Source organism: Rattus norvegicus, chromosome 11 (genome assembly GCF_036323735.1).
Source record: "Rattus norvegicus strain BN/NHsdMcwi chromosome 11, GRCr8, whole genome shotgun sequence".
NCBI classification, from domain to species: domain Eukaryota; kingdom Metazoa; phylum Chordata; class Mammalia; order Rodentia; family Muridae; genus Rattus; species Rattus norvegicus.
This window is the reverse complement of record NC_086029.1, coordinates 96,677,635-96,783,856: the sequence shown is the minus strand read 5'-3', so window position 1 is coordinate 96,783,856 and position 106,222 is coordinate 96,677,635. Positions and strand designations below refer to the sequence as shown.

The following is a 106,222-nucleotide window of genomic DNA, read 5'->3' as shown; positions in this document are numbered from 1 at the left end:
TTTTTTTACTTTTGGGAAAGTCTTAAATACATATGAATTAAAAACTGAGGGTGGGGGCTGGAGAGATGGCTCAGTCATTCACAGCATTGACTTCTTCCAGAGGCCCTGAGGATCTGTTGCCCTCTTCTGGTATATCTGAAGACAGCTACAGTGTACTCATATAAATAAAATAAATAAGCCTTTTTTTAAAAACTGAGTATGATATAAACCTTAAAAAGAAAATTCAAAACTGCCAAGCATGTGGTGTAGGCACAGTGGTGCACAACTTTAATTCCCACCCTTGGGAGACAGAATTTGGCAGGACAGCTGGACAAAGTTAATGCAGGTTCTTTATCCAAATCGTAGATCGCCAAGCCATGTGGTCAGAGACCTTCACACAGCGCCGAAGCTTCACACAAAGATAGGAAGACATCTTGCACCCACAAAGGTTTCAAGGATCATAGAACATTACAAAGGTGACAGGCAGCTGCTGGTCCATGACAAAATCAACCCAACCATGTCAACATGGGTAAGCTCATGAAGATAAATGGAAAACAATTACAGCTCACAATAATCAAGCCTTCTTCCTCGTAGTGACCTGACACGACATGGTGAGCATGTGTGAGCCTATCTCCAAGACGTATGAGAGAGAGGAGATCAAGGACGACTTCTTGTACATGGTGAATGCCTCTTGGGTGACATTCAGATCCACACTAGCTGTCTAAGACTGGAAAAATGCCTACGTTTGTTAGACCCTTACCAAGGGAGTGGGAGAAGAGTCATTCCCAGTAGAGTGTAGTCTGCTTGCCACTCCCACTCATGGATGCACATAGGCACCCGCTTAGGGTTCCAGGAATTCCTTGTCAGGCAGAAACTGAGCTGCATGCAAATACATTCAGCCTGAAAACTCATCTAAACCAGGCTATATTATTTTCAAGCTTTAGAAAGTTAAAAATAGGGGGTTGGGGATTTAGCTTAGCGGTAGAGCGCTTGCCTAGCAAACACAAGGCCCTGGGTTCGGTCCCCAGCTCCGGAAAAAAAAGAAAAAAAAAAGTTAAAAAAAAAAAAAAGAAAGAAAGAAAGTTAAAAATAAAACACTCCTAACCTTAAGTTGCCAATAAAACAAAACAAAACGAGGGGCTGGGGATTTAGCTCAGTGGTAGAGCGCTTACCTAGGAAGCACAAGGCCCTGGGTTCGGTCCCCAGCTCCGAAAAAAAAGAACCAAAAAAACAAAACAAAACAAAACAAAACAAAACAAAACAACAAAGAATAAGTTCGCAAACCAATCTGGGTGGTGTGCACCTTTAATCTCAGCACTTGGGAGGCAGAGACAACCAGATCTCTGTGAGTTCGAGACCAGCTTGGTCTACAAAGTGAGTTCCAGGGCAGCTAGGACTGTTACACAGAAAAACCCTATTTCAAAAAACATATTAACGGGGTTGGAGATTTAGCTCAGTGGTAGAGTGCTTGCCTAGGAAGCGCAAGGCCCTGGGTTCGGTCCCCAGCTCCGAAAAAAAAAAACATAATAACAATAATAATTAATAATAATAATAATTTTACAAGGCACAGTGGTTTAAATGGCAGCAGCTTGCCTACTCTGGTAATCTAGTCACAGATAATGCAGCTTCTTTCGTTCCAATCTTAATTGCCAAAATGTACTCATTTCACACAGCACCCAATAAAATATATACACATACATATACATATACATATACATATACATATACATACATACATACATACATACATACATACATATGTATGTGGTTACAGAATGAATATGAGTTTGGCTACAACAGAGTTCAGGATGTTTCAGGCGTGGGCTATAGAAATGTGAGAGTCTACTGAACAGATAACAGACTCTGAGAAACCTCTGCGAAGAAGCAAAGAAGCCAGGCCTCGGGCGCATCGGGGTTGAGGAGCGTCATCAGCTACAAACACAGCATTGGATGGAGAGTTGGAAGAGAGAGGCAGTCTAGACTATCAAACAGGTGGGCAGAGGCATGAGGAGCTACACCAACAGAGGGGGACCAGATTGAATAGAAGCTCCAGGAACAAGCAGGTGTGCCCTGCCTTCATTATCAGATGGATGAATCCTTGTGTAGTCCTGGGGTGCTGTCATGGTGCTACATGTCCACCACTTCACGGAGTTCAAGGGAGGGAGTTATACCCTTTTGTTGGTTTGTATAATGTGGCTTTAATATTCCCACATTCCCCTGCAGTCTCACTTCACCTGGATGCACTTATAGAACGCCCTCTTCGGTTCCCAGCAATGAGTAATTTCTCAGTAGAAGGTGCTGTTTACTCACCTAGGAGCACAGTCATCCTCCACCCTTTAAATGAACTAAAAACCCTCCTGAACACAAGCATTAGGAGAGAAAGAGGCACTCAGAGGAAAGTAAGCCACACTCTAGCACGTGGGTGGGCACTACCTCAAAGAGAAAGTAAGACGTAGCCAAGTGTGTGGTATGGGCTCTTCAAGAAAGAGTTAAAATGAATTGCCTCAGCAGTGAGCACTATGAGGGCGAACATTGACTGTCAACTTGACAGGATCAAGACTTATCCAGGAGATGAACTGTGGGCAGCACAATCCCATGAGCTAAAATCTTGGGCTGGAAAAATGGAGAAAGTGAGCGAGCTCATTTTCTGCTCTCTGTTTCCTGACTGCAGATGCAGTAGGAGGAACTGCCTCACACTCCTTCACCGTAGCTCCCTCTCCACGGCCAAGGACACCACCTATGAGCCTGAACAAACTCCTCCTTCCTTCAATTGCTTCTGTCAGGATATTTCCCTTCAAAGTAAACGGAAAACTAAGACAGCTTTTATCATTTTAATATCTCTGAAGTTACACCTTAAAAGGCTGCAAGGGAAACTTCATGATTCCTTTTCTCTTTCTTTTGCTAAGTGGGATTATAGGGCGGCTCAGAGGCTGAGGTGGATGAGATTATGCTCTGCTAAAGTAAAGCCTGCAGTCGGGTCTGCCAAGAAGTTTAGCACATGGCCTTTTCCTATAGACGGAGTCTCTGGTGAGAGTCCTAGACAACTGCAGGCTCACAGCAGGAGAGAACAGGGCCCCATGTCCTTGCTAATTGTGCTGGAACTGATTCTTTCTCAACTGGCAAAGGCTTCAACCAGACCCCACCTTCCTATCCTGCCTCAGTTACATAAGCTGTTCAATTGTCACTTCTGAACCTTCTGAACATGTGTGGTGAATTCTGTCTGCCTTGATCACAGACTTAGACCAAGAATAAGAGAGAATTAGAAGCCCGCACCCGAACGTGAAATCTGAGTTTTGTAAATTAATGAGATAAGATCCATCAGTTTAAAGGCAGTGGACAGGAGGACATGAAGACACGGATGTAAAGCAGTAGCTATTTCTCTGTTCAAAGCAGCAGGACCTTTTTGAGCTTTTTACTTTTTACTTTTTAAAATCAAAAATCAATTTTTGAAAGCTTTATTTATTTCATGTATGTGACTACGCTGGTACACTGTTGCTATCTTTAGACACACCAGAAGGGGGCATCTGATCTCATTACAGATGTTGTGAGCCACCATGTGGTTGCTGGAACTTGAACTCAGGACCTCTGGAAGAGCAGCTGGTGCTCTTAACCACTGAGCCATCTCTCCAGCCCTGGAAATCGATTTTTAAGTGCAATATATTCTAATCATGGTTCCCTTCCTCCATCTCCTCCCAGATCCTTCCCACCCAATTGCACCCCTTCTCCCTCCCTCTCTCTCCTTCTCTTTTTCTTTCTTTTGAAAACAAAGGGATGAACAAACAAACAAACAAAAAAACAGAAAAAATTTGCCAAAGAAAAAGCTCAAGGAAAAGAAGGTAAAAGTAGAAGTATTCCGTGTGAGCAAAAGACCTGTAAAGTTAAAAAACAAAGCATGAGACAAAGGGTTTCCCAAAGTATCATTGAGTTCATTTGTGTGGCCGTCTTCTGCTGGGCACAGGCCCTACCCTTAAATGTGGTTTGTGTGCCCAGTGAGACTCTGTTGAAGAAAACATTTCTTCCTTTGGCAGCACTTGTTAGGGATAGAGCACAGTCTATTTCCCCTCTCACTGAAGGAACCCCATCTGGCTTAGACCTGTGCAGGCCGTGTGCTATACCCTCTTAAGAACAATGTTCTGGGGGCTGGAGAGATGGCTCAGTGGTTAAGAGCACTGACTTCTTCCAGAGGTCCTGAGTTCAATTCTCAGCAGCTACATGATGGCTCACAACCATCTGTAATGGGATCTGATGCCCTCTTCTGGTGTGTCTGAAGACAGAGACAGTGTATTCACATACGTAAAATAAATAAATCTTAAAAAAAAAAGAACAATGTTCTGAAAAAAAAACAAAACAAGTACTCTGCTCTTAGAAACATTTACAAAAGGGAATTGACTTAAAAGACAAGACTTTATGTTTTGTTTTGAAGGGACAGTATGTTTTTGGTTTCTATTGTCTACCAGTTGACTGCTTAGCAAATTCTCTCCCCCCCAACCCCCCCACCCCGGGGCTGGGGACCGAACCCAGGGCCTTGTGCTTCCTAGGCAAGCGCTCTACCACTGAGCCAAATCCCCAACCCGCAAATTCTCTTAACAGCTACAAAGTTCATTTATATATCTGTTGTGGACCTGTAGGAATTGCTCAGCGGTTAAGAGAACTAGACGCCCTTCTGGAGAACCCAGGTTTGATTCCCAGCACCAACAAGGATGCTCACGGTCATCTACAACTCCTATCCCAGCCATGGGACCTCGATGCCTGATGCCCAAGGAAGTCAAAAGAGGGTGCAGGATCCCCTAAATATAGGGCAGTGTGGTTGTAAACCACCATGTGGGCCTTGGGAAATGAACCCCGGACCTCTGCAAGAGTAACTAACGCGTGTGTTTGACTTTTTGAGCCATCTCTCCACTATCCTGGTATTTTTTTTCTTTTTTTCAGAGCTGGGGACTGAACCCAGGGCCTTGCGCTTGCTAGGCAAGTGCTCTACCACTGAGCAAAATCCCCAACCCCCTGATATTTTTTTTTAAATAGTGTTTGTCTGTATGTACGAATATTTAGTCTGCATGTGTCATGTATGCAGTCTGTATGTACACCTGCAGATGATAGAAAAGAGTGTTAGGTCTCCTAGAACTAGAGTTATAGGTGTTTGCCGGCCATTGTGTGGGTGCTGGGAATCAAACCAGGGTCTTCTGGAAGAGCAGTCATTTTTCTTTTTTTTAAAATGTCTAAGTGCCCTGTCTGCATGTACACCTGCAAGCCAGAAGAGGGCATCAGATCCCTTTATAGATGGCTGTGAGCGCCCACAGGATTCCTGGGAACTGAACTTAAGACCTCTCGAAGAGCAGCCAGGGCTCTTACTGCTGAGCCATCTCTCCAGTTCCCAGTCTGCTATTTTTAATCCATAATAGGTAGATGAAACACCTGCCGCCTGGGAAATCTTGAAACTCTTGCCTATACCTCCTCGCCCTGACTAAACACGTATTTCTTTTTTTTTTTTCTTTTTTTTTTTCGGAGCTGGGGACCGAACCCAGGGCCTTGTGCTTGCTAGGCAAGCGCTCTACCACTGAGCTAAATCCCCAACCCCAACACGTATTTCGATATTTCACATGAGATACACTTACACACGAGATAGGAGCCTGCTGAGCTAGGCACACTAAGCACACCGATGTATATCTGTAACTCCACACGCAGGAGGGAGACAGGAGCTACCACGATTTCAAGAACCTCCTCATCTACGTAGCAAGTTGGTGGCCAGCTTGTGCTACAGGGAACTTAGTCTTAAAAGAGAAAGGAAGAAGCCAGTCACGGTGGCTCAGGGCACTCAGAGGCAGGCAGATCCCTGTAATCTCTGAGTAGCTTGGTCTACTTAGCGAATTCCAAGATGGCCAAGGCTAAGTGGTAAAACTTTATATCGAAATATTTAAGAACAAGGGGGAGGGGGAGTCTATATGCATCACTACCACTGTTCCCTAAATTTGTAAATAAATATTTAATTATTCTCCTGGGGCTGGAGAGATGCACGTTTTGCTCCTGCAGAAGACACAGGTTACGTTCCCAGCACTCACTTGTAGCGGCTTACGGCAGTCAGTAACCCCAGTCCTGGAGGATCCGACACCTTCTTTTGACCTCCATGGACATCAGGCTTGAACATGGTACACAGACATACACGCAGGCATATATATGTGTGTGTGTGTGTGTGTGTGTGTGTGTGTGTGTATGAAATTTTCTCGTTTTATAAAATATTCTGAGAGTTTCATATAAGTGTACAGTGAAGTATGATCACATCCTGCCCCTCATTTCCTCCCTCAACTTTCCCAAGATTCACCTGAATGTCCCTCAAACATGTCCACTCCTTAAAAAAACAAAACAAAACAAAAAAAAACCTACTAAGTCCGAACTCTTAGTGCCAATCATATGATCAATCATATGGTGCCATCCACTGAAGCATGGGCAACCTTGTAACCTGTGTTTTTCCACCCACCCAGAAATAACAACTCTATATATGAATAAACGCATAGGCCAATGGCTTTGGCTCTGTTTGTTCCTCAACCAGCTCATATCTTAATTACCCATTTATTTTATTCTATCTCATGCCATACGGATGGTTACTTGGTCCTCAGTTTCGTATGTCTTCTTCCGGGTCTGGGGCAAACCTCCTGCACCTGACTATTTTCCCAGAATTCCTCTCTCTACTGGATGTCTCGCCTTCTAATCAGCCTCTGAGTGACAGGTGAATGTTTTTATAAGGTGCACAATAACATTATGCCTACACAACCTACCTGTGGGGACACCCCCACAGAAGAATGGTTCCTCCAGTAACAGTCAACACCTAACAACTCTCATTGGTTATTGGCTGGCTTGATTCATGTAGATTGTGTGCAAGTGGTCAAGATACCCTAAGTTCATAGGCACAAGTGGCCAAGATACCCTAAGTTCATGGGTGCAATAGGCACGTCATATCCAGAAGACAGCATTTCACAGCACTCTTCCCCATCCTCCCATTCTTTTTTTTTTTTTTTTTTTTTTGGTTCTTTTTTTCGGAGTTGGGGACCGAACCCAGGGCCTTGCACTTCCTAGGTAAGCGCTCTACCACTGAGCTAAATCCCCAGCCCCCATCCTCCCATTCTTATACTCTTTCTGTCTCCTCTTCCTCAATGGCTCCTGAGCCTTGATCTTGGGGAGCATCGATCTCAGCGTAGTGATACTGATAACTGCTGTCTAAAGTTAATCTTTTTAAAGATTTATTTGTTTATTTTATGTATATGAGTACACTGTAGCTGTCTTCAGACACACCAGAAGAGGGCATCAGATTCCATTACAAACGGTTGTGAGCCACTATGTGGTTACTGGGAATCGAACTCAGGATCTCTGGAAGAGCAGTCAGTGCTCTTAACCACTAAACCACCTCTCCAGCCCTAAGGTTAATTTTCTTTCTTTTTTTTTTTTTCTTCTTCTTTTTTTTTCCGGAGCTGGGGACCGAACCCAGGACCTTGCGCTTCCTAGGCAAGCGCTCTACCACTGAGCTAAATCCCCAACCCCAGGTTAATTTTCAATTGTCAGTTAGACAGGATTTAGAAAAACCCAGGAGACAAACCCCTGGGATTGTCTTTGAGGGAGTCTATAGAAAGGTGTGATGGAGATGAGAAGAACCAGGAAGAATGTCGGTGGCACCATCCCCTAGGCTGGAGTCCTGGACTGAATAAAGACAAACAGAGCTGAGTGCCAGCACTCACCTCTCTCCACCTTTTGGCTACTGGTGCAATTGTAATAAGTCTCTTAGTGTTCCTGCCACCAAGCCTTCTCCCATGATGGACCACATCCTTAGTCTGTGGACCAAGATAAGCCCTTCCTTGATTTGGTTTGTATCTTGTCATTCGAAAACAAAGTAGCTAGTCTGAGGCAGAACCTAAGAACAGAAATTCCTAGAAAGAAGCAGTGCATGCCTTGAATACTCTACAAAGGCTGACTGACTAATTAGAACTTCAGTGAGTATAAAGAGTTGGAATGCTGCAGATCTGGAGCCAAATTCTCTTGGACTATCTTGGCTCCTTGAGTAGTAACTTTTTTTTTTTTTTTTTTGGTTCTTTTTTTCGGAGCTGGGGACCGAACCCAGGGCCTTGCGCTTCCTAGGTAAGCGCTCTACCACTGAGCTAAATCCCCAGCCCCCTTGAGTAGTAACTTATTACTTACATCTGTTTGTGACTTAGTATCCTGCGACTATTAGGTAAAGCCTTTGGAATATATGGGTGACAGACTGCTAAGTTCCAGAACTAGAAATGGTATCATCAGATAATAACTGAAGTTAGTAGCAGAAGTTTCCATCTCTGATGTAATCTGCCTACCTAATGTACCCACTGGCATATTTAAGAAGCGTTTTGATGGGGTGTGAGAGGGGAGCACCCTCATAGAGGCAAAAGGGAGGGAGGAGAAGGTGAATGTAGGATGAGGGGTTTGTGGAGGGGTAACCAGGAAGTGGGATATCATTTGAGATGTAAACAAATGGAATGATTAATAAATGAAAGAAACAAAAAGAAAAAAAGTGTTTTGATTTCTGATTTTCTTGTTCAGTTACTATAAAAAAATTCACGGAATTTTTACTCTGTTGGAATGTGGAATTTGCAGGAACCCTAAGTCTGAGTGTCAGGACCAAGGTTGCTTATATACGGCTCCAGAATATCTCGCCTCTTATTGTCCCTGAAATGAGAACTGTGTTCTTGTTTGTTTGTTTATTTGTTTGTTTAAAGGTATATGAGTGTTTTGCATGTTCTATATATGTGTGCCACATTTGTGCTTGGTACCTGAGGAGTTCAGAAGAGGCATCAGATCCCCTGAAAGTGGAATTACAGATGGTTAGGAGTCCCTGTGAGGGTGCTGGAAACTGAACCAGGATACTCAGCAAAGCAGCAGTGGCTGAGTCATCTCTCCAGCCCCAAAACTGTGGGGTTTATGTTGGCGAAACTCTGAGATGTGTAGTTTACCGGACAATGAATTTTCACTCCTTTTTTCTATGTGAGTCTGGATAAGACAGCAATTCTCAACCATCCTAATGCTGGGACCCTTTAACGTCATTCCTCATGTGTGGTGACCACAACCAGAAGCACGTTTTTGTTGCTACTTCATAACTAATTTTACTACTGTTATGAGTCGTTATATAAATATCTGTGTTTTTTGATAGTCTCAGGCAGCCCCTAAGGGGCCAAGACCCACAGGTTGGGAACCACTGAGATAGAAAATCATGGGTAGGTGTCACTTGGATCCTGTGTTGTAAAACTAATATTTTAGCATAAGCGTTTCCCCAAGAAGTTAACAAGATTATGAACTGAAGACTTTCACTGTAGTGTTGCTAACAAAATTCTCTCATACAGTAGGGCTGGAGAGATGGCTTACTGATTAAGAGAGATTGCTGTGCGGTCCTGAGGAGCTGAGGGTAAGCTCCAGCTCGGATGAAACAAGGAGGGTGTGGCTGCATAGCTACCTCTAACACCAGTGCTGGTCAGGGTGGGCACACGAGGATTTCTGGGGTTTGGGGGATGCCTACCTCGCTAGCAAATTCTAGCTCCAAGTTCATGGAGAGACCTTGCCTCGGTGGAATTAGGAAGGAGGCGAGAGAGGAAGACACCCAATACCCTTCTCCAGCCTCCACAGGCGTGTATACACATAAAGGAATGCACGTTCATACATGCGTGCACAAACAACACATGCACATCTGTGGGGCAGTGGACCGTGCCACCAGACGGAAAGACCTGGTAAGGTCAAGTAGATTCAGGAACCCCAGCAATTTGCATATCTGAGAACAGTATGTGTTTAAATCTACTTCCAACCGGGTTCCTGTCCTGGAACTGGTGACCACGACACCCATTAAAAGGACTGTGACAATCAGTCACAGTAGGGACAACACCTGAAGTCCTTCCACATGCAGATGAAGCGTCCCTGACATCTCAGATCGAACCAATAGAAAGCGCCCACCTCTAGATCCCAACCCACCCCGAAATGTTCATAAGGTCCTAGCCACAAGGAGTAAATAAAGTGCACAGGTTACTTCGCCAAAGATCATCTGAGGTGGCAGTCTCATCGGGCTGTACCACTGCGAGGAAGAGTTTTCTCTCCTGAAGCTTTCCTCATTGAACCTCAACCCAGGGTATATGAGCTTAACTGCAGCCACTTTCTGCTCAGGGGCCCCTAGCTGCTCACAGCTTCTTGCCACTTGCCAATGAGTCCGGACAGCCGCTGCCCTGGAAGAGGCCTGGCAGCCCACCTTGCTCTCTGGCTTCCCTTTGGAGAGCTGTAACACTTTGATCATTCTGGCCACACCCAAGCCCCAGGAGACCTTTTGATCCTGCCGCCAGGCAAAGGTTTCCCCCTGGCTGCATCCCAGTACACAGACCTTCGCAGACCTTTACACAACTCTCTCTCCCTCTCCCTTCCCCTCTCCCTCTCCCTCTCTCTATACACATACACACATACACGTATATACAGATGCATACACACATGAATTTTATCACTGGGGCTGGAGGTAGTTCAGTGATTAAGAGAACCTGCTGCTTTTCCAGAGGACTGGAGTCAGTTCCCAGCCACCCACATGGCAGTTCATAAGCATTGGTAATGTCATTATCAGAGGACCAAAGCCCTCTTCTGGCCTCCATGGGCACCAGGCCCATAGGTGGTGCACAGGCGTACAGTCAAGCAAACTCCCCGTACATATTAAATAAACAATTAAAAATTTGTAAAGAACTATATCATGGCACTTCTTTACATAGCCAACTTCAATGGATGTAAAAGATGACTTTTATACACGTGTCCTGGTGTTCAAACCCAGGACCTTGTACATGCTGTGATGACTATTTGCGGTTGTCAACATCACTACATCTGTAACTAAAACCCAAAGATGGAGGGCACATCTGGGACAGATTTTACTTCATTGGAAGCAGGAAGATTCACTTCTTTTTTTTTTTTTTTAAGATGTATTTATTTATTATATATAAGTACACTGTAGCTGTCTTCAGACACACCAGAAGAGGGCATCTGATCTCATTACAGATGGTTGTGAGACACCATGTGGTTGCTGGGATTTGAACTCAGGACCTCTGGAAGAGCAACCAGTACTCTTAACCACTGAGCCATCTCTCCAGCCCGGAAGATCCACTTCTAATCTAGATCTTTGAGTTAAGAAAATAGGCCTTTTGGGGTTGGGGATTTAGCTCAGTGGTAGAGTGCTTGCCTAGCAAGCGTAAGGCCCTGGGTTCGGTCCCCAGCTCCAAAAAAAAGAAAAAAGAAAAATAAAAGAAAATAGGCCTTTCTTTAATCCAGATCTTATGAGCTGGAGGAAAGTTAGGGCTTTAATCCAAATGTAGTCTAGGCCATACCCTCTGCTGGAAGCCTATAAAAACATAGGAGAAGAAGCTTTTTGCACTTTGCCTGCTTGCCTTTGTCTTGTCTATTTCTTCACTGGCATCAGAGCCTGCTTCTTGAGGATTCTAGCATCTACTGATGACCAAAGACATCCAGCTTTGTGGACTGAAAAACTACTGACTTCTCAGACCTCCCATTCACAGTCAGCCATTGTTGGATTAGCGGAATTGCATCCTGTAAATCATTCTAATAAATCCTCTTTCTGTACATATAGAGATTCATTCTTTATACTTTTCTAAAGAACCCTGCCTAAAACACACTCTAAGCAAGGACTTTACTATTAAGCTACAACCCTATTGGGTGAGAATAAGACCAGTATCACCATTTTGAGCCACATTTGAAGCAAGCTTTAATTAAATACTGGGCAGAAAGGCAACAAGTCACATTTTGCAGAGGCTTAAAAAGGCAACCCCATAAGGCTGCCTTATTTCCTATTAGGTCCGATAATTGGCAAACATACATTCCGACGTACTTCCTGCCTGCATACCTATGCGCCAGCGTACATTCCGATGTACTTCCTGCCTGCATACCTATGAGTGAACATACATCCCGATGTACTTCCTGCCTGCATACCTATGAGTGAACATACATCCCGATGTACTTCCTGCCTGCATACCTATGAGTGAGCATACATCCCGATGTACTTCCTGCCCTCATTCCTCCAGTCTACCTGTGATCGAGCATATTCAGTGCGGTTGGGTCAAACAAGTTTGTTTAGGGGAGAAACACGTCCCTTGCTATCGTATATAAGACAGCCTCTAGGACCTCGGGAAGTGTTTGTCCTTGGACCAGGGGCTTACAGGTTAGAGGAGCTTTTGTTTCTTGGGTGTCTTGGGCACAGTAATTAAAACTTAAAACAAAGCTTTGGCTCTCACTTCTATCCCAAAACCCAAACCATGGTTTTAATAACAATTTTATGGCAACCTGGAAATCTCTCCTGTCTTTGTATCCTTCTGTTTCTGCAAGGAGGTCCGTGTTGCTGCTGCTGTTGTTGTTGTTGTTGTTGTTTTTCCAAACAGTGAAGGCGATTTGCCCCAGAGAGACAAAGGGCAGGGAATAAGAGACAAAGATGGGAGACAGAGGGCAGGGATATTTGTTTCTAAGGAGGACAAAGGATTGCCTCTGGATAGAAAGGAGACAGCCTTGGCCCATAGGTAAATGATGTTTATAAAGGTAAAGGGGGAAACCCTGTGAAAGGATGAGGTGTCTAATTTTAATTAGACATGTTAATTAGGTGAACCAAAGGAGGCTTCGATTGGTGAACTTCAGTACTTTTTAGTGGCTGGACTTTGGATGTCAGTCTAAGCAGGAGGAAGTGACCACATGAGATGCTAGAACTTGGGGGCTAGCTTCAGGAAAGTAATCCAGGTTACCCTAAGCTGAAGAGCAAGATCCTGTCTCAAAGCAAGCAAGCAGAAAAGAAAGAAACAAAGAAGCAGACTGAGGGCTTGAGCATGGCTAGATCATGGGGCATTTGCTGACCACGCATAAAGCTCTAGGTTTAACTACTACCACTGCGAAACCAAAAGAAACAAGTTAAAACAACTATGAATTAATGCAGATTTGTTTTGTGTGTGTGTAAGAACGTTAATGAAAGGAGAAAGAGTTTCAAATATTTAGGAGATTTTTCAGGGCAGTTTTTTCCAACTTCAAGCATGAATTTTGAGCAATCCATGAGCCTCTAGGATTTTCTCCCATTTCCTAGCCCAGAAGAAAGAAAGCAACAGTAAACTGGGAGCCTACCTTGAGGTCACAGTGGTTATGGGACTTTTCCATGCCTGCCCTTACTCCTGAACAATGACACGGAGGCTCTCGCACTGTGTTTGGGTAGATTCCGATCTATTCTAACCCAACTTTGCTAGCCTGGCCTACTTCTCAGCCACTTGTCCCGTTACCTGCTATCTTGGCCTCTCCCTGGCCTCCTCGAATCCTTATGGCTACTCCCTCTGTCTCTCCCTCAGGGCACGAAGTCCCACCCAGCTATAGGCTGACCCGCTCTTTATGGATCAATCAGAAGATAATGGAAAACAAATGTTTTACAAACTACTGAGTCAGGAAATGCTTCAAAGTATGACAACACCAAGTCTGGACTGCATCCAGATCTCCCAGTTTTAGAAATCAGCATTCACATACACAGTACACAAAAACAGTGTGTTCTCCCAACACAGTGGAAAGGAGAGTGTTCCTAAAAGTCTCCACAATTGTCCCTTGAGGTCACAAGATTTATTCACGCCACAGCAACGTGGCAAAGACTCTGCAGAACATTCAGCGGACAGCAGGGTGGGTAAATGAAACTGAGGATATGACCACTCCTAGGTGTGGCTAAGGAAACAGTTGATTGTAGATAGCATCTATAAGGGTCCAGAGTGAACGTGATCAGAAGAATAGATAGGCTGGGCCATGAGAGGAGAGAGAGAGAGAGAGAGAGAGAGAGAGAGAGAGAGAGAGAGAGAGAACACATGGGAATCAACACAGCCTGTAGCCAAAGTGGCAAAGTGGCAGAATTGAGAAATGTCAGGGTGAGAAATGATGAAGGAGTCACAGGTTCTTTAAGACCTGACAGAGGTGGGGCTGGAGAGATGGCTCAGCGGTTAAGAGCACCCAATTACTCTTCTAGAGGTCCTGAGTTCAATTCCCAGCAACCACATGGTGGCTCACAACCATCTGTAAAGAGATCCAATGCCCTCTTCTGGTGTGTCTGAAGACAGCTACAGGGTACTTAAATATAATAAAAGAATAAATCTTTAAAAAAAAAAAAAAAAAGACCTGACAGAGGTGACATCTAAACAGAGGAAACCAGAACCCACTGGCGTAAGTAGGAGTCTCACACTTTTCTGAAGAAGGAGGAGAGGTCGGTGGATCTCCACAGCACAGACAGAGTCAGGGAAGTGGGTGGGGAACAGGCTGTATTGCACCAGTACCAAGGGCTTGAGCCCTGGTTATCTCTGAGTCAGGTATCATGGCCCAGCAAAAGCAGAATTGTAACCAGGGCTACTTGAGCAGCTATTGTTCAAATCAATGAATTCTCAGGGGGTTTCTAGAGGAAATAATGCAGCTACCTGTAGTTGTGTTTTATAAAACGGCAGTGTGAGGAGGTTCCTTGGCAGGCCCTACCAAGGTGTCCCCCTGAACAATCAAGCCATGTGACAGGCCTAATATAAAAGGAAGTTTATTTGGGACCTGGGGAAGGGAGTAGAGGCAGAGGAGGGAGGGGAACAGAGAAGAGAGGGAAAGAGAAGAAGAAGGGAAGAGGCCAACCAGGACACATGGGAAGAGAGAGGGAGAAAGTAGTAGATAGAGTGAGGAGGGAGGAGGGGTAGAGTGAGGGGGAGGGGGAGAAAGAGGAAGGGAAGGACAGGGATTGGGGGGGAGGAAAGGAGAGGGAGTAAGGGAGAGAGGGAGAAATGGAGAAAGAGGAAAAGGGGGAGGAGGCAAGAGAAGGAAGAGGGGGGAGAGAGGGAGGAATGGAAGGAAGGGACAGGGGAAGAGAGAGAGAAGAGAAGGGAAGGGAAGGGAAGAGAGAAAGAGAGGGAGGGAGGGAGGAAGGGAGGGAGAGGAGGAGTGAGGGAGGGAGGGAGGGATGGTAAACAGTCTTTTATAGAGAGCCAAGTCTGTTACCTGGTAACTGTTGGGTGGAGCCTAGAGGAAATGCTAACACTGTGATTTCATTTCCACTAGTAGTTCTATTCTGCTACTAGGTGCAGCCTCAAGTCTTCAATAGTGGCAGTGATCTGAAACCCGCAGAAGAGTTAGTTGTTCTTGAAAGCACTGGTTATTTTTACAGAAATGGCATAACCGATGTGGTGGTGCACTCCTTTAATCCCAGCACTTTGGAGGCAGAGGCAGGAGAATCTCTGAGTTGAAGGCCAGCCTGATCTCCATAGCAAGCTCCAGAACCGAGATGGGGTCTCTGCATGTGTTCAGGCAGAAAAGCAAACCATGAAGAGGTGAGCATGTCACCTCGGTTCAGACTGACGTCATCAACCAGGATCCAGACTTTGGGGTCTGATGATTGATGGCTCACTGTCAGTATATTTACAACACAGTACACTTTGGGGACAAGTTTCCTGATACAATACATTCCCTGGTGTCAGACCCTCCTGGGCCCCATCAATGTTTGACCCCTGCTGAGCCCTGCTGATGCATGTGGAAGCCTTTTGTTCCTAACAAAGGAACATCCTGACCTTTCTGCTTGGCCTGGGCGGTACACCTGGACGGTAACACTGTCAAGTCGGTTCCTGTTTTTTGTTCCTGTTTTTCTCCTGAGGGTGTAAACTTGGTTTTCCACTGTTCTTCCTGGAATTTTCCACCTGGTGGACTTGGGGTATATATTCAGTGAACCTCAGTAAAGCTTTGGCATTCTCACAACACGAATGAACCGATTATGTGTTTTTTCTTAAATCTCGAGGGCCTACGCCCGGTTCTTGGTACTGTGGTACTGTGGCGGCATGGGCGTTGTCACCCTAGTGTACAAGGAAGTGTAATTACATTGAAGCTCCGGGTACACGTCAATTCTTCAAGAAGATGGAGTCTACAGATAGGTTACCTATTCTAGCTTAAGGGCCTAGGGAAGGCTCTCACCTGGTTTTGGTCATACAGAAAGCACAGAGGTCATTTGGACTTTTAGTCAACTCTGGTCCTGGTTGTTGGAGCTCGAGGGAGCCCCTGCTTGTAAGGGTCATTTAGATTACTAGCCACTTCCAGTTCTGGTTTTAGGAGCTGGATGTGGCCTGACCAGCTGACAGCAGATAACGCAGAGGAGCAGACTATTTATTCGTCATCCCCAATCCCCAGCTTTCTTGGTGGAATAACAGGTTTTACATCTTCCCATTGGACAAACAATTCCTGGATTCCCTGGAGATCTGTGACACATACTCCCACACAGGACAGCCAGGACTACACAGGGAGATCCTGTCTCAAAAGGGGGAAGGAGGGATCTTTTTTTCTTTCTCTTTGTGGTGCTAGAAATCAAACCCAGTGTCTTGCACAGGCTAGATGTCAGTTCCAAAAGACACTCAGGACAAATGGCTAAGTGTAGCACTTATTCACATTCTAAAACACATGCTTGCCTCCACTGTCTCTCAGTAGAGCAAGTACCTGTTACAGACTCCTCCTGACTCTCTCAGCTCTTTCTCACCCTCCACCCTGTGATTGGAATAAAAAGGACATGACTACTCATGTATGTATGAGTGATGAGCATAGAAAAAAAATGTCTTTTAGACATGTAAAATTAGCTTAGTCAGGAACTCTCAGCACCCAGGGCTGTTCCTGATAACCAGAGCCCAGTGACATCAAAGATAACCAAATGTAGCTCTAGAACTCCATTGTGCCATGTCAATCGCTGGACAGAATATAAGCAGAGAACGAGAGCAATGCTTTGCCTGCACATCTAGAGAGGTCCTCCTTGACCTTCCCTGAAGCTAGAGGATCTCCCCCAGGATCCTGATTCTGGAATCAGAGACTTCAGATAGAGACTGGACCTGACCTTCAACTAAGATATGTTACACAGGTGAGCAGCCTTGGAAAGACAGGCTTAAGCCAGTTGTTAGTTGTTTGTTGGTGACCCAGACCAAGGCATGCAGGCCTTCTTATAGGGAACAGGGGGAACTCTTTAGAAGGATTAGGTAATCTAAAATTTCATTGGTAGGTATTAGGGGGTCACAGATGATCAGTGGTCTGCATTCCTACGTCATGAACGTTCAACCATGTGATGAAATATGAAATAGGGCTGACCAGTAGTGCAGATGGCCCACTCTGAGATAAGATATTTCCCCACTTTTGTGGTTATCCCCAGGCTATTCTTTGGGAGAGGGTTTTATGACCTGATTCTGGATTTTGCTCCTAGAGCTGGCATCTTATGATCTAGTTTCTGGGACTTATGATCTATTCCTGAAGCCCGTGCCTTACAGCTTTTTTTTTTTTTTTTTTTAAATCAGGCCTGGTCCTTCAGTGGAGACAAATGCAGTTTATGCTGACCTTTCATTAGGAATTTAGATTTCGAACATTGTGTGATGATCCTTGGCAAAATAAAATATAACTTTTGTTATACTAACCACGAATCTACCTTCTTGCTTGTGACAGGATGGGGTGAGGAGAAGGTTTATTGTAGATAGGAGGGAAAGAACAACCAGAGGCATCGGGAAGATACAGGCTGAGCCCAACCATTAGAGGAGAGGCAGGAGAGAGAGGAAGAGAAGAGAGGGAGCAAAGACAGTACTTGGAACTCAGAGACCAAGAGACCACATAGCCACAATGGCTGGATTATGAAGGAATCAGAAGCTGGGGAAAGGGGAGCACAGTCCTCTGACTGGAGAGACTGCTGGCCAGGATAACAGGTACTAGTGAGTAACCACTGGGAACTGGGACCAGAGTCTGTCTCGATACAATACGTTAGCAGGTACCTCACTGGGCTTTGTCTGAGACCTAACATTACAGCCTTTGTGTTTCTGATAAAGGGGCTGTACTGGCTGGTTTTGTGTGTCAACTTCACACAAGCTGAAGTTATCATACAAAGAAAGGAGGTCCCATTGAGGAAATGCCTCCATGAGACCCAACTGTGCATTTTCTCAATTAGTGATCAAGGCGGGAGGACCCAGACCATTGTGGATGGTGCCATCCCTGGGTTGGTGGTTTGGGGTTCTATAAGAGAGAAAGCTAAGCAAGCCAGAGGAAGCAAGCCAGTAACTAACATCCCTCCATGGCCTTGTAAGATTCAAACTTAAGGACAAAGGCTGCCTTAGGCAGACACCGGGTGGAATTTAGGATAACACTCTGTTCCAGGAAATGAGCTAACTGCCCTTAGCAGGGATCCCTCACCACACCCTCTGCATGTCAAAGATATTTCCCCACCAAGGGCCTCCAATGAATTCAAAGGACAATAGGCGGACACCAATGAGAAAAAACCAACTCATGCTGTAACCTAAAGCCTATACCCTGAAACAGTATAAAGGGTGTGGGCCTTTGTTCTTCGGGGTTACCTCTGTCCCGATTACAGGGCCACCCCAGTGTACTGGATCATTAAACCTCTTGCTTATTGCATCTATCTCCGATCTCCGTCTCTGTGTCTCTGCGTCTCTGTGAGTGGGACATCCCGAACATAGGGCTCAGAGGGCTTTTCTTACAGCCTCTGCATCAGCTCCTGCTTCCTGACCTACTTGAGTTCCAGTCCTGACTTCCTTTGGTGATGAACAGCAACACGGGAGTGTAAGCTGAATAAACCCTTTCCTCCCCAACTTGCTTCTTGGTCATGATGCTTGTGCAGGAATAGAAACCCTGACTAAAACAGGGGCACTGATGTAATCTCTTATATAACTACTCTGTGCTAAAACTGGGGCATCCCTACCTTGGACGAGGAGGGGTAGAGTGACGGTCGTGACTCCCAAGAGAGGAGCACAGGCTGGGGACTTCTCTTTTGCTCACTTCCTGTGTTCTGTGGGACCACATGGTATAAGTGCAACAGCTTTGGGACAGTCTGTGTCACAGAGTGTCAGGCTGGTCACAAATTCCCTCAGAAGCACCCAGAACTGACATGTTTGGAGCAGTTTGCAACCTACAGTCAATGGAAAGTCTGCTAAGACAACTGTAGACTAGAGGCAGAAGGTAAAGTTGAAGAGCTTGGGGAAAAACTCTTTGTCTTGGTGTACACTTGAAACTTCCAGACCTATGATCCTGGTAATTGGGAGAGGAGACTCCCAAAACCAAAGGAGAGAGGGAAGAGGAGATGGGATGGAGAGGGGGAAATCCCACCCTCAGGAATTAGCAGTAAGCAGGGAATCTTAGGTTGTTGGTTGACAGTGTTGGTATTCTGTTTAAGCTCCACCCCCACAGCTACCTGGCAGTAGCCAGGTATGCTCCGCCCCACAGTTGCCTGGCAACAGCCAGCTGTGCCTGACACTATAAAAGGGGCTGCTTGCCCCCTCCTCCTCCTCTTACCCCCCTCTTTCTTACTCCCCCTCACCCTATCTTCCCCTTCTTGCTCTTTGTTCTTCTCTGTTCTTGTCCCCATTCCCCCCTTCAGGTGCCCATGGCCAGCCATTCTTCCTCTCCTACTCTTCTCTCATTAAACCTTCCACATGGAACCATGGTGTCTTAGTATTTTCTGTCCGGGCACGGGCCGAGATTCAAAATCCTAACAGACAGGGAAACTTATCTGTTTATAATCAGTACTGAAATTTATATTATAAAAAAATCAATAGACTTTGAAACCTTTTTGCTTTTATCTAATCATTTACCTTGAGATACCGGTGGCTGGTTGCTGGTAGCAGACATCACATATCAAATTCCTCTAAAGGAAGAGCAAAAACAGTAATTTTGAAACCTGTTTTGTAGGTTTATCTCTTTGAGAGTGGAGTCTATCAGCCGGGTAAACAGTGTTTGCCTTTCTTGGCAGGAGGCCTGGGAGCTGTAGAAAAGGTAAGGCCTGGGGGTCTGGGGCCTGACTTTTACCTGTGAAATGAACTCAACAGGCGGCCGAAGCCTTGGGGAAGAGCTAGTTTACTGGCTGTTGTTAGCCATCAAATGGATCTGAAAAGGGTACATTATAGCAGGAAGTATAATCCAAATAGCCTAAGTACCCAGTAACATCAGAAACCTGCTACCTAGATGGTTGCCCTAGGCTCCCATAGTGGGCTGGGTGGCTTCACTGGTGGCTGTGGTCTTGGGTCTTTGGCTGTCACACAGGACAGCATTCACTCTTCTGCTACTGTACGGGGGCTGCATCAGCCTTTGGCTGCCAAACCCAGGTCTGAGATATTTTCCTGTGGAGGAGGAACCTGGGAAAACTGACCCCCTGAGACAAGGCAGAGCAGGGCAGTCAATCCAACAGTGTCCACTGTTGTGTGCACAGCCCTGCCTTCAAGCATGGCGTGGCCAGTTTCCCCAGTGGTTAGCATTACTACAGTCCAGCAGGTGGTGTAGTAGTGCTCCAGTTTCTTCTTTAGAGACTTAGGGTTCCCATTAGGAGCGCATTTCTGTCTATCATGGAAAGCGTTTTCATCCGACATTTTAAGTGTCATACTTAGCAGATCTCCAATGAGCTTGAGGACCATAAGTCTATTAAGTAGACCTGCCTCTAAGCAAAATTTATTTGTTTTTAGTTACTTGCTTTAGGTTTCACCTTGAAAAAGTATATAGGAGGCTAGAAAGACCTTGTCACTAAGTGACCACATCATTTGTACTTAGCATAACTATGAGCACAGTTCTGAGCACATTGAGGAATCTGCTTGTTCATAAGGTGAGCATGAACCTGCATGTCTTAGTTATCTCACAGTTTGCAATAAGTTAGTAGGTTTTTGTCGGTTTGGTTTTTGTTTGTTTTTGTTCTTTTTTGAGACGGGGTATCTCTGTGTAACAGCCATGGCTGTACTGGAACTCACTCTGTAGACCAGGCTGGTCTGGAACTCACAGAGATCACCTGCCTCTGCCTCTCAAATGCTGGGACTAAAGTCATGCACCACCATTGCCCAGCATCAAGTCAGTAGCTTTATTAAGACTGGGATTTTACAGCTTTATCCCTGTTAAGTTTGAGCCTTAAAATTTTGCATTGAAGATTTAAAGATCTTCAGCATCCAAATAAAGCTTTAAACCATAAACGCAGTGCACAGAGAGACTGGGAACAGTATCCTTATACAGTGCACCACTACAGAACATCTCAGTTTCTTGTACTGCTCAGTTCATCCAAGTAGCTAAAGCTTAACAACATTAGCAAAGGCAGACTGGACATATATCCAAGTCAGTTACTGTTCACTGAGTGAATCTTAGGGATTTATAAACCTTACTAATCAAAACATTTACCAAACATATGTTTCTTACCTAAAATTTTTAAAAGTCCGATGTTGAATGCAGTTGGCAAAAACATAAGCAGTTGGGCAGTTTTCGTTAGCTTGAGTATATCTTTATAACCTTTTGTCATACAAAAGAAGAATTAAGTGGCTAATCTGGGATATCTTGAAGACCTACTGTTATTTCCTTAGACTAAAAAGGAGATACAATGATAAACTACCACCTCAGTGTGAACAAGATATTTTGTAGGTGCTATCTTAGGTAATTTATACCCCATGGTTAGCTCAGTCAAGATAGTGAAGTTACATTGTATGTCATCAGCCAAGATGGAGGGGAGCCACCTGGTTGCTGTTTAAAATATCAATTTTTTAACAACTATTTTTTTTAAAACAAAGTTGAATCCAAGTTATATAAACGCTATACTCTAAACAAGAGTTGAATCACATATATAGTAAATTGTAGCAAATTAAGATTATGTATAGATTTTTAAGCTATAAGTCTTTTTTTTTTAAAGATTTATTTATTTATTATATATAAGTACACTGTAGCTGTCTTCAGATACACCAGAAAAGGGCATCAGATCTCTTTACAGATGGTTGTGAGCCACCATGTGGTTGCTGGGAATTGAACTCATGACCTCTGGAAGAGCAGTCGGGTGCTCTTAACCGCTGAGCCATCTCTCCAGCCCGCTATAAGTCTTTCATTATAAGTTTTAAGCTTGTTGCAGATAGTTTCCAGCATAGTATTAAGAGTTTGTTTGTTTGTTTGTTTGTTTGTTTATTTATTTATTATATATAAGCACACTGTAGCTGTCTTCATACACACCAGAAGAGGACTTCAGATCTCATTACAGATGGTTGTGAGCCACCTTGTGGTTGGGATTTGAACTTAGGACCTTTGGAAGAGCAGCCAGTGCTCTTAACCACTGAGCCATCTCTCCGGCCCCAAGAGATTTTTTCAAAGGCAGAAAAATCATAGAACCTAATGCTGGTTGTATTTTAATGTTAATTTGGGTCTCCCAAAGTTGTTTACACCAGAGAGTTCACACATAAGACACCGAGGGTCCCAGCTCCCACTTAATTCTGATTAGTAAATAAAGATGCCAGCAGCCAGTATCTGGGGAGAAGAGACATGGATGGGGTTTAGGTTTCCCGGGTAGGAAGGAGCAGGAAGAGGGAGAGCTGCCATGCCTTAGAAGACGGTGCCAGAGAGACAAGAGCCACAATGGCATAGAGAAGCTAATAGTCACCATGGCCTCTAGGCCAAGAAAACATGTCCAGAGGGTTTGCCTGGGTAGAGCTAAGTGCAGACCAGATGAAGCATAGTAAGCAGTAACTTGGCTTATCAATGGGAAAGTAGAATCTAAAAGCATGGAGGGCAGTCAGCTGCCCAGCTACTGTGCTGCTTAAGGCATATCAAAATATAAAGGCTGCGTGTGTGTCCTTCACCCAGGAACATAAACTATTGAGGCAGGTAATAACACTGAGCAGGGATTTACTAAAATATTCCAAATACAATAGAGATAAAAGGGATTTTTAGCTCATTATTCTTTGTGCATTTTACATTATGTACCCCAATCCCACCCATCTATTTCTTTGTATCTGCCCTTGCAAACTCTCCCTCAAAACAAAATAAAAAGTTAAAAATCAGATCTTGCTGTGGAAGCTGCTATGGCATAGCATGTAACACAGCAATTTACTTGCAAATGTTCATTGCAGTGAATCTTGGATGCCTCTGGATTCTCCCCAGGACTCCTTTCAGATATCCTGCTGTTGCCCTGTGTCATGAAGATCCTGCAGCCTTGGATCTGCAGGACTGGCCCCTTCATGAGCTCCAGCAGTTCACAGATGTGATAGATGTGCTGAACCAACTCAAAGTCTGTGTCTGGGCCTGGGAGGTGGTTCAGTTGGCCAGCCTACCAGCTCTCCCACACCCATTACACCAGGGAGAGCTTTCCAGCACTGACCTGGCTAGCTTAGGAGTGGGTGGGCTTCTGAGATGAAAGGATTTTAAGAATGGGCAGTAGGCCAGGCATAGGGGTCACATGCTTTTGATTCCAGCAATCTGGGAATGGATATCTGTGAGTAAGGGTCTATAGAGAAAAATTTTTTTTTCTTTTTTCTTTTTTTTTGGAGCTGGGGACCGAACCCAGGGCCTTGCGCTTGCTAGGCAAGCGCTCTACCACTGAGCTAAATCCCCAACCCCTATAGAGAAAATTTAATCCACCAACATTGCTGCTCTGGCAAAGGATCTCATCCAAAAACCTTCTGGGTTTGTTTGTTTGTTTGTTTAAGATTTATTTATTTGTATATATGGATGTTTGTTTATATGTGTGTCTGAACACCAGAAGAGGAAATCAGATCCCATAGGATTGCAGTTAGAGACAGTTATGAGCTGTCATGTGGATGCTGGGAATTGAACTCAGAACTTCTGGAAGAGGAGTCAGTGTTCTTTTTTTTTTTTTTTTCCCAGAGCTGGGGACCGAACCCAGGGCCTTGCGCTTGCTAGGCAAGCGCTCTACCACTGAGCTAAATCCCCAACCCAGGAGTCAATGTTCTTAACCACTGAGTCATCTCTCCAACCGTGACCTTCTAAGTCTTTAATCCAAAACAATGAAGGCAAAGTTAGTTTGTAGAAGGACGTAGCTGTGTTTGAAATTGACATCTAATTAAAGGTGAAATGATAAATCAGAGAAAGATTTGACAAAATGAGTCAGAGATATGATACACCCAACTTCCATGAGAACAGCACAGGAAAGAGAGGCTACTGAAGTAACAGTACAGGGAGGGTGTGGTAAGTTGCACTAAGTGTAATCAACACAGAAGGCACTGCAGTAGAGCTGAACTCATTTACAGTCAGTTCATGAAGCAAAAGCCAGAGAATTAAGAAGGAACCAAAAGATTGGAGAAATTGCCAAAGTTAGTATGAGGCCAAGCAGAGCAATTCAGCGAGAAGCCAAGTGAAACCAGATTGAAATCAGTCAGCTTGGAAGAATAGATTGTGTGGAAGCTAGAAACTTTCAGGCCTCAGCCTAGGAATAATTAGAACAGAGGAAAGAAAATACTCTGGGCTCAACCCAAGCCATGTATTTGCAAAGCTTGGGTATGGGTCTGATCACTTCATCAGAGGAAATAAAAGCAACACTTGACATAGTTCAGCCTAGGGTAGTGATATTTTTGAGAATTCTGAAATTTTGATTTTGTGGTTTGTTTTTTAAAACACAGAAATGTTATTATAGGAATGTGCTTGTGCTTTAATTCCAGATATAGGAATGTCCAGGTAATAATAAAAAAAATAAATGGCTTGACCAGTTCACCTGCATCACCGCTCCACACTGGGCCCCTGGTACTCTCGGACCCAGGCGTTAGTTCTGGCACCAAGGTCACATAGAACTAACATGAATTTATCTCAGCGGTGGCTGGTTTCAGTGTGGCACCACGTTAGCCTAGCTGTCTTCTAGCACCAGCTCCACTCCCATTGCGCATCGACCTGGCCAGCCCTGGACAGCTGGGAATTCTGGTTCCAGTCACCTACCTGGTAAAATTGAGACTCAACAAATTATAATCCAGCAATCAGATTAACGTGTTAAATTCTCAGTCCACAAACATAATTTATCCACAGGATAAATTCACTGCCAATTAATAAAGATAGAAACCACCCATGTAGACAAGATAAAATTGACCTAGACCACCTGGACCAGAATCTTCCTCCATCATCTCCATCTTGATTTTCTCTCTCTCTCCTCTTCCTCTTCCTCCTCCTCCTCCTCCTCCTCCTCCTCTTCCTCCTCCTCCCCCTCTTCCTCCTCTTCTTTTCTGTTTCCTAGACTTTTCCTTGCCTACCCTTACTTTCCATCCAATGATAGGCTGGACCTATCTTGCTGCATAATACCATCCTTCACAGGAAGTTGATTGTGATTTGCCTCATGCTCTAGTAGAAGCATGGTTTTCCCAGCTGCAGACAGTTTCTGTGATTGTGTGGCATTTGGAAATCTAGGAACTTTTCAGAGGATATATAAATGGTAGGTCCCCAAGAGGCCAAGAGGTGGTGTGTGTGGTTGTAGTCATTCAGGGAAGTTGTTTGAAGTTTGTTAGTAGCTGTGGTCAAAGGAAAAAACAATCTTTCTCTTCTAGCTAGTGTTAGGGAAAGAAACTGGAGGGTGGGTTAGGGTCCAGGAATCACCTCACAAACCACACGAACACGGATCTCAGTCAGACAGGCATAGTTTATTGAGCATATGCCCTGGGACTGGTCAACCAAGGCTATGGGCCAGATTCTGGAACTGAACCATGATTCAAGTTAAGATCCTACAGGGTTTTTTTTTTTCTTTTTCAAACATTTTTATTCATTTATTGTATGAGTGCTCTGCTGCATATACATCTGCACACCAGAAGAGGGCACCAGATCCCCTTACAGATGCTTATAGCCACCATGTGATTGCTGGGAATTGAACTCAGGATCTCAGGAAGAAGGGACAGTGCTTCTTACCACTGAGCCATCTCTCCAGCCCCTCCTACAGGGTTTTTAAGTTGAAAACCCACAAACATTTGTGCCAAGTTATTTCACCAATCAGGATTTATGGATAGGGGAATTCCTTAGGAAGACGTCTTTGTTGTATACTTACCCTGTTCCTATTGGTTGGGGTATGCAACTGTGGCAGGGGACTTGCCTTGTCTAATATTCCTGTCCTAAGTTGTATATCAGTATGGGACTTGTCTAACGTGTCTTAACTTGTCAACCAGGATGTCAGTTACCCACATACATGTCTCTTTCTGCCAAGTAGGGTGTCCATTCCCAAAGAAGTCTTGGGAATTTAAACTTTACTAGTCAAAATGGAAGTTTTATTTCAAATAGTTTCCTTTTTTTTCTTTTCTTTTTTTCGGAGCTGGGGACCGAACCCAGGGCCTTGCGCTTGCTAGGCAAGTGCTCTACCACTGAGCTAAATCCCCAACCCCCAAATAGTTTCTTATATAGGTGCAGGTGTCTCTCTCATGTTGGGGTCCATCCCAGGGGCAGCTTATAAATACCATAAAAGCTTATACATGGGTGCAGGAGGTGATATTGTGTGACTGATTCAGGTCCAAGCATATTGTGGGTAACTATACAAAACAGTTGTACTGACTTCTACTGGTTTCCAAGGGCACAGAACATAATAAAATATGCAATCAATTTTGGCATTAGAAAGTTTCCTAGTGGGATTGGAGAGATGACTTAGTGGTTAAGAGCACTGACTACTCTTCCAGAGCTCCTGAGCTCAATTACTAGCAACCACATGGTGGCTCACTGCCAGGAGCCATCAAGGAGAAACTAAAAACTAGCAGGTGAGCTTCCTGAGATGGTTTCTCCATGGACTGTTAAAGTTATTGATGGATTTGTTTCTCTAGGCAAGGCTGAGAATATTTTATTTTAGATAAGATTACTATTATTAATCTTTTAATAATCTTTATATTAATAATATTACTATAATTAATCTTTTAATAACTGCTTTTCCAGTTATTAGTAAATGCCAACCCCGCATATAACAATCACTAGATAATTAGTCCACCCTTTTGAGCAGATTTCTGCAGAACAATGAAGATGTGCTGTCTTGTAGTGATGCTATATAAACAAATAGACGATTTCTTAATTCTTTTTTTTTTTTTTTTGGTTCTTTTTTTCGGAGCTGGGGACCGAACCCAGGGCCTTGCGCTTCCTAGGTAAGCGCTCTACCACTGAGCTAAATCCCCAGCCCCGATTTCTTAATTCTTTACGACGATCCTATCAGAATTCCTAAAATTATAAGTATTGTTAAACTCTTTTATAATAGGACTTCTATTAAGTCCTCTCTGATGTCAAAACTGCAATGAGAACCCTGCCAGTCTTCTGAGATAGCAAGTAGACATCTACAACTTAGAGCACTTTCCAAGAGGTTGTAAAACTACTAACCAAAGGTCATAAAAAGGAATCTAATGATTTTTTTTATTTTTTTGGTTCTTTTTTTTCGGAGCTGGGGACCAAACCCAGGGCCTTGTGCTTCCTAGGTAAGCGCTCTACCACTGAGCTAAATCCCCAGCCCCGGAATCTAATGATTTACTCTAAGGGTAAGGACAGAAAATAAAATATTGACTGGGTTTATCTATATGAAAGTTCACTAATAACTTAGTCACAAAAATTATGGTTTTTAACTTTCAGTAAAGAACCTGCAGAGCTACTGATATATAATGAATGTTTAGCCAAATAATTACTCTTAATGGATATGCATGTAAACTTTCTCTGTTGTAAACTTCCTATTCAATTTATTGATTTGAATTTATGTGTTAACTTGTGATGAACTTTTTACCACTATATCATACATTCTGAAAGATGTATAAGTGCTGAGAACAAAGAAAGGAGATAGAACTGAACTTAAAGAAGAACTTAGAAGTAAAGTCATTGGGAGAAAAAGGCATTGGGAATAAGGAATTTGGAGAAAGGGCATTGTTACTTCAGAGCAGGAAGAAAGAGCAAGATTAGAAGAAGAGAGCAGGTAGAACTTTTTAAGTAGAACTGAAGAAGAGCTTTTGAGAGAGAAGAACCTTTTAGAAAAACTTTCATAGAAAACTTTTTAGAGAGAACTTGGAAATAAAGATTAAAATCACTTTTCAAAGTGTCCTTTTTTCTTCCTGGACTTAACTAGCAGGTTGGAAGTTAGAACTGCACAATTCCTGCAGAGATAGAACAGAGGCTACTTTACTTAATCCCCTGCTGTTTTATGATGACGTTCTAAAAGCCCAGTTTCTGGTCTCAAAGGAACTCAGGCAGGCCAGATCAGCTACAGTAGCAAAGTGACAGAATTAAGATAGGCAAACCCTAAATATCTTGCAAGACCATGTTTTACTGCAACTGACACTTCAATACATAAAGAACAACCAAGAAAGAAGTGCTGGGGCTCCCCCTTTCACTCCCCCACCCCACACCCTCCACTCCCCAGGCAGCTCACAACCATCTGTAATAGGATCCAATAACCTCTTCTGGTGTCTGAAGACAGCTACAGTGTACTCATATAAATACAATAAATAAATCTCAAACAAAACAAAGTTTCTAGAAATTGCAAAAACATGTGAGAAAGTTTCCTTATAATGGCAGGCTGGCCAGGTAACAGTTACTTAGGCCTTAACATTTTACCTAGGTCCAAAGGGGGGGGGGGGATAAGAACCTACAAAGTAGCTAAGACTGGCTACAAGTGGCACCCAATGTCAGGCTTGGTAAAGAAAAACTTGGAAATTTAATTTCAAATGCCATAGAGAAAATATCAAGGGGTGAAGCAGTGGATTTTTTTTTTTCAAGAGGTCAGAAAAAAAATTACTGTTGCTACTGCTAGGATATCTCAGGTTTTGCTCCCAGAGAAGATTTTCTGGTTTTTCTTTTTCTTTTTTGTTTATTTTGTTTCAAAAAGCATTAAAAGACTGTCTGAGCAGCTGGAAAGATTGCAAATGAAAATGGAGGGGCCTGAGAAAAACAACAACAAAATGGCTGAAGTAGGAAAACAAACAAACGGGAGCCTCTGCTCTCTTATTTCTGAAAGGGCTGTAGAGTTGCCTGACAACTGGAGGGGTTGCAAGTGGAGGTTAAAACACTTGGGAAACAAGGGGCACCAGAGAAGAGAGAACGGAAAGGCTCAGCCTCAGTGACTACGTAAGAGAGTAGGAGATTCCTGAAGGAGGAAAAAGAGGAGGAAACTTCCAGAGGGCAGTTGGGTCAGAGAACAGCTGAAAAAGCAGGGGACAATCAAATGAAAGACCCATTTCGCTTTTCCAACTTGGGCCCGGCAGAATGGCTCCCGCGAAGAAGGGTGGTGAGAAAAAGAAAGGCCGTTCTGCCATCAACTAGATGGTGACCCGAGAATATACCATCAACATTCACAAGCGCATCCATGGAGTGGGCTTCAAGAAGCGTGCTCCTCGGGTACTCAAAGAAATTCGGATATTTGCCATGAAGGAGATGGGGACTCCAGATGTGCGCATAGACACCAGGCTCAATAAAGCCGTCTGGGCCAAAGCAATAAGGAATGATTCCCTACCGCATCTGAGTGCGTTTGTCCAGAAAGCGTAATGAGGATGAGGATTCACCAAACAAGCTCTACACACTGGTAACTTACGTTCCTGTTACCATATTAAAAAATCTACAGACGGTCAATGTGGATGAGAACTAACTGCTGAATGTCAAATAAACTTACAGAACTGCCAAAAAAAAAAAAAAAAAAAGACCCATTTCTAAGGAAAGGGTTAATATCAAACCAACTGCGTTGCCAGAGCTAGACATGGGTGGCCCAGGGTTATGAGATCACCATCAGCTCTCCCAGTAGTCATATAACATATGCTTGCTAATGATGTAGAACAAAGTTATGGCAAGAAAGAATGGTGTCCTATAGAAATGATAGTTTTAAAGTGTTTTTTTTTTTTAAAGATTTATTTATTTTTATATATGTGAATACACTGTCATTGTCTTCAGACGCACCAGAAGAGGGCATCGGATCCCATTACAGATGGTTGTGAGCCACCATGTGGTTGTGGGAAATTGAACTCAGGACCTCTGGAAGAGCAGTCAGTGCTCTTGACTGCTCAGCCATCTCTCCAGCCCTTTAAAGTGTTTTCTAAAGAGGCAGTGATTTCATATAGGATGCACTCACCTTATGTGAAAGAAAGTTTAAGTACCTGGGCTACTCAAAAATAGAATTATTCTCCAACACTGCAAGAGAATGGTAACTGCTGCACTAGATGGAGGCTGGTCTGCAGTTGCAATGGTTAACATGGTGGAGGGAAGAAGTCTGGAACAGTGAAATGGAGCAAGAAAAATGAACATAGGAAAAGACCAGTTGTTGGGTAAAGATATACAAGACTCAGATATACAAGAATGGATTCTATTTGATGTTACCATACAACAATGTCGCTTAGCAGTTTTAAAAGCTTGGGACAAAGTTGAGGAGCCCGGGAGAAAGTCCACCTCATTTACAGAGATTATAAAAGGGTCTGGGGAAGCCTTTACGATTTTCTACAAAGATTAGTCTCAGTTTTATGGTGTTATTAGGTTTTCCTGAATCTTTTGCTATAACTACTGACTCTCACTATGCGGAAAGAGTTGTTCTGCATATAGAAACTGCTTAATTTATTCATGATAAAATTATGATCAAAGCCATATCAGACCCTGACACAAGGCAGGTGTTGATAGAGACCTTGGAGTTTGAACATTTGACTACTGAATGTAAAAAGGTGTTTTAAAGGTGTGGGGCATGTCTATGGATATGGGTAAGGGACATGAAAAGGATGCCTAGGCTTCCCACGGTGTGAATATGATACAGCACAGGCTGCCATTGGGTTTAGGAGTGCAGATCCAAAAAAGCTATTCAAGGAAATATCTTACTGTCAGGAAATGGCCGTGGGGACCTGGCTTGAAAGAGATCCACAGCAGAACCTACAAGCTGTTTCTGTCACGGAGGGACATGCAGACTGAAAAATCTCTACTCAGCAGTGGAGACTTATTGCACACCACTGCAGGCAGTGCTGCTGCAAACTTGGCCACAGATAGACATCTTACTCTCTCCATAAAACTTCAATGTTATACATAACCACTGCAGTTTACAGTCATTTGTCTTCAGGGACAATGGAGATGATGTTGGGACAGAGTGGCTCGACTTCTCAGGGATTAATTGTGCATCCAGGATTTATAGATGAATATTTCAAAGGAGAAATTAAAATTATGGCCTGTGAAAAAGATAGATGCAAGTTTAACACAGGTGATAGGATCGCTCTGCAGCTACTGTTTCCCTACATCAAAGGGAAAGCGATGCCCGTAGATAAAACAGGAGGAACGCATGTTCTGGTAACAAGTTGTTAATGACCAGAGGCCAAAATTAAACTTGCAAGTAAATGATATTGAAACAGAAGGTTTGATGTATACAGGAGCTGATGTAACTACCATTTCAAAAAAAAAAAAAAATTCCGGGGCTGGGGATTTAGCTCAGTGGTAGAGCGCTTACCTAGGAAGCGCAAGGCCCTGGGTTCGGTCCCCAGCTCCGAAAAAAAAAGAACCAAAAAAAAAAAAAAATTCCCAGAATTCAAAATGGCCACCCCTAAAGGTTTATACTCAGTTTCTAGAAATTCAAAGTTATCTCAGATAAAACAAAGTGCTTCAGTTAAAAATCTCAGAGCTATCTGCAAGTTTTATGGTGTTATTAGGTTTTCCTGAATCTTTTGCTATAACTACTGACTCTCACTATGCGGAAAGAGTTGTTCTGCATATAGAAACTGCTTAATTTATTCATGATAATTCAGAATTAATCTAGTTTTTTTTTCTTTTTCTTTTTTTTTTTTTTTTTTTCGGAGCTGGGGACCGAACCCAGGGCCTTGCACTTGCTAGACAAGCGCTCTACCACTGAGCTAAATCCCCAACCCCTAGGTTTTTTTTATACAGCTGCATCAGGCAATCAGAACTAGAAGGCATCCATCATGGGTAGCTATTCATATCACCCGTACTTATTTACACACAGGTGTGCCAGGTCCCTCAGCACAAGGAAATGAAGACACTGACCAGTCGTTAGTAGGAAGTGTATTAGACACTTCCAATTTTCATGAACTGCATCACGCAAACAGCGAAAGTTTAAAAAGCTGTTTTCCGGGATTGGGGATTTAGCTCAGTGGTAGAGCGTTTGCCAAGCAAGCACAAGGCCCTGGGTTCGGTCCCCAGCTCCGAAAAAAAGAAAAGAAAAGAAAAGAAAAGAAAAGAAAAAGCTGTTTTCCCATTGTTTTGAGACAAGCTAAAGAAATTATAAAAAATTGTTTCTTATATAGTCAAGCCCCATTACCCACTGAAGTTAAGCCCAAGGCTACCAAAAGAAATGAAACCAGGCAGGTAGATGTATTTCATTTTGTAGAATTTGGAAAACTAGAGTTTATACACTATACCATTGATACATACTCAGGGTTTCAAAGGGCAATTGTTTTGTATTCTTAAAAGGCTGATTCTTTAATTACACATTTACTGGAAGTAATGGCTATTATGGGGATACTGTACAAATCAAGTCTGACAGCGCCTCTTCATATGTACCCAGCAAGATGAAGTGATTCTTTCTATATTATAATGCAAAGCACATTACAGGCATACCACACACTGCTACAGGACAAGCAGTTATAGGAAAATCTAATTGCACTTTAAAGGAAATGCTTAAAGAGAAATAAAATAAATAAACTAAAACAAAGAGGGGAAAAAAAATAAAACAACCCAAAGATAGACTAAATAGTGCTCTGCTAACTTTAAATTTTCTGAATGTTAATGAGAAAGGAAACACAGCAGCCTAGAGACACTTGATTATAGGAAAAAATGTGGAATTAAATCTGCCACTGTAAGGATGTGTGAAGAGTGAATGGAAGCCAGGGAAAGTTTTGTATTTGGGACGTAGATTTTTTTTTTATACTTCCACAGGAAGTGAAAAGACTGATAAAGATTAGAACTGTGCAGGAGAGGACTCCTGAAAACCTTGGCCACTGACCCAAAAAGTGCTTATTTCATTGAAAATGTCTGTTTATAATATTCCACTACACACAGCACGAGTAATAACTTAAAACAGAGGGGGGAAAGGTAGTGATGTTATTGAAAATTATGGAATTTTGGTTTCTTTAAAAATATTGTAATAATGTGCTTCATTTTAACCTCAGGTATAGGGATAAGGGGCTGCTTTGGACATTTGGAATTCTGGGAACCTTTCAGAGGGTATATAAATACCAGAACGTCAGAGGCAATGTGGGGTAGTTTTGGCCATTTAGGGAGGTTGGTTGAGGTTTGCTAGTAGCCACAGTCAAAGAAGAAACAAAAGGAACAAAATTAGATCCAGGGATCTCCCTCTCCTTCTTCTCCTCCCCTCTCCCCCTCCCCCTTCCCCTCTATCCTTCTTTCTCTCCTATTCTAGAGTTAGGGGAACGAATGGGGTGGGAAAGAAGAAGAACTCACAAAGTAGCAAAGACCAGCTATAGTCTGGCCTACAGAGTGAGTTCCAGGACAGTTAAGGCTACGTGAAGAAACCCTGTCTCCAAAATAAAAAAATAAAAACATATGAACAAAAACAAGTGGGAAATAGAAAACCCCAGAGATAGAAGACTTTTGGGCATGCAGAGAAAGCTTAGATACAGGAGACTTAGGGATCATTTGTACAGTGTCAGAAGTCACCACATGAGAGAATTTGAACATTGAACATGCCATTTAGAATTTTTTTTTTTTTTTGGTTCTTTTTTTCAGAGCTAGGGACCGAACCCAGGGCCTTGCGCTTCCTAGGCAAGCGCTCTACCACTGAGCTAAATCCCCAACCCAAACATGTGCTTTTAAACACTGAGCCATTCACCTGTACAGCAAAAAGGCCAATTCAGTTTTTTCAATTCATTTTAACTTTTTAACTTTAATTTTATTTTTTTTGCCACTGAGCTGCATTGAAGCCAAGCCATTTGTAGCAAGACAGCAAGGTTTTAGTAACAGCAATGTAGTGGCTCAGGAGGGTTTAGGGAAGCTTTAGAACTTAGCCTACAGCTGCTCAGGGAGATAAGGAAGTTTGGGGTGGGAAGAGCTGAGAACAAAGGGAAGATTTTGATGACAAGAATTTCAATCTAGGCATTCCCAAGTGTACTGAGAGATTTGTCTGAGGTCCCAAATTCCAGAAAGTCGTCCCTTTCCATGTGACTAGGGGCCCAGTAAGGTGAGGAGAGCTTCCTGGCACATCAGTGTGGCTTTTGTAGTAACAGTAGACTAGAGCAGGCAGTTCCAGGTGACAGTTATCTATTAGAGTAGGAGAAGAAAAACAGAGTTGCCCACATGGGCACAGCAGGCCAGAGAGCCTGAGAGAGTCGACAAAGAGGAGCCGATGGTCGGAGCACATGGAGTGAAGAAGCAGCTGAAAAGTCGGACTCTAGAATTTGGAGTAAAATGTAATGTGTGGCAGAAGCCAGCAGAAACAAATGATCCATGTATACCTCAGAAGAGGTATCAGTAGCTTGGCTCAGAAAAGCAGAATTCCTCGGAAGGAAGCTCATTCATGCTACTCCTGGGCTTCAGCACTAGAAGAATAAAAACAAAACAAAACGAAAACAACAAAAACCAACCAACCAACCAACCAAACCAAAAAACACAATCGATCAAACAAACAGGCAAACACACAAGTGAGATGGCTAGGTAGGTGGAGGGAGAAAACCACGAGAGGTGGAAAGATCAGGACTAGATAAGGTCATGGGTGGGGGTGGGATGGGAGTTATGAGAGAAGACAGAGAGGAACAGGAGACCATGCAGCCAAAATGGCTGGTTATATAGGAATGAGAGAAGCTGGAGGAAGGGAAGCCCAGCTCAGCCCTTGGGTTGAAGCAGTTGAGGGTAGGGGGCAGGGTATGTTGGTCAGGATGATAGGTAAGAGTGAGTTGAGACTGAGGGAAAGGGGCAACCAGAGTCTACTTTGATAGGTTAAATAGTCACTTGTCCTGAGTTTGAGACTAACCCCATACCTCCTACACTTTTCCAGCCCAAACAAGGGCTGCCCTCCCCCCAGTTTCTCGTTTCTATATAATTCTGCCACTTCTTTCATATGCTCTCTTTGCTCTCTTGGTCTCTTCCCCTCACCCTACCCTATCTCCTCTCATGGCCCAGTTCAGTCCATTTAATGTACTCCTTTCTCTCCTTGCTCTGAATTCTTCTAGATGCCTCTGGCTGTTCTCTCTCTCATTTCTACAATGAAAACCTCCTCAACCATACCTTGGAGCAGTCGTGTTCTCAGTTTATAATTGAGGGAAGTGCCCCATCACTGAGCTACATTCCCAGCCCTTATTTTGATTTTGAGAGAGAAATTCCACTAAATTGCTTAGCCTGGTCTTGAACTTGTGATTCTCCTGTCTCAGCTGCCTCGATAGCTGGATTTCAGGGTACCCCACAAGGCTCATCTTTGAGATGTGTCTCTAAGCATCTGTCCTGTCACAAACGTACCACAGATAGTTCTACATCAGATTCCCTACCTAGGTTGCTATAGAGATTAAAAGACCAAATCAAACGGTTGTACCTTAACAATCAAACCTTTACTCCTTGGTGCCCAGTTCAGTGAGTTGTGATGCCTCACAAAAAAAAAATCTACAGCTTACAGCTTACCTCCTAAGGACCCATGATGACTCACCCCAAATGTCAGTCACAGGAAAGACCACTGCTGCCTTAAATATGATTTAACAAGACAGTGAGATGACTGCTGTACACACACACACACACACACACACACACACACACACACACACACAGTCACACACACACACAGTCACACACACTCACACAGTCACACACACATTCACACACACACACACAGTCACACACACAGTCACATACACAGTCATACACAGTCACACACACAGTCACACATAGTCACACACACAGTCACACACACACACACACACACACACACACACACACACACACTGTAGTGTGTCGATCTTACCTCAAAGGAAGAAAGATAGTTTATTCTGGAGCCAAACTTGAGTGACCATGGCTAAGGGACATAGCTCAAGGTCACCCAGGTCCCCTGTTTCGATCTGGAAGCATTTTCTGATTTTTTGTTTTGTTGTTTTGTTTTTTAAACAGTAACAGAACAAAGAAGCTCATAAGTCAAAGCATTGTAAACTACATGAGAGGAAATATTAAGTAAGCATTCACAGTGGCCTGGCTGCTATCTGTTAGCATTCTTAGTCCTTCCATTGTTGGAGAAGAGGGTTTTGTTAACGTAATACATTAAAAAAGTCTTATCATTTTATCCAGGTTAGGTCTGAGTCTGGGCTGGGTAAGAGAAAGGATTAAGATAGCTTCAAAGAAATTGTGATTAGGTTATCAGATCAGCAAATGTGGTGATTTGGACAGGTATGGCCTCATGCCTTTGAATGCTTGGCCCAAGTGGAGAGGCACCACTAGGAGGTGTGGCCTTGCTGGAGTGGGTGTGGCCTTGCTGGAGGAAGTGTGTCACTGTGGAGGCAGGTTTTGCTCTGCTCCGTGTGGCACACAGCCTCCTTCTGTTGCCTTCAGATCAGGATGTAGAACTCAGTTGCTTCTCCAGCACCACGTCTGCCTGGATGCCGCCACGCCTCACACCATGATGATAATGGACTAAACCCCTGAAACTGTAAGCCAGTCCCAGTTAAATGTTTTCCTTTCTAAGTGTTGCCTTGGTCATGGCACTTGGTCACAGCAATAAAACCCAAACTAAGTTGAGCAACATTCCATACTCCCCGTAGTTATTAGGTTTTCATCAGTAGTCGATGCAGACATCTTTCCAGGAATTGACATTTACACTGCTTATTTATCCAGATGTGAACCCTACACTAATAGAACGTGAGGTTGTTAGATAGTTTGGGAAATGGAGATTAAGAAAACTGAGGCAGGGGTTGGGGATTTAGCTCAGTGGTAGAGCGCTTGCCTAGGAAGCACAAGGCCCTGGGTTCAATCCCCAGCTCCGGAAAAAAAAAGAACCAAAAAAAAAAAAAAAAAGAAAAAGAAAACTGAGGCAGAGAAGCAAACAGGGGATCTCACAGCTGAGATTGGAACAGTGAGGGCCTGACCTTTCCATAGGATGAAGTCTAGGATAAGGGGGGCTGAGGACCATGTAAACAGGTAGTTACAAGAAGTTACAGCTATGTGTGTGTGTTTGTGTGTGAGTTTGCGTGTGCATGTTTGTGCCTGTTTGTATGTATGTGTGTTTGTGTTTGTAAGTTTGTGTATGTGTGTTTGTGCCTGTTTGGATGTATGTGTGTGTTTGTGTGTGCATATTTGTGTGTGTGTGTGTGTGTGTGTGTGTGTGTGTGTGTGTGGTTTGACTGGGAGAATGATGAGCTGTTTTCCATACATTACTTCTGCATGTGGAGTGGACTGTTGAGGCTGGAACCAAACCATTCTCTATGGCTAGGGTGACTGCTCAGCACAGCCTAACTCAGTAAATGATTTTTTTACTGAATGATGAAAGTAACTGAAAAGGAAGGACCTACTAGGTATGGTGGAGGAGAAGGTTTATTGTGGATAAAAGGGAGAACATAGACAGAGGCAGAGACATCCGGGAAACCCAGAGTGAACATGACCCTGAGCTGAGCCATGTGAGGAGACAGGAGAATTGGGAGGGTAAAGTGCCAGGTCACCAAAATGGCTGGACTATACAGGGAAAGGCGGCTAAGTGAAGAACAGCTCAGCCCCTGGGCTGGAGAAGTTTAGGGTAGGGGAGTGTGGTATACCACCTATGTCCTGTAACAGGTATGGACTGAGGGATGCTGGGAGAACCTGGTGGCCAGGTCTGCTTTGATACATTAGAAAAGGCACCCTAGTCACTTAGCCATGTGTCCTGGGTTTGAGACCTAAGAAGTTTCTTATGACCTGAGGCTATTATGCAACAGAGAGGAGAGGGAATCCTAGAAAGACGTGCTGAGATGAACTGCCCTTGGGGTAAAAGACTCATTAGGAGAGTTAGTAATGAATGCCACACACAAGAGAGTAGGGTTCTAAAAACCTGAGGCTTCAGATTTACCTGACAAAGTGAGTTGTCTGTTCTTACAGGGAGGAGGGGGTCCCCACACAGCAGGCCCTGTTAATAAGTAGCATACACTCTGTTAGTAAGTAGTATACTAGGCGCCTGTAGTCTCAGGTTGTCTGGGATTCCTGGTGAAGGAGTTAGGGATAGGTTGGGGAGTGGCAGCTTTTTGTGAGAGCTGAGAAGAGATAGGCTGCAGGGTCACAGCAGGTGACCTGTCACACATTTACAAGGGAAAAAGATTGCAGGGTTGTAAGTGGCCTGGTTTGTGAGGCTAGAGAGAACTAAGACAGAATGTTTCCGGGGGTCTCCAGTTCAGGCTGCTCTCTATCCCGGCAGCAGTATGCTCACAGCAGAACAGAACTTCAATGGCACAGTAGCACAGCAAACAGTCAAGAGTGTATCAATGTGAACAAGGAACAGTACTGTCTAGAAAGAGTGGGCCTGCTGTATAGCAACAGCACCCATCTAGTGTTACTGGGGCCTGGAGGCCAGTCATACTCCCTGTCACCTTTAGCAACAAACCAGAGACAGAGGTAGGTAAGATGGCTTATACAAGTCTAGACTTGGAAAACTGGATTAAAGACAATATGCCTTAGGGGATAGCATTCCTCAGTTTTGAAAGGAAAAGTGTTCTTGGGGGTCTTAAGGGGTGATGGGTGGAAGAATTCTGTGCTTAGAGACGTTCTTTGTTTTCTCATTTAAGTTCCTAAACAGCAGAGCCTTGCTCTACGTTTTCTTTGAAATTATTCTTAAGGTTGAACTCTCTCTCTCTCTCTCTCTCTCTCTCTCTCTCTCTCTCTCTCAATTGGTGAATTTGACATCATGCACCTCAATCCCACTCCTCTACTCCTCCCCTCGTAACTGCCCCAACCCTTGCAACCTCCCCTTAACAGAGAAAAAAATAACTTTTTGTGGAAGCTATAGCGCATCACAGTGTGCCCCGCAGTATACCCTTGGTACACACTTCTTTGCTTGCAATGAGTCATTGCAATGACTCATTGATCTGGTATGAGGTCTCTGGCTTCTGCTAGTGCTACAATACTGGAACCTCGACGGGACTCCTCTCGGATATCCTGTTGTTGCCCTGTGTCTTGGAGATCCTGTAGTTTTGCATCTGTAGGACTGGCCGTTCCTGCACTCCAGCATCATTGGGCCAATCCAAAACCCTGGATCTAGGCCCCAGAGGTATCTGAGCTGATCAGTCCATTGGTCTCATGCCCTTAGGACTGGCTCACTAGCAACTCCCTGAAACCAGGGCCAGTTCTACCTTACTGCCTAGGTGAGGTAAGGCCCGCTCTCCTGAGTGTTTCAGCCAGTGAGAGACATGGCTAGTTCCCCCATTCTCATGACCCTGGACCAGCTCTCCCACCTGCCATAGATGGCGAAGGATGAATGAGGGCATCTCTTTTCCGCACCACTGCACAACAGAGAAGCAGCAGGGCTGGCTTGAACTATCTCTCTCTCTCTCTCTCCTACAGTGTACAGGGCTACTCTTCCAAGTACTGCAGCTGGCTAGGGGAACCATCAAGTCTGCTCTCATGCCCCCAAGCCCAGCTCTTCCATGATCCCCATTTGGCAGGGTTGTGAGGTAGAACTATTCCCAGTTTTCTGAGAAAATGCCAAGTTGATTTTCAGAGTTGTACAAGTTTGCACTCTCACCAGCATTGTGCTGGATCTTGAAGCTATAGATTGAAGCTATAGAGTGCTTTTGGTAAGACCGCCATTTTACCATTGTTAATCCTACCCATCCATGAGCTTGGGAGATCTTTCCATTTTCTGAAATCTTCCTCAGTTTTTTCCTCCAGCGACTCGAAGTTCTTGTCATACAGATCTTGGTAAGAATTGTTACACCAAGATATATATATATATATATATATATATATATATATATATATATATATATATATATATTTATTCATGGCTATTGTAAAGGGTGTTGTTTCCCTGATTTCTTTCTCAGGACCCTCCATCATTTGTATAAATGAGGGCCATTGATTTTTTGGATTTGATATTATAATCAGCCACTTTGCTGAAGTTGTTTATCAGCTGTAAGAGTTCTCTGGTACAATTTTTGGGGTCACTATGTTTACTATCCTATCATCCACATACAGCTATACTTTGACTTCTTCCTTTCCATTTTGTAGTCCTTTCGTTGTCTGATTGCTCTGGCTAGAACTTCCAGTACTCTATTGAATAGATAGGGAGAGAGTGGGAGCCTTGTCTTGTCCCTGAGTTTAATGGGCTCAGGGGACTTCTCACAACTCATCTCTGTAGTCTGTGTTTCCGGCATATCCGACTGGGATGGGAGTGGTGAGGCAGGGTTCCAAGCCAGTCTGTCTTGGAGCTCCCACGGGTTTTCATGGGGAAGCAAGGTGCTCTTGGGATCTTGCAAGATCATTCCAAATGGAAGAGATAGCCAGAGCTAGACAATGGTCCTCAGGGGACTGTGTGCAACTCCCAACCTATTGTTCTTTATGTCTTATTGTTGAGGGCCTGTCGGTCAGTTCCTCCCATCCTAACAGTAAGACCAAGTAACTTCCTGTAACTGTCATATAGGAATTCCCATTCTCTCTTGTTATAACATAAAAAGCAGCAGCTTCCTGGAAGGCTGATACATGTCAACCTCAGAGGAGCTGAAGTGAAGAGGTCTTGGAGGGAACAGCAGGCCCAGGGCTGAAGAGGAGCTTCCTTAAGTGTCACATCCGCACCCACTGGAAACAGGGAAAGTCATAAAGCCAGCACAGCTGTTTGACATAGTTTGAATAAATCAGAACTGAATGCTGTAATCGCTGTCTTTCTGTCTCTCACTTTTGGGTTTTGGTATTGCATTCTTGGGGACTTTCTGCATTATGATTCACTTATGGCTTTTCCTGAGACTTTTTTAGGAAAGTCCTAAACTTAACATTATCTGGCCAGTCCTTGGAAGTCTTCCTTATGCTCTGGAGACCATTAAGCACAGATAAGCATAAAGCTATATGAGGCCAGGAATCTTCTTGGGTCATCTGCCCCTGAGCAAACTCAAACAGAATAATTGGTGCAGGGTAAACAGAAACAACTGACAAACTCTGACTGGCCAGGAAGTTACAGACTGAAGCCTCTCTTTACTATATGCTTAGAGCACTCTGAAAATGTAGTTTAAAGTCAGGGGGAGTGGAACTCAGTAACTAAGATGGGTTGACTAAAATAATTTCCTACTTTACAGTGTAGATGTTAAAGAATGTAGTAAAGGAGTTAGGTGTTAGTGTTTGTTATTCCTAAAAAGACAGTTCAGATAGTTTCTGCTTGCCTGGAGTGCTTTCAAACTGCAAACACTGTCAACCTAAAAGCAGGCTGTCATATAATAAATGTGTTTGCTTTGGAGGAGACATTCTTTAGATTCTCTGAATTGGAGTTATAAGGCTGATAGTATTAAAATCTGTTCTGTTTGTACTTTCTAATTGTAACTGAACTTGTAACCCTGGACATCCAATGAAAAAATCAGACGAATAATCTACACTTCTTGGAAATAATGAGTCTGTTCTATGAAGCCTGTATAAATAACAAAGCAATCTGCTACTCAGAGCTGCAGAAAAAGGCACGATTGCTAGTCATTTAGAGCTGCAAGACTACCTGACTCCCTCCCTCCAATCTTGGACTCCTTTTCTCCTCTGAGGACCATCCTACCAGGGACTGGCTGCACTGCTGACACTTAATTGAGGCCACTATGTACCGCATGACAGACGGCCTGGAAGAAAGTAACTTCGAATCCTGCCAACAAAGGTTTCTGATTCTTACCTGTCTTCCGATGGTGGCAAGAAGTTCCGTACCACGTAACTTAGCTTGGCCTAGCCTACTTATCAAGGGCCAGAGAAGCCAGCATTAAGTAGGAGCATACATTATCTTGCAGTTATAAGAGGGAGTAGGATTTCTTTCCTCCCCAAGGCCTGTGGGCTCTGTTACAACAGACACCTGTCAGTTCTTTATCCTAAGGGACAGACTGAAGAAAGCATGACCTGATTTCTGGTAGGGAAAGAGAGAGGCAGTTAGAAGGTCTGTGATCCACCATGTCTTGGGGGTGACTTCCTCTCTTGAAATCTACCCACTACATCTGTCTCTCTTATCAGTCTATTTTCTTTAATAAGTTTACTTTAACCTTTTCTAAATCTGTTCTATCTTGGCAAACACTTTTGAGACACACAGACAGACATTTGTAGTATTAATTTTTAATAAATCCTGACGCAGGGTCGCTTCCTGCCTCCGCAGTTCACGTTCCCGAATGAAAGATACACCCACGGCCTTTATATTTCAACACGCCTTAAGCAGCACAATAGCTGGGGAACTGCCTAAATTTCATGCGGTTAGAATCTACCTCCCACCGATAATTCCAAGACACTACTTACTAATTTATATGCTCCATTGTGGCTGCTCTAGACCCAGTGGAGAAGCCCTCTGAGCCGTTCTCTTGGTCCCTTTACATGGATGGCATCTGTTTCTCACTCCTGTACACACCTCGGGTGTGGCTTCTCTCTCATTCTCCTCCACACTCTCCCAAGGCATGGTGGATTTCCTCCTTCCTCCTCAAGGCCCCATGCCTGGGAATCTTAAATCCCACCTCTTTCTCTTCTTCCCAGCTATTGGCTGCTGGCATCTTTATTTGTCAAAGGTTCCCAGAAGCCAAGTGCAGACCCTCTGGTGCAAACAGTTTTGGGGGACACGATTAGCATTAGAATACAAGCAGCAGGCTGGAGAGATGGCTCAGTGGCTAAGAGCACTGACTGCTCTTCCAGAGGTCCTGAGTTCAATTCCCAGCAACCACATGGTGGCTCACAACCATCTGTAATGGGATCCGATGCCTGGTGTGTCTGAAGACAGTGACAATGTATACATAAAATAAATAAATCTTAAAAAAAAAAAAAGAATACAAGCAGCTCCAGACATTAACAGCAGAGAGAGAGAGAGAGAGAGAGAGAGAGAGAGAGAACAAGAAAGGTAAGCATCACAACAACCCCCCCTTCCCTTTTAAAAGTTACACATCGATGGGCCAGTGGCATTTGCTCTTAATCCCAGCACTTGGGAGGCAGAGGTAGGCAGATCTCTATGATTCTGAAGCCAGTCTGGTCTACATAGTGAGTTCCAGGACAGACAGGACTCTGTAGAGAAACTATGTCACAATCAAACAGACTTTATATTGATTGATTAGGTGTGTGTAATGTACCATGACGTGCATGTGGAGGTCAGAGGACAACATACAGGGGTCATCCCTCCACCATGCAATTTCCAGAAAGTGAGCTTAGGTTGCCAGGGTTGGCAAGCACCTTTTATCTGCTGAGTCATCTCACCTGCCACAACTGCCCTGTGTTAAGATTTAAAGCAGCATATGAAGGTTGGGGCACCAGTACCTTGTTGGGACTAAGGGAATGCTACTTCCTCGTCAAAAGAGTGTACCCTGAGTTCTCTATCTGTCCCTGGGGGTTGGGAGGGTGGGGGAGACAAGATGTTCTGATCTGTCCCAAAGAATAGAACATTATATACTATTGTCTTACTCCCCCCTTAAGAGTTGACCTGACCGGGGCTGGGGATTTAGCTCAGTGGTTAGAGTGCTTACCTAGGAAGCGCAAGGCCCTGGGTTCAGTCCCCAGCTCCGAAAAAAAAAGAACCAAAAAAAAAAAGAGTTGACCTGACCATGATATCCTTGGAAAAGCTGACTCACCTGAAACCATGATAAGGACATGGGAGGAATCACTGCCCTCCTACTGAGATAATTGCCCTTAGCCCTGGTCCTCAAGGCAGTTGGTCCCACATCTTCACTGCTAAACTGGACCACTTTTCCAAGTTCTAACTCAAAGAGTGTAACTTATCTTTCCCCTTTTCTATCTGCTTGTTTTTTTCAAGACCGGGCTTTCTGTGTGTGCCCCTGGCTGTTCTAGACCAGCTTTAGACTTCAGAGCTCCACGAGCCTCTGCCTCCTGAGTGCTGGAATTAAAGGCGCCCACCACCACTGCCATGCTTCCTTTGTCTCTTGTTTCTGGACATCAGCCAAAATCCTAGCACTTGGTACTGGTTACATTTTTGTTGCTGTGATAAAATGGCCAAAGGCAACCTAAGGAAGAGAGAATTTACTTTGGTTTAACAAGTTCAGTGAGATTAAAAGTCTACCAAGGTGGAGAGGAGCATGGCAGACAAGTGGCAGGCATGGCAGTGGCAGAAAGCTGACCTGGAAATGGGTGGAAGTTTTAGGCTAAGCCTGCCCTTAGTGATAGACTTCCTACAGCAAGGCTGCATCTCCCCACAACTGTTACAAACAGCACAACCAACTGGGACCCAGTGTTGAGATGCCTTAACCTTTGGGGGTTATTTTGAATTCAAACCAGGACACATGCTCTCCGTGGCACATGGCTTCTCCATGCTTCTCTGAAGACCCCTTCCCTAAATACTTGTAGACATCTGTTGTTGATCCTAACAAAAAGCCTGACTTTTCCCCTCCTCTCCACCTCCATTCTCCTGGCACTGCTTGGGATTATAGCTTGCTGGCTTTGTTGCTTTTCCTTTCAAAGTCTAATAAGATGGTCTGGCCGTTTTGAAGTTCTTTTATTGCCAGGTGTGTCAGAGGACACCTTTAATCCCAGCCCTCAGGAGGCAGAGAGGCAGGTGGATCTGCCTCTGGTCTACACTGTGAGTTCAGAAAAGCCAAGGCTACACAGAGAGACCCTCAAAAAACAAAAACTAAAGCCCCCAACTCTCAAACCAAAAGAAAAAGTTATCAGCGAGAATAAGAAGAATCCACAAAAGAGAGCCCTGATTTCCTCTTTAGCACCTTTACTAAAACATCTTCTGCTTGTCACCATCATTTCTTTTTTTTTTTTTCTTTTTTTTTTGGAGCTGGGGACCGAACCCAGGGCCTTGCGAACCCAGGGCCTTGCGCTTCCTAGGTAAGCGCTCTACCACTGAGCTAAATCCCCAGCCCCGTCACCATCATTTCTAGTGTGACATTTTGGCGATGGACAGGGAATCTCTTTATATCGTTTCACTCTGGTTCTTGTGGCAGTAAGTGGATCTGCCTGTATTCAACTGCAGATCTCTGGCTGGTACTGCTCTCCATTAAGACTGACAAGATAACTATTGTAGTGTTGCTTTTTCCTCCATGATGTTCCCAGAGCCATTTTGGAGTAGAGATTGCCTGTTAGTCACAGTACCTAACTGAGCAGAACAATACAGTACTGTCTAGGTCTGCTATATTAGTAATGTTACTCCTTCACTAGAAAAAGGGGAGGACCATAGGTCCCTCCGCTGGGCTTCTAGTTAGTCCTTCTGGGCCCGCTCCTAGGCACATGTGATCTTGGGAGACTCTGGAGTATATAAGAAGTGGAAGACTAACTGAAACTGAGACTGCATGATGTAGCTCCCGTGAGGTCTCATCAGTGGCAGGGTGGGTCTCTGAAGCTATTTGGGGTCACCCGGTCTCTTATAAGTCTAATAAGCTCTTTGGTTCATAAATATGGACCTCAGTGGGACCCTTACTTTGGTCTGTCATTGGAAGGTTCATGAAAAAGAATGGGTACACATCGCCATCAGAAGAGCTATTATTAGGAGAGGAGGCCCTGCAGGGGACCGGAGGCCTTCAAGGTCTGAAGAGGAGCTGGAAAGAGAAGAGGAGCGATAGACTGCTATGGCCAGAGGAAAGCCATAACTGGGTCTTGAAGTGTTTGACAAAACTTGTCCTAGAGACTTGGAACACAAGTCTATTCTTCCTAGATATGGAACCCACAAAAGACCAAAGTCCAAGTTGGTAAACAAACAAGTTATTGAGTTTACTAACAGGAATATAGGTGATGGGCTACTTATGAAAGAATAAAGATTTTAAACTATCCCCCACTGACCCTGCTGTGAGGACAAGTGCACTTCACAGCAAAGAATAACATCACATGTTTTGGGGATGTAGCCTGGCTATAGCCACCACAAACCATCTGGCCTCGATAAGGCCTGACTCAACAGTCCTGAGAAAAATGAGAATTAGGGTCAGCTTGCCCCAGAAGCAGGGTGTCCTAGAGTTGAACTGAGCCCAAGTTACAAACCAATGAAATTGCTTTGTGTGAATGTTGCCGACTGCCTATGTAGTTTTCCCTATAAATACCTTCCCCTAATTGGGCTCGGGGTCGACTCCTCTGTCTCCTGTGTGAGATACATGTCGTCCCCAGAGCTCTGGTTCCTCAAATATACCTCTTGTCTATTACATCAAGACCCGTTTCTCGTGAATTCTTGGGGGGTTGCGTCATCTCGAGATTTGAGTGGGGGTCTTCCCCACCCCGGTGGTGGTCTTTCACTTACAGGCGCAGAAATGACTCAAAGACAGCTGAATCACCAACCAATATGGGTGACAGCTCACCAGGCCGGAAACCTGGAGCACACTGCACAGCCTGCAGGCAGGTGAGGAGATTGGAATGTCCTTTCCAGGTGTCTTGTTTGGTCTAAACCTCTTCCAGGCAGCCCAGCTGCTTCCTGCTTTGTTAAGGCTGTTGGTCTGGTCTGAGTCTACTCAGCAGCTTTTGTCCTCGGAGAGTCTTGTGCAGCTCAGTTTCACTTGTCAGAGAGGGACTTTCAGCTTTTGTTATTTCTCTGACAGGGAGGGGCCAAGTGAATTTGGTCCGTTTCAAGGACTTCCTGAAACTAATTAGAGTTTTTTTAACCTTCCTGCTTAAGGAGTTTCCCTGAAGAATGAAATGCTCCAATCTTGGGGAAAAAACTGTTATACAAGGGGAAAAAGGGGTTTCCTTTCAAATCTAGAGACCAAGGCTTTTGGGATGGGAATATCTTCACACTATATAAACTAGTTTTGGGGCAAAGATTGTGGGATCCCTTCCTATTCTGCTAGTCCCCATCTCTAAAACTTTTTAGAGGGTGACCTGTTTTGGTTGTATTTTTAGATAGCCAGAAATGACAAGGGAATGTTGTCTTCTACTTTTTGTTGGATCTCATGTCCTTGTATTTGCACAGCTGGGGACTTTCAGACCATGATAAAAGTATTCTATATATGTATACCATCCCTTGCTAGAATACTTTTATCATGGTCTGAAAGTCCCCAGCTGTGTTGTCATTTGCTCCAGGGAGCCCTGATAGGTAGAAGTCCACCTACATTGGGCGCCTCTTTCTCTAGAAAGAGGGTCCATATCTTTTCTTCTGGGTCCATATCTAGCCTCCAGGCATCAATCAGGGTTCACCTGAAACAGCCTTTCTTTTATTCACTTTCTTCTTCTCTCCTCTTTTTCACGAGGAGGCTTCCTTAGTGATATCTTTCCCCTATCTTTCATTCTCCACATTGAAACTACAGTTTCCTTCTATCTATTTGTAAGAAGGCCCTACAGCTATCCTCTGGGATTCTGCTATAGGTATGCACCCCTCAGAGTGTGATCCTCTTGGAGGTGAGGCAGAGAAAAGTGGGTGTCCTCAGGACAGCTAGGGGCAGCTGAGTTTTGAGATTTTACTCTAGAGTCTCAGAAAAGAGGAAAATCAACACTTGTTCATAAAGGCCTTGCTTATTTTCACTCTCCAGAGAAAGCACTGGGCGAGCGACCTTCCAAAGTCTAAAGTACAGTGAGAGAAGAAACAAGCAAGCGAATGCCTGGGCCAGTGAAGAAAGAAATAAGAGGCACAGGGAAGAACTCAGACAATAAATAAGGGGATGAGGGAAATGAAGACAGCATGAACGAGAGGGTAGGAGCGACGTAGGGAGCAAGGAAGAAGCGAGAAGGAGGGGACAAGTGAAGCAATGAGTGAAGTAATGAATACGCGATGAGGAATAGAAGGAAATAATGCAGGGAGAAACGAAATGAATGAGAGAGGAGAGTGAGGGGAGGAAGGAGGCAATGAGGGAGAGGGTAAGTGATTAGGTGTGAAGAGACAAGCAAGCAAAGAAGCTATGAGAGAATGAGTGAGGGTAAGAATGAGGCAAGGAGGAAGGGAAAGAAGGGCATAAATTTGCACCTCCAAAAGGCACTTCTAGGGTGGCGTTTCCTGACCAGCGGTCCAACGACAGTGTAGCCCCAGTCCCGCTCTTCGGCCTCGCTCCGCCCCGCCCCGCAGCGATCCCCCTGTAGTCCACTTGCGCCTGCGCAGCATCACACGTGACGGTGAGGCTCCGCCCCCACCTCCAGCCTCCCGCCTCCCGCCTGCTGCGAGAGCGGCCACAGCTTGCGGCAGCACCAGGTCAGCTGCGAGGCATGAACCGTGTGGGCCTGGCAGGCCTTCGTCGCCGAGCTTGCGCTGCACGCGGGGATGGGAGAGGGAGCGGGGACAGCGGCGGACGCGGGGATACGGGCCAAGTATCACGGGCGCCTGGGGAGGGCGCGGGCGACTGCCTGACGTGGCGGGGGCCCGGCCGGGCGACCCTAGGGCGTCCGGCGCGGGCCTGGCGCCGTGGCGCGGGCTGGCGGAGGCCTGCGCGTGGCTGAGGCGGACCGTGGCCCTCGCAGCCCAGTCGACCACTCTCTATAGCCAGTCGTGGGTCCGAGTGTGGCCTCCGGCCTGTCCGGGTCCCTCGAAGCTATGGGAGCAGGGATTGCAACAGGCGGCAGGGCGGGCCTGGCTGCCGCTCCCGGCGTGACCTCAGGCTCTTCAGCCGCTGCTGCGGTTGTTGAGAGAAGCCGGAGAGCTCGCGCTGTCAGTGCAAAATCCCCGGGATGTACTAGTTTAGATCCTGTACAGGCCGAACGAACGGACCTGTCCGGGCGCAACGGGGCCACCTTCTACCCGCGGCAGCTTCCTAGGGTAAGGCCTGATCCCCGAAATGCTCCTAGTCAGTGCTCTAGGGAACTAGCCACAGAGCACGTCAGCACCTCTTGGAGACTCTCCGCGCCCCCCCCCCCCCCCGTGGAAATAAGGACCCACTCTTTCTCATTCCAAGCTGCTGGTTTTTCTTTTGTTGCACATGTTGCGTTGTGATACGGATAAGTTGAGGACAGATACTGAATGGGAGCCCCTACAGAAGATTAAGGATGCCTTTCTAGTAAATGTTCGTTGAAGATTCCTCTAAAATATGTTTCAGTGTATGGCTGTTTGGATAGGAAACCCAGATATCTTGACTAGGGGCCCTTAAATAAAGCGTGTTTACACGCGTGAGAAGCATGAAGTTATAAGCCGAAGCAAATGGAAAGTGAAGAGGAATATTGAAGATATGTAGTCACTAGAGTCTCCTTAATTTTTTGTCGTTAAAAAGAGTGAAGACAGGTGTGGTGACACCTGCCTTTAATCCCTGTACTCCGGAGGCAGAGGACGGCAGATCTCTGTGAGTTCGAGGCCAGCCTGATCAACAGAACTCCAGGACAGTGAAGGCTGTTACACAGGACACTTGAAAAAACAAGTGTCTGTATGTGCACCTGGGTGAAGGAGTGAAGGCTCTGGAGACCAGCAGAGAGCATCTCGACCGGATGTCAGTGCTGGGAACAAAACTCCAGTTCTCTGAACAAATAGTTTTGTGTTAAATGCACTGAGCCTTCTCTCTAACCCTACTTGTTCCTTATTTATTTATGACAAGTCTACATATTGTAGGCTGGCTTCCAACTTTGTGATCTTTTTGTATCAGCATTCCTGAGTGCTGGAGTTACAGATCTGTTACTATACCAGAGATCCTGGATGCTGTTGCACTCTTGGTTGTACTGAATTTCTTTTCTTGAGCTTAGTAAATGTGCTCTGCCTATCCAAAGGAGTAGCCATCCTGTTTTACTGTACTTGTTTTTGTGGTGGCTGTTTAGAGAGTAGATGATATTTCCAAGAGGGCAGGCAGGCTGCTCAGCTGACAGCAATGGAGACCACCCCAACATGTGCATTGCGGGGGGGGGGGGGGGGAGTCAGTGTCTGGTTTTTTTTTTTTTTTTTTTTTTGGAGCTGGGGACCGAACCCAGGGCCTTGCGCTTCCTAGGTAAGCGCTCTACCACTGAGCTAAATCCCCAGCCCCTAGTCAGTGTCTGTTAAGGCAATTAATCATCCACAGATGGGGAAGCCTTCCAGGACGCTGAGGTTTGAAGGTAGCAGCCAGAGTCTGGTTAGCAGATATTGCCATAGAAACTAACCTTGAGGTGCTTGGGAGACAAACTGTCAAGGGTAGAGAAGACTGGTTCCCTACCAGAGCATGTTTTTTGAGATTGTATGAAGGCTCTAGGTAGATGTGATCAACTAGATCATGGCCAGAATAGTACTATGAGAAACGAACATAGTTCTGTTAGAGGATTGCAGGTGTTCCTGTGGGTCTAAGAACTGGTAATGTGGCAGGCAGGAGAAGGAAGAAAGCCTTTGAGTATTAAGTGGGGAGATGGCACAGGGTAATGAGGCGAGAGTTAGGGAAATCCTTTGGAACAACATTTCTATGCTCTGACTCCAAACTGTGGCCATTGGAAAAAATAAGGGGATGGCTGTGCAAGATACAGGAGTAGAATCAAGACCAAAGGATCTTACAAAACATAAGCTTAAGAAGGAAAAGAGATCATGGAGATTAGGAGGTTTCAGGTAGAAATGGAGCATGCAACTGACAAAAACAGACCAATTAGGAGGGATTCTGGCTGGAGATGCCATTGGGAATGCATGTCCTGGGGAATGGATGGATTGAAGGAAAGGAAGAAGTCAGGAGAGGAGGAATTACTTTACAGCAGAGTTCCAGGCTGGAGAGATCCTAACCCAGAAACAGTTGCCAAGACATAAGCTCTAACCATCTCTAGGGCCTTGTGAGAAGGCATCTGGTTCAGGTAGAATGAAGGTGTGGGTAAGCCAATAGAGCCCCAGCATCCAGGGGATGGAAGAGAAGGAGGCACGGTGATGGGAGGCAGGAGAGACTTGAGAGCACGTGGGTCCTGAAGAGGAGGTGAGGGTGGGGAGAAATGTGCTCCTTCAGTAAGAAGGCTTTTGGGCTAGATTTGATTTCCCTTGACATCTATTTTTCATTTTAAAATACACATATTTGAGGGCTGGCAAAATGGTTCAGTAGTTTAAGAGTGCTTACTGCTCTTACAGAGGACTTGGGTTTTGTTCCTAGCACCTTGGTTAATGGCTCACAACTGTATTCCAGAGGATCTGACACTCTCTTCTGACCGCTGAGGTCTCTTACACATACATATTGCACATAAGTAAAAATAAATCTTTAAACTTATTTATTGTTACTTTATGTGTACATGTGTGTACCACAGTGTATGAGGGGAGGTCAGAAGACATTTTGGTGGAGTTTAGTCTTTCCTTCCATCTATGTGGGTTCCAGGCATTGGATTCAGGCTGCCAGACTTACAGGGCAAATGTCTTTATGGTAGGGAACTCCTAAGTGTAAGTAGGATAGCATGAGGTGGACAGGGTCCATGGCCTCCTAAATGGCTGACCTGTGCTAAAAGAACATATGGTTAGCCATGGCCCATATCTTACCTCCAGGTTGGTTGTTTCCTGATCTCTAGTAGCTGACTATGCACTGTTGTTTATGGTTCATTCAGGGTGTGTGTGTGTGTGTGTGTGTGTGTGTGTGTGTGTGTATGTGTTGGTAAAGGAATATTTGTAGTAGGTTTGTTTTCTTGGTTGAGGTTTTATGGCTCCTTTTAAAATCATTTTTTTGTTGCAGTTTTTGAGCATGATTGTTTGTTTTTGGACATAGGTTCTCATATAGCTTAGGTTTGCCTTAAACTCCCACTGTCAATAAGGATGGCCTTGAGTTTTTTTTTAATGCGTATTAATTATATATGTGCATGTTTATATCTGTGTGCATGTGAGTGCATGTACCCAAAGAAACTAGAGACATCAGATTCCTCTAGAGCTGGAATTACAGGCAGCTATGAGACTCTCAACATAAGGATGGGGATTGAACAGAACTCTGGACTGTTCAGAATAGAATTCTGATCCTGTAGAAGAGCAGTACATGCTCTTAAACACTGATTCATCTCTCCAGCCGCCTACCTCCACCCTTTTACACACACACACACACACACACACACACACACACACACACACACACACACGGGGTGGGGGGAGCGACATATTTACTTACTTACTCATTTCAAGACAGGGTTTCTCTGTGTGACAGCCCTGGCTATTCTAGAACTCCCTTTGTAGACCAGGCTGGACTCCAGTTCATAGAGATCCACTTGCCTCTACCTCCTGAGTGCTGGGATTAAAAATGTGTTCTACCACACCCAGCATTTCCATATTCTCTTAATTTTCCCTGTCTTTCTGTCCTGTCTCAAGTCTTCCAAACTCTTTCTTTGCCCAATGCTGGGGATCAAGTGTTAGACCCCACATGTGCTAGATAAGTGCTTTAATGAATCATACCCTGTATCCTCTTTTTTAATTCTGCTTTGAGACAGGCTCTCTAAGTTGCTGAGCTGCTCCTGAATTTGTGATCTTGCAGTCTCAGCCTTCCAGGTAGTTGGGATAACACTTGTGAGTCATCGTGGCAGCCTCAGAACACTTCTGTCTTACTGCAGTGCTGATGGTGGCACATAGGCTGAAGAGACCAGGTTATAAGACAGAAGGTCAAGTGGGACCAGGGCTGGCAGGAAACAGGGAATAGTGGTTTTGGGGTCTTAGGGAAGTCACTGCACCAGGTGCCACAGGTAAGTACTTTCAGCCTGTGTGGCACTGCCACCTACCTACCTGCTCACTCCTTGCTCCCCCTGTCTTGCAGCTGACTACAGTAGTGAGGGCTGCTGCGGCTGTCAGGATGGCTGAGGAGCAGGACTTTGCCCAGCTGTGCAAGCTGTCCACACAGCCCTCCCACTCACACTGCGTCAACAATACCTATCGAAGCACACAGCACTCCCAGGCCCTGCTCCGGGGACTGCTTGCTTTGCGAGACAGTGGGATCCTCTTTGATGTTGTCCTGGTGGTAGAGGGGAGGCACATTGAGGCCCATCGGATTCTGCTGGCTGCATCATGTGATTACTTCAGGTAAGCTACCTATAGTTAACTTTTCTTTTTTGTGTTTTTGTTTTTGTTTTTTTTCAAGACAAGATTTCTCTATGTAGCTCTGGCTGTCCTGGAACTCACTTTGTAGACCATGCTGGCATGGAGCAAAGAGTACCTGCCTCTGTCTCCCAAGTGCTAGGATTGAAGGCGTGCACAGCCATGCCCAGCTTATGCTCATGTTTTCAATGTCTTTATCAGAATATATTAGCTATATGTAATAATGGGTTTCATTAGGGCACTCTGATACACACACACACACACACACACACACACACACACACAATGTGTTTTGATCATATTCACCTTAATACTCTCTTTTGCACTCCCAAAGGCCCCCTTCTTTTCCCTACCAGCTCTCCTATGTTTTTGTTTTGATTTTAGTGATCCACTAAATACATTAAGGCCTTTGACAGGAGAGTTGAGTCACAGGTTTATTTAGTGAATTGAGTACCTTCCCAGTGACTTAGGAAAATGTCTTAACTCCCTCAGCAACCATTAAGGAACTATCTATAAATCCTCAAAAAGGAAGGGGCTCTCCTGTGACTGTTTCTGTAGGGCTAATAACAGGTTATCCTGACTTTACCAAGTCGGGGTACTGGCACCGAAGATGACTGGGTCTTCTCTTGTCTTAGTCTTTCCCACAGTCTATTGTGCAGGCTTCATCAACCAGCCTAGCATAGAAGAGGTCTTAAGAGTTTATCTTTCAGTTTGTTTCTCCTTTGGGCATGTTCTCATTTTTCAAGACTGGGTCATGGCTGGCTGGCTTTACAGTGTTGTGTTTTATAAGAGAATATTCAACTGCAAATGCAGTATTTGGTGATTTCCTTGTCATGATTTAAAACCTGCGATGTTCAAAGGCTAGTGTGTAAGGAATATAACTAACAGATGCTAACATGTTAAGGCTAGTGTGTAAGGAATATAACTAACAGATGCTAATATGTTAAGGCTAGTGTGTAAGGAATATAACTAACAAATGCTAACATGTTATCTTTTTTTTTTTTTTTTTAATTCTTTTTTTCGGAGCTGGGGACTGAACCAGGGCCTTGTGCTTGCTAGGCAAGTGCTCTACCACTGAGCTAAATCCCCAACCCAACAAATGCTAACACATTAAGGCTAGTGTGTAAGGAATATAACTAACAAATGCTAACATGTTATCTTTTTTTTTTTTTTTTTAATTCTTTTTTTCGGAGCTGGGGACTGAACCAGGGCCTTGTGCTTGCTAGGCAAGTGCTCTACCACTGAGCTAAATCCCCAACCCAACAAATGCTAACACATTAAGGCTAGTGTGTAAGGAATATAACTAACAAATGCTAACACGTTGCTTCCTTGCTTTCAGTCTCTATATACATGCCTGCTTTCAAGATGTCGCGACACTTTACCCCTCACCCGTTAGAATGCTGTCTGTGAGGTTTGCACACTCATCCTCTGACACCTCTGAAAGCAGACATCTAAAGCTAGAAAATTGTTACTGTAAAGCGATTCGTCACACATCTGCATGATGCTTAAAGTCACCTTTTCCCTGGCCAGCTACTATCTGTCTTATAACCCCTGTTGCTGCTAAAAGTTCCTTCCCAGGAGATGTGAGCAATTCCACCCATCCTCCTAAGGTCCCAACAACAAATCAGGGCATAATTCCACCCAACTTTACTCTGGGGAACCAATGAGTTTATTAGATTTTCTTAAGTAGCGTAGAGGAGGGGTTATGTACAGGGATGTGGGTGCTCCTCCTCCAACAGTCAGCACCTGAATAGCCTTTACCTAGCAGAGATGAGGGCTTCCTTAAAACTGCACAAATGGGGTCCCCTTCCCCTAGTCTTCTTCAGCCTAATTAATATTCCTGGAACCATGTGCAAATAAGGCAGTGTTACATACAGTGGGTGGTAGGGAGTTGGGTATTCAGGTAGGGATCTCATGATCCTCCTCCCCAGCTCTCCATGGGCATGTAAACAGTCAACAAGCCCAACTACAATAATCTTTACCATGAGGTTCAGCTGAATTGCTTGGAAGAAAGTCACTCACAATGACCTCCCATTACCAGGAGTTAAGCTTTGGCCTGTCTGATATGCTCTATGATCCTTTCAGTGCTTTCCCTGGCTTCTTGCATGACCACATGTCAGGACTTAGCACATGGGGAAGAACTGGGTTGGTTTGTCTGACTCACACAGTAGAGCTGGAATTTGTCACGTACTCCTATCGTAGTTTCTAACTTGTGTTAGCGTTCTCTAGAGAGACAGAATGAACACAAAGTGATATATGGGAGAAGAGAAGGAAAACTGACTCATACTTGTACAGACTGAAAAACCACATGGCAGGCAGTCTGACAGCTGAAGATCTTGGGATTCTAATAGTGTGGCTCAGGGTAAATCTGAATGCTTGAACCAGGAATGTTAGCTGTGTGTAATTCTCAGTGTAAGGCTCAAGGCTCGGGAACCTTAGGGAGTTTGATGTAAGTCCAAGAGCCAGAGAATCTGAGTTCTCATGTCCAGAGTCAGGAGATGAGATGGGGTCTTCCCCACTTAGTCCACTGAGGTTCATGCCAGTCTCTGCTAGGAGGAGGTGCTGCTGCTTTAGGTATCTTTTATCTAGTCATATTGACACCCAAAGTTAGCCAGCAAGGGCTGAGCATGGTAGAGGCAGAAGCAGGGAGATCTCTGTGAATTCAAGGCCAGCCTAGTTTACTTAGTGAGTTCCAGGACTAGAATTACATAGTCCCATGTCTCAAAGAAAATAAAAATAAAAAAGTCAAACAAGCAAACGCTAAAATTAACCACCATGAAAAAAATTAGCTACACAGATATTTACTAGCTTGGCTTTTTCCCCTGTGTGTTTTGTTGTTGCATATGCCTCCCCTCCTGCTCCCCCTCCCCGTGTGTGTGTGTGTGTGTGTGTGTGTGTGTGTGTGTGTGACTGACTGACATTAGATATCTTCCTTGAGTCTTTTGCACTGTGGTTTTGACAGTCTCTGGCTGAGCTTGGGGCTCCCTGATTCAGCTAGACTGGCTAGCCACCAAGCCCCAGGATTCCTGTCTCTGCCTCCCCAGCACCGGATTCCATGTACTTTTTCTTTGGGGATTTTTTTCCCTATTGATTTTTTTTTAAAGATTTATTCATTTCATGTATGTGAATACACTGTTGCTCTCTTCAGACATGTCAGAAGAGGGTTATCAGGTCCCATTACAGATGGTTGTGAGCCACCATGTGGTTGCTGGGAATTGAACTCAGGACCTCTGGAAGAGCAGTCAGAACTCTTAACCACTGAGCCATCTCTCCAGCCCCCTATTGATTTTTAATTATTCAAATATCATCCTGGGTCTATCATTTATGAACATTGTTTAGAATTTCTCTCAAGAACTGCTAAACATCAAGACTTTTTGGTTTTTTTTGGAGACAGGGTTTTACTATGTAGCTCTGGCTCTTGCTATATAGACCAGGGTAGCCTTCTCCTCAGAGATCTGCCTGATGAGTGCTTGGTCTATACACTGCCTACACCTGGCTCGATCCCAATATTTTTATCTTTAAGTACTCCAGTATGGCTGAGGTTGCTCTCACACATCTATAATACCACTGTCAGCCTAAGAATATTTAGCTAGGTTAGGGATGTAACTTGGAGTATTTGCCTAGCATGCATGAAGCCCTGAGTTTGATTTCTAGTATCATGTAAACTGGGCATGCTGGTACTTGGGTGGGTAGTAGAAAAAGAAGGATCAGGCCATTTTCAACATACCAGGTTCTAGGCCAACCTGGGTTGCTGAAGACTGTGTTTCCAAAAAGGAGTGGGGAGAGAAAGTGTAAGCTGAATTGTATGATTTTATCTGATTAGAGTCTTTGTAGCCTTCAGAACATCTCAGCCTTCTTTCACGACACCTATTCTGGGTCCATTCAAGAATCATTTGGGGGATCCTTTCTCTTTTCCTCCGAGGGATACGATCTCATGTAACCCAGGCTGGCCTTGAGCTCCTTAATTGTTCCTCCATGACCTCAGTCCTGGGATTTCAGGCATGCATGACCATATCTAGCTGTACGTAATTGTTTATTTAGTTAGTCTTTTTGTGTGTGGTAGGGTCATTAGGTGTTTAGCTCTAATCGCTTCACACTCACTGTGTACCTCAGGTTCTCACACTTGTGCTGGGAATGCAGATGTGAATGCTGCTGCTTTTTGTTTGGTTTAATTTTTAGACTTGATGTCTTAGTTTGGGTTTATTGCTGTGAAGAGACATCATGAGCACAGTAACGCTTACAAAGGAAACCATTTAATCGCTGGCTGGGTTACAGTTTCAGAGGTTTAGTCCATTATGGCAGGATACATGGCAGAGTGCAGGCAGACATGGTGCTGGTGAAAGAGTCTATCTGTATCTTGATCCAAAGGAAGCAGAAAGAAGACTGTGTGGCACACTGGGAATAGCTTGAGCATCAGAAACCTCAAGCCAGGCCCCACAGTGATGGACTCCCTCCCATGAGGCCACACCTCTTAATAGTGCCACTCCCTGTGGCCAAGCATTCAAATACATGAGTCTATAGGGACCAAACCAATTTAAACCACCACGCCTGGGTTTTACTATTTGCTTTGGCCGGTCTGAGACTCACAAAAATCCTCTTGCTTCTTTCCAAATGCTGGGATTAAAGGTATGTGCTACACTGTTCATGGCCCTGGCCTGGGCTTTAAATTTAATTTTTTTTTGTTTGTTTTTGGACAAAGGGTCTTTTTATGTAGTCTTAGTTGATTAGACATCCCCTGGTGGACTAGGATAGCCTAAAATTTTCACCACTTCTCCAGCTTGTGCTTTTGGAGAGCTGGGGTCATAGGTGTGTATGAACCATGCCCATGCTGCTTAGGGGCAGTGCTCAGGGTGCTGCTAGTTCTGCTCTTACCAGCAGCTTGGAGGTCTGAGCAGAGAAGTCATAAAGGGAAGTCTGCATAGTAGCAGCCATGGAAAGTCTAGAGTACAGGATGCAAAGAGAGATGGCAAAGGGCTGGCTAAATGTGGAGTATCTGGAAATAAGTTTAACTCGTGCTTGGTCTATAGGACTTTGGGAGCTTGCCAGCCCTTTAAAGAGAAGCCAAGACGAGCCGGACATAAAGCAGCTGTTGTTTTCCTTGCAAAGAGCTAGTTCTCTCTGTATTAATCTGAATGTTTACTATATTTCCAAGAGGCTTTATTGGAAGATGTATGGGCAAAATGGTGTACTGTGGGGTACCCTGTGACACACCCTAGCATCCACATGAGACGATTTGGGAGTAAATTGTACAAATTAGTTATAAACTTGAAAAGAAAAAGCAAGCATTGGCCAAGAAATTGTTGACAACAACAGCCATGCAAGGAGATTGGCCCTATTCAATAATGCATGATATGGACGAACAGGATTTGAAATTTCCTGTTGGTGAAAGAGAAGGAAATATAGAAAAAGCCAGGAAGTTTAGAAACATCATAAATATATCAGGAACTCTGCATGTGACAAAAATGATATGGTAAATCATATCAAATTTGATATGGGAGGGGCAATAGATGTCACCATTGCCACTGGAAGAACAATGTTAGACCCTTGCTATATACCTTATATATTCATTAATGCCAAGGAATGAATATTTTTTATTTTGCACTGCTAAGAATCAAACCCAGCAGTCTTGGCACATGCTAGACAGGTGCTCTGTTAGAGGCTACACCACTAGTCTGCTGTAGGGTGTGTGTGTGTGTGTGTGTGTGTGTGTGTGTGTGTGTGTGTGTGTGTGTGTGTGTGTGTGTGTTAGTATCTACCACCCATGTAGAGGCCCAAGATCATTTTCTTCCCTTGCTCTTCATCTTATTTCCAGTTTTGAGATAGTCTCTTACTGAACCTGACCAGTGAGCCCCAGGGCTTCTCCTGGCTCTGTTTTCTATCACTGGGATGACAGGGGTGTGATGAAGCCAGAGTAGTATAGGAAACATGTTACCCACTACACCATCTCTCTAGCCCACAAACCTGAGGGGTTTTTTGTTTGTTTTTTTTTATATATATTTTTTAAGGCATTAATTTTTTATTTATATAAGTTCATTGTCACTATATTCAGATGCACCAGATCTCATTACAGATGGTTGTGAGCCACCATGTGGTTGCTGGGATTTGAACTCAGGACCTCTGGAAGAGCAGTCAGTGCTCTTAACTGCTGAGCCATCTCTCCAGCCTAAAACCTGGGGTTTTTAACATTAAATAGCAAACTAGAAGAAAATCCAGAGAAGTATTTTCTAATATAAACTCAGAAGGGAAAGTTTGACACAAAATACAGTGACAAGAATTGAAATAGATACATTTGATTACATTTAAATTAGACAGCTAGACATGGTACTACACAACCTGTAGTCCAACATTCACCTGGATTACATAGTTTAAATTGACAAAAACAAAACAAAAAAAAAACCCCCACAAATTTCACAGCCAGGAATGGAGGTACACGCCTTTAAACTTAGCACTCAGGAGGCAGAGGCAGGCAGATCTCTCTGACTTCAAGGACAGCATGGTCTACAGAGTGAATTCCAGCATAGCCAGAGCTACATAAAGAGATAAGGACTAAAAACAAAAGACCCACCAACAAAACAAAACAAAAACCTGCCAAATTTCTGCGTGTTCAAATCTTCATTAAAGGCTGGGTAGAAGTTTAACTCGTCCCTGAAAGACCCATCTCTTCTAATAGATAAGAGTTTATAGTAGAAAACTATCACAATTCTAGGTTCAGAAAGACTATTGGAATGTATTTTAACAATATGATAAGGTTTTTTTTTTCTTTTTTCTATTTTTCAGAGCTGGGGACCGAGCCCAGGGCCTTGCACTTGCTAGGCAAGCGCTCTACCACTGAGCTAAATCCCCAGCCCATGATAAGGTTTTTTATTCCATTTATAAAAACGTTTCTTCTCCTGATGGTAGAGTTAGAGTGAGTATTTCCTAGCTCTTAGTACATTTGTGGATAGTGGGGGGTGGGGGGGTCAAGGTTCCTGATTCCAGTATGAGGGTGATGTAAGATGATCAGGTAGATGGGACTATTCAGTTGTGAATGTTAACTTTTGGGCCCAGCATCCACATTTGTGGAAAGTAAACCTGTCAGATACAGTGTGAATGTGAGTGGATCCATATCTGTTGTGCGAAGTAAGTCTAAATGGATTTAAATTGGAGTTGGTTAAATGACTGATGGCAGAATTTACAAGGGGTAAGGGTGACTTTGCTGCTGCATCACTAAAAAACCCACCCACCACAGCACAGGTGATTGCTTCCAAAGCTACAGCCCTGGACTCTGAACAACTTTTCAGGCTGCTCTAATAGTCCAACAGCGTCCTCTCTTAAAGGCCAAATCTGTCAGAAACTCCTTGGGAAGCCCTTGTTTACTGCTTCTAAAAGCTGGGGGAGATGGCTTTGCAATCTCTTCCGGAAGGGCTGTTTCTATTCTGCTAAACCATTCTTAACCTGTGGGTCCCGACCCCCTTCTTGGGGTCAAAAAACCTTTTTTTTTTTTTTTTTTTGGTTCTTTTTTTTGGAGCTGGGGACCGAACCCAGGGTAAAAAACCCTTTTATAGGGGTCACCTAAGACCATCCTGCATATCAGACACTTATGTTATGATTCAAAATAGTAGCAAAATTACAGTTATGAAGTAGCAACGAAAATAATTTATGGTTGTGGGTCACTACAACATGAGGAACTGTATTCAAGGGTCACATGCAACATTAGAAAGGTTGAAAACCACTTCGCTAGACAATGATAGGTAAGAATTGATTTCCCAGATGTGAAGTGGAAACTTAGGGTTTCTTTGGAAAGTCAGTTTTGTTAGATATTTTTTTTGCTGGAGCAAACGTGAAAAGGTGTTTTCCTGAAGCAGACACAGGTGAAAGGATGTTTTGCTAAAGCAAGCATGTGAAAGGACACGTGAAGAAGAATTCTTCACTAACTACACACATGTATTGGTTCACCTTACATTGCATAACTGAGCTCCATTTGACATGACTCCATATAGAGATACATACCAAAAAAGTTATGGTGGTGTTCTGGTGGCTTCCTGAGACTCAGACCAATTGGCAGAGTGATATCATCTGATGCAGACTCGTGTGGAATTTTGCTAAGACAGACTCATGTGCTGAGGCAAGACCCATGAAGAACACGTGATATTTGGAGGGTATAAATAGGACTCAACAGACAGTGACGGAGGCTGGCTTGCATAGCTAGCCTTGCAATTCATCTTTGATAATCTTTACTTCATTGAGAGAGCACAGAAGAGAACTTCTGGTGTTCCTGTTGGTCCTGGTGCTCCTGCTGATTCGTTCCGATTTGGCAGCCTAGCTGTTTCTGCTAGGTCATGCTACTGCTGCTGATTCATGTTTGGTATCCCAACACTACTGAACTGGACTGCTGGTGTATTCGTGAAGTATTTGTGAGTGGATTGACACTCACAAATGTCAAATGACACTCACAATTGACAAAGCAGACTGGATTTGCTCCAAAGAACAATTTCTAAACAGGTCCTCTTCCCCTGTATCCTAATAACCTTCTGGTGGGTGATAGGCTAGAAGGAAGGTTAAAGCATCTAAGAACCCGTATTAAAAGTAAGACTTGGGAAAAAGCCAAGCTCACACAGATGTGCCTCAAATAAAAGCAAAGTAGCATGCAGAGTCCTCCTACCACTGGAGTGACCTTGGGGATTGGGAAGTACAAGCCAGCCTTACGCTAGGAGACAGTGCTAAAGAAATTTCACCACAACTTTTTAAAAAATTTTTAATTAATTAAATTAATTAATTAATTTTGGGGGACTGAGTCTCACTGAGTCACTTGACCACCCTAAAAGTGGACTGTAGACCAGGCTGCCTCCCAAGTACTAGGATTGAAGGCGTGCAATGCCATACTTGGCTCAGATCTTTAAAAAAAAGAACACAGACTTTATTGTCATATGACTATAACACCAAGGCCACAAAACAATATTAATAAATATTTCAGACTATACATCCAGCAGAAGATACCTTTTTTGTTTATTTTGTTTTTGTTGTAGTTTTTTCTTTCGAGACAGGGTTTCTTTGTCTGGATGCAGAGAAACTCACTCTGTAGAAGACCAGGCTTGGTTCCCCCTGCCTCTGCCTTTCAAGTGCTGCTAGTAAAGATGTGCCCTGACTCCTCCAGCACCACTAGTGTGCAAAAGATACCTTTAAGAAAATATCATTGCCATCTCAACTTCTCAGTTTGGGGTTTTGTTTTTCAAGACATGGTTTCTCTTTGTTGCCCTGGCTGTCTTGGAACTCTGTAGACTAGGCTAGTCTCGAATTGAGAGAACCATCTGCCTCTTCTACCAAGTGCTGGGATTAAAAGTGTGTACCACCACACCCAGACAGTATCAAACTTCTGTCTCTGACCATTTTTGTCTTTGACTATTTCCAGTTGGAAACACATTGTAGCAGAGTAATATTATCAGGTCTTTAATATTTAAGTTTGTAGCTCTGTTTGTTACATTGTTAAAATATAGGTGAAAGGTCAAAGTTGCTGCTTGGGGTGTTTGGTCTTCCATCTTCGGGCAGGTGGTGTAGCTCAGCGGTAGGAAACTTGTGAGAGCTAGTGTCCTACTCTAGCAACACAAAATAATACAGTGATGTATTATGTAGTGATGTGTAATATAGTGACGGTGATAGTAATTACAGTGTCACAGCTCTGAATGTCACAGTATCCTGGCAGTCCTGAACCACAGAATATCACAAAGTCCCACTGCATAACAAACCTCATTCAAGAGATTTATTGAAAGAGACACAAAATGGTGGCTGCCTCTGCTAAGGGGAGAAGCAGCAGGAAATTGAGCAAAAGACAGGTTTATATAGGGTTGTGGGGTGAGAAGTTTTCTAGGGTGAAGACTGGTACAATTTCAAGCCAAGCCTAGGGATTGGTGGAACTTTGTGCTCAGGGATTGGTGGGTTTGGGGGCTCAGGGATGGTGGGTTTTTAGAAGGTTTTTGCTCAGAGCTTTTACCGTACAGTAATAAAAACCTGTTTGGTCCTGCTCATTTGCCTCTTGCCTTGTAATACCTGATCAGAGTCTATCTGAGCGTTTTAATGTGACATGGCAGGACTCCTAACTGTTTTGTTTAAACCAGTTCCTGCTGAAGTTTTCTTTATCTGCCCAACTGCTTTGCCCAGCAAAGGATCTTATGTCCTCCAGATACTCCTAGAATCAGACTGTCAGCAAGCCCTTAGATGGTTGAACTCAAGGTTTCAAATAATCTGGCCTTTCTGGCATAATTCTTGGCATGCCAGAAGAGGGCGTCAGATTACACAATAGATAATTGTGAGCCACCATGCAGTTGTTGGGAATTAAAATCAGGACCTCAAGAAGAGCAGGCAGTGCTCTTAACCATGGAGCCATCTCTCCAGCCCTATTGTTGGTGTTTTGTTTTGTTTTTAGACAGGCTTCCTCTATATAGCCCTATCTGTCCTGTAACTCATACAGACCAGTCTGTCTGTGCCTCTGAGTGCTGGGACTAAAGGTGTGTGCCAGTACACACCTTTGTTTGAGAAAATATATAATACCTCTGTAGACAATTTTGCCTTACCAGTTATATTGAAGCTTCTCAACTGTCAACAAGAAAGGCAAACTAGATCTCCTGTAGGGGGCTTTTTCTCCTTATATCATCCCCTTATATTTTTCTGTCTATCTGTTCTGCTTCAATAGTCCACAAACATGTGGTAAGCACTCATTGAATATATGAAGTGCAGTGATTCTCATTGATTACTTATTTGCCATCAGTACATTCTTTCCAAACTTTAATTATTGCTGTCAGACTCGTGAACAGTACCAGTAGATGATGCAACAGGCAAACTAGGCACTGGCCGGCTCCCAGAAAGTGCATATGGGGTTCCTGGGACCGTGGAAAGGGGGTCAGGCTTCTTCCATAGATTCACTCCCCTTTCAGACTGTTTATTCAGAGCACAGAGCAATCATCGTTCCCACATTCAGACTGTTATCCTGCCAGCCCCACCACTGACTCTTGGTTCCTTCTGAATGCTTTTTGTGGCTCACATTCAAGTTCTGACTGAATAACTGTCAGTGCCTTGTCTCTTTGCCTTCCTTACAGAGGAATGTTTGCTGGGGGATTGAAGGAAATGGAGCAGGAAGAGGTCTTGATCCATGGTGTGTCTTACAATGCCATGTGCCAGATCCTGCACTTCATATACACTTCTGAGCTAGAGCTGAGCCTCAGCAATGTGCAGGAGACCCTGGTTGCTGCCTGCCAACTTCAGGTGAGAGCTGCCTGGTCAATCAAGAAGACTCAGACCTGTGGGGGGCTTCACCAGAGACCTGTGGTGACTGCTGGTGTGAGGTAGCTCAAGAGGGCAGGAATGCCAAGTCATAAGGGACATGATGGAACAGAGAGGGCACCTTGCTGTCGAGCCTTGGGAACTGAAGCAGAGTGCCCCCAAATTCCCTGCCTGCCCTCTTCTTCTGCCCTTGACTCTTTTCTACTTAAGAAAAAATGATTTGTTTATGTGTATGAGCATTTTGCCTGTATGTACATATGTATGCCATGTCAGAAGAGGGCATCGGATCTAATGGAACTGGAGATATGAGTGGTTGTGAGCCACCATGTGTGTGCTGGGATTTGAACTAGGTCTTCTTCAGGAGTAACACGTACTTTAACTGTGAAACCATCTCCTCACCCTTGCCCCCGGTTTTAAGTTTATTTAAGTTTACCCTAGGTGTAGGGTATTTTGCCTGTATGCTTGTCTGGGTGTCTCGTGTGTATCGTGCCTGTGGAGGTCAGGAGAAGGTGTTGGGTCCCCTGAGACTGGAGCTGCAGATGGTTGTGATCTGCTATGTAGTTGTTGGGAGTCAAACCCAGAGTCTTCTGTTGCAGCCAGTGCTCTTAACCACCTGGCCCCACTCTAGCCCCACTTTGCTTCAGCTTTTGAGATAATCTCACTATGGCCCAGTCTGGCCTAGAGTGTATGTAGTTTAGGATGCCTAATCTCATGGCAGGCCTGCCTTACCCTCCAGAGTGCTGGGGTCACAGGCATGAACCAATGCTCTTAGCTTGTCCTTTCCTTCTTTGCTGCTTCCTTCCTCTGGCCTGGTTTCCCTGTATGGAAAAAAAACACAAGCTGTCCAACCTGAGGTTCGTGTTTGTGATGGTCTTGTGTTCTGTGATGTCCCGTGCCCTGCACTACCCACAAGTTTTTCCTGCCCACCAGTTGTGTTTGCCCACTTTCTTCTTTCTTATTTTTATAAACAGTCTTACTGTATTACACACAGACCTTAAATTCACAATCTGGCCTCAGCCACCTGAGTACCTGGTCCCATACACATGTGCATGGTCCCCTTTCTCTTTTCTTTATTTTTATTTTTTGTATGTTTTATGCTTGTATGTATGTATGTATGTGAACATGTATGCCTGGTTCTGGCAGAGACAAGAAGAAAATGATCTGGTACTGGGGCTACAAATGTTACTAGTTTCCATATGGTAGTGAAAACCAAGCCCAGGTCCTTTGTAAGAACAGTAACTAATCTAATTCGTTTAGGTTTATTTTATAGGTGTGAGTGTTTTGCCTATACCATATGTGTGCTCGTACTTAAAGACATCAGATAGATCCTCTAGAGTTGGAGTTAGGGATGGTTGTGAACCCATGTGGGTCCTGGGAACCGAACTTAGGTTCTCTTGCAGACAAATACTCATATAAATAATATCTTTAAACATTCTTTTTAAATATATAAATACATACTCTTAGGTTTCTTTCATTTTGTTTCCTTAAATAAAAAGTTCAAAGCTAACTTTTAGGGAAAGCAGCTATAAGGAGTGGGAAAGACAAGGAGGAAGAACCATGGTGGTTCCCTCCAGCTAAGAGCCAGGAGGTCTATGGGAGCAGCAGGGCAGGAGGGCCCCAGTAAGCTGCCTAGGATATAGGCTCAGCTACTCTAGAGCTGAAGGGGCAGAGAGTGGCCAATGAAGCAACCCCATCTCCCCACCTGGGTTGAGCAAAGAAGTTAGAGAGAGGCCCTACAGCTTCTTCAAGGAGGACACAATGCTCAGTCCCACAGAGGGCCTGTGAGTGGGAAGGGGAGGCTGGGTCCCATTGGGTAAGCTAATATCAAACCGGCAAGGTGAGGGGGGATGTTCCCCTACCAATTGCAATGACAGGCCCATCAGGAAGGAGGGGAAGCGAGGGAGGGCATTTCTGCAACAGTCTGAACTTGTGTTGGTGTGTCAAGTTTTACCTGATAGAACGTAGTGGAATCTGCAAATCAAGTTTGGCCATTGCAGCTGGTAGTTTGCCACCATTTGCTACATCCACCAGTACCTTCACGGTGCCCCTAGAGACGTGGGTCTGAATCCTAGCCAAACCGGCCTTGTTGGCTTGCTCAGGAAAGGATGTTCCATTCTGAGGCTGTCTGCTTGGGGATCCTGTACCAGATGAGCCTCAGCCGTATCTGTTTGGGATTCCACACTGCAGGAGATCTTGGTGCAAGGGGATGGGTTATTTCTAGGGTGGCACTGCTCGTTCTCACTCAGGGCCCTGCTTTGTCTTCAAAGCTCAGGCCCTTGGCAGAAGTAGTATTTTAGGGAAAAGATGAAGACTAGAAGAGCTGGCTAGGGAGTTAAACAATGGCAAAGGAAGATGTCCAGGAACCACAGAGAACCTGGAGAGTTTGGTAATGGGGCATGCATTTCTCTGCTTGGGTAGGTGTCTATTCAGCCTGCACTATATTGTCTGGCAAGTGAGCATCAGTTTTCTTTTTTTTTTTTAATTCTAAACATTAATATACTTCAAATATTAGCAGAATTTCTCTGTATATAGTTGTTAATTTGTTGGTGATAGTAGTTGAATCAGATCAGTTGAATCTTGCAGTTCCCTCAGAGAACCGGTTCTAGGGCTCCCTGTGGATATCAGAGTTCAAAGGTCTGTAGGCCTTCTGTAAAGTGGAGTATCCATTGATGTGTAACATACCTACATGCTCCTTGTATGCCTTTGATCATCTCAAGATTGCTGTATCAATTAAATGCTGCACAAATAATTGTTATACTGTCCTGTATAAACGGATGAAGTGAAGCTGGGTATGGAGGAATACACCTTTAATCCTAGCACTTGGGAGGCAGAGATATGTGGGATCTATGACTTCAAGGCCAGCCTGGTCTGCAGAGTAAGTTCCAGGACACACAGGGCTACATAGTAAGACACTATCTCAAAAAATAAAAACAACAGAACTGGGGTTGGGGATTTAGCTCAGTGGTAGAGCGCTTGCCTAGCTAGCGCAAGGCCCTGGGTTCTGTCCCCAGCTCTGAAAAAAAGAAAAGAAAAAAAACAACAACAACAGAACTGGTGTGGCAATGCGCATTTGTCATCTAAGCACTCCCGTCCAAGGTGGAGGCAGGGGAAATCATCTACATAGTTAGTGTTGAGTGTTGGGCTAGGCTGATGGACAAAGTGAGTTCGAGGACAGCTTGAACTCAACATAGCAAGACTTTATCTCAAAACAAAAATGTGTGTATATTTTTCTATTTTTGGTGAGAGTCCAAAATCTTGTTTTTCTAAAAAATATATTAGATGTAGTGGTATGTGGGTTTTTTTGTTTTTTTTTGTTTTTTAAAGATTTATTCATTTATTATATATAAGTACACTGTAGCTGTCTTCAGATGCACCAGAAGAGGGCATCAGATCCCATTACAGATGGTTGTGGGCCACCATGTGGTTGCTGGGAATTGAACTCAGGACCTCTGGAAGAGCAGTCAGTGCTCTTAACCACTGAGCCATCTCTCCAGCCCCGTGGTATGTGTTTTTAATCCCAACACTTGGGAGGCTAAGACAAGCTACTGTGAGTTTGAGGCCAGCTTGAGCTACTCAGTAAGATCTTATTTAAAAGTAAAAGACTTTAGCTGTACCTAGTTTACTATGCAGGAAGTTATCTTTTTGTCTTTGCTTTGTCCTGCTTTGCCTGACAAGTGCCAGGTGTCTTTGAGTAGCCTTCAGGGCTCTGTTGCCTGATTCTTGGCTTCCTCCTTTCTCAGTGCCTTTATGGCCTGCCTTCCCTCCCTCCCGCCAGTGCTGTGCAGCTAGGCACAGGTACTGCTGCCACCTGGGAATCTTGTACCCACTGGAATAGAGTGGGTTTCTCAGCCCAGGCCGAGGCCACAGGATGGGTTCACAGCTTTTCAAGAAATATGAGTCTGGGTCTTAGTGTTGGTGCTGGTGAATGTCTGGAGAACCTTGCTGACAGTTCTGTGTGTAGTATTAAGTGGCAGTGGCGGGGCCTGATCTGCAGTTCCAACTGATGTGGTTTTTTTCAGAGAATTTGACAGAAAGAGCCATGTGTACTGTTGGTTGCAGCACTTTGGCTCTTGTAGAGAGTGCCAGTGGCCACAGGTTCCTTCCAAGCAGTCTGTGACATATCCTACTTCCTTTGCACTCAGACTTTCGCTCTAAAAGCAGGTGGTATATATCAGAAAGCCTGTCTGCTGAGTGGTGCTTGTGCTCGTCCTCAGCCTGTTTCTTCCCACTTCACCCTTGTTCTGTAAATGGAGATCGAGGCTCTGAGGGGTTAAGAACATGCCCTGTATTACCACAGCAGGTTTTAAACTAAACCTGCAGGAAGTTCCAATTTTCTATCAGAAAAAGTTGGGGATGGTTGAGGAAAGATTCCACCTTGCTTTCCCCAGTCCCAGAAGGCCAGCTTCGGGGACAGCCATTTCCGCATGCCTTACTTCTGCTGTCATCCTGCCCTTTATACCTGAATGCAGTCCTGCAGCTCAGACTTGAGTGGGTATCCTTCTTTTTACAGATACCAGAAATTATCCACTTTTGCTGTGATTTCCTCATGTCATGGGTCGATGAGGAGAACATCCTTGATGTTTACCGGCTGGCAGAGCTCTTTGACTTGAACCGTCTGACCCAACAGCTAGATACCTACATCCTCAAAAACTTTGTGGCCTTCTCAAGAACTGACAAGTACCGCCAGCTTCCCTTGGAGAAGGTCTACTCTCTCCTCAGCAGCAATCGCCTGGAGGTTTCCTGTGAGACTGAAGTGTATGAAGGGGCCCTGCTCTACCATTACTCCATGGAACAGGTGCAGGCTGACCAGATCTCACTGCATGAACCCCCCAAGCTCCTAGAGACTGTGCGTTTTCCCCTGATGGAAGCTGAGGTCCTCCAGCGGCTGCACGACAAGCTTGGTCCTAGCCCACTGAGGGACACAGTGGCCAGTGCCCTTATGTACCACCGGAATGAGAGCCTGCAGCCCAGCCTTCAGGGCCCACACACAGAGCTTCGCTCAGACTTCCAGTGTGTTGTGGGCTTTGGGGGCATTCACTCCACACCATCTACAATCCTCAGTGACCAGGCCAAGTACCTGAATCCCCTTCTGGGAGAGTGGAAACACTTCACTGCCTCTCTAGCGCCCCGAATGTCCAACCAGGGCATTGCAGTGCTCAACAACTTCGTGTACTTAATTGGAGGGGACAATAATGTCCAAGGATTCCGAGCTGAGTCCCGATGCTGGAGGTATGAAAGGGCACTTGTCATCATTGCCTTTATCCTTAGGCAGCTCCAGGTGCGGGAGTTGTGGGTTTTACATGAGTGTTAACAGCTTTTCTGGGCTATCCCTGTGTCATGTAATGGAGTCCAGATGAATCCAGACAAAGTGGACCACAGTGAAATAAGGAAAAGGGCTCAGATTGCTTTCTCGCCCCCTGACCTGCTGTCCAGAAACTCAGTCACCCTGAAGCACAGCCACCTATCCTTGCTGTCTGCAGAAGGTCACTGGCTGCCTGTGCTCAGGGAGCATGCCTTATTCAGTAAGGGGCTGGGGCAGTGGCTCCTGCCATCTTCAGTCTGCCTCTTCAGTGTCCTTTTTTCAACGTCTCTGCTCTTTTTCTCCATATTGCCAGCCAGGATGTCTCTCAGATGCTGCCTGCTGGAGCCCACATCTGAGTACAGAGAGTGGGAAGGACCAGTAAGCATCATTGAGCCTTCACTAAGTTCCCCGTGGGCCTGTAGTCGGATGAGTATGTACTCAATAAATACTCTGGGAGGAGGCAGTTTTTCTTGAGGGAGTTTTGTGAACTGATTTGATCTGCAGGTTGCTTCTAGCTGTGGTCCCAGAGATCCATTTCTTTGGACAGAACAAGAGACATTAGTTTAAGTCTCCAGCTACCAATGGATTTTAAGGGGCCTTTTCTCTTCATTATACCTTGGTGTATGTGGGAACCCCTGCCATCCCCGGTGCCTACTACAAGCTAAGATGATGTTTTTAGAGAGCAGCTCTGAGCTGAGTGCCGATGTAATTCACTTTGACATGCAAGCTGTGTTTTTGGCTGTAAGGGTAAGGCTGGATTCTGCTCTGGCCCTGCCACATGAATCAAGAAAGCACAGTGACACTGACCAAGAAGAAAGCAGGCATTTCTTGGTCATTTCTGTTCTCTTGGCCCTAGGAAGCAGTCATCTTCGGTAAACTGATGAGACTTAAACCTACCTATAATACATAACGGTTAGATGGTTGGGATTGCAGAGTTCAGAAAGAAGGAAATGACTCACTTCCCTTCTAACTGAATCCTGTCTTCAGTGAACATGGATGAATTTGCGTTCCCTCAGGTCAAGCCTGCAAGCTTCTTTCTTGCAGGGCTCTGCCTCTAGCTGTGGGATTAGGTTCAGACTGCCCTGCCTTAGCTATTCAGAGCTACAAAGCAGACCTCTCCAAAGCACTGACAGCTGGGAGCTGAAGTTGGAGCATGGCAGGTGGGATCAAAGGAACAGGAATTTACAAGGTTGCTGTGGCAAGGACCAGGCCCTGCGTGCCAGCTGACTAGGGTGTCTGTCATCTCTGCCAAATGAAAACTTCATTTACTTCCTAGTCATCTCAAGCCTTACAAAGCTAGGGTTACGGCTCAGTGTTTAATGTTTCCCTAGCTTGAGTAAGTAAGGCCCTGATTCCACCCCAGCACTGTGTGTTTTTGTTTTTGTTTTTGGTCAAACTCACTAGCTGAGTAGTGAGGATGATCTTAAAATCCATGGCCATTCTGTCTTCACCTCCCGATTGCTGGGAAGTGGCTGAATCCCTAAAATAGATTTTTCTGAGTTTGTTTCTTTTCTGTATTCATAGTTTACCAGATTTAAAATCTATAAGCTCTTAGAATGTAAGAAAACATTATTTTATAGTAGATAGAGTATTGCAATCTGAGGACATACTGCTTAGCAAATATGTTCTAGAACTCTGATGTTGAACCTGTAAGAAATGGTCCTGTGAAGCAAATTGATTTGCCTTTGTTTCCACTAGTTCTTTTATTTTCTTTCTTTGAATTCATATATACAAAGTGTTTTGGCCTCATATCACTACTATGAAATATCTAAAGTAACTAGTTGATAAATAGAAAACATTTATTTACTGCATACTTTGAGAAGTTTAAAGTCCAACCAAGACCATGCAATTTATGCAGTATACCCTCTGGTTTGTCCTATGTTCCTATGTGAGGGTAGATGGCAGCGGAGGGAGCACTGAACCTATAGTCACATTGTGGTCCAGGAAACAGGAGGGAGAGCAGAGTTACACAGTGTTGTTTAAAGACAGGGTAAGAGAGAGAGAGAGAGAGAGAGAGAGAGAGAGAGAGAGAGAGAGAGAGAGAGAGAGAGAGAGAGAGAAAGAAAGTGGGGTAGTAGTGGTGTCCTCCTTTAATCCTGGCATTCAGGAGGCAATGGCAGGTAGAGCTCAGAGTTTGAGGCCAGCCTGATCTACAGAGTGAGTTCTAGGACAGGCAGGCTTACACCAAGAGGGTGGTAGGGTGTTCTTATTTTGCATTCCTGGCTGGCCCAGAACTCTATAGACCAGGTTGGCTTTGAACTTGGAGCAGTGCTCTGCCTCCACTTCCCTGGTGCTACAATAAGAGAGGTATGTGCAGCTGTAATAGGTTTCACTATCTCTTGGGTGTGTTTTCCAGTGATCCAAGCAGGTCTAGAGTACCTCCCCAAACGGTCACTTTGAGGATCAGGTTTATCTTATGGTTACTATTGCCGTGATGAAACACCATATACAAAAACACATTGGGGAAGACAGGGTTTAATTCACTCACATTTCCATATCACAGTTCATCATCAAAAGCAGTGAACGAAGGAATTCCAACCGAGCAGGAACCTTGAGGCAGGAAGTGATTTAGAGGCCTTGGAGCATTGCTGCTTACTAGCTTGCCTTCTATGGTTTTCTCAGCCTGAGTTACAGAAGCCAGGACAACCAGTCCAGGGGCAACCGCATGCACAATGAGCTGGGTCCTCCCACAGCCTCATCTTGTGAAGGTGGTTTGGGTTTTTTGTTTTGTTTTGTTTTGTTTTTCCAGTTGAGGCTTCCTCTCTGCTCTCTGATGACTCTACATAAAAACTAGGCAGCACAAGGCCTTTATAAACAGACCTTTGGAGGTGTCCATCTAAACTATGGGAGTTACCCATGCCACTCTGTACTTTTTTCATAGCTGTAGCTGAATAAATTAAAGTAGTATTTTGGGTTTTTCTCTTAAGGATTTCCATGTGCCTTAAAAATTCTAATAGACTTTAAAACACTAATAGTTGAGCCTATCATCCCTGTCGTTTAAGAGGCTGAGGCAGGAAGGTTACCAGTTCAAGATCTGCCTGGCCTACTGAATGAGTTAAGATCTAGCCTGGGCAACTTAGTCAGACACTGCCACAAGAAGTGAAAAGAAGTCTGGAAGCCAAATTTGGTGGTTCTTACCTTTAATCATAGTCCTAGGAGACAGAGACAGGCAGATATCAGTGAGTTTACTTCAAACAAAGGGAGAATGGTGGGCTGGGGTGATAAAGCTTAGTAATAGAACTCTTTAACTCCTGGTTCTTCAGTGTATACTCCTCACACCACCACAGTAATGGAAATACAGAAGAAAAAACAACTTGCTAAATTTGACAAAGACCTAGAACATGTTTGAACATAGATTTTACCTCTCGATTTATAGTAGTTTGGCAATTCAAATGTGTGGGTTAAAATTACTATCTTAGAAAACTTTGGCTGCTATAACAAATACCACAGAGTAGGTGGCTTAACTACCAAACACCTGTTTCTCATAATCTTTTTTTTTTTTTTTTTTTTTTCGGAGCTGGGGACTGAACCCAGGGCCTTGCGCTTCCTAGGTAAGCGCTCTACCACTGAGTGAAATCCCCAACCCCTGTTTCTCATAATCTTGGTTCTGGAATATCATCTTATTAAGTCTGGTGAGGACCTTTTCTTGCTGTGTCCTCACATAGTAGAGAGACTATCTCATCTCCTCCTTTTCCCTTCTCTTCCCTCTTTCCTCCCTCTTTCCTTCCTCCCTCCTCTTCCTCCTCTCTCCTCTCCACTCCTCCTCCCTCTTTCCTCCTTCCTTCCTTCCTCCCTCCCTCTTCCTTCTCCCTCCTCCCTCCTTCCTTCCTTCCTTCCTTCTTCCCTCCCTCCCTCCCTCCCTCTTCCTCGTCCTCCTCCTTTTTTTTTAGTGGTTTTAAAGACAGAGTTTCTCTGTGTGGCCCTGGCTGTCCTGGAACTCGCTCTATAAACCAGCCTGGTTTTGAACTCAGTGCTGGGATTAAAGGTGTGTGTCACCACTGTCTGGCTTTTAATCTCTTAATAGACTTAATCCTGTCTTAGGCTCCATCCCTAAGGCCTGAGTAAATCCGAGAGCATTGTCAGGGATTTCACAGGGGTGGTTTTTGGAACACAGGCATTCAGTCCACAGCAGTGTTAGCTGAATTATAGGTAATATTGAATTTTGGGCTGGAGAGATAGCTTAGTCTGTAAAGAGCTTGCTTTCCAATCATGAGGATCATTCAGATTCCTGGTGCCCATATAAAAGCCAGATATGGTGGTGCCCATCTGTACTCCAGTACGTGGCAGGGGTAGAAACGGGAGGGTCCTGAAGGCCTGCTGGCCAGCCAGTGAAGCCAAAACTGAGCTCCAGGTTTGATGAGAGACTCTATTTCAAAATATAAGGTAGAAAGTGGTATAAGAAGATATCAATATTGACTTTTGTCCTCTACAGGCACATATAGGAACATATCAGCACACACAAAAACGTTTTTATAAAACATCCTCTTAGTGTGTCCATCAGAGTTCTCTACTTCCACCATGATGATGCCAGGGATAGAATTCACATCATCAGGCTTGGCAGAAAGCAGCCTTATTCACTGAACCATTTTATCAGACCCGTGTGGTACACACCTGTGATTCTAATATTTGGGAGGAGACAGGAGGGTCGAGTTACATAGGGAGTACAAGGCCAGACTGGGTTTCATGAGACCCTGTATAAAAACAAAGAAACAAAAACCCAAGAGGCCAGTGATATGGCTCAGTAGGTAAAGGCACTTGCCTCATACTGGCAATTTGTATTCAATCCCTGAAACCTGTACAAAGGTTTAGAATAGACAAAGATGTCCTCTGACCTTACATGCCATGGTATCCGCGTTGTCTGTCTGTCTGTCTGTCTCTCTCTCTCTCTCTCTCTCTCTCTCTCTCTCCCCCCCCACCCATGAACACGCGCGCGCGCGCGCGCGCGCGCACACACACACACACACACACACACAAATAAACTAGAAAATGACTCCACTAAAGAGCAGCATGGTCAGCTGAACGTGGCCATTTATATCTGTGATCCTGGTGCTGGGAAGGCTAAGGCAGGAGGATTGGTAGTTAGAGGCCTGCCGGTCTACTTAGCAAACTTAAGGCCAGCCTTAGTTAATGTAACAAGGCCTTGTGTGGGGTGGGGAGGAAGAGATCAGATACAGATAGGTAAAAGAATAAAATCTATAAACCTATAGTTTCAGGGAATATGTGTTTGTGTTTTCTTAAGCCTGAAACCACAAGGTCCAAAGAATTTCAGCCTAAGAAACTGAGGTTGAAGGTCAGAGAGAATCAGGTGGGAAACTCCAGAGTCTTGTTTTGCTGTGGTAGGGGAAATGGCTTCTGACCTGGCTGAACTTAAAACCAGGGAGGAGGGGAATGCACATACATAAAGAAGGTCAGTGTGCAGGAAAGGCAGGGGGTGTCCCCATTTAACCAGATGGCAAGTTTCTCAGCCTGCCAGGATAACGTCATGAGACCCTGTTTCAGCATTTTGGAAAGGTAGGACTAGAGAGATGACTCAGCTCTTTCAAAGGTCCTGGGTTTGGTTCCCAGCACCCATATGCTGGCTCACAACCTTTTATAATGGGAGCTGATGCCCTGCTCTGTCTCATACTTTTCTCTGTCATGCAGGCATACATACAAAAAGAACATTCCTATACATAAAATATATAAGTGAATATTTTTTTTAAATTAAGGAAAAAGGAGGGCTAGGAATATAACTTGTTAGTAGAACACTTGCCTAACATCTGGTGGCCATTGTCTCAGTCCCTAGAGTGTCAAAGGAAAAAAGAATGAGGATAGTCTTAGGTTGTAGAGGGAGTTACATGTGGGCTCAGATGTCTGGGCGTCAGAATATAAGCATGCATGGGTTTTGCTGGTGGGTTTGCTGGGAACAGGAGGACAAGGGGAATTCAAGACTCTATTAAGAATAGGTAAGTGAACAGCCACATAGATCTAAAATACAGTAGAGGCCATAGAAGACAGTTGGTATGCTGGATGACTGAGAGCACCTGGGTGTGGATTGTTCAGTGGATAGAGACATGGGGAAAGGGAGGGAGGGCAACAGTGACAGGACTGGCTCTGTGCAAGGCTAGATGATTCTTGTTACTTAAGGGTTAGACTTTTTTTTAAACAGTTGTCAGGGAAACAAAGCTGTGCCTTAAGGATACTATATTTTTTCTGTGAGTGACATAATGTGGCCTGATATCAGAAAAGTAAGCTATAGCAACAGTGCTTGAAAGTTGCACTCTCAGCAAGGGGTTAACAAGTGAATGCTTCTCCTTTCCTGCCTCAGACTCTCTTTTTCCTATGTCCCTCTTATCTGGACTGTTCTTCATTGTGATTACCCCCAGCTTAGCCTCAGCCTAGCCGCCTTCCTGGTCTTGTACAGAGTCCTCTGGCTTCATGTAGTCAGCCTCATTTTTTTTCTTTAGTGGGTTGCATTTCCTTTAGTGGGGTCCCTGGAATGTAAGGATCCTGACCTCTGGTAACCAAAGTTCAAGGTGAGAGTTGACATTCCACTTTGGCAAGGATACCCTGAGGGGGTAGGGGTGAAGACAACTTCCCTAGCTGTTTCCAAGCAGGGAACAGTGTAGTTATTTCAGATGTATGAGAGGGCTTAGAGGAACCTATTACTATCAGTAAGAACAAGGATGTGATGGTGCACAAGGTGACCTTTGTAGACCTCACATGATAGTGTTGGGAGAGGCTGGTGTACCCATCTGGACGAAATGCTGTAATTTTGGCCTTCCTGTACCCAGGTGAGAGGAAGGTGGTCCTAGAAACACCTGTGGGTAGCCTGTGATGGACATTTGGGGAGGTACAAATCCTAGAGAGGCTGTACCTGAAAGGGGTGTTCCTGGCTACATTTCCAAGCCACTTTGTGAGTACACTGTGTTCCAGACGTCTGCAGACATGGCTCTGGGTCAGCAAGTCCTAATGGCCAGGATGAAGGATGTTCAGACCAGGCAAATGGGGGGTAGGAAGTGTAGACCTGAAAGGGAAGTAGCTTTCCTAGTCACTGACATACTGTCCTTATGTCCTCCAAAGGTATGACCCAAGACACAATCGCTGGTTCCAGATCCAGTCCTTGCAGCAGGAACATGCAGACTTGTGCGTGTGTGTAGTGGGGAAGTACATCTACGCTGTGGCAGGCCGTGACTACCACAATAACCTGAGTGCTGTGGAGCGCTATGACCCTGCCACCAACTCCTGGGAATATGTGGCCCCACTCAAGAAGGAGGTAAGGAAGCCCTACCACAGGAGCCTTCCCAATTCCTTCCATGGATCATACTCAGACCCAGGTGTCGAGGCTGGTCCTGGAACCAGGTCAGGGAAGTCAGGCGTGGTAAGTGGATTCTGTATGGAGTGTTGTGGGCCTGTCAGGAGGCCTTGCATTAAGCATTCAGACTCACTCGCAGACCAGTGCCCCTCGGGAGTCCCCTGTGTTGAGACTGCCATTCGCTTTGTTCCTTTACTTCCATAGAACGATTTCCAAATATATCAAAATAAAGGGACTTTAAGAGGCTGAAGGGCAGCCTGATTCATAGGTGTTTACACAGACTCTCCTACAGAAAACAGCCATAGGACTTTCCAGAGGCCACAACATACTTTAGGGGCTCCATTTTTATCAAAGACAATAAAAATCATGTACATATAGCATAGTAGTAGTACCTTGGCTTAGTCTAGTTCAGGGATCTTTAAGGTTATGTACATTATACAAACATAATACTTTATGGATAATTCTTATTCTTTTGTGGTTCTGAGGTACTTTGGCCTATCTCCAAACCCCTTGGCATGTGGAATCTCATGGCAAGAAGTAGGTCTTGTTGGCATCAGCTCTGAAGCTTAAGACTCTGAGGGAAGGTGTGTGGATCTGTTTGATGTACTTGCTCCAGACTGATACCTTAGGGATCCCTGGGCCCAGAATCAGGATAGTAGAGTGGGCATACATTCAAACTCTGCCCTTGTTAGGGGCCTGGGCAGGAGCTCTGGCCTTGGGACTTTTTCTACTACCTGCCATTGCTTTCCCTCTCACTCTTCCTCAAACCCTTGGAGATTAAGACTGACCTCAATGGATTGGGATTGGGATCTTCTGCACAAGTCATGGACAGTAGATCTAATTCTTGCCATCCTTTCTATAGGCCCCTAGCCATGCCAAGGCCTTGCTCTTTGCAGGAAGGAAGCTCTGCCCTACTTGTGGAAAAAGGAACAGATTTTACATGGAAAATATCTGAGATCTCTTGACAACTGATGGTTCTTTCCAGGAGTTTAAAAGGCTCCTGGACTCTCTGAGGCTGTAAAGTTGCAATTCGTCATCTTGGCCACAGAAGAGCTGCCTTGAACCTCACTGTCTCAGTCAGGGTTCTGTTCCTGCACAAACATAACCAAGAAGCAAGTTGGGGAGGAAAGGGTTTATTCAGCTCACACTCCCAGCCCAGGGATGGCACCGCCCACAATGGGCTGGGTCCTCCCCCCTGATCACTAATGAGAAAATGCCTTACAGCTGGGTCTCATGGAGGCGTTTTCTCAATTGAAGCTCCTTTCTCAGTGATAACTCCATCTTGTGTCAAGTTGACACACAAAGCCAGCCAGTACAATTGACACCTTGTCAACTTGACACTCAAACACATCACTATTAAGCCTCAACCTTTACTTTCTTATTCATCCCCAAGATCTAAATAACTTTAAGAGTTCCACAATCTTTACATATTAAAGATCAATCCCTTTAAAATATCCAAAAATTTTTTTTCTTTTTTTCAGAGCTGGGGACCGAACCCAGGGCTTGCACTTGCTAGGCAAGTGCTCTACCACTGAGCTAAATCCCCAACCCCCTCAATATCTTTTAAAATTCAAAATCTCTTTTAACTGTGGACTCCACTAAAATTCTTTCTTCAAGAGGGAAATATATCAGGGCACAGTCACAATCAAAAACAAAATCAAACTCTTTAACTGTCCAATATCTGGGATCCACTCATGATCTTCTGGGCTTCCAAAGCGTGGGTGACTTCTCCAGATGCCTGTACCACTGCTGCTGCTGCTCTTGGTGACCATCTCATGGTACTGGCATCTCCAACTGCTGGCTTCAACTGCAACCAGGCTTTACCAATAGCCTCTCACAGGCTCTCTTCCTGGTGCCAAACCTCAACTCCTTTGCATGACCCCTTCAGTCCTGGGCATCAATTGCAACTGTACCTTCACCAGTGGCCTCCCATGACCTCTCACAGTGCCGTGCCTCAGCTGCTCTTCATGACCCCTTCATGCCTTCAAAACCAGTACCACCTGGGTGACTCTTACACACTACCAAGCCCAGCTGCCAACACGAGGTACAACTGTGGCTGCTTCTGGAACACAGCTTCTCTGTGCTCTCAGAAACACTTCCCAGGAGATTTCACCTCAATGATGCTGTTCTCTTCTTAATCACCGCTAATTTCTTAGCTCCAGCTGACAGCATCAATAGCCCCAGTAATGCAAAGGTTTTGCTTTAGTGGTTCTGGGATCTTGTTAATCACGGCTGATTCTTTAGCCCCAGCTAACCAGAACCACAGAATCTTCACAATCAAAACAGCAACGGCCCTAAAAAGAGTCTTTAATCTTCCCTCCAAAAGTTCACAAGCCAGGCCTCCATCTTCTGCACTGTTCTCAACATTATCTTCCAGTCTCCTACAGAGCATCCCAGAGAGCTCTTCTAGCTCAAAGTTCCAAGTCCTTCCACAGTCCTCCCCAAAATATGATCAGGTTATCACAGGAATACCCCATTCCTGGTAGCAATTTATCTTAGCGTTTCTATTCCTCCACAAACATCATGACCAAGAAGCAAATTGGGGATGAAAGGGATTATTCAGCTTACACTTCCACATTGCTGTTCATCACCAAAGAGGTCAGAACTGGAACTCAAGGAAGCAGGAGCTGATGCAGAGGCCATGGAGGGATGTTAGTTACTGGCTTGCATCCTCTGGCTTGCTCAGCTTGCTCTCTTGTAGAACCGAAGACCACCAGCCCAGGGACAGCACTGCCCACAATAGTCTGGGTCCTCCCCCCTTGAACACTAGTTGAGAAAATGCCTTACAGCTGGGTCTCATGGAGGCATTTCCTCAACTAAGGCTCCTTTCTCTGTGATAACTCTGTCTTGCGTCAGGTTGACACACAGAACCAGCCAGTACACTCACTCACCTTACTTTGGCATCTAGTAGTTACCTTCCTTTTTTCATGCATGTAGTAGTCATCTCCTCCACTATTAACCAACTATTGTGTACTAATCATGGAGATTAGTGGTTGCCCTGTCACCATGCAGTGGTGACTTATTAATAACCCAGAAATCATTAATTAGTTACAGTTCATTCAATAAGTTGATGAAAGAAATAAAGGCTGAAATGTCCTGGCAGACTCTTGAAGGGTTAAGTGGAGATGTATTATTTGGGACTGTCTGTCTGAGTAAGGGTCAGAGCAAGGCCTGAAAAAAAAATAGCTAACTGTTTTCATTAGACAAAGGACATCCCGGGAGGTTCGTAGTCTGTTTTGAGAGGGACAAACCTGGAGACCCCTTGTGAAGAGCTGAAAGGTTAAAGAGCCTAGAAAAGGAATAAGGAGGGCTGTGCTGAGACCTGTGTTAGTGTAGGGCTGGGCCAGACTTGTGGAGATGGAGGGAAATGGAGGGCTAAGAGTGGTTTAGAGGTCACTCAAAGTGGTTTATAGACTGAAATGTAAAACTAGATCTTTTAGACAGATGAATCTAAACAGGAGCCTGACGTAACACATGCCTGTAATCTCAGCACTAGGAGAATACAGGAGGGTCGCAGCAGATCAGGCTGCTTTTAGGTCAGCCCGGTCTACATGGTGACTTCTAGAACTACTTAGCAAGACTCTGTTTTAACCAAAAGGACAAAACAAAATAAAGACAGAAGAAAATGGTCAGGATGCAGACTAGGTGACTTTTCAGACTTAATGTCAAACACATCAGACATGAAAAAGAAAAACTAATAAATTGGATCTTTTCAAAATCAACTCTTGCTGGTAAAAGACCCTCTGTTTTGTTTTTTGAATATTTGTTTATTTATTTTATGTACTGTCTCTGTCTTCAGACTCACCAGAAGAGGGCATCAGATCCCATTGCAGATGGCTGTGAGCCACTATGTGGTTGCTGGGAATTGAACTCAGGACCTCTGGAAGAGCCGATCTTAACTGCTGAGCCATCTCTCAAATTGAAAGACCTCTTTGTTGAAAGTGCAGTTAATTATTTGTTTGTGTGGCAGAGGTACCTGTCAATGTCAGAGGGCAACTTCAGGAGTTAGTTCTCTCCTTCCAACATTTGCATCCTAGGCATCAAACTAGGGTCCTTGGGGTGGGCAGCACATGCTTTTAGGAAGAGAGCCAGCTCTCAAGCTCCACCCCCAATTTTTAAAAATAGGAATTTATAAAAGAAAGTAGCAGAAAATAGATGCAAACCACATGTCTGAGCCTTAGTATTGAGGAAGGCAAGACAAGTGTTGGCATGTGTACCTTTAATCACACATGTGAAGCTACTCTGTGTAGAAGAGAGACTGGGGGGGGGGCAAGAAAGAAGAAAGTGGGAGGGAACACAAGGGTAAAGCGATTTCTCTGAGAAGACAGATGACAAACGAGCGCAAAAGAAAATCGCATTGTTTGCCACAGGCAACCACACAAAGCCCGCTGAGTGCTGCCTCTCAGGGCAGTGGAGGAAATAGCCGCTCTGCCAAATGTTGTTGGCCATGCCACGCAGGGTGCTGGTGTCACTTAGGCTTTGCCCATGAGCAGGTAAATTAGTGTGCTTTCTAGAAGAGCACAGTGTCTTCCAGCTGCTATGCTACTCAGTGCTTCCGTCCTGAGGATCTGTCCTGGAGAAATGAAGACTTTGCCACAGATACTAATAGCCACCTTTTTGCATAATATCCAGAAACTGAATAAATGAGATGTCCTCTAACAGGTTAATGGCTAAATAAACTGTGGTAGAGTCACAGCAAGAAAAAAGAACCAGGGCTGGAGAGATGGCTCAGTGGTTATGAGCACTGACTGCTCTTCCAGAGGTCCTGAGTTCAAGTCCCAGCAACCATATGGTGGCTCACAACCATCTGCAATGGGATCTGATGCCCTCTTCTGATGCATTTGAAGGCAACTACAGTGTACTCATATATAATAAATAAATCTTTTTTAAAAAGAGAGAGAAAAAAGAACTATCGGAGAATCTGGACAGGGGCAGAAAGCCAGGTGTAGAAGGTTTTATTTTCAGTCTAGGTGAGATGATGCCTGCCTTTAATCTAGCACTTGGGAGGCAGAGGTGGGGGATCTCTTTGAGTTTGAGGCCAGTATATTCTACATAGAGAGTTCCAGGATAGAAAGACCCTATTTCAAAACAACACCTATCCTATTTTATTTGTATGATGTTCCTTTTTTTGTTTTTTGAGACAGGGTTTCTCTGTAGCCTTGGCTGGCCTAGAACTGACTTTATAGACCAGGCTGGCCTGGAACGCACAGAGAGCCTCTGCACCACCACTACCTGGCTCATGCATGATGTTCTTGAAAAGAAAGTGTTAGAGAAAGACAGAAGAGATTGGTGGTTGTACAGGAGTTGAAGCCAGGAGAGGAGTGGTTGTGATTATTGTCCACCTCAACTGAACAACACAGAGATGAATTCTTGAAAGTCAAGTGTTTGTTTATTCAGAAACGGCAAGGATACTCCTGGTCCCCCATTGCAGCTAAGTTGTGCTATGGTGGGCCATCGGCAGGCATCCAAAGTGGGCAAGGGCAGTCCAGGCCTGGTGGGTTTGCTCAGCGGATAAAGGTGCTGACAACCTAAGTTTTATCCCTGGATCTCACAGAGCAGGAGAGACTTGACTTCTACACACACACACACACACACACACACACACACACACACACACACACACACACACGACGATAAAGACAGGAGCTGTGACCGTGGGTGGAGAGATCTCCTTTTAGGAATGAGTTTCTCTGGAGGTTCTGGTCTTAGTGACCCTTCATAATGGATCCTCCTGTCAGCATATATACATGAGGACCTTGGGGTTTGACGTGGTGTTTCTCTTTTGCCTCAACTCTGACAGAGCACCTGGAGGGTGCTAGTGCTGACAGGAATGTTGTGGGATGACATCCATTCATCCTGTTTAAGATGATGTAGTATGTTATGCAAACCCTCACTATTTAGAGAAACTTTTGGAAGGAAGCAGGGCACCCTTTAATCTAAAAATTATTAATTGGAAATAAAAATTAAGCTCTGCAGCCTACTACGTATGCTGGGAGAAGATGCAGACTCTGTGCCTGCTCTGCTGCTGTGTGTTTGTGCTTCTCCAGCTCACACACAGTAACCAGTCCTATGACGCTACCATGCAGTCTCCAGGACCCTGCAGAGCTCCCTTCTCCTCACACGATCAGAGCCTTCTGTTGGCCATTGGCTTTGAGTCAGTAAGACTTGGAGGAGCCAGTGAGTGCACATATGGTTAGATGGGTAGCCCAGAAGGACAGAGCTGCCAAAGTAGGGGCAGAAAATCGTTGAGCATTGCAGGCTAGTGTCTCCTTATACACACCATCACTGGAGAGGGGGTGTTCTTTGTATAGCTGTCCTTTATGATACAAACTAGGTTAGTTTTAGGATCCCCACCCTCAAGGATAATGAAATCTTAACAGTATTTGTGTAAAGCCTATATATCCAAGCTTCAGAGGGAGAGGCAGGAAGATAAAACGTTCAGGGCCATCCTGGGCTAAGGACTGTGAAGCCAGTCCTTTTCTGAAAGCTAAAAAAAAACCAAGTAGGGGTTGTTGGTATGTTGCTATAGAGTGAGTTCCAAGACAGCTAGAACTACACAGTGAGACTGTCTCAAAAATCACCAAAAGTGGGGTGGGAGCTGAGAGAGGAGGGTTTAGTGTTGGGATGTAATTTATGAGAGAGGGGTGGAGGAAGGAGGGAGAGAGGGAAGGGACGGAGGGACGGACACTGGGAATGTAGACCAGTTGGTAGAGTCTTGGCTAACATGCATGAAACCCTGAGTTCATTCCTCAGCATCAGATAACCCTGGTGTCACACACACACACACACACACACACACACACACACATACACACATACACACACACCCCCCTGTGATGTGCCTAATATTGGGAGATGGAGGAGGGAGATCAGAGGCGCAGGACCATCCTTGGCTGCATAGCAGGTTCTAGGTCACCCTGGGAGTCAGGAGAGTCTGTCTCCAAAAACAGCAGCAACAAAAGTATTAAGAAGAATGCTAGCCTCAGTGGTAGGCCATTTGCAAGTCTGTGTGTTCGGTCATCCTGTATTATAATACATGGTACAGTAGACGTTTATGTAAATTGTTCTATACAGAAGACTGAACCTTCCTTGGCATGTGGTTAGTACAGATCCAGCATATTGATTTGAGTCTGTCTGTCTGTCTGTCTATATTTTTTTCTTTCTTTCTCTTTTTTTTTTTTTTGGATTTGAGTATTTTTTATCCTAGTTTTAGTTGAACACATGGATATGGAGAGCCAATCACATTTGATGCCTTGTTTCAGTCTTTTCTTCCCTACAGCCTACTTCCTGTGTGTGGGAACTATCTGCAGACAGATAGCTGGTAGAAAGTTGAAGCCACCAAGAGCAGGTGTGTTTCTCTGGCAACTTGGAAGTGAGCCTTGACTTTCTTGTTCCCTGTCCAGATGTTTCCTTTAGAGGCAAAGAAACACAAAGATTACATTTAGTTTCTGGGTCTGTGGATAACGTGCCCTGTTGGAAAGAGGCTAGGGGTCAACAAGTAGGGCAGTGTATTCAGTGAGAAGCCCATGCCCTCTCCAGCACGGAATGGCAGGCACGTCAGCTGTGGTTGGCCTCGACTGCTGTGTTATCAGGCAGATGCAGAAGGGTGGCCGTAGCCTCAGTAGAGACTACCTGACCAGCTTCCTCACAGCCTTCTTGCCCCTCTTTACCTTTCCTGGTTCTCTTGGTGACTCCAAACAGGTATATGCCCATGCAGGCACCACGCTGCAAGGGAAGATGTACATCACCTGTGGTCGCAGAGGAGAGGACTACCTGAAAGAGACACACTGCTATGACCCAGGAAGCAACACGTGGCACACTCTAGCCGATGGGCCTGTTCGACGCGCCTGGCACGGCATGGCTGCGCTCCTTGACAAGCTGTTTGTGATTGGAGGCAGCAACAATGATGCCGGCTACAGGAGAGATGTGCACCAGGTGAGCAGGGCCCAGGCCACCCACTTGAGAATGAGCAGAAGTCCAGGGAGTTCCCCGGTCCCCTCTGATTCCATGCATGCATAGCTTCCCCACTATGTGTGTCCTTCATGAGAAGGACATGTGCTAGATTCATTGAACCCATACTAACATAGCCTGAGGACTCATAATGTTGCACATTCCATAGGATGCATACATATGCCCTCCATAGGAGTTTCCCTGGTGCCTTTAGTTGTTATGTTTGCATTAAAAAGCCAGTATACCCAAACCCATATTGTAGACCCTACCAGAATAGAGAAGAATGAGAAGAACTCGTACCCTCTACTTGTATTATTGGTTCTCAGTCCGTCCGTGACTTGCTCATAGCTATTCATAGTCAGAGAGCATCCCAAGCCAAGTGTGGTAGTCCATTCCTGTAACTCTAGCACTCAAAGTCTGAGGCTGGAGGATTGCAAATTTGAGACTAGACTAGGCTACGCAGTGAAATGAAATTAAACAGAATATGCTTTTCTCACCAGCATTTGTCCCTACCTTCCTCCAATTTAACATTTTGCTTCCCCCACTCCACCCCACCCCCACCTGCACGTACACGTGAATTAGAGAAGCTTTCTACTACAGAGTTAATCTACAAATGTCTTTTTACTTTTTATTTGGAGGTGGGGCTTCAGTAAGTTGCCCAGGCTGGCCTTGAACTCACTTTGTAGCCTAGTCAGAGTTCTTTAATCTGGCAATCCTTCATGCTCGTTAGCTGGAAATGCAGGTTCGTGCCAGTGGGCCAGCTTCCTAACTCTGCCTGCCCATGCCCCACTCCGTAGCTCAGCAGTGCTTTGTTTAGGGTCTGAGCTTTACTCCCATTACCTTATGAGGGACACTGGCTCTGAAGAGCTCGTCAGGGACTTTGGATTCTTCCAAGTTCAAGAATTTTAGACCAGACCCCAGACCTTTGGTTTGGAAGGACTGAGAGTGGGCCTGGGTCACCTGGATTGACATTTCCTCCCATGGTGAGGGAGTGACCTGGTGTATAATGTCCTCATTGTTTCTACCGCTGATCCCCGAAGCCTAAGTAACTCGAGTCTCTTCCCATAGTCCTAAGGCCAGCAGGTTCATCTTCAAGCAGCAAGGGCGGGTGGCCCGTCTTCCTATCCCTTCTGTATGCCTCTCTCTTTCTTATTTGGCTACTTACATAATTAAAGCTGTTTCTCCATTCATGATAGGATTGTCTGTTTATAAACTTATAATCAGCTGAAAACAGCCTAGCTCAGATGTACATGTAACCAGGCCGCGATCATAGCTAAGTCCATACAGTACTTTTACATAAGCATAGGACCAGTCTGATTCAGCACACATAAAAGCTGAGCACAGTGATACCTGCTTGTGACCCTAGTACTTGGACAGGCACCTGGGGTTTGCTGGCTAACCCCACCCAAATGTGGAGCCCAGGTCTCAGTGACAGATCCTGTCTCCAAAAAAAAAAACATTCCCAAGAAACATCATATGATGTTGGCCTTTGACCTCTGCACACGTACAGATGCATTTAGCCACCCTAATCCAAGGACTGTCATTACTAAGCAACATTGAGTGCTGTAGGAACTTTCAAGATGGAGTAGCTGGCAAGAGCTACAGCTTACCTTCCCTGCCCAGTATCTCAGAAGAATTGTACTGAGTTAACCAACTCATGAAAAGGCCAAGTCCAAACTGGGAACTGTGGTTTCTATCAAAACTTAGATCAATGTAAAAGCTGAAAAACTGTAAGCAAAAGCTTCCTAAGTCTGAACTGTCTGTTGACTGGCCACAGTGGCTCACTCCTGTGCTCAGAGCAGAGCCAAGTAGGTCTCTGCAAGTTCAAAGCCAACCTGGTCTGCAAAGAGTTTTAGGCCAGCCAGTGTTATGTATCTAGATCCTGTCTCCAAACCAAAACTATGGAGTGGGTCTACCGAGAAAACATACCTCAGAATAACCACCTACATAACCCTATCTGTAAAGTCAATTTTTCCATGTAACGTAACAGTCATTGGTTCCAAAGGTTAGGATTCCTAGGGTAAGGAGTATTATTTTGCCTATTGTAGCTAGAACCTCGATTTGATTGCTTAATGAAGCAGATAAGATTTTTGTTCATTTATTTTTGTTTTGTTTGTTTATGAAACAGGATCTGAATGTGCATCCCAACTTGATGTGTAGACCAGGCTAGCCTTGAACTCACAGGGAACCGCTTGCTTCTGCCTGTCCGGTGAAGAAGTTTTGGTTTGGCTTTTGGTTTTTTGAGACGTGGCTTCTTTGTGTAGCCTTGGCTATCCTGTAACTCACTCGGTAGACCAGGCTGGCCCTGAACTCAGAGATCTCCTGCCTCTGCATCCCAAGTGCTAGGTGGCATGTGCCACCACCACCGGGCTTGAAGAAGAGGTTTAAATGCCTCTTACTACATACTACTAAGTCCCTTTCCTGACATGTGAGACATACGCACTAGCTTTGCCAAACCCTCACCAGCACTGGGCTTTACCAAACCCTCACCAGCACTGGGCTTTACCAAACCCTCACCAGCACTGGGCTTTACCAAACCCTCACCAGCACTGGGCTTTACCAAACCCTCACCAGCACTGGACTTTACCAAACCCTCACCAGCACTGGGCTTTGCCAAACCCTCACCAGCACTGGGCTTTACCAAACCCTCACCAGCACTGGGCTTTATGAGTTCCTTCCCTCCATGGTTGCTGCTTAACAGGGGGCATTTTGGTGTACTTCTTGGATTAGTAATAGATTGAGCATTTTTCTTTTCTTTTTTTTTTTTGTGAAAAGAAATACATCCTTTTATTTATTTATTTATTTATTTATTTATTTTTTATTAACTTGAGTATTTCTTATATACATTTCAAGTGTTATTCCCTTTCCCGGTTTCCGGGCAAACATCCCCCTCCCCCCTCCCTTTCCTTATGGGTGTTCCCCTCCCAACCCTCCCCCCATTGCCGCCCTCCCCCCATAGTCTAGTTCACTGGGGGTTCAGTCTTAGCAGGACCCAGGGCTTCCCCTTCCACTGGTGCTCTTACTAGGATTTGAGCATTTTTCTTAAGTGTTTGTTTACTGCTTTGGCTGTTTATGAAAGAAGTTTGGCGGTCAGCAAGTACCTGCTGCACATACTCCATGAATATGAGTAGGGGTGCTGTAAAGGAAGAAGAGACTGGATCTGGAGATGAGGAGAGGAAGGCACCTTCACTCTTAGGAGCTAAAGGGTAGGGAGGCTAGACAGACTGGGCATCCAGGTGAGGCCTGCTATAGACCTCACTGTGGACAGAAGTGACCTAGGGTGGGCTGGCAGCCTGTCTCAGAATCTCCTGGGTTGACCATGGTCTTGGCTTTGCAGGTGGCTTGCTACAGTTGTACATCTCGTCAGTGGTCATCGGTCTGCCCACTGCCAGCTGGGCATGGTGAGCCTGGCATTGCTGTGCTAGACAACAGGATATATGTGCTGGGCGGCCGCTCTCACAACCGAGGCAGCCGCACAGGCTACGTGCACATCTACGACATGGAGAAAGACTGCTGGGAAGAGGGACCCCAGCTGAACAATTCCATCTCAGGCCTGGCAGCCTGTGTGCTCACCCTGCCCCGCTCTCTGCTCCATGAGCAACCCCGAGGGACTCCCAACCGTAGCCAGGCAGATGCAGACTTTGCCTCTGAGGTGATGAGTGTGTCTGACTGGGAAGAGTTTGACAACTCTAGCGAGGACTAGGGCTCTCCCCAGTGTGTGGGTGTTCAGGAGGGGTAATGGACAGTGAAGGCCATAGAGCTTGGGTTAGAACACCAGGCTCCAGGGGAGGGGCCCTTCCCCAAGCCATCCTGGTTCACCAGCTGCCCTTTTTCACTCTTGTTTCTTCAACTAGCTGGCTGCCAGCATTTGCAAACTCCATGACTGTGAATTATGTTACAAAGAAAAGTGCTGGGGAGGCTATATCTGAGGGAATGACCAGGCCCATTCTCTATAAACTCTGAACTAATGCTATCTATTTGGCCTCTTCTCCTTAGCCTGGTCCCTGACGGGTTAAGTAAGGTCCTTCCTGCAAGAGGTCCTGGGGACAGCACTCCTAGCCACAGCCAAAGTTTGTGGCTCCCCTTCTGTGAACCATGGTCTGTCTGGTGAGCAGCTCCAGCTGCCTGCAGCCAGGGCATTGAGCAGCTGTGGAGTTCTCAAGGTATATGTACTGTTAGAGATAACAGTCCACCTGAAACTGGCCCTAGGGATGAAGAGATACCCTTATGCTCTGTTTCTGACCCAATATTGTTGAAAAATGAAATAAAACATTATGCAAAAGGTGTTGCATCTAATGTGGCTGCAGTCTGGGTTTCTTTCCTCTTAGTGTCTTCGAGTGGCATCTAGGGTTTACAGGTCAGCCACACTGGGCTGTGGGCTTGGCATGGGAAGTGAGGCTCTGCACTATACCAAGGAGTCACTACCCTGCTTCTGACATATGATAAGCTCCTCAGGCTGGAAGAATGTTGGTCACACAGAGACCAGGACCTGCCATACTGAGGTGGCAAATAGTTGCCTGTCTCCCAGTCAGGGCATCTAGAATGTCTGCCCTGTGGCTCACCAGCTCCTGCTGCCTCATATCTACTCTAGCCCCTGGGCAGTCTGCCTTTAGCTGTGGTGCTGAAAGAGTGACCTAGTCCCATCCTCCTCGGGAAACCCAAGATGGTTCACCTCACTGCACGTCTTAAGGCAGAGGCTCTGAGGACTGGCCTGGAATGTGGTCCACTTGTGAGGATGGAAAGGCAATACGCACAGGACAGCAACGTCCTGGTCTATGTCAGGAGTAGGTTTTAGGTACGGGGAGGGGTGGCTGTGTATCATTGGAAACCAAGGCACAGGCCTCGTCGTGGGTATGTATACAGGGAGTCTTCCTACCTTCTGGTTTCCCAAAAGTCTGTCAGGTAACTTGGTTAATCACCTTGGGGGCTGTGTTAGCACAGCAGGGGAAACCTCTATTCACCTTTACTAGCACCTCCCCCACCTTTTGGAAGATGTCTGGCATGGCCTGTGCCCAACATGAATGGACTCAGGGTCCGAGCGTCCAGATGCTTGCTACAAGGTCTTCAGTTACAGAAGCCTACCACAGGCCTCCTGCAAAGAGCGGGCAGCTGGCAGAGTGAGCTCCCAATCTTCCCACTGGTACCCTTTCAAGGAAGGGGAGAATACAGAGTGGTGCACTGGAGGATGGGTGAGGAAAGGAAAGTCACACTCGATCCATGAGTGCAGTGGGCTGGAGGCTTGGAGTTGATGTCCACCAGCATGTGTAACCTCCCTATCAGGATCTGCGGCCCGTGGAGAGACATGACATCACACACAGATGCCTCAGACTGACAAACTCCACCAAAATGTTAACACCTGCCTGAAGTGAGTCACTTCTTTCAAGGGCAGATGGCCACATCTTCCAATGTTATGTGTTCCTACTAAAAATACCATTTTTCAGGTCTTTAGAGTAATTGCTTCATGTGCCAGTCTGCTAGCACTGCTGTTGCCCAAGCCAAACATGGCCAAGGTTTATGGAAGGTTTCTGCTTGGCCAAGGGGTAGGGGGACCCCTAGGCGGTCATGGGTTTCTCTGGTCGTGTACATGGGCTGTGTCTGCACTGCATTCTCAGGACAGCTATCTCAGGCCACATCATAATCCCATGCCTCCTGCCAGCAACCTATAAAGTCTCTGGTATCCCCTAGAGCCTAGTGTCATCAACTCCCAAATCTCAAACTGAACCTTTCCATTTTCCTCTTTTTTTAAAAAAATTTTTTTGAGACAATAAACAAAGAAGACTGTATATAGCCCTGGGTGTATTAGGACTCACTTATAGGTAGGTAGAAGAGGTTGGCCTCAAACTCAAAGATCCTGTCTCCGCCAGCTAAAACATTCAGTCACCGTCCACAGTTATCTCAAGAGTTGAACCTACAAGGCGCAACTTGAATGTTCAGGTAGGAGCCTACCCTAGCTTAGGGAGAGGACAATGGGGTGTATGGGTGACACTGAGGAGCTCATGCAAGGACAATGAGGTCAGGTAGGAGCCTACCCTAGCTTAGGGAGAGGGCAATGGGGTGTATGGGTGACACTGAGGAGCTCATGCAAGGACGATGAGGTCATGTATTTAGGTTGTGCCCTTAATAGACATCCAGCATGGGATGGGTCTATGGGAAGAGGATGGGCCAATGCCATTAGAACGTCGCCCAGCTGAGGTTCCCCCTCAGGTCTATTAAGGTAAGGACTTACAAAGCCCAAATCAAACAATGCAGCTATGGGAACTTCTGCTGCCCACAGCCTTGCCAGCCTCCTTGGGGAGGGCACTGCTGAAGGCAGGGTTGTGCTCACCCTCAGCTTCTCAGAAGTGGTTGGCTTATTTACTTGCTGCTGAGAAGTGTTTGCATTTGTGACCACGAGGGAAGACTGTTCTTTTTCCCACTCCACTTCTCCCCTGCACTACCAGCCTAACCAGGCTGAGAGGGCTGAGGAGAGGCCTGAGGTCCCACCCTCCCATCCAGCCTGCTAATGCCTGTGGCCTTGGGCCTGTCCATTGCTCTGGTTCCTACTCAGTCCTTCAGGCTCCCTTTCCACACCACCTGTCTCCCATACTCAAGGGGCCTTCTGCTGGCTGTGGAAGAAGATGCTGTCTAACTTTCCCCTCAAGTCAAACAAACTCCTCCTTGGTGAACCAGGCTGTCAACAAGGGTGTGTGAACTGCTCAGAGTCTGGAGCAGTCTGCCTCGGGAACCTATACAGCTCCAACTGTTTCCTGTCTGACCTAGGCTGTGGTAACCATAAGTGCCATGTTCTGCTATGCCTGGGTGAAGCCAGTGGTTCGAGGCAGTGATGAAAGAAGTGCTTTACTGACAAGAGGGCCCAGTGGTCTTATCCATAAACTGATGTAGAGACTTGGGGGAAGGATATCTTTAGTCAAGTCCGAGTTGGTGGTAGGATGGACACTGATTCTGCACCTCCTTTGACAGGCTTGCTGATGTCATACTAAGGTCAGACCAAAGGTTCCTGGTAAAGAAAGCTTAGTGATTCCGAAGACTTTTCTTGTTCTACTTACATGATGAAGCTCACTTTGACAGCTGTTTAGGGAGTGAGGTGCTCAGGAAAGAAAAGTGAACAGCAGATTTGGTAGAGACAGAGCAACTTACTTAGTGACCCTGCTTGTCCTTATGTAGTAGGGGTCTCCATTGATTCCTTGATCCCACCCTCTGAACTTCCCCTCTTAGGAGCCAATAAATACATGCCTGGGCACCTAGTTCCTTCCTACCCCTTCATAGGGCTCCTTTAGCTTTCATGTCCAATGTCCCCTTCCCTGTCTTTACCTCTACATTATATTAGACCTTGGCTGTTTCCTTCTGCTCCTACCTCTCCAGTCTTTTTCCTCAGAGAGCTTCTTTCCCTAGCTCTCCAGTTCATTCCCACAGGTCCTTGCCTACATCTTGCATAGTCGTCTCTTGAACACTGCGGGAGATGCCACGGCACACCATCGGACAACTAGAGGGTCTTGGCCCCAGCCGAAGGCCAGTGTGTGACCCAGGGCCTTAGCCTGGACCCCTTCCCCCCCCCCCCCCCCCGGGCCTGGCGGCTCCAGGGCTTCTGGCAAGGAGGAGAAAAGGCGCGGACCAGGACGTCTTCACCGGCTCCCACAGCTCTTTCCTCCGGCAGCGCTCCGCGGGCCTCCACCAAGTTCGCCCCGGAGTTCGTGCGTGGCCAGGTGGGGGCGGGGGCCGAGCAAAGGGGCGGAGGCGCGACCGGAGGGTGGGGTCTGGCGCGCGGGGCGGGCGCTGCCGCCTGGCCGGCCGCGCTGGCCCAGGATCAGGGAGCCGATGTGGAATTTCCTGCCCGGCCCGGCGCCCCTCCTGCCGCCCCCCGCCCGGCCTCGCACTCCGCTTCCGGCCGCTCTTGCCGCGGCCGCACCCGCGCCCACCCGCGCCTGCCCCGCGCCTCATGGAGGGCGCAGGGTCCCGGGGGGCCGGGCCGGCGCGGCGCCAGGGAGCCCGAGGGCCGCCGCTGCTGCTGCTGCTCTGGCTGCTGCCCGGTCTCGCGGCGGCCCAGGACTTGAACCCGCGAGGCCGCAACGTGTGCCGCACGCCCGGGTAGGAGCTGGGCCTGTCCGAGACGTGGGCGCGAAGCGGGCTGGGGGTAGCGGTGCCCCATTTCGTTCCAGGCCATCCAGGATCTCCCTAAACTGGTCACGCGAGCCCCTCGGGCCTGCCTCGCATCCTGGGCTCGGTTCCAGGCCTGGGCTCCTAGGCTGCATCCGAGGGCCGGCTGGACCAGAAATCACCTGAGGGGATGATGAGTGCTGTGGGGAGCCCAGAGGGGTACTATGTGGTGTCCAAAATGTCAGGGAAGAAGAGAAAGGAGCTACTCCCGAAGCCAAGCAAGGACACTCAGAGGGAGGGAACAGCATGTGCATAGGCTCCAGGAACCCGGAGCCTGGAGTGGAGTTTAGAAGGGCGAAGAGCAACCCCTGGGCGAGTTAGGCACTGGGACAGTCGAAACTTGGAAGGACAGATTTGTCTTGGTAGAGTGGGCACAGGGTGGGAGGAGGATGGTGGTGGAAGTGAGCAGGGACAAGCCTACGCTCACGGTGGAGCAGAAACCGGAGTCCTGGAAGACAATGATGGACGCGCGATGGGGAGGACATGGGAACCCCTGTTGGCTCCTTGGGGCAGACATTGGGTGCGCGGTGGTGGGTTTCTCAGAGGATCTTGCTGGGGAAGCCGGTGTGGGACAGGCCCAGCCTGAAAGCAGTGGACCCCGGAGCTCGCGTGGAGGGTGAAGAGCGACGCAGAGTAGGCGCAGAAGCTGAGGGACCTGTTGGCTGATCTGAGCCACGACGCAGTCAAGGCATCTCTGCGCAGAGGCGGGGGAACCCGTGGTGGGGCGCCTCTGCCGGTGCTGGGGAGGCTGTTTTGGGACTCCAGACTAGGGTCCGGGGGGCACGCTGGGTCAAACGGCCCCCCGGGGTGCGAAACGTCAGCTAGGGTTTTGGAAGGTCAAAGTAGACAAGGGGTGGCTAGCTGACCGCGCGGTTTCCGAAATCGGGTTGAGAGGACACAGACCACTCCCGGCCCTGAGCCCCGCCTCGGAGGCGGAGGGGAGGGGGTGGCCCGCCTGGCTAGCCATCTGCTTCGCATCGCCGCCGCCGCCGCCTCGTCCCGGGCCTCCCGGGCCCCAGGAATGCAGCGGCTAAGGCAGGCGGGGCGGTGCCTGGGGAGGGCGGTCAGCCCGCACCAGGCCTACTCCTCTGACGGGCTGGCCGGAGGACTGGGACTCCGGTGGTGGTGGTGGTGGTGGTGGGTCAAGCTGTTTCAAGTTGGAGTTGGGGAGCCCTTGGCCTCCAATATTTCTGCTGGCGACCTCTCTCTGGAGAAGGTCTTGCCTCTGTAGCTCACACCCGCGATGTGTTTTGCCATCACAGTCTGGCAGCAGGCTGCCCCAGCTGTCTGGATCTGAGCAAACACTTGGATTTTCTGGCTCTGTCTCTCTCTACTCTGTAAAATAGGGTTGCAGTGGGCCTCGGCTCTTGGTACTGGAGATGGGGCTGGATGCCCTGACTGTGTGTGAAGAGTTTGTGGGAAGAATGATCGACCTCTGGACTGTGCTCGCCCCGGGTCTGGGCCATCCTTTTGGTTACAATGCATGAGGTCCAGCAGAGATTGGTGCCAGCTGAGCCAGGATGCCAGACCATGCACATACTGCCTCTTGGTGCAAGGACTCTGCAGCAGGGACCAGTGCCCGTCTCACAAGGAGTTATAGAGTTGGGGGTACCTTTTTCTTTAGCGTGATCAGGGAAGACACACCACGATGAACACAGACCTACAGGAGAGGAGGAGATAGTCCTGCAGATAGATATTTGGGGCACAGCTCATCCTACAACCCCTTCCCCTTCTAGAAAACACCTTGGAAGCCCTGAAGGTGTGGGGTTGGGGGGAGCGTACTGAAGAGTTCTCACTGCTCTGAGAATGAGGCCGATTTTCATAGAGGGGACGCCTGACCAGTACCGAGGAGCTTTGAGACTGCAGAAGGTGTGCTAGCTAGGAGGTGGAAGGTGGCCTCTGGAGGTCAGAGCCCAGATTTAATAGAATCTGGAAGAGAAAGCAGGTCGACTTCTCAGTAGATGTGATGTGAGCATGGTCTTGTCTTCCCAGCATGGGAGGACAGGAGCAACCTGAGATGGAGAAGTACAGAGGAGGTTGGTTTTTTGACACTCCTGATTATCCAGAGTTATGGTGTCATCCCCGTGGGCAGTTGCAGTAGCAAGCCTAGTGAGGGAGCAAGCCTCATGGCGTTCCTTACGTGGTGGGGCCTGGTGGAGCTCCTTGAAGAAATGGGTATGGTTAGGGCATGGGAGAGCCAGGTCTGGGGCAAGAGGGGAGATGGATGGCTAGGCACAGACGCCTCCTTGGGTGGATCTTGGAGTGATTGAGGACAGTGACCAGGGACAGGCATGGTGAGTGGGCTCTACAATGGGAAAATGAGCTGCTTGCCACGCAGCAGTGACTGTGGCCCCCAGAGCATCAACCTGTAGCACTACATACTGATGCTTGTGGTCTGATTCCTTGAGGTAGCACTCACTCAGAGAGCAGGGGGTCTGCCTTCGTAAGTTTCTGAGTTTTTTTGTTTTGTTTTGTTTCTGTCTGTTTTGTAATATCTTCTTAACTGAGTTCACCAGGCCTTCTTGGTTTGCCATGATCACTGGGTGATAAGACCTTGCGAGAATGCAAGACTTGTCTTCAGTGAACCCAAATGGACTTTGGTCTGCTTGTAGTGTCAGCTGTTCTCAAAGACATCCTATAGCCTGTTCCTGTTGTTGTAAATTGCCCTGTACAGGCAAGGAACTTAACTTCTCTGAGCTGCAGGTTCCTTAGCTAAAGAGTAGGATCTGAGGCTGCTGAGCTCACTCAGTGGGTCAAGGAACTTGCCACAGAACCTGATGATCTGAGTTCAGTTGCCAGAGCCCTCATGACAGGAGGAGAGAATTGACCTCCACTCTACATGCATAAAGTGGTCTGTACACACACACACACACACACACACACACACACACACACACACACACACAGAGAGAGAGAGAGAGAGAGAGAGAGAGAGAGAGAGAGAGAGGAGAATAAGTGTCTGCTTGTTTAAAGAATGGGACCATGGGTTTGGCAGGAAAGAGCTAAGATATACGGCTTACTGTTTACTGCACAGTTTGCTTTCCAAGCCCTGCTGCTTCACCTATCAAACACCATTGAGTGTGGCCCTAGAACCAGACACCCAACGACAGAACTGTGTACTAGGCTAGCCAGGGAGGACAGGAACCAATGTTTCTGGAGCTCCCAGGAGGCCACCTGCCAAGGGAAACAACCCGACCAAGTGGAAGTGAGAAGAGATAGGTGAGATGAGATAGGCGGATGAACTTGGGTCTTTCTGAGAAGGGATCCCTGGGTCAAGGTGGGTGGGCCAGTGAGGGCAAGAAAACCAGGCCTGTTTCTCCCCCCCTCCCCTGTGGTTTCCAGTTTTAATTGTGGAAAATATGCAAAGCCTGTTCCCTTAGTTTAAAGTTTTATGGGCTCTGTCCCTAGGCCCCAACTTTGATCTGAGGGAGAACCTTACTCTGGCTGGGAAGGGGGCTTTTCAAGGCGGCTGAATCCTATCCACAGTATGACCATTACCCCCAAACTGGTGTGAGCAGCATGGGGGCTTTCCGTTCAGCCTGCCTCCCACCCTCTCTGAGTTCTAGGTTCAGAAGTTGCAGAAAAAGCACACTCATTTTCTCTAGAATGTAAATAGATGCTGCATTCCTGTAAGGCTGAGGCAAAATTTGGGGCCTTCTGAAGTTTCTGTGACTGTTCCCTTTCAGCCTCATCTACCTTAACCATGGACACGACACTGCACCCCAGCTCACCACCACCCCCTTAGTCCCCGGGCCCTCTCCCAGTCTTTGGTTTGAAAGGGTCTTCACAGCTGCTGACTTCCCAGGCTGAAACCCCCTGAAATGCTGCAGTGGGGTACTGTCCCTGGAGCCGAGCTCCAGATTTCCTCCCCAGCAGAGTCCTCTGAAAAAAAAAAAAAAACAAAACAAAACAAAACAAAAACCTGACATTGGATATACATTGTAAGGTCAAAGAAACATAAGCAAAACATTAAATACAAGTAGCTCTTCCACCCTCTCTGCCCCTGGAAGGCACTGGGCTTTCTTATGCCCCATGTGTGGTTCCATAGCCTAGTAGGATCCCCAGGTGCCTGCCTCCAGGGGACACCTCCAGAGGAACTATGCACGGTCTACACTCCTACACTGGGCTCCATCCCATCGGCTCAGGTGCTTTCACCCTAGGTTTTAGCCCCACATGGGTATCCAGGTGCCCCTTGGGACCGCCTGGCAGTGGTGCTGCCACGGCAATGTCACATTTGGATCCCTGACACCCATTTAGCTAGCCCATTGGTCCTAAAGGTCATGAGAGTCGGGTGGCTCTGTACACCGGATTCACTACTGCCCCTTACCGTCTCGCTTTGTCCTATTTCTTACTCTGTGGCTGATGGGTTGGAGGAACTGGAATCCCTGTAGATGACAATTCTTGGAGGCTGGCTCTTTGCCAGGTATGCAGACCAGGAGGTATGCACTTCTCGGGCAGAGACCTGAGCCATTCTCACTCACCGTTAGGCCCCCTCACCTACCTCTGTCTGGCAGGCTTCCTGTAGGAGGTGTCCAACACCTCCCTCAGGCTGGACACCCTGAAGGCTGGGAAGGAGTGTAGGGAGAAGGGTGTCAGGCTCAGACGTCTCTCCTCTGCTTGAAGTTCTCAGGTGCTCACGTGCTGCGCTGGCTGGAGGCAGCTGGGGGATGAGTGTGGGATCGGTGAGTGAGGCATTGTGGGGTCCTGGGCAGGCGGGTCCAGGGCGGAGGTAGTTAAGATCATGTGCTGCAGCTCAGCCCGTCTCGTTTGCAGCGGTGTGTGAAGGCAATTCCACGTGCTCAGAAAATGAGGTGTGCGTGCGGCCAGGCGAGTGCCGCTGCCGACATGGCTACTTCGGTGCCAACTGCGACACTAGTGAGCGTGGGGCGAGATGGGGTTGGGTGCTGGACAGTTTGGCGGGAATCTAGAGAAATAAGGCAGGGAGGCGGATAGGACTGGGTTAACCTTGGGAGCTGGGTATGGTGGAGCTGAGGATGGGATGTATCAAGCTAACGACTAAACCTCTCACCTGGTTCTTGCAGAGTGCCCGCGCCAGTTCTGGGGCCCCGACTGCAAGGAGAGGTGCAGTTGCCATCCGCACGGACAGTGCGAGGACGTGACCGGACAGTGTACGTGTCACGCGCGCCGCTGGGGTGCGCGCTGCGAGCATGCTTGCCAGTGCCAGCATGGCACGTGCCACCCGCGGAGCGGCGCGTGCCGGTGCGAGCCGGGCTGGTGGGGTGCACAATGCGCTAGCGCCTGCTACTGCAGCGCTACTTCGCGCTGCGATCCACAGACAGGCGCCTGCCTGTGCCACGCAGGCTGGTGGGGCCGCAGCTGCAACAACCAGTGCTCCTGCAACTCGTCGCCCTGCGAGCAGCAGAGCGGCCGCTGCCAGTGTCGCGAGCGCACGTTCGGCGCGCGCTGTGATCGCTATTGCCAGTGCTTCCGCGGTCGCTGCCACCCGGTGGACGGCACGTGCGCCTGCGACCCGGGCTACCGGGGCAAGTATTGTCGTGAGCCATGCCCCGCTGGCTTCTACGGCCTCGGGTGTCGCCGTCGGTAAGCGTTACGGGCTGGTGGCGGGAAGGCGGAAGGGCGAAGCGGAGCTCCATCCGGCCCAGCTTCCTGACCCTTCCGTAGGTGTGGCCAATGCAAAGGCCAGCAGCCGTGCACAGTAGTCGAAGGCCGCTGTCTGACGTGCGAACCCGGCTGGAACGGAACCAAATGTGACCAACCCTGCGCCACTGGTTTTTATGGCGAGGGTTGTGGCCACCGCTGTCCACCCTGCCGCGATGGGCATGCCTGCAACCATGTCACCGGCAAGTGTACGCACTGCAATGCGGGCTGGATCGGCGACCGGTGAGCAGCCCGTGCCAGCTTCGGCCCAGGCCACCGCCTTTCTAGGCTTGGCTCCCATGCAGTTTTCGCACGGTGGGCTCTGTAGGCCTCGTGGCCTTTGGGCCTTTGGCTTACATTTCAGCTCATGACTCCTCTCTTGATACCAAGGTGCGAGACTAAGTGCAGTAATGGCACTTACGGTGAGGACTGTGCCTTCGTGTGTTCTGACTGCGGCAGCGGCCACTGTGACTTCCAGTCCGGGCGCTGCCTTTGCAGCCCTGGTGTTCACGGACCTCAGTGAGTGGGGGACCTGGAGAGGGGTAGGGAATATGTACCCGACACTGGGACCTCCAGATACACCCCAGGGACCCTGCAGTAGGGAGTGTCAGCAAACACCTTGATTTGGAGCCTGCCCTCTAACCAAGTGGCATCCTTATGTGACATGGATATGGTATAGAGCGAGTCAGTAGTCTGGACTGGGATCTCCATTTTCCACTCACACAATAATCAGCCCCTTGTGGTCACGCTTCATCTTTCAGACCCCTCTCCTGTAGAAAGCACACACACACACTTCTAAACTGAGATTGTCAAGTGAGTGCCTGCCTGCAGGTGGGGGTGGGCTTCAGTCTTAGAGGATCGAGTCAGAGCCTTGGTTAGAGCGTCCGGACCAGCCGGCAATGGCGGCCAGGGCGGGGAAAGGAGGCATTCTGGACTCCCAAACTTTGCAGCTGTAATGTAACTTGCCCGGCCGGGCTCCATGGTGTGGACTGCGCCCAGGCCTGCAGCTGTCACGAGGAATCATGCGACCCGGTCACCGGGGCCTGCCACCTGGGTGAGTGGGTGAAGAACGTCGGGCCAGGGAATGAAGTGGGGTGCGTGATCCTGCGCTGAGCCGCTGCTCCCCACAGAGACCAATCAGCGCAAAGGTGTGATGGGCGCCGGCGCGCTGCTCACGCTGCTCCTCGGCCTGCTGCTCTCGCTGCTCGGTTGTTGCTGTGCCTGCCGGGGCAAGGACTCGGCGCGCCGGTGAGGCCCCAAGGCAGCCCCCCACCCACCGCTTGGTTTAGGTAGCCCGCTCTGTGTGACTGGGTGTGCTTCTTGAACCCAGACCCCACTCCTGAGGCAGGGCCCAGTCCTTTATTTCTTCAGGGTCTCCTCTTTCTGTTCCCACCCAATTTGAACCGCCCCGCCCAGTCCCGCCCCGCCCCTTCGCTCAGGCCCCGCCCCCGCAGGGAGCTCACCCTCGGAAGGAAGAAGGCACCTCAACGCTTTTGTGGAAGCTTCAGCCGCATCAGCATGAAGCTACCCCGAATCCCGCTTCGCAGGCAGAAGCTGCCCAAAGTCGTAGGTAAGAATGTGGGCTCTGGGACTCAGGGGAAACACATTACAAAAGGCTTCTAGAAAATGGTGTACAGAGGCTCAATGCAGAAGTGAGGGACTTTTGAGTTTTAATGTGGGGGGGGGGTGGAGAGGTGCGCCTGAAAGAAGGGAGGATGTTGCTAGGGGATGAGACTGTAGGGCAAGGAAGTTCCAGAGGTGTGGGCAGATGTTAGGGGGTATGCAGGAGGCATGAGGACACATGAGTCATTGCCTGGCAGGCCACCTGACCTCAGGTCAGGTCTCTCTACATTGAGATGCAGAACTGCAGGGGAACTAGTGGCAGTGTGTGTGTGTGTGTGTGTGTGTGTGTGTAGCACACCAAGAGTTTGGTTGGTTCCCAGCAGTTACTAGAGCCCTTCCTAGAAAAGGAAGGGCTGGTCCCCATGCCCCTTTGAGTCTTTTTTTAAAAAATATTTTATTATATAGGAGTACACTGTAGCTGTCTTCAGACACACCAGAAGAGGGCATCAGATCTCATTACAGATGGCTGTGAGCCACCATGTGGTTGCTGGGATTTGAACTCAGGACCTCTGGAAGAGCAGTCGGTGCTCTTAACCACTGAGCCATCCCTCCAGCCCCCTTTGAGTCTTTAGTAGATGTTCCATGTGATGACAGGAGAGGGGGTGGTGCCTCCCTTTAGACAACTTCTTTCTGAAGCTTGGTGGGGTCGTTAAGTCTCTTAGGAGGTAAAGGAGCCACATGACTCCTAGGAGCAGAAGTGCAAGGGCTGCTGGGAAAGCCAGAGCCTAGCAGCAGTCTTTCTCCTGAACAACCGAATTCAGAAGCTCTCCAGGGTTCCCTGAGTCTCTATGTCTTTCCTTAACACGTAGTCTACTCTTTCGGCTCCCTAGCTGACTGCATTTGGCTTGTACTTTTTCCTTATTTTAAAAATACCTTTTGGGGCTGGGGATTTAGCTCAGCGGTAGAGCGCTTGCCTAGGAAGCGCAAGGCCCTGGGTTCGGTCCCCAGCTCCGAAAAAAAAGAAAAAAAAAAAAGCCTTTAAAGACTGTTACTCATTTTGCGTGTATGGGTGTTTTGCCTTCATGTATGTGTGCATCACTTGTGTGTCTGTGGGAGTTACCAATGGTTGTACGCTACCATGAGGGTTCTGGGAATCGAATCCAGAACTTCTGGAAGAACAGCCAGTGTCCTTAACCATTTCTCCAGTTCTTTGTTTGGTGTTTGAGACAGGGTCTCATCCTGTAGGCCAGGCTGTCACGAACTCAGCTGAGTAGCCTAGGCTAGCCTCAAGCTAACGCTGATGCACCTTCCTCAGGCTTTCAAGTTCTTGGGTTACAGGCCCGTACTTCCTTATCCTACTTCCTTCATACTTCCCTTTTCTGGGTTTCCTTGCTACCCATTCTTCAGCCCTGGTCTAATGTGACTCTGTTGAGTGTCATGTCCCACCTTCAGTCTTCTGGAGGGGGCTGGTCATGACCACTTCATTCGTGGTTAGCGAATTAAGAGTACAGACTGGGAAAAGGCGAGGTCCCTCGCACCCTGCCTCACTTATTTTCCCCTCCAGTGGCCCATCATGACTTAGACAACACGCTCAACTGCAGTTTCCTGGAACCACCTTCAGGGCTGGAGCAGCCCTCTCCATCATGGTCCTCCAGGGCCTCCTTCTCATCATTTGACACCACAGATGAAGGCCCTGTGTACTGTGTGCCCCACGAGGGTGAGTGTGACGCTGCATAGATGTCCCTCTAGCACAACGGAATGGTCTTGCTGTCTATGTTGGAGGTCCATGGGGATTAGGGCACCAAGAAGCTAAGAACTAGGAGTTGTTGGTCTCAGCTGCAAAGCTGAGATTCTGTGGGGTAAGTCATGGAGGGATAGGTAGCTCCCTTGTAACTGGTCAGCCATACTAACTTCTGGGGCTAGATCTAGATAAGGGCAGAGGAGACAGGAAGAATATAAGGTAGAGGGAAAGAAATGGCCTGTCCTACTTTGGTGCCACTAGGTGACTTTGGGCAAGTGACTGATGCTTCAACATCAGAAAAATTAAGTCTTAAAGGGCATAAATCCGCTTAAAGTCGACAATTGTGACCCCTGAGAGTGGGGTGTGGTGGGGTACAAAATCTAGAGCCTGAGCCCCGGAAAAAAAAATCCCTCATTCCCCAGCAGTAAGCCCACACCCTGGGGAATCCCACTAAGTTTGTGGTAATCCTGTGAATGTACCAGGTATGCCTGAATGACAGAGACAACTGGGCTCTGGCAGAGGAGAAAGGGTCACTCGTGGGGGTTGGCTCCACCAGTGCTATTAGATGTTGAGATTAGTTTCTTGTCCTACCCTTGTTAGAGGCGACTGCTGAGAACCGAGACCCAGAAGCTTCTGCCTCTCTCACTGAGGTGCCCGCTGTGTCCCTAGCGCCCATGGGCACTTCGGTGCCCGGGGATGAGGCAGCAGCCCTCCCTGCATCCTCAGACAGCGAGCGCTCAGCATCAAGCGTGGAGGGGCCGGGCGGGGCGCTGTACGCGCGTGTGGCCCGGCGCGAGGCCCGGCCGGCCCGGACCCGATGTGAGGCTGGGGGCTTGTCACTGTCCCCATCGCCCGAGCGCAGGAAGCCACCGCCACCCGACCCTGCCACCAAGCCTAAGGTGTCCTGGATCCACGGCAAGCAAGGCGCCGTGGCCGCTGCACCTTCGCCGCCGCCCGCAGGCCGCAAGGCTGCGCCGAGCCCTAGCGGGAGGAAACGGACCCCCAGCAACATGTCGGTGCAGCCCCCGGGCCTGACCGAAGAAGCCACCGGCCCGGCCTCACCCACGCCACCCCGCGCCCGAGCGCGCGGCCGCGGCCCGGGTCTCTTGGAGCCCACGGACGCGGGAGGTCCCCCGCGCAGTGCGCCCGAGGCCGCCTCTATGCTGGCAGCCGAGCTGCGCGACAAGACTCGCAGCCTGGGTCGCGCCGAGAAGCCGCCGCCGCCTCAGAAGGCCAAGCGCTCCGTGCTCCCGGCGTCGACCGCCCGCGCGGCTTCGGCGTCCGAAGCCTCGGCGTCTGAGAAGGTGGCAGCCAGCGCACCTGAGCCCGAGACACCTCGGAAGAAGACCCCCATCCAGAAACCGCCTCGAAAGAAGAGCAGGGAGGCTGCGGGGGAGCCGAGCAGGGCGGGCGCGGCCCCCGGAGCTTCCTAGGCTCGCAGCCCCAGGAGCCACTGCGTTTCTCACCGTCGTTTCCCCGCGCAGTCGCAGCGAAGGCATTTCATTGGCCCGAGCGCCCAGTGCCCGCTCGAGCCTGTGTCTGATTGGCTTAGGCTCCAGCAGCCTCCACGTGGTTGGATCTGCCCTTGGGCCTCGCAGACACTTAGCTGGCTACCCGCTCCCACTAGCAAACTTGTGGAGCTTTTTTAGTAATCTGCGTCTCCTTGGCCATAGCTTGAGGAGTCTACAGACTTCTTACTGGCCAAGAAGAGTGTTCTTGCCTGGGCCACCTTGTCATTGGCCGATGCCAGCAGCGCTTCTGCTTCTTGGCTGCCTCTCATTTGCCAAGGCCTGGTGCCTATGGCTGTAGGGTCTTTTTCTTTGTAGATAGTCAGAGGTTGCTTCCATTAACTGGGCTCCCCAGTATCTGGTTGACCCAAACCTGGGGAGCAGAGCTGGTTTCTGCTCCTCAGGGGGCTCAGCCATGTTGGCTTGTCCCCTTCCCACTCACTCATGCCAGCCCTGGTCCCTCAGCCATCGAGCTGGTTTTGATGGCTTCCTATCACCCCACGAGGGAACCCCAGGGGCTACTCTGGTGGCCGTAGATGTATTTATAGGCCCCGGGCAGGGCTTCTCCCTTCCCATCTGAGGCCTTCAGGATGGGCTCCTCCTAGCAGGCCAAAGCTTTCTTTAATAAAATGCTTCTCCCCACTCCCAGTGCTCTAATTACTTCCTGCTGGAGGTTGTGGAGCACAGATGACCTCTTATGGAACCTGTATGCAGCATCTTCTGGACTCCTGCAGTTAAATGGAACCTTGGAGTTCCCCCGGTGCGGGTCTCCAGGAACGACACGAAAATATGCCAATTCCGCCAGTCCTGAACTACCGCTTGGAAGAAAAGGGATCTGTGCTGGGGGGATCCAGAAGTCAGAACTGTTTCTGGTGAGACAGAGGTGAGGGCAAGGGACACTGTGCAGTGCGCCCAGACTCCAGCCAGGCCTCACAAAGCAGCCTGTCCCTGCTTGCTCCCATAGGTGCCTTGTCCTGAATGAAAACCTCCCTACCTCATCTCCACGTGCTCCAGCAGGGGAAGAAAGGGAAGGTAGCCTGCTTGGCCTTCTCTGGAGCCATTTGTCTGCCCCCATCCCACCCTAGCACCTTTACGTCTCCCGGCAGGCTCCTAACGGCCTTTCTGAGCCTTGGACCTCTGGTCTTCAGGGATCCTACTGGCCTTAGTTTCTGAAAGCCATCTGTCTTGGTTCCTTCTAGCCCCCTACCTCCAGCAGACTCTCTTCCTGTCTCTAGTATCTTTTTTGTTGTTAGGACAGGGTATGAACTTAAACTTCTGCCCCAGCTTTCCAAGTGGGAAGCCATGTGGATGCTGGGTATCCAATTTAAAAAAAAACCAAAACAACAACAACAAAAATGCTCCTATCTTCAGAGCCAACTCTCCGGCACTTTCTCCTATCTGCTTATGCCCAGTTTAAATTTTCATTCTGTCAACAGCTTCCTAGCTTCAAGTATCATCCATGTTGGCAGCTCCCGGGGCCTCTTTTTGGCCAGGCCCTTGTTCTCTGGCCACATAGTACTCTGAGGTCAGCTTTGGTCCCATACAGGGATTCAGCCACCAGAGGGGAGACAGCGTCCAGAGCAGCTGATGGATACAGTGCCCTAAGCTGGCCTGGCTGGGCAGCTTGTGGTTGGCAGCCCTGTTGTCTCTGTGCCAGATGCTTCCCTCGGCCAGGCAGGCACCTTCCTGCTGTGCTCTTGTGGTTTGATTGGCCTTGGATCCATCGAGGCACTAAGTCATACTAGCTGCCAGGGCTGACGTCAGGCGCAGCGCCAGGCAGAAAGGGGCAGAGGCAGGACAGTCAGTGTCGTGTGGAACATTGTTTGGCCCCACTCTTACTCATTCTGTGTCCCTACCAAGCCGTCCTGCCACAATGGCCTCTCACTCAGTTCCTTATTCCACACCTCCATTTCCTTAGTCTGCACTGGTATGATTTGGGCAGTTCAGGAATGTCTCGGTGCTGGCCTGGGGCCTTTCCTCCCACTGTCCAGGAAACCTGACCTGCAGGAGCCTCTCTGTGGGCCTCTCCTGGACAGAGACCAGTGCTTCCCATCATCCGCCAGTCCTGCTGCCTGTCCCCTAGGAGAGTTCCCCTTAAATGTCTTTCACCACCCAGTATTCCCCACCCCCTCTGGGCTTGCACTAGTGCCAGCTCTCGGGGCAGGCGCCACAAAAGGGAACCACGACTGCTGGAACCTCGGTTGCCATGGGGACGGGGACCACAGAGCTCACATCTGGTAGTAATTGAGGAGGAAAAATTATGAGTGGTGGAAAACGCAAATATTTTTTTGTAGCACAGAGCACAAAGGAATGTGGGGACTGGAGAGGGGCCTGGGCTCCGTCTGGTTTCCAGCAGGATGTAGCACACATCACTCAGAGAGGCCAGGCTGTGCCAGACAGCTCATACATGCACACACACCAGCAGTTTCTGTCTTGTGGTACACATACCTTTGCCACTAGATGCATGGAAATACCAACACAGTGCAACACACACGAATGTGCAACAAACCAGAGTAACTCAGAAACACAGAACAAACACGTGGCCGTGTGTGCCCTATGTAACTGCATCCAAATTAAAAGAGACAAATACTCATGGCTCCAGAACTCCCTGGGACACACAGAGGCACCCAGACACACCATCTGCTAGAAATGGACCTTCATGTCCAGTACAAATGGGCAGCAGCACGGTGCATGCAGACCAAGGGACACAGACTGTGCCACACACATGTCTAGACAGCCATAGTCATGCAGAGAGGACTGCCAGCCCTCAGAATACACAAACGAAGGGCAGGGAATACACAGCAAATCCAACAGACATGGGAACACAAGACACCCTACAGCACATGGGCTTCAGGCATGGTGAAGAATCAGACCATACCCTGTGAATCACATGGGCCACCTGGTGCGTGGAAACTGAATTCCTTGAAGCATGCCTACACATAATTCATGGTGCAATGAAAACAGAGGCAAGTTCTGATCCCACACACATAGCCACTACACACAGAAACAGGCAACAAACATGCCACACACTCACCAAACATGTTCTCTGTAACACATACCTCTCTGTACTAGACAAAATGTCAACACGTACCCAGCACTTCACCACACTCAGGAGCCTGCATTTCAACCTGTCACACCGACACCACGGTCACCTGACAAAAACATTGAGAGACACCCCTCTGCTATCTCTGAAACACACAGCAGACACAGACACAGTGACATGATCTGTAACAACCACACATTC

The 106,222-nt window shown here is 46.6% G+C and overlaps 2 protein-coding genes and 1 pseudogene across 8 annotated transcripts; all 3 read left to right on the top strand.

The window, feature by feature from the left end:
- The first annotated feature begins 28,627 nt into the window (after positions 1-28,627).
- LOC134481102 (large ribosomal subunit protein eL31-like) lies at positions 28,628-30,755 on the top strand (annotated as a pseudogene).
- A 17,022-nt stretch (positions 30,756-47,777) lies between these two features.
- Positions 47,778-88,689, top strand: Klhl22 (kelch-like family member 22). Of its 5 annotated transcripts, none has more exons than XM_063270457.1 (8): positions 47,778-47,872; positions 52,317-52,579; positions 63,664-63,829; positions 68,358-69,076; positions 76,212-76,404; positions 84,145-84,378; positions 87,731-88,045; positions 88,390-88,689. In XM_063270457.1, exons 2-8 carry the CDS (start codon positions 52,353-52,355, stop codon positions 88,399-88,401), a joined length of 1,866 nt encoding a protein of 621 aa, XP_063126527.1. In that variant the 5' UTR covers positions 47,778-47,872; positions 52,317-52,352; the 3' UTR covers positions 88,402-88,689. The 5 variants fall into 5 exon arrangements, with proteins under 5 accessions (XP_063126527.1, NP_001100549.1, XP_006248762.1 ...); XM_006248700.5 differs by lacking the exon at positions 47,778-47,872 and adding an exon at positions 47,978-48,433; NM_001107079.1 differs by having other exon boundaries at positions 47,842-47,872; positions 87,731-88,686.
- Positions 88,690-92,170: 3,481 nt separating this feature from the next.
- Scarf2 (scavenger receptor class F, member 2) lies at positions 92,171-103,620 on the top strand. 3 transcript variants are annotated; one of them, XM_039088079.2, is made up of 12 exons: positions 92,171-92,478; positions 97,171-97,229; positions 97,321-97,422; positions 97,590-97,676; positions 97,869-98,109; positions 98,191-98,409; positions 98,557-98,685; positions 99,117-99,220; positions 99,297-99,414; positions 99,606-99,736; positions 101,294-101,446; positions 102,071-103,620. In XM_039088079.2, the coding sequence occupies exons 1-12, from the start codon at positions 92,330-92,332 to the stop codon at positions 102,901-102,903; spliced, it is 2,325 nt and encodes a 774-aa protein (XP_038944007.1). In that variant the 5' UTR covers positions 92,171-92,329; the 3' UTR covers positions 102,904-103,620. The 3 variants fall into 3 exon arrangements, with proteins under 3 accessions (XP_038944007.1, XP_038944006.1, NP_001099334.1); XM_039088078.2 differs by having other exon boundaries at positions 92,172-92,478; positions 97,590-98,109; NM_001105864.1 differs by having other exon boundaries at positions 92,231-92,478; positions 97,590-98,109; positions 99,621-99,736; positions 102,071-103,614.
- The last annotated feature ends 2,602 nt before the right edge of the window (positions 103,621-106,222 follow it).

Coding starts and splice junctions, on each gene's coding strand:
- Klhl22 (XM_006248699.5), top strand. CDS start 48,212: ATGGGAGCAGGGATTGCAACAGGCGGCAGGGCGGGCCTGGCTGCCGCT. Junction 52,580..63,663: donor GCATCATGTGATTACTTCAG/GTAAGCTACCTA, acceptor CCTTCCTTACAG/AGGAATGTTTGCTGGGGGAT. Junction 76,405..84,144: donor TGGCCCCACTCAAGAAGGAG/GTAAGGAAGCCC, acceptor GACTCCAAACAG/GTATATGCCCATGCAGGCAC.
- Scarf2 (XM_039088078.2), top strand. CDS start 92,330: ATGGAGGGCGCAGGGTCCCGGGGGGCCGGGCCGGCGCGGCGCCAGGGA. Junction 99,221..99,296: donor CACCGGGGCCTGCCACCTGG/GTGAGTGGGTGA, acceptor TGCTCCCCACAG/AGACCAATCAGCGCAAAGGT. Junction 101,447..102,070: donor GTACTGTGTGCCCCACGAGG/GTGAGTGTGACG, acceptor TACCCTTGTTAG/AGGCGACTGCTGAGAACCGA.